The sequence below is a fragment of the Gambusia affinis genome, linkage group LG23 (genome assembly GCF_019740435.1).
Source record: "Gambusia affinis linkage group LG23, SWU_Gaff_1.0, whole genome shotgun sequence".
Taxonomy (NCBI): Eukaryota; Metazoa; Chordata; class Actinopteri; order Cyprinodontiformes; family Poeciliidae; genus Gambusia; species Gambusia affinis.
The window spans coordinates 9606348-9750526 of record NC_057890.1 but is presented as its reverse complement, the minus strand read 5'-3'; the positions used below and the strand labels follow the sequence as shown (position 1 = coordinate 9750526).

The window sequence follows — 144179 nt, the reverse complement described above, 5'->3', positions numbered from 1 at the left end:
TGATTTTGGATAGGGCTGCTCCATGACAAGAACAGGCTTTGTATGTGTGTCCATGTGGCGGTGAAATTTGTGGGTTGGCCTTTTCTTGGGATACAAACATTCCTTCAACAGACATAGCCATTATGCCCCAATTAGAGTGGGCACTGTCACAACAGTAGCTATCAGGGTAAACCTGGTTTCATTCTAAACCACTGAACAGTCGAAGGAAATATATAGCAATACACAGAAAATCCTCCTACGTAAAGGTTGTTTTTTTCCTGAAATCTTTCATCCAACACATATGCTGCACTATGTGACTTTGTCCTTCACCAACATGAATATCCATCAATCCAAACATCCATAACTACTCCTCTCCATTCAACATCTATCCACTCAAGAATCCACCCATCTATCTTCCACCTTATTAAGCATCCATCCATCTAAAAGGAAGTCTACCCATACGCTTCCAGCACCATTCATAATTCCTGCTAAGCCTTGTAAGGATAAGTAAAAGAGTTTTAATAAATTTGACTCCTATTGCAGCAACATGAACTCAGTACACACACAAAAAAAGTCAGATCTTTATTTTAGGTACATTTATTCAAGAGAGCAAAAGTCCCATATTAAGAAATAATCATTGTTAACCCTATGGATAAATGTAACTAATATTTTCTTGTCTTAAGTTGATAAGAGTGTGGCGAAACTCTTAAAAAAGTAAACCTATGTCACCTAAATCTATGTCATGAGCAAAAAAACCAAACAAACAAACAAACAAAAAACAAGAAAAGGAACAAGGACTAGGAAAAAGAAAGTTTTGTGGACGAGTAAAGATCCCAGGCGTTTGACTGCTAATTAGTTTGATTTGCCAGGCACGAGTTTAGCACTCTGGCTTCTTGTTTTAGCTATTATTATTTCCCATCTCGTGTTGGTGTCCACTCTCCGATTAGAGTTCTATCAGAGGAGAAAAAGAGCCAGTGAGAAGGCAGCCCAGGAGTAAACAAAAAATAAAATAAAAGTAGTTTTCTTTCTTCCATGGTGTAAAGGGGTTTTAGAAATCAGAGCAGCTTGAAATTAACTTTAACACAGAAGGAAAAAAAAAAAAAAAAGTGAGCTCACATGAAAGGGGTAAACAAAGTTTGCCAGCGGAGCCTCCAGAGGAGCAGAATGTTGCAGTGGAGTAATCATTGAGGGACTTTCCCAACAGATATTGCTCTAAAGTAAAGTGTGGCAGCAATAAATGTGAATAAATACATTTAAGAGGAGAAAGCAAAGCAGTGTAAGCTAAAAGTGCTATAATGGAATCCCTATAGCTTTCTAGCGATTTCACATATTTGCTTCAATCTGTTAATGGATTTAAGGGGGCTGGTTCAAATTCAGGCACCAAAATAAAAAGAAGGGAATTCGTCTTAGGGCAGTTTAGTGGGTGATCACAGGGCCAGCACAAAGATACAGAACAAAGACGAAAACATATCCAGGCACTCTTGAGTAAGAGGCATTTTAATTCACAAAAATGTCTAAACACTAAAGTCAAACTCAGGTTCATTTTAGTCCATATCAAAAATCCAAAGGGCTGGCTGTGCCAGAATGTATTGATAAAACCCATAAAACTGTTGAAATAAATGAATAAGTAGATGTTTGCTTCAGCATTCAGTAAGTGTTCCTCAAAATTACGTCAGAAAAACAAGCTTGGTTGTTGTTTATTTTTTTTTCTGTTGTTGATCTGACTCTTTATTTTCGTTATCCGCCGTGCCGCTGACAGAGAGCCTGATGGCGTGCACAGCCAATGGGCTCATAAAAAATTGGGTCGCAGACGGACGTCCAAGGGCAAGGACAGATTTTACAGAGACAAAATTTACAGCGAGGGGGCACTTAAATGTATTTTGTGAATGGAGGTGGAGTCAGAGGTAAATAATGCCATGTTAAAATGAAATCTGATTGCGGTTCTGAGACTCAACTTTGTGTTGAGAAGGTGTTAGGTGACTAATTTCTGTCGAAATTGTGACGTTTATTCCCATTCTGGTGACAAATGAATAGCAAGTGGGGTTTGACAAGAGGAAAGGAGGTTTTCTGCCATGTCCTTCAACTTTGTTTGATGATTTTGATATACTTGCTTCATGAATACAACATGTACATTGTGATCCAAAGTGTCATATATAAAAAAAACTTGTACTTTTGATGCAATTCCTTTGAGAAAAATGCAGATATTCAAAATTGTGATGAGGTTGTTAGCTGCTCTTTGGGATTAACTTGGTACTTTTTAGAAAATTAGATGTTACGTCTCTGTGTTCTTCCCTTGTGTGCATTCATTGACTCACTCTGTTGACATTTTATGGTAAAAATCCTTTTGATTTTTCGTGTGGATGTTCATCAGTTCCTGGGTTGCGATCCAGTTTTTCTTGCGTTTACTCTCTTTGGTTTCGAGTTATTTTTCTACAAATGTCAACAGAGGCCTGCCTTTTGGACAGTTTGCCTTAATTTAACCCTCCTTTCTGTTGAATAAAACATTTTTTGCAGACTTATTTGAATTTATGTTGGTTCTGGATTCTCTCCTTGTCAACTCTCAGGCTGTGTTGTCATAACAGTTGTCTACTTTCCATTGTCTACTTTCCATTTAGTCTTCAGTAAGTTGTGCACAATTGATTTCACTGCCTTTTAAAAAAACTGCCAACTGGAGTCGTGGATGATTTTACGAGAGAAAATCCAGAATTGACAACAACACTAGAATGTTTTTACAGTTTGACAACGTTCAATTGATTAGTGCCTCTGTGGCATTTTGGCAGATTTTATTTTTAGAAGTAAAAAGACTTTTGTATACATTCTTGCTGACTTTCAAATTTCCTTTCCTTTAGCAACCTACTTGCAAAACATAAAATAAAATGCTGGGTTAGCTTTCCTGCACAATAACACCGCACTAATATCAGCAGCGCTTTTAAATACAAGCCCATCTTTGCCAGTAAAGAAACTATTCGAGGTAGAATTCTGATGAGTCGGATAAAAAAATAAAAAATACGTGCTCCCGATCTCCCCAGCAATGATGAGAGGTTACAAAATCTGTAGAGGAAAGAACCTTGCTGGTAATGTACTGACATGAGGCGGTGCATTCAGGAAAGAGTTGCAAACGTTGCACATGTTTGCAGTGATCTGCAGGAGCAGGCGAGGGTTAAAAACAAACCTGGATGGAATACAAGTCAGGAAGAACGTCCCAAATTAGTGTTAGTTCTGTGTGTTTTTTAGCAGCGATCTAAAGGAGGCGATATTTTACATCCAGTATATAGATTGTAGTGTCTTCATTTATTACATATCCAGATTGGTTAGTGCCAGAGGCTGAAGCTTGTTGTCTAACAGGCAGGAATATCACACAGTTTTTGCCTTTAAAGCATGAAATTGGATCCCATCCCTAATTTTTCCTAACTGAAGAATGAAATTTATTATGGCGTTAGTGTAAACCCTATTCCATTATTGAAAAGATAAAGTTCTGGAAGGAAAAGAAATAACTTTTTGCAATTTCACAGATTTTTTCAACTTTGCCTGAATACAGAAATACAGGTATTGTTTAGCATTAAAATTCCTAATTGGGTGAATTATTACTAAATAATACATTTCAAATACATTTAATAACATCTTATTAGGCCTTTATTGAGCTGTGTGTGGATAAACCTCGAGTCAAAGTTAATTAAAAGACTAGTTGCAGCAGTCGGGATTAAAAAAATACAGATGAACAGCTCGACTCAGAAAATAAAAAGTAATGCTGAACACTGTAGAATGCCACATGTCATTTGAATGATCACAGCATCCGCAATTATAGAATAACAAGTTAATTGTAATGAGAATTGTAAATATTTTGTACAAGTTCAGACGTGTTGCAGGGATGGCAAATGCAACAAACACATTAGCTGCAAGCTAATATCACACGCTTGATTCTTTTTCTGAAATTCTCTTCAGCCTCGAAGCTTTCACAAAAACAATTAACTTATTTTTTTTTAACAAATGTCTTGTTGTTTTCATTGCTGCCCCTCATTCAACCTCCTCTTTACCAACAGCCTCATGGATGGATAGGAGGTGGGGGGCTCATCAGTCTCCACCTTATCTTTCCTCACCATCTGCAGTCGTATCACTCTGACCTGAATATCCGTCTTATTCTTTCTCCCTCCATCATAGAGTGTGTGTTTCCTCGTCTGCATGCGTATTGGATCTTGAGCCGCCCGGGGCACGTTTGATTTCCAGCGTCCAACGCGCCGCGGTTTCGCCTCCAGGCAGCACCTCTTCTCAAACCGTTGGCCACGGCCAGAGATCTCTTGCTCAGAAATATCTCTTTAGTCTCGAGTGGTGGAATTTTGGATTCGGAGGAGTCGCTTTCAGATCGCAGTTCGTTGGGGTTGATGGATTTGAAGACAACGTTTGACAGCTTCGCACTCCCTTTGAACTCCACATCAAAGGATGACAAAACAGGGGGCACCGCCTGGCGGTTTGCTCAGCTGAAACGAGCTGCAAACATCAAATGTGGTTTTTCAGTTTGCAGTAAATCCTGTTTACCCATTATACTAAAATGTAGCCCTATTTTCAATGGCCAAAGTGATTTTAAGAAGTAGTTTACTTACTTGGCACCAACTACACGTTTAACTAGCATGATGCCAAGCTGTCCTACTTATCAGCTGGTGCCTGGATTACTGGATCTTATGTCTTATGTTTTTAAATTTGCTGCATGTTTGTGATAAAAATCCTTTTGGATCTATTTTTAAAATGTCTGCCCAAATCCTGCGGGGTGAATTGGTAAGTGCCAGGGACATTACTTTTTTATTGGCATTCTCTAGCTGAACAGCAATATACTTTGAAAAGTCGAGCAGCATTGCAGTTTCTTTAGGCTTCGGGAAAACAATCGTTTGTTTTGGAACTTTAAGTGGAAAAGAAATTAACCGTAATAAATATGTAAGGTACTGAGACGGAGAGGTGGGAAGCAAATAAAACCACACATGTAGGCGGGTCATGTGATGTGACTGGATGTCAGATCATATAAATAACACTTTCCTGCTACAAGTAGCACTTAGAGTCTGGCAGACAAAAAAAGAAGGAATTTTACAGACTGTTGCTGGGTTGGTGTTGACGGCTGAGCTAATCTCTATCATCTTCCATTTCTCTTCATTGAGAAATGAACAAATTATTTCTATTTAACCAATAAAATGACTTGTTAACTGATAATCTGTGGTACTTTATCAACTAATCACATGGTAGTTAGCTTACACTGTGTTTTCCCAAATCTGGAATGACAATGGTGCACATTCCAAGTGAGCCTTTTTAGATTGCGTATAACTCTCAAGGTAATAAAGATAAAAAGTGACACATTCTTAAACATAATGGCTAAAATAAGAAGGCAGCTGGAGTTGAACATGTTTCTGTCAGCTAAGAGAAAATGTTTAATCCATCCCAGCTTTGCTGCTGATAAGCGTATACTTGATACACTCTTTTTTTTATACGTGTGTCTAAAAACCAATATTCCAAAGAACAGCCACGTAGATTTTGTATTTCGAAATCATGTCCTGAAAGGAAAACGACACGATGACTTTTATATTTTAAGATTCAATGCTAAAACAAGAGTCACGACTGAGCTGCCAGATCTGAAACCTGGTCATAACGGTTCGTATCGATCAGCCTGGATTTCTGTGTTTTGGGCCTGCAAGCCGAGCGCTCGCAGCCTCCTTTTCTGACTGATCTTGTGAAACTCAAAAGAGTCACGCCGTCTCGCAAAGCAGGGTTTTATCTGGAAGTCGAAGATCAATCCCTTGCAGGTGAGAAATGACTTAAAAGCATCTCCTGATGTTGTAACTCCAAGAGTTGGCTGGGGATTGAATCAGTCAGCTTGCAGAATGACATGAGCTGAAAAAGGCAGGGGGAAAACAAAAAAAGCCAACAGCCAGAGAAAACCATTATGTTATGTTCACTCCCAAGATTGTGACAGGGGAGAGTGTGAAAATGTGATGAGGAAAAGGGCTTCACTAATGTGGTACGGTATAACGAATCATGTTCCATATGTGAACAGACTCCATGCGTGACGAATGTTTTGCCGTTTGTTTTGTAGGCTCTTTTCCACACAAAACTAAACATTTATTTCCTCATTCTGCAAAATCTCCATGGGAAGACTGTTTTTACAAAAATGTTGGTAAAATCGGTCTTCCTGCTAATCATCTAGGAGACTTTATACTACCTTAGAGAAGACTCTGAATGGTTCAATAATTAGCTTTTTTTTGCAATAACAGTGTTATTTTATTGTGATAGGTGTATATGCAATATACTGTGCAGACCTACTTGTGGTACAGTATCATTTTAAACTGTGTATATATTAGAATAGAAGGTCTGGAATTGGTGTTATGCAAAGGTGGGTAGAGTGCCCAAAACTTTTACTCAAGTAAGAGTAGCACTACTTCAGGACCAAAATGACAATAATTCATACAATTAAAAAAAAAAAAAAAATCAGGCAATAAAAATTGGTTCCAAATCAACTTCTTTTAATATGAAACTTAGGAAATGTCAAAAAATAAAAAATAAAAAAAAAAGCAGGCTGCGGGTGTGTGACTTTCTCCGGTGAATTTTTGGTTAAAATTTGTCTGTTTTTCATTCAGTGGGCAAAGAATCCAGAATACTTTCTCAAGTAAGAGTAGCAATACTTCATAATAAAATTACTCAAGTAAAAGTAAAAAGTACAGCGTAAAAATACTCATAGCACTATTTGTTTTTCAGAAAAAGTTACTCAAGTGATTGTGAGTAGATTTAAACCTACTCACAACACTACACAACTCTAGTGTTATGCAATGTGATGACATCACAATCTCTTTTCTTTCTTTTGCTTTTTACAAATTTTACAATCACTTCAGAATTAAATTTCAACAATCTCTGGCTGCCCATAAACTGTCAGACAAAAAAACCCAATTTGAATTAGACAGAAAGTAGATCATGCTTCCAGTTTCAAGTGTCTAAGTGAAATCGCATCAATGCAGAAAACACAACTTAGTACAAGTTACAGTGAGGTCATTATTGCGACATTATTGCCGTATAAGTCAGTTGCTTCCTTTGTTGCTGTTGCTTATGGGTGGAATATTTTTATGCGCGAAAAAAGTTGTGGCTTTTGTATTCATGCAGTGGTGTAAAATAAAAAACAAGGCGATGCCGGGGAGTTTTGTTTTTGCCTGTACACCACGAAAATGAAACCCAACAGGATGGGGTTATAATAAATTTTCCAAAATGAGCTCTTCTTCATGAAAACTCGCCTTGTGGTCTTCAAATTACACCTCATTAGCTCCGTAAGTACTGCGAAAGCAGCTTTAAACGTTCGAAGTTGCATAAATGTAACCAATATTCTGCCCCATATAGTCTCTGCTGAGCACGGCAACTCGCAACAACATGCCACATCACATCTCACTTTGTTGATGACAAAGTCAAGCACTGGAATCAGTAAACCAAGCTGCAATGCTTGCAGTTGCATAGCCCGCAGCTATATCCATTTGTGTTTTGCTACAGCGCATACAATGGAGCTGAGGAGGAAGTAATTAGGAGGAAACGCTGTCTGCATGTTCGTAGCCCTCTTTCTTATTTTGTCTAGATGATCTGTGTGCGTGTGTGCACATCTGTCCCCAGGGATGGGGGCTGTATCTTTCTGGTGGGTAATTATGGGTAATGTAGGATGACAGAGGAGCAAGGATACATTAACAGAAAAGGAGTCACTACACTGACTTACAGCATCTTGTGAGCTAAATAGAAATACTGTCTCACTAAAGAAAGCATGTGCCCAGAAATGGACATACGCATCTATGTAAACACTCAGACAGCGATTGCCTGCTTCAGTGGTTTTAAATATCCAGATTCTAATTCAACTTATATGCTCGTGCAGATACTTGAATGCATGTTATTGGCTTTATACTGTTTTGGTCTCGTGAGTTTCCGTGCTTATAATTATTCATCATTTTAGTTTTGTTTTTTTTTTCTTTTGTTTTTTTGCAGCAAGGTGGGGATGAATGGGGGAGAAAATAAAAAAATAAATAAAATACGTTAAAAAAATCTGAAAATGCACCAAGTTCTGCACTGCAAAAGATTACATCTCCTTCAGTGACTGTGAGTTTATGTTGGCGTGGGGGGTTATTAGCAAGTATGCATTAAATTAAACAGCACAGCATGTGACTTTATCACAGTCCATTACTGCACGAGGAACACATGCAGACTATTTGGTCATGTGCTGGTGCATCACTGGTCTAAAATACCAGCGCTTCCTCAGAGTGGGGCTTGTGTGTTTTACCCAGGAATGTGGGGCAATTTAGCTTGATCCACTGCATTTATGCAACAGCAAAACAAACAGAGAGCAGCGTCAGGGAACGACGGGGGAAAATAAAGTTTCTTCACTCGACTCCAAAAAGATAATCATTGCTTTTTTTCCAACAAGGTAAGTGTAGCTACACTCCTAATAGGAGAAATCATGATTTTGCTAGTTCACCAGTGAAATGAGCGTGGTGTGAATGTCTTCATTTTGTGACATGAAACATAAGATTCAATTGGAAATTTCTTGATTATGACAAGATGTACAGCTGCAGCTCAGTTAAAACAGAATATCATCAAAAAATCAACTTGCAAAATGAAGCTCAGTAATTATGCAGACAGAGTGACATATTTTAAGCATTTGTCTGTTAATTGTGGTTATTAGTGTTTGCAACTAATAAACGCTGAAATTCAGTTTCTCTCAAAATTTGAATATCGCTCAAGATCTTCAAAAATATTTCTAAAACATGAATGTTTTATAATCATTTACACAATAATGTCAAAGACTGCCACTGAAGGGTAAGCTACAAGAGGTTATTGAAGTGAAAGTTGAGTGGAAGGATAACACGCGGTTAAAAAAAGAACAGAATTCATGCACTTCTTTTCTTGTTGAATTTGTTTCATTTTGACTCTCATCCAACATGTCAGGACTTTATCATGATTTTACTTTCATTTCCCAATTATGCCACTGATTTATCACCCGACGTTTTCATTGAAATACACTAAAACAAGTGATGTGAATAATTTTGCAATCACAAAGAGAAAACAATAATTCATTCCACTGTTAAATCACTGCTTTAAGTAGTCAGAAGCACTAAAAGAACCTAATGATATCATCTGTAGCTCTATAACGCTTTAAATTGCAGGAGGTAATGATAAGTAAATGAGAGCAATTTGAGTCGAATATAAAGAATATTAAACGGAGGCGGCGTTGCTTCTCGTACAGATATCATTTAGACTTCACAAGCATAAATCGGCACATCCGACAACCAGTTTCCTGTTTGATCCAAACGCATTAATATTAAATCAGCAAAGGAGGCGAGAGGATTCCCACGCCGAAACATATTTCGTCAAAATCCCACCATTATTTTCCTTTTCTTTTGATGAGCTAAAAACCCTGCTCTGAAAACGTGTAAATAAATCAACGCTCAAGGCTGAAACGCGTGTTCCAGAGGTTTTCGGATTTATACGAAGAAGGTGTTTGCGATGCCGTTTGAAGAGGGAGACAAACGGATGCGTTTCTCTGCATTCTCACTGGTTTTAAGCACTTTTCCAGGTCTCCCAGTGCCGTATAGGTAGCGTACAGCAGGGGGATTCTAATCCTGCCTCCATTCCGCCTCGCAGGTTAAGGACTCAGCAGGCGGCCTCACAGGGAGACACAGAGCTCCCCAGGCATAAATCACACTCCCACCATACTTTCCACCCTGCCTCTCTCTCTTCTTTATCTGGTTTTCTTCCCCAACAATCACTCTCTCTGCCTTCCTCTGTCTCCCCTTTCACCATTCTCATTTGCTCCTCTGGCTTTCGCATGTTTTCTTGTTTTCATCATTCCGCCGCAACTCCCTTTACAGCTTCTGTCTTTTTTTTTTTTTTTTTCCTGTAGGTTGTTTTTTTTCTTCCCTCTCCCTCTACTTTATTTCCACTTTCCCATGGCTCCGAATTTACATCCCGCGATCTTTTGTCTCAAACCGCAAGCTGACGACTAGCTGCTGGCTGAGTAACGGCTCGGGTGTTAAAAATTATATTCAGAGGATTATTCATTGTTAATAAGACTTTCAGGCAAAGAGTTCAAAGGGCGACAAAACGCAGGGAGCTGAAGAAAAGGGAATGAATAAATAAAGACTCGTTTTCAATCGCTGTACTTTATCATTGTTGCACACAATTGAGGATAAATGAGCACAAATTGGATGTTCTCTTTTTTTTACTTTCTCTGTTCATTTTCACACTGTGCAGATGGTGCAGAAGTTTTTCTTTCTGTTTTTTTTTTTTTTTTTTTTTTTTAATATGCTCATGTGGGACCTTAATTCCAGCCTCACCATCTAATTACTTAAATTGTGCTTACAGGTCTTACTGTAGTGTACAGTTTTCCTCCGAGAGCTTTGGCCTGTCCTCCTTCATGTCTGCTGCATTAGCAATAGAAATAAGCACATTAGGCAATTCTGGGCTCCATAATAAGTTCTGCACCGGAGGGATGTTTTTAAGAGAGAGAGAAAAAAATCTGGGCAGAAAGAAAAACAGCTTCTTCTCTCTCTCATTTTCTTTCTCTCTGTGTGTGTTGCCCCGTTTTCCTCTTCCTACTCTGCCGTCTTGTTCTTTTTCTCTCTTCTGTGATTGCTGTGTGATTTTACAATTATGAGTAGGCAGGACAATTTCATCTTACAGGAAACCGCTGCTCATTTATAACTTAATCAACAGGTCCAATTGCTCTGTGTTTTAAAAAAAGAAAAATGAAAAAAAGACGACGGCTAAAAACAATACTGTAGGAACTTTATAGCCAAGCTTTATTTTTACCTCAGGACTAAGCACAGGGATGTTAAATGCACGGATATTTTATGACGCTAATAGGGACCGGTGAGTCAGCAGAGTCCGTTTGGCTCATGATTTCTTACTACAATGTTGTGTCAGGCGTCACCAACATGGAAATCAAATAGGCTTCTTCACCGCACTAATTACATTAAGCAACGCAACTTTGCTAACTCACAGCAAACGATAATGATTCCGATCAATCATAGTTTGAAACGTAAACGCTTCATTTATTAGAGCCACATCCGACAGTGGGAAAACAGTTAGAAAAGCAAAAGTAATAATTCAGTGATTTGTTTTTTAATTAAGTTTGTGAAACAATAACTTTTCTGTTATTGTCGCAGGGAAAATGCCTAACAGTACGACAGCAACGGATGACTAAGCTGGTTTTTTTTGGCCCACCGGGGATTCAGTTTTGCTTAAAAAACCCAGATCTGACTGGATGTTGGAAAAGACTATTGTTGTGTTCAAGCTGAGCGAAAAGGAATTAGCCTATCACAGAAGCTATTGAAGCCTAAAGTAACGTCTCGAAGCAAAAATTTTTGCAGCAAAACATCCAAAACGCTAATGTCAGTGTCCACAGTCCTGAAGATTCCTGAAGAAATTTTTCTTTTTCAAAATTGTTCCATGAAACACTTGATAGCTAAATGGATATAGCAGCATTCTGAATCAAAATGGACAGAGAGGGATTTGAACCAGAACACCAACGGGTCAAACTGATCCTAACGATCAATAAAAGAAGCTAAATTAGAGTGTACAAAGAAGAAAATAAGTCCTGAGAAACTCAACAGAAAGACATGCATGGAATGCACTGAGTTATGATGATGAAGATCCAAACCACAAAAAACCTCTAATGACAGCCAAAGTCCAAAAACACACAGATTATGACAGAATAAAGGTTGGGGTAATGGTGAGAAGCCTTTTAACATCAAAACGTTGGGGCGAATCATTGAAGATATTCTATGGAAATACCTGTGGAAACATGTAATGAGTTGTTAAAAGATGGGTTTGATGTAATACTGATATTTTTTTTTTTTTTTATTAAGAAGTATTTAAATGATTTTTTCAAAATTAATGATAACTTTGCAAATAGGCCAGTCACAAAATCAAAGTTGTTCAAAGTTATTGCAATAAATGATAATATTGTTGTTTTAAACCATTTTCAAGTAATATAATGGTATGTATGTATGTGGTCATTTTTATGTATCTAGGAAAAATAAGATTAAAAAAATTTGTTTTTCTAAGAATAACCAGGCCAAGACAAAATAACATGGTAATGCCATAATAATGCAAGAACACATTCTCAGAGACCAACAAACTTTAAATTCTTACAGCATTCAACACTGAAACTGGAAGGCATTAAATTTTTTTTTCCTTTTAAATACACAAAACAACAGAAACAAGAAATAAAATTAATTATGACGTCTCTAAACAAAACTGTCCTTCAAAAATGGGCTAGTCGAGACCAACACTACTAGATCTCAACTAGTTAGTTTTGGTAGAGAGAATCTACCAAAAATACATCTTACAAATGGAAATTATTGATTTTGTTTTAATTTATCATGTGATTAATTGATTTAGTGCTAATTGTGACCGACTTATTGACAAGGATGTACTACCTCTGTCTTGTTTCCTATCAGTAACAAACTTCTCGATTAACTAGAAATCATCGTGAATATTTGATGGCCTATTTAAAATTTCACAGAAAATTGAAAGAATCTGCTCAGCTTTAACTGTATCCTTTTCCTCCTTAATGCTAAATAAAATATTTCCGATATTGATTGGAGTATATTAAACAGAGCTAAAAAAATCAAAACGTCCTACACAACCCTCATACAGGAAGAAAAGTAACCTGTGTCAAGCTTTTTTTTAACCATCGTTAGAGACATTTTGAAAGGAAATTTAGCAGCCGGGTTCAACAGGATACAGTCTTTGGCAGTGATGATAAACCACAGAGTTTGAAGACGCAAGCTGCAGCTGAAATATAGGACAAGGATGCAGTTTCACTAGTTTCTGAATGTGAGTTGAAAATGGGGGGAAAATAAATAAATAAATAAAAAGAATTTGGCGTTGGGTGAATAAAAAATTTCCCAGGGGTCTCTCTGCTTGGCGCTTTGCTGGAGGAAAGCCTGGAGCATCTTTTCAATATCATCCTGAGAGAGAGGAAGAGCATTCAGGAAGGGTTTAGACAAATTGTCACCCCCTTTTCCTCTGAGCCCTCGCTCATAAGATGGGCCTCATATGGGGGCCCCATCAGTGTCATGTGGTGTAGAGGCTGGGTCAATCAGCTGCGTGTGACCTGTGGAGGTAAATGCCAGCACCGGTTTAGCGGAATTAGGACTCCAGCCAGTGGGCACGGCTTCAGCAAACTGCACACACATTTCACTCTGGAAATAAACCTGATGGTAGTTATGTTTTCTTCAAATGGGAAAATATAAAATTATAGATTTTTTTAAGTGTTTTTGAACAAACATTTTAATAGACAAAGGTAACTTCAATAATAATAATAAAAAGTACTTAAGAAAAAAACCCTATTCAAACATTCAAAAATAAAAAATAATGGGGAAGTCATGCTGGTAATGTCACTATTGGTGGCAGCAAAACCCATAAAGCATTTATGTAGTGATGAATGTTTTACATCACTGTGGAGGAAGTTTGGCACGCTCTTCTTCCCAGATTTGTTTTAATTCAGCCCCAGAAATCCATGGATTTCTTTTAGCACAAATTGTCTATTTAAAGGGACAGTATTATGCAAAAAAAATAATTAAAAAAAATAAAAAAATCAACATTTTTGAGCTTTTTATCATGTTCTGATGTTATTCCCTCATCAATAACAGACCAGGAGTGTTGCTTTGATTCTTTGAGAAATGCTTGGATGTTTTTTAAGCTTCTTCCCAGAGCAACAGTTGCTTAAAGAGACAGAGGCCCACTTTTAATGAGTTGATTTGCAAAGTCAAATTTATTTATATATATTAGACACACACAGCATTTTTATAACAACTGAACTTAGTGTTGTTACTTGATTGTGCTTTAAAATGGCACTATGTGCCAGGAAGACCCATTAGACTGCACCTTTAATTATGTAATAGTCTGGATTTCTAACAAGCCACTCCAAATATTTAAATTGCTTTTGTTTCATTTCGCCATTTTGAGATTGTCAGCCAAATCTTCAAATAGAAAAGCATCACCTAACCATCACTATGTTTGACAAATGGTATGATGAAATGTTATACAATTCTAGAAAGTTCCACTTGTGTCTCATCAGTCCACAGAATTTTTTCCCCAGATGTCTTGATGATCGATATCATCATCAGATGGATCCATGTGGTCCGTTTGGTCAGCATCGTTTGTCTCCTTGAAAATCTTCTAAGGATGAGACTTTTGCCCAATTTCTTTCGTGAGAATTGAATCATTGAATTGTTCTTAGAAATCTTTGGCCAACTTCATGTTGTCAGTCAGTTTCCATTGACATATATTCTTGATTGTGACACTCTGCTCTAGTTAGGCCTTGAAATTGTTCTAAGCTTTCCAACAAATGGGGTTAATTACACTTGATTTACCAAAAAAAGCAAATGCATTTCCACGAGCCAATGACTGTGCTGGTTTGGTCTGTAATAAATTAATTACTTTATCGCCGCACAACGGATCCAATTTAGTTTATATGAAAATGAATCAATCTACTTCACTACAATAACATTTTGATCAAAAGGCAGTTACAACATAGTATTGAAAGTCCTTATTGGCATTTATTCTGACAAGCTGTTAAATCAGAGATAAATCAATGTTTTAATCAGATAAAACATTGACTGGTCACAAGTTCTTAACAAAATACCTCATTAGAAAAAAAAAAATATCAAAATTTCTAATTTGATGGTATTTTATCTACCAAAGGAAAACAAATAAGAATATTTGTGAAACAACTATAAATTATTTTATTTTTATATATGCTAAAATCTTCATTAAACGTTCTGAAAAACAAATGTATAACAGAATCCCTCAAAAAGTCGGAAAGGTATGTTATGCTTTTGCTGCTCCATAGAAAGTTAATATAAAACATAAAACACATTAAAAAAGAACTAAAGTATTAAGAAATAAAGAAAATATTGGAAGTGGCAGAGGACGACAGTTTTTCCCCCCCTCCCTGAATCATCTTGCTTAAATTAAAAATAGCGACCAGATGGCTTTGGCTCGAAGCTGGAGACCTGCTTTATCTAATCAGTGCCGAAAGTTGGATGCTGGGCCACTCCCCGTTGTGTGGTTAATTACACAATGATACAAAAGACTGAGACCTGCTGATGACATGGGCAGGAGAGGGAGGAGGCGGAAGATGAGGAGGAGTGAAGGGAGGCAGCAATAACGACGGCTGTAAAGCCATCAAAGCCCCAGTAAATGTTGACTGAGTGTCCTTGAGATCAGCAGTGGAAGAGAGGAGCGCGCCTCTTTATGTGTCCGTGGCAATCTGCGCGGGGCTCACGTGGGCGGACAGGGCTGTGTGTAGGACAACATATACGCCTGGGAGTTTATCTGCGATGGATGTGTGAGCGCTGTAGGTGTGAACATAATGTGCTCATCGTAAATTAGAGCATTGTAGCACCACAAGTGGCTAAAATATCAACATGTCCACCTTTATATTCAAACATTCTGGATGCAACTCAGATGTTGGCAGCTCAATTCCAGTTCTACATTCTACAGCAAAAATATTCACATCTCCTGGACTTTCTTTTGCATTTTTTCCTCATCACCGCCACAAACTTCAAAGTATTTCATTTGAGTTTTATGTGATAGTTTAATACCAAGTAGTGCCAAATTGTGAAATCAAAGTGCCAAAATATGGCACTTTGATTCTTATCTTCTTTGTATTACAGAAGATTTGAAAAGCGGGAGATGCATTAGTATTGAGCCCCTTTGTCTCGGATATCACGATGTAAAATTTTGTTTGGGGTGCGGCTCTGATTAGCAGTAGAGCAGATCCGCCATATATGAAGGCCTAGCTTGTCTGGATTTGATCAGCCACCCCAGCCAGTTTACTGCAACCTTTTCCTGTCTTTATTTGCCTTTTTCCATTAGCTACCAATGAATAAAGGTTGATACTGTTGCAATAATAAATAAATAAAAAAACTTACTTTATATCCAGGTTGCCTTTAATATAAAAAGCCTTGATAAACACGATACATTTGTAGCCATAAAAGCCAAGCTGCATATAACCTTTCACACACAATCCTTGTCATGCATTATGGCGGTGGTGACAGCATCATACTGTGGAGATGCTTTTATTCAACAGGCAGATGAATAACGTTCAAAATATGGCACTTTGATTCTTATCTTTTAAAAGGTTCTCATCACTTCCAATTCAGGAAGCAAATCCCCCATAGCATGATGCTGCCACCAAATGAGCAAAACGTTTTACATTTTTAGTTGTGCTTAAAAGTTCATTCAAATGGGTTTCTTTGTGTTAATCTATCACATAAATTCTTAGTAGGTGAAAATGTAAAGCTGAGAAGTTATTAAATGTTAAAAGAGAGTATGAACACTGTTAGCAAAGCATTGTAACTTGAGAGAAAAAGAAAAACTCTCCTTTTTCCCCACTTGTTCTACTCATTCATTCATTCCTCCAACACATTCAGCTACGAGTGCACATTAAAGGCCTCATTTAAAAGCTAATCTCACTGTAAACCATGCAAACAATGTAAATGAGGACTGCTTATACAGAAAACAAAGTTCAAACGAAAACAAATACTGAAAAGGAAGATAAAACAAAATTGACTTGCACTCCACAACATCGGGCCTGCGGGCTGTAAATACTTGTAACACCTAAGTAATCAGGCAGTCGGCACATGTGCCGGTGCAGATAAATAAGCAGGAGCGTTCTCCCCTCTCAGCTGATGGCCTCCTCATAAATGTCCTACGGCAGCCTGCAGGAGTACCTGCAGAGGGTCTGCAGACATAATGTGACAGGAACCTGCCACCATGTTTATCCCATAATCCGCCCTCCGAGGGCACGTCTGCCGAACACAGATTGCACGCAGCGTGTAATCTACAAGGGCATCGTCGCCAGCATAAGAGCGGGCACATATGCAGACACACCGAGGCGGCGCACGCACACACACGCACCCGATCAGAGGCGCTGGGTGGCCTTTGCTGACATATGACAACAATGAAACCCCTGTGTGTTCACTGGGGAGAAAGAATTTCATAGGTTTTTGGTTATGAGATATAAAATAAATAAAGAGAAGCAGCTGCCTCTAGGTACACAGGAAAGCTGACATTTACACACACACACACACACACACACACACACACATTTTAGGTGGCCTTCAGCAGCATCTGATAATTTCATTCAGGCAATCAATGCTCATCAGACCGCTCGCTGGGGGCATATTGTGGAGGTTCTTTGAAAACATGTGTTCCTGACAAGAAACACAGGCACACACACATGCATGCATACACACATCTCGCCTCAAAGAACAAGGATAATGAGGGATTATATGCCACTTCCTGTATACAAGAAAATTCTCAGCAGTCAGAGTCAGATATGGGGAGAGGAAGATGTCCAAGCGGGTTCATGGTGTTCCGATATAAGCAAAGTTTTCTTCCCCCCCGATTTTCAGCAGCTTGGGAATGACTCACTTAAAAATGCTTTGATGCCCTTTTAACTTTCACACATTTCGGCTTGTTTCAGTTTACAACCACAAATTTAGATGTATGTTTTGTCTTCCACCAAGAAGCAATACTGTGTTAAACCACCTTCAGCATCACTTTAGTATTGTCCCTGCTTGAAAATTTTCCTTGCAGCAAGGTGGGGAAAAAAATAGATATTGTCTGAATTAAACCCATTTAATCCGACGTGCGCTTCCGATATGCCATTCCAGATCTCTCCAGGTTCTCCAGATCGCACACTTGGTGGCAAAGTTTTATCCTCAAATAGTTTGTACTCCAGTTAGAGTCTTCATACACCCATGCAGGACACAAAAACATGATGATTAGTAAGTGTTCTTGCTCATTGGAGCATCTCTGTCCTCTTGTCTTGCAGCAACAGCACAAATAAGCTGAGCCTGAAAGAAAGTCCCTTTCCATCTTTCTTCATTTTCTTTTCTCTTGGCTTGGTTTCTTTTTCTTTCTCTCAGCCTTAAAAGCTCAGGCCCTTTTCCCTTAAAGCCCTCCTTTTCATGTCTGCGTATCCCCTCTCTTTCGTCTGTTTGGTTCTCCTCCTGCCTCATCGTCCTTTCTTCATCATCCCGTCTTGGTACATCAACTCTCTGCTGTATGACGCATGTTCCACTGGAGCAAAGTGTCTTTTTCTTTGTCTGCAAGCTTTCATCTTTGTCCTCACCTGCGGGCCCTCAGCGAGCCCACAATGGCTCAAACATTTATAGACCCTAGTGGCCCAAATTAAGCCAAATAGAGGATAGTGACAGAAACATGGGTGAGGAGTGGGGGAGCTTGTTCGTCTGCTGTTCATTAGGATTCTTCATTGGTTCGGAAAAAGTCACAGGCGTTTTCGCCGAGGGCTCTTTACCGAAAAGCCCTCTTCAGAACAACAGGTTTCCGTTTCATTCTGTGCTGGAAGTGGGCAGCAAAAACTATTATTGGCTGGCATTCCAAAAAGTCCAAGTTATATAACATAAGATGGGTTTTGAGTTCGTGTTTAGAGTAGTACTTCACGCAGACCAAAGGAAGACATTGAGCTGCGATAATAAACCTGAACAAACAAGTCCTCATTTCCGAATCAGCTTGTTAGGAAGACCTAAGACGCTTGTTTCGACATCTTCCTGTTAATTCTTAACCATCTTGGAGGAGGCAGGTGGAAGGTTGATATATTTCCAGAGTTCAATCAGTCAGGAAACAGCATAAGATAACAATTAATAGCTTGTTTTAATCTGCTAAGAGTTACGGGGAGGTGTTGACCCTACCCAGCATTCAACGGGTACATTTGAAAAGCCTTCAGTCTTTTAAAGTTGTACTGAAAGTCCAACAGAGACAAAAAATATGCCGTAAGAGCAATTTAGCAACATCTAAAACCCCAATACGCAGGGTTTTTGACTTTGGGAAAATGCTGGGGGTTGGAGGTCTTTATATGATACTCTAGTTTTCTCCCACATATTTATTTTAGGTAACTGAAGATCCCAATATTCCCCTAGGTGTGAGTGCATATGTCCTTTTCTGTCTACTCTGTTTCCCCATAGAAAATTGAAAGGCTTGTTGGACGGCTGAAATAGTCTTGCGCTGGTAAATCCTGCATATAATTTAATATTGCTGTCAAGGAGAGACATTCTCCTTCCAGGTTTTTCCTCTTTCTCCCTCAAGTCTTCAATATCGACATTCATTAGCATTAGTAGATCTGGAAGTCGAACTCATGTAAGCAAGAGGACCTAATGCTTGCTAGAAGAATGTTAACCAAAAGATAAGTTAGTGATTTTAATCATTTCTCAATGAATATGTTTTGTTGCAGTTCAAATGGTTCAATGTATAAAAATACATTAAAAAATATCAAATCAGGACTCTGAGTAATTTAAATGCAAAGCTTGAATAGCTTTAGTGTTCATTTCAATATGTTTACACTGCTTAAGCTGTTTTATGAAAAGTAAAAAACAAAACAAACACCAACAACTATATATATATATATATATATATATGCCAAAGTTTAGAAAGTAAAAAATGAGAAGAACCTTGTTGCACCGTAGTGTGGGAAGTTAGAGAAGAACCTTATCACACTTCCTTTTCTATTATTTGGTAGAGAATGTGGGCAAGCTGGCAGTAGCTCCCACTCAGGCTTATTTGCCTTTGTAGATTTTTTTTTCTTCCTTTCCTCCCTCCATCTCTCTTTTTTTCACCCCTCCCTAATGGAGCGCAGCAGTGTGCCACCTGCCAAAATGTGGCAGTGGAGAATATTTACAACACGTGTGCCAGTGTGCGTGTCTGTGTGTGTGTCAGAAGGTGTTTTTGGGCTTGTGTGAAAGCATTAGAAGAGCGCATGCGTGCATGTGTGTGTGAATGAGGGAGAACACATGAGGGACAATGTGGACCTTTACAACCTGTTATTTGCTGTAGTCAAAAAAAAAAAGAAGAAAGGAGCAATGAAGAGGTTGTGACATTTATGGCTGTTTGGCAAATGAAACCGTGAAAAACAAAGCAGGGTCCTGAATTGTGGGACCGCCCAAGTCTCAATTCTTTACAAATGCGTGTTTATGACTTAAGCGTGGCTGAATTGGATGGAATGATCAATTAAAAATCTTTAGTTGTTGATTTGCTGGTGCATAAAAACAACACAAGGACAACAATCGTGTGTGATCGATAAAAAAAAAAAAAGAAGAAAAAATAAGACATTTGCAGAGAAAAGCAGCAAAGCGCAGACATAACAGGAGATTTTGTTTGGAAGGGAAGAGCAACTCAAACCCTCAATATGCAGAAAAGCAAGAGCCTGCAAAACAAATCCCTTCAATTTGCCTCTTCATGCTGCTCTCATGGTCTGCCATTACGCAGAGTGTTTTCATGGCCATCACCTTTTATAAGCGACCCGCTTCCTGATGACCACTGCAGGCTGGATGGCCTCTTCACTGAAGGAGGGTAAATAGAGGTAGGAATCATTTTATTCATTTGCTCTCTCAATTTTATCAGCCGCTGAATATAGCTCTGCTGTCGGGACAGTTTGAACCATATTTTTAATGTCTGCGTTTAGACACGCATCAACAAAACGGCTGTTTTTCATTTGAAAATGATTCTTGACAGTGCGTCCAGCTACTGATGTTAATAATGTTTAGCTCTAAATTACTTTGGTAATTGTGACGTTCCCGCCACGCTGGTGGAGAAAACAAGAACACGTTGCTAAATTGAATTATCATGCGGTCCCTCATTTTACTTATTATCTCCTCACATCACTGCAGAAAGGGAGCAGCCTATTGAGTTGAACAAAATAAAAGTGACTTCTTTCACCACCGAGAGCTCTTTGAGTGTTGTCATATTCAAAGAGGGAAAATGATGCAGGCTCATTACTGCACACCTGGGACAGAGGAAATCTAAAAAACAGCTTCTCTGCGCATCTGTGTAACCATCGGTGTGTAAATTGTTCTTTGAAAGATGGGAAAAGAAGCGTATTGTGGGGTGTTACCACAATATGTCTTTATTTTTGCTTAATGCATTTTTATTAAAAAAGCTTTAATGAATTCAAACAGCCTGCAATGCACACATGATCTTCTAGTTACTTTGTAAAGTTCCAGAATACATTTTTATAACTTTTTGTAGGCTGCCTTATTAAAACAAACAAAAAATCATTTCTAAAGGGAATTATTTATTTTCACATTGTTTTAGCTTTCACTTCATGTAATAGTTTGCTGCATTTAAAGAGACAGGACTAACATTGTTTGGCTGGTGGGGATATTGTGTTCCTCCTGTGTTCACTGCAGTTAAATAGCATTACATTTTTGTTAGCGTTGTTATGAAACAAAAATGATTAAAACTTGGAAATTATAAACCTATATGATGAATCGATTACAAGGGAAATTGCTTCTCATATTTAAATTGTGCAATTATTTGAAAAGTTTGTGTGGAGACACTAATCATGCAAATTGTTATGGCGGAGGATCTTTGTCCTCTTCTTAGTGCTTAGGGGAGATTTTTGAAATAGAAGTATGGGTTAAATTTTAAAAAATATTGTCGTCGTCATGTACCTAAAATTGTTTATCGGTGAGTCTTTCAACAGGATTATGGTCCAAAACATATGGCTAAAATAACAGAAATGGCTTAGGACATAAATCAACACATTTTTTTTAGCGATTCCACTCACCAGATGCAAAATCTTTACAGAACCTTCAGGTTGAGAAATATCGTTTCATCTCATTTTACAGAGAGACAGATATCAGATTGGTCATTTTCTCTGGGCTTTATGATCAGATAGTGTTTGATAAGATTGTGACGAGCAGCAAAGATGGCGGTGAGTCCTTGAGGTGGCAAGGAATTTTGTAAAATGTCAGGGTTAAAGAAGAGCTGTTAAAACACTAAATAAATCATAAAAGATTCCTAAAAGACTTGAGAAGAAAATATTTCTAATCCAAGTTTGTCTTAAAGTTTCCATTCCACAGAATCTGGAAGTTGCTGAGCGGTCAGGGGAGTTGGACTTTTAAAAGGCAGCCTTCATCTCTGCCAAGCTAATTCTAGCACACACATCGTCATGCGCCGCCGCTCAGCTCAAATGACTTAGAAAGAAAGCAGGGAGCGGGAACATTAGAAGCAGTTGGATAGGCTGGTTGTATGAAAATATTAGAGTGATTTATGGTCCGTGTCGATAACCAGTTTCAGACAAACAGCGCTGTGTAAGCAAAGGCCCTCCTGGCATCTCTATTGACTATTCTGGTGACAGAAAAAGACTTTGTAATTTTTCATTTTCAAAGCAACAGGAGATGTATGCCTGTGTGACGTCAACAATAATTTCCGCTCTAAACTTTTGTTTCTTAATCTTTAACTAATTTGAACAGACTTCAAGAATTTGGGAACATTACCTCAGCATCTGTTTGGCTGGTGGGGATATTGCGTTCCTCCAGCGTCTCTGCAGATTTTAAATCCAAATTATTTTTACAGTCTTTGCTGAGTAATGAGGAAGAAAAAAAATGAGGAAAGAAAGTAGTAAAACTGGACATTTAGAGGGAAATTCAACATTTGATTTTGCTTTAATTAATTTAAGTGCAGGGATTATTTCAGTGATGAATAGAAAACAACAACAAAAAACTTTTATTGCTCATGAGAGGGGTTGTTTCTCTGAAGATTTTGATGAGGAATAAAATACCATCTGCAAGCAAAACTATTTTGCTGAGACGAACAGGAACAAAAAACAACTTTTGAACATATAGGTGCATTTAAATAAACCACAATATCATCAAAAATAAGATTTGCTCAATGGGTCATCTCAATAGATGAAATTTGAGCACTGCATAGAGTTATACAGACAGGGACAGGTTGTATTTCACTGTTAATTCTCATGATTATAGTTTATGATTTATAAAATCCCAAAATCCAATTTCTCTGAAAATTTTTTTATATCAGACCAACATAGACAAAAATAAAAGCCAAAAGATGGCCATTTTGAGTGGAAACGTTAAGTGGAAGGAAAAAGATGACGTACAAGCAACCAGGATTATCCTTAGCCAAAATACGATTATGAAGCAAAAGCAATTTGGGAGTTTCGTGGAGATTCAATCAATCAAGTATATTTGTATAGCACATTTCAGCAGTTAAAAGTGCTTTACATAATAAAAAAAAAAATGAAGTTGTAGAGAAAACACCATGCAGTCAACAACTGAACCAATGGTACATTTTGATGAGTGCCATCACCAAAATCACACACATCACATATGTTGGTCAATGTTTTGTCTATTATGCCCCTAAGCAGGTGGGGTTTTAGTCTTGATTTAAATTAACTCAGTGTTTCAGGTGATTTTCTGGAAGTTTGTTCCGGATTTGTGGTGAATATTAGCTGAACAGAAGACCCGAGTGGTCTGGAAGGTTGGTACAAAAATTGCAGATCTTTAATGTGTTGTGGTGCTAAGCCATTCAGTGATTTACAGTATTTTAAAATCTATTCTCTGAGCTACAGGGAGCCAGTGGAAGGACTTTAGAACTGGGCTGATGGGATTCACAGGAGGTTGACTGTAGCTGGAAACTGGGCTTCAAGAACCACCACTCACATGCCTACATGTGCCAGGAACGACTTGCTCTATAAAAATAACATTTCAAGATGGTATCCTAATTGTGTTGATTTGTGCTCAGAATTGAGGAATAGATCATCTATGAAGTATTGTCAAAAGGAAAATTGTCACAGACTTCCATGTTAGGATTAGGTTGAACTTAAAGAAATAGATCCTCCTGTAGTCTTCAAATAAGGGTACATTTAAAGCATGTCCTGAAACTTTGCCTCGTGTTTGTTCTGGTTCTACATGTTTCACTTTGTTTGATATTCAGTCTAGAAACAGAGTTTCCTCCTGGATTAGCATACAGTGATCTGATAGCTGCAAAGGTGAAACCTCAAGTTTAGTGCAGTGAATGTCTACGTTAAAAGACCAGGTTGTGTTTTCTGCATCGCCTCTGTGTGAGTGTGAATACAGCTTTTCAATTTAACGGGTGACATTCACTAAGCTACCAAAGCACCCTGCAGGCAGGTAGTCCATTCCCCACCTCCCCCCCAAAAAATAATGATTACTTTATTTGGGCCTACATTTTAAAGTGAACATTCAAAATGCAACTCAGTAACAGGCACATAGATCGAACAAGTACAGTGTGTGCACGGAGTTTAAACGAGGTAGGTGAGTTCGCCCGGATGCCTGAATAAAACATACCGTCACCGGCGGTGTTCTGATCCTTAGTGATAATACAAATTTTCAGAAAGTGCCAGCAGAAAATCTACCTAAAGGTTAAGGAGACTCTTATTGAGCTGCTTTGTTCTTCCTAGCTCATGACTCCACCTAGACTAAGATTTAACACCAAAGTGTATTAGGTTTGGGGTATAAATTTATGTCGCAGCGCAGAACAGTCAAACTTACAGAAAAAGTAAAACTAGTTAATGTAAAGTAGAGCTGCAACTATTGTCAGGAGCTTCCCTATTACCGTACTGAGGCAACAAAAGCAGGTTTTCGGTGCAAAACCATTAAATGGAGGAGAGTAGAATTAGTTTGTCAGGCAGGATGTTGTAGATAAAACGCCACCCTTAAATACGGTTTACTCTGCCTCGTTTCCTTCTGTGAATTACAAGATCCCTACTACTATTAACGGCGAACTGCCTCAGAACATCTTTGTTTTCTTACCTGGAGATAGAGAGAAATGTAACAGCTGCCATGAATTAGGTGGACTTGGATGAGGGGTTTACTCACCCCACAACACAATCTTACAACAAAGTAACAAAAGTAGACAGAGCTTACATGGGGTGTTATACGCCAACTTGTTTTATAAAACCTTGCTCATATAATGTTGTGAACAGTTTTAATAGTAAAAAATATGTGATAAAGAATTTAGTAGTAACATTTGTAAACGATGCAGCTCATAAATAGTATGTGTTGCCTTTAGTGTCAGGAGTGAAATATATTAGGGCAAAAACTGATTTTCTAATTGTTTTAGAATTTTTTGTATAGTAAGTACATTAAACTAAGACCCTTGTACTGTGTGAAAAACTGTATTTGTGTTCAGTCAAGATTGTTTTTCTGACTGAAACTGACTGAGTTGTTCAGCAACAAACAATTCATGTTGGTCTGAAATGAAACATAGAATGAATATCTGTAAACGTATGTAATTCCCGCTGTTAAGTAAGGTGGAGGTAATGCTGTGGGCCTGCTTCCTTCACTAAATTGTCCAATGGGAAAAATGAGATTGGTTTGGTTTGTGAAAGATTTTGTTGTTCATAGTTTCTTTCTCTACTGTTGGCGCCATCTTCTGTCTTTTCTAACATTCCAGAGGAAACTGTGCTAACCTTAAAGCTAGGCGGTGGTCTTGCCTGATCTTAAAGTGTAATAAAAAGCAGTAGAAAGAGAAATTACAGCGGATTCATCGTCCAGGCAAAAATTTACATCCATCTAATACAAAATGTATAAAAAAAAGCAATTAACTGTTTAAATAAAGCCCAACATTTAAAAAGTGACAGTCTGTGTGCATTTGCTGCAAAGATGCACCACCAAGACTCTCGTTCTACCATTTTTTACTACCTAAGAATGAATGATGGACTGATTGAAAGTTTGAATGTTGTATCTTGCATGTTTTGTTTTTTTTTAATAAAGAAAATTCACTTCACAATTAACAAGATGCTGCAATAATATATCAAAGGCACAAACACATAAAATCAAAGAGCCTTCACAAAAACATTGGCAATTACCTGCAAGTTCTTTTTCTATAAATTTCCTGAGTTGAATTCAACATGGGGTGATTAAATTTACACAAAGAGGTCCAGTTTCCCTGCTTCTGCCTGTTCATACTTTAAATCTGCCCTCTGCTGAACAAGACGACACGGTCCATGGAGCGCTTCACGTTTCACCTCGGGGGTAAAAGCCAGAGGCTGGTGAGCCACAGTCAACATCAGCTGAGCAGAAGGGGGGTGGATGGTTTTCCTTTGGACAGATTTCAGGTTGGTTTGAGCCCTCTGGCCCACCATTCCCCTCAGGCTGTTTTGGTAAGTTTCTTTTTTTTTTTTTTTTTTTTAAACCAGTTTGTTCGTTCTGCTTCTCTGCCATAACACCATGGTGCTTCACAGCTCAGTGAAGGGAAGTCACCAGCTAACAGCGATTCAGTAGTGGGTGTGATGTAGTCAGAACAGAGTGCCTTGAAGACCTGGAAAGTCTTTAGTTTGTGATAGTACTACAGCAGTCTTTATATATATTTTTTTTCTGTTGGGAATTTATTTGATAAACCGACACAAAGTGAAAAACAACTAAATACATAAAACGAACCGGTAACTCTTTACTTGACGGGTTGTGAATAAAATCAGTTATGTCATGTCATGAACATGAGTAAGTCTTCATAAATATTTATGACTGTTGTCTTAAAGTGTCATTCAGTAATTCATGTCACTTTTAATACAAAGTTGACATTATTCAAAATGATATATTAAACTTTAGCTTTAATAATGTAAAGCTACATAATTTTTAAAGTTTAATTAGTAATACTTTTATGACAAATTTATGTCAGATCATGATTTCTTGGTTAATGTCAAGTTGTCATAAGAAAGACGTTTTGAATAATGTCAATTCGTCAAATAGTGTTACCAAAGTACCATTTTCCTGTCAATTTTCTTAGTTCAAATCATGCAACTTCTTTAGGGGGCTGAACACAAATATACTCCAATTTTCGACATTATACAAAATATGTTAGTCTAAGTAAAAAATATGAAAAAGTTCAAGCAGTATGAATACTTTAGCAGGGTATGGTAGTTCCTTTTGTACATAGATACTTGAAGACGGCATCCTTTCACCTCAAGGACTGAAAGGCTTGGAGAGTGTATTCGGAGGTCATACTGTGAGTCCTTCGCCTTGTTTTGACACTTGCAGCAGCATTAAAGTCCATGACAATAAGTTACACATTACTTCAAAATGTCAAACTTTCTTACTTCGGATGGGATGTGTCACTACGGACTTGTGGAATCAGGTGTAATGCATTCGCTCGACAAATGTGTGCACAGGTGTACTAGCTGTAAAATTAACTTTTACCCATTTCATCTAGTGTAAATACACAACATATATTATATATTGTCCTCAACTCTGTGTTAGTATGGCAACATTCTGTAGCTCTCCTATCAGTATTTCTGTATTTTCTGAACCTCTCTCTGTAATTGTGCCTCTCCTGCAGCCCAGGATCAGTCTTGGAGAACGTGCCGTCGTAACACCAGTAAGTGAGAACAACTGTCATTCATCGTTCTCTATAGCCCTGAGCATATAGATAAAAAAAACAAAAAAACAAACAAAACCTGTTCATGCACACCCGCATGATTCCAGTGAAGACACCTACAAACACAATAGGACCTGCACCTACTCACCCTCGCTGGTCAAGAATAGAACCTCGGTGTTCCGAAGAGGCAGCGAGTTTAGAGGGAACATTACCAGCTCAGTCTCACTGCAAGGTCACTGCCTGCAAGCAGGAGCAATAACAGCTCTCCTTCTCCTAGCCCCATTTAACTGACTGATGCTTCTTGACATGGTGGAGCAATCCAGCCAGTTAGCCTCTGGGAGGCTTCAATTAGGACCAGAACTTAATGCAGCACAGGGCTTTGCAAAGCCCTGATATGAGGTTACAAGCAGACTCGGATCAATAAGGAGAACATGGTTAAAGGCAGCAGTGCCGAGCTGCTTTAATGCAGTGGCAGGAAAGTTTCTGTTCAAAGCAGATGCATATTTTAGTTACACTGAATAGTCTAATGGTTCTCCTCCGAATCAGGTTTAATCTCGCAAAGGTAATTAGACATTTCTCAGGAAAGCTACTGTTGCAGCATGTGTCAATCTTAAAAACAGGGCCTTGGAACTATCTTCCTACTAGAGCACTGTACAGCTTACCTAATGAGGTTTTAAATATTTTCCAGCTTCTGTCCTTATATGCAAAGGAGATGGGGTTTTCCTGTCACATTCTGCTACAATACAACCAAACCAAATGCACAGGTCTAGCGCTGTGCCATTTTTGTGTACATTTAGTGAAGAAGATGTTTTATCTGCTTCAGAGGTTTTTGTATAATTTCCTTCAGTGGTTTTTGGCGCAGCGCCACCACAGGTGAGGGGGTGGACAGGTTTAAGAAGGGTGTAGTTTGTTTACAGTTTGGTTTTGTGAAAGCAAACTACACCAACAGAAAATGTAACAAATGTTGCAATTCTAGTCCCAATTGGCTTTCTACTTTGTACTTTTCCATGAGTAATTCTATTGTATTGTGATTTTTCTTTATTAATCCAAGCAGGTTTTAAACCTCCTGAAGGAAACCACACTAGATTTTTCTAAAGGTGTCAGAACAAATGTGCACCGACTTATTCAGATTTTAATTTGTAAATCGTTAAAAAGAAACAAAAAAAAACAAAGAAAAACAACATGCATCTTTTTCCTTATCCCTTAAAACAGCAAAAAAAAAAAAAGCACATTTTGGTTTGTGGTTTTAGCCTGACTAAATATGACAAGACTAAAGTAAATAATTTTTAGGCAAGTTTTCAGACCCAGTCCTGCTCCTAGGATAGATTTACTAAAGACAAACATGAATGCATGCAGATTTTGCCCCAGTATGATAATGAAATCAAGGAGCAGGGCTTTGAGTGACGCAGTTGCTGCACTATTTCACAGCCCCACCGACATTCATTCTGCAGCAGAAGGCATGCGATACAGCCAAGGCTCCTACATAACTATTCCTGCCACCTTGCATCAGCCACATGTACCTGATTTATGGATAAGATACGTGCAGTAACACACTCCCTCAGGGACCGAGCCTCTTTGATATTGTCAGGGGCAATTAAACAGCCAGCTTTGGACTTTTGGAACTGGAGAATCATGAACTACAGATATGATTTTTTACGTTCATTCTTGGTAAAGCCAAATTGACGTAATTAAAAAAAAGTCCATCAGACTTTTTTTTTTCCTCGCAAGGAATCCAAGAATTGCACTTATTCCATACATCTGAATCAGTTTCACAGCTGAAATCTAATTCAAAATTCATGTCTATCTTAGTTCTCAACTACCTATTGCACATATTTACAAAAACTTGCTCTTTTTTTTCAGTTTCCATCAAAGCAGTGAGTGTGTATGCCTTTTGACAGTGCTGCGAGAAAAACAACGTTGAGTCAGGCAGACCTTGAGGTTGTGCTTTACATCACCCCTCCCCTACAGAGGGAGTGCATCATTGTCTGGACTGTAGCAGTCAGAAGTGACAACAGAGGGTGACACTGAAAGGTCTTGGAGTTCAGCAGCTTCTGTCAGAATGCCACACAGAGAGAGAAGAAAGGATTTGACTAAACAACAACCTTAAAACACAAAAGTTCTTTGAGAAACACACCAAGAGAAGCACATTCTCCTCCAACCTTATCCACTTTTTATAAAGAATTCCTCAATATCATTTCATCTAAAGTACGTGAAGAAAAGACTTGTATAAATGGAGGAATGAATGTGTTGATTAACATATTTCACTTTTATCACCTTTGACTTAAAAGGTTTACATACAAACTGTAAGCATTTTATTGAGTACCTGCAATCAGATCTTAAACATCAAGTTGAAGCTTTCTTAAGATTTAGCTGCTTAGGTAACAACAAGATTAAACGCAACCCATTTCCAAGTTCAGTCCAACTTTATCCATACAGAAGGTCGAATACATTTTCTAAGTACTTGAAGATTTTCATAGCTGTTTATCAATACCTTATCCACTTATACTCACAAACAGACAAAATGAGAATGACTTTTCAGTAAGACATTCCTTGGTTTGGAACTGAGTTTGTTCCCAACTTTCCTGATTTAGTGTCTCTTTCTTGTACCGAATGTGTTAATGTATGAATACTCTGGTTTTCTAATAAAGTTACATGTTACAGCTAATAAGATGTTCTAAATAGGAAATACTATATAGTCATGGTAAAGTTTTAAGGTTGATTGAGATGTTTGATTTTTTGCTAGGTTCACTAATTTAGTGTTGGTAGATCTTTTATGTCAGTTGTTAGTTCTGAAAGTCTTTTATTGAGAGATGCATCAAGTATAAGCAAAGAGTCAATGATATTTCCTGGCCAGTGTTTTTAAAGGTATGTCATTTTGTTATCAGTTTCGTCTTCGGTTTTGACATCAGGTTGCTTAGTTCCCAATTTGCTTCTGGATAACTGAGCAACCAGAGGCTTTTTAAATCTTATTCATTATTTACTGCAGAATTTTCAGGCAAACGTCTGAGTGAGCATGGTCACTTGGAAGAACACAAACCCACACATTAATGGTATCGCAATGCTTCACTGTTGGCGTGATACAGCACTTGGAAGCTAATTCTCCACAGTCCTGCAGAATGTCAGTCTGTCCTGGTGGTTTTTTCTTTGAGGGAAGTGGCTTTTTTATTTCTGAAAACTTGAACCTGCCTGGTGGCATTCCTGAACAAGCACTGCACCACTGGCAACTCAATCCCTCAGTTGGATCGTGTTTGGGATATGGCTTTGGCTTTTTCTGAACTGTCCTGGGCACCCTGAAAATGAAAGTTCTCCATTTGATGGTTTGATAAATAGTTACTTTGAGTGCAATCTTTAGCAGTAATATCCTTGGCTGTGAAGCCATTTTGATATGAAGTGGTAATGACAGCACATTTCCTTGGAGCTAGCCACAGCTGACAAAAGAAGAATGATTTCAACTACCATACTATTTTAGAGCAACCCTTCTGCTGTCCTAAATCAATTAGATTGACAAGATGATATCAGCTGCCCTGTCCTCCTTCATGCTAACAAGTCATTGTGTACATGGACTAACTGTATATGTGGTGTGTACGACCCACTGCTAATGTATAGTTAACCCTGGTAATGATACAGAATCCAGCAAGGAACAGGGTGTGAAATACTGGCTGTCAGAATTATTGGCACTGCAGGTAAAGCAAATTCCTAGAACAAATATCTTTCACTGCAATCTCACTGTGAAAAATTAGCTTTGAGTGTTTTATTAGGTGCCTCAACATTCTCCTCATCCTGCCTCGCTTGTCAGAATTTGCAGCTTTTTAAACGTTGCAATTATTGCTCTGACTGTAGATTTGGGAAAGGTTTAGGCATGTGGCATTTTTATGTGGTGTCTTGTTTTGTCTTTCTCACTTTGAAGGTAGGAGACTAAAAAAAACAAAACAAAACAAAAAACAAACAAGCCCCACTTCACATATTCATACAGAAAGGAAATGGGTAATTGTGGCTTGTGAACAAAACATTCCTCAACACCCTAATTAACTTTAGAAAAGTCAAATAGAAATGTCTCACTACTTCGGGCCACACTGCATTTTCTTAAATTTTTCAGAGTTGAGGCTAACTCTTGTAAGCAACGCAATTTGTTCAGTGACACCAGAAAGGAACCTAATTATTTTTTCACAGAACATTTTGAACTATAAAACTGATCAGACCACACATACTTCGATCTGAAATAAGAATAGCAAAGATTTTAAAGTAATTTTATCATGTTCATGACACTTGTATTAACTTTTGTTCATATAGTAGTAAAAATAATTAGCCTTTTTACTCACCAAGTAGTCAGAACAAGCTACATTTAGCTGTACAAATTGGATTAGCAATATAATCCAAACTGGGTTATTTTTAATCAAAAAAAGTTTTTAAGATATTACAGTCATTGTTTAATTAATATAAACTTTCACATTTGCATGTTTTGCAGAAATTCTATTCTTGTGTTGCTTTGCCAATACCTACTATGCACTCCCTGTGTACATGTGATCTTTTTTTAAACAGAGAAGTTGTAAGCGACAGTTCTCCAACCCGCATGCGCCTCACTCTCACATATAAACATGGAGCCCTTCTTTCTGCGAGTGTTGCAGCGCCACCGATTGGCCTGGCATACCTACAACAGCGTTTTCTGTGGTGCTGCATCCTGTTATGTGGACTTGCTTTTTTTTTTTTTTTATGACAGGACTTTGTACAACTTTCCAACTTCGCTGAACTCAAACAACAACTTGTTTTCAAGCAGATGTGGTTTAACAAAAGATTTATACAGAAAACATTACATTAGAAACCTATTCTCACAACCACATTTGATGGTGAGAAATTCCCTCCGAAGTTAAGTCTATTTGCACACACAATGAGGATGTAACATCTTATGACAGTAGGAGTCAGTAAGGTGTGAATTCATCAGGACTTCCGGCTGTTTGATTTGTGACTGAGGGGAGGAGAGGTTAAAGCAGAAGTGTCTCCCCCCATTATTCATGACTGAGCCCTCTCCTCTGTGTCTGACAGAGTGGTACCCAAACCTCCACCAGTCTGCTTTCGCGCAGTGGCATCAGTCCATACACATGAGCAACTCCCAAATCTTCCCTCAAGTCAAAATCTCAGCAGCCTCCTGACTCAATTGAACACACACATTGATATCACCTCATGTGAACACTGAAGATAAAGAAAGAAGGTTTACGTTTGGATGTCTGGCCAAGGGCTGCGGTCTTGGTGTGACGACGTTAATGCGAGGTACATTCCCTCTGGGAGTCAACGTTTTGTTTTTGCTCCTAATCTCTCTGTGCAGTCAGGATTGTTTGTCTTGGCCTTGTAGTCCTTTTCTGATTTGGTACACCGTCTTAGCTGACAAATGTAGAAAGAGGTTTACCCGTGAAAAATCTGGGAGTACAATCTGAGCTAAGCCCCATGAGGTAGAAGGGAATGAAAATACATTGTTTATCGGCAAAGATGACGTTGTGCAACGTTGTTGCTTTACAATAAGTGTTAAAATTAGTTCATGTTAAAAGCTACTGCGAGAAAAAATGTGGAAAGACTAGAAAACATTTTAGAATTTCTATTTTGGGCTTGTCATGCACTTAGATTTGTATAATTTGAGCTGTTTGTGTCGTGTTATAATATTTTGCTCAAATAGGAAGTTGTGTTCATTTTTGTGTAACAATGTGCCAGAGGAAGGGTTCAAGTGGCCAAGAACTTGACCAGAGTGGAACAGTGATGCTCCTATCAGATGTATCACTGCACACTGCTGGTCAGCTTGCAGAAAGACGGTCCCTACACTTTTATCCTTGAAAAATTGTGACCCTTTGGAAAATGGACGGTTTTCAGTCATGGTTTGAAAACAAAAGGAGTACCATCCACTCTAATGAGGTAACACAATTTTGAAGCTACAGTTATGAGCAACTGTTATCAGCTGGCTGCAGACAGTTTGCAGCTGCATGAATCTTTTAACGGTGGAATGGCAAAATGGGATAAATTTTATGCAAAGAGCAGTAAAAAAAGTTACAGCTACATTTTTGCAGGTTATTCAACACTTTTGCTGTATCTTTTTAACCAGTTAACTTTAGTTGTTTTAACTGGGAACTCTTGAATTTGCTGAGAGAAGATATTCTAATCACTTGATGTTCTGACTACATGTGAGTTTTGCCATTTCAAATGGAAATAATTGTGAGGGTGGCCTAACTTAATCATTTTCAGGTATTGGCTTTTATTAAAAATCTTTTAACTCTCATTCAATTTCAAAAGGCATTTTCTTTAGTGATGTTGATAACATACATTAATTGGATTTTTCAGTATTTTAAAAATGTTAAATTGTATTAAAACGTCCAAATATACTTAAAAACATGTTACATAGGGTGTTCAACTTTCTTAACATGATAAAAATGTATATAGGGAATCTATAATCAAAAATGTTGATAAGATTTTGATTGTGATCCATCTGCAAGTATAACTTAAGCAGCTCGATTACAATCAACAATATTTGACTCATTTCTTATCCTTGAGCAGAATCCTGTGACATATAGGTTAAAATTATTTCAAAAAACATGCAATCTATATATTTCTAAGCTTAGAAATAGCATGCTGACATACTAAATGGAACAGGAGATAAAGAGGCCTAAATCAACAAATGTTTTATAGACTTCTCAACATTTACCACCGTTCTGACTAAGACATGCAAAACACAATTGTCCAACTCAATGATTACATTCAAGTTTTGGTGTTGAAATAAAGTAATTACTATTGCTTTACAGAACAAATTTGAAAACTCAAGATGCATACAGTAAAACATGTAATTTCAAGGTACTTTACAAAAAGGGAAGCGTCTTAAAAGATATGAATGAATGAGAAAGTGTTCACGGACTAAGTTTTACCTGTTTGAAAAAAATCAGTGCAATGTTAAAATGTTTCATTTTATAAATTTGCTTTACAAGAAACAGCACCATTGTTATGGAAAGAGTTGGTTTATATTTGAATTGCCCTTAAACAGCTGTACCTTGAATCACAGACTGTTGTGTAGACCAGAAGGATGTCACTAATTGTTTTCTTTGTAGATTGCCAGATTTGACATGTGGGCACACATCGTAAATTGAAGATGAACGTCTAACTGTGCGAGGATAGCAGATGTTTCCAAAAATGACTGAGACTTTCTACAGCACATTGCCAACAGCCTGAGAGAAATGGGATAGCGTAAATGTTTCCACACCTTTTGTCTCAACACTGCATACCTAAGCAGACAACTTAGTGTTGAAAGTTTGAAGGTATGTCTTTTCATTAAGACACATTATGGAAAAGCAATGATTAATAATTTGCACCCACAAGCCCTGCAGTGCAAATTGGCAGAGCTGCAATTTTCCCGTCACAAAGGTGTTTAAGCAAAAACAGCGACAATTATATTACCTTTCTGAATCTGTCTGTGGTTTATAACTTTGGGGTACTTGTAAAATCCTTTGCTACAAGGCAGATCATGTGTTAAAGTGAGTGAGACAGAGTGCCTGGTTGAGTGTGAGAAAGGCTACAGGAGATAAAGAACATAAATGCACGGTTTTGGACCAAACTCTGGTTAATTTAAGATGATCAAGTTGGATAATTAATATTAAATGAAGCTGTCTCTGTCATGCATGTACGTCAAATTGTGTGTCTAACGCGTCACAGTTTTCCAAATGCCGGTAGTCGTGTGCTGTCAAATCAGTATCGGTCTAACTTAACCCATGCAGAAATAAAGAAACGGCCCCCCCATAGGAATCCCACGTCTTATGGTTATTAGGAAACTTGGAAGGGAAACACTCTCTAAATCTAGAGCAGATACGAGTCATAAATAACCAGTGGGTTAAAGCTACATCTTCTTTCAAAGGAAAGTGGAGACAGACAAAAAGCCAGAGTTGATTTGTGTGTTTAATATCAAGCACCCTATCAGGTGTGAGTCTTTTGGTTCCCAGACCTGCAGGGAAAATAAGTGAAAGATGGATACAGCCACCATGACTTGCTGACAATTTCCAGAAAACTGCCAGTGTTATGTAGAAGACTAAAGACTTTTAGCCCCCAGCTTCAGTTTCTATTGTGGTTGTAAATATTGTTTTTTCATATGAGAGTTATGACTTGCTGCCTTGGGCCTGACTCTGTAGGGGGGAGAATATGACATGACCACTTGAGGGCATAAAGACATCCGTCAGCTGCTCCCTGAATGACTTCTTTATTGCTTATTTAGATTCGACAATGTTGTCCGAAGTGTGTGTCATTACGTAAACTAAACACTCCTCCGCTCTGAGACTCCTGTATTGTATCTTTTAAGTTCTTGGTTCTTTTAAAGCAAATTGCCACAGGTTTGCAGTCTGTCTTTAAGTTCAAATATGCAATGATCCACTCATTCACTATCAACGCATGTGTTTGGGGGCTGCAGGTGCCCGTCTCCAGCAGGAATTGCCCAGAAGAGATTGGAGGAATCCTCTCTCGACCAATCACATGTACTCACTAATGCTAAAGGGGAATTTAAAGAGACCAGCTACACACCGGGCATTGTTTCATGCAACGTCTGGCATGAATTGGGCTTTGCATGAACGCATGTAAGATTTGGGATTCTGTATGATCCTGAATCACACAGGATTACAACTGCTGCAAGGGACAACGGGTTAACTCTAGGGCTGCAGCGATTCCTCAAATGATTCGAGTACCTCGATTATCAAAATTCCTGGAAGGAAATTTATCTGCCTCGAAGCTTCGTTAAATTATGTTTTATTATGTAGCGCACCGTGTTTTGGGCGGATCATTATTTGTGGGGGGCAGCGCTCTTACTTCCGACTACGAGTTGTGGTGAAGTGGTAGCAGCATGGTGTGGCATTGTGCGGCGTTTTGTCAGGGTTTGAGGGACAAATTAGGATTGCTGAATTTTGCGGTACGATGGTTGGACTACGACAGCTTTTGTGGAGTCGGAATCGCATTGTGACAGTTTTGGAGCGAACGGTAGGAATGGCGCCGAGAGAGAGAGAGAGATCCGATTCCTTGGATAATTGTAAAAATATTCTTGAGTACTCGATTACTAGAATATTCTAAAATATTCTTTTACAACAGCCCTGGTTGTTGTAAAAGAGGCTTACAAGTTGAAAAGTGGTCTGAAGTACTTTATACCATAGTTCTAGGATATTTGTAATCATTTACTTGGTAAGACTTAAACTGGAAATAATCTGGACTGTCCAGTATCTTCCTGTTCAGAGTAACATTGGAGTGTGAGACTAAATGCCAGAAAACAAGCCACTATGTAGCATGGCTGGACAGAACCAACCACACACATACACACACAATTTGAAGTCATAAACCACAGTTTATAGCTTCAACTGTTGTGGGAAACTGGAATACCTGGAGAAAAATCTCATATGAATAATAATCTTGCTTTGAGGCAAGCGAGCTAATAACCCGATCCACTAGTGAAAGTTTAAACAGATAACGAGAGAAGAAGAAAGGCACAGGTTGTTACTTTTTAATCAAGCAGTTTTCACAATATTCCAGATTGCTCGAAAACGCTTTTGTCCAAGTGGAGCAAACTGCTAATAAAAGGGGAAAATAAAATATTCAATACCAATCAAACTATAATTGTATTCTTGATTACTAAAGTTTCGTCTTTTGTCAGATGCTGATGATCTCTGAGAATTTGGACATTTTTTTCTTGAGACATAAAAACGATAAACATTATGGGAAAACAAACTGTACTTATATATTACAGATCAGGTGCTTTGTCCAGCAGCACGTCGGCATGTGATGGGAAGGAGCTAGCATTGTACCCGCAACCTTATAAATGAGATATTAAACTCGCGGCCACCTTTTTCAGCCAACACGTGATTATAAGCTCTGCAGGCAAGACATACTTAAAAGCTTGAGTGATAACGTCCAGACTTAACTTTTCAGAGGCTGAAATGTAAAGTAATCAAGTTTACTGTGGATTTGTAGAAGATATTTCTACAGTAGGCAGGACCACTGTATTGGATACCAAAAAAGGAGGGAAGAAAGCTGGACAATGGAGGATAGAGAATGAGTACAAGAAAATAAAAAGGGAGGACAAAAAAGGAAGGAAGCAATAGAAAGGGGAGAGGGAGGTGGACACAAGGAAAGAGGGAAGAACATAAGGAAGCAATCTAGCAAAGCTAGGAAAGAAAAAAATAAGGTCAGAAGGGACAAATAAAGAAAGAGAAGGAAAGAAAGGATGGGCAGGCAAGAAGCAAAGAAAGGAAATAGAACAGAACAGAATTAGGGAGGGAGGATACAAGTGAAAAAGGAGGAACAGAAGGAAAGGTGTAGGATACAGAAACTAAAGGAAGGACAAAATAATTAAATTAGGTAAGAAAGGAAGGAATGGGGGCAGGCACAAAGAAGGAAGGATGTTTCTTAAGACAACGGGACAGAAGTCTACAATTATAAACATTTTTTTTGTATTCTCAATACTTATCCAGACCTGAGAAGTATCGAAATCAAACTTTTCCAGACTGCGTAGGAAGTCTGTTGATCCGTGAAACGGGAGCAGCAGGAGGCTGGAAAACAACTTGTACAGCCAGCGTGATCAGGCTCAGGGCTGGCAGCACTTTATTACTTATCTAAGCAAATACATAATTGAGCAAGTCTTTTCAATCCACTGGTACCACAGACTGTACACTGAACACAGGAAAGTCAAATCAACTGAAACCTCCAAAACTGACAGAGAGCTGACTGATACTTTATTGGCAAGATTTGGGATACTAGGTCCTTCTAACGTTTACATGAACATTTATTGTCAGATCATAATTATTACACTAAATACTGGAAACAAAAACATTGCAGCTGGCTTCCCCAGGATTGTTTTTTTATTATTATTATTGAAAATAATAAGATCAAAAATCTCCTTTACTCTTAATTAGTTGGCGTTCCACTTGAGTCCACTTATGTAAAAACTGAGTGCTGCAGTTAGATCTGGTTTATTTTGATTTATTAAAACATAACCTGAAGGCTATGCAGCCAACTTGAATATTTATAAGTTGTTTATAGACCTAAGAAACCTATAGGAAAACTCAACACCATGACTTTTAATGTGAGAACTTTTTGGCCAAGTTTTAGACAACTAGCAGATTGCATTGATTAATGATCAGTTTTGGAGGGTAGTTCAAGTAAGAGTATGCGTAGAAGACAATGGTTTATCCAAACTGTACTTTACAAACATCTGAACGGAGGATTTTCTCCATTTTAAATGGTTGGAGAGTTGCAAAAGTAGAAACTTGTTCAGGCAGCCAGTTATGCTGGGACTTTCACTGGTTTTCAAACTGTTGGCGTTACTGATGGCTCTCTATAATGATAAATATAACACGATTTTGCAAGCATGAAGTGGTAAATCTCCTGTTAAAGTTTCTGGTAAAGTACAATCCAGTTGTAGTAAAGATATAGTAAAATAAAAACAAAGTGGTTCTTGAGATAAACTGTCAGCTAACAATGACATTAAAATTTAAGAAGCCTCTGTCCCCTTTCAATTGGGCTGCATGTGCTCCATAGAAAAGAGAAACAATGACATACTGAGAAAAATATGACTAACTAATCTATGATCGCTAATACTAACGTTAGCATCTGCTTCCTATAGACACAATTTTACTAAGTCCATTGCACTATTTGGCTGAAGTTAATAATCTGAAATCCCCACACTGGTTCAATCTTCAACGGGACAATCCTACATTGATTAGAAATTCTTGAAAACACAACCTGAGAATTCTGACATTTCCATATTTGTGACATCCCCAAAAATGAGCATTTAGTGCTTTATTGACAATACGTCCATCTTATAACTACAATTACGAAAAATGCTTTCTCTGTGACAGGTCCTGTATAGAAGAAAAGTTATACAAAAATCTGAAATTATATTCAATTCAATACTAAAGAGGCAGGCTCACAAATACACTTATAAAAAATGCCAATACTCCAGCTTTTTGTTTATGCATTAATCTTCAGTCAATGTAATAGATGAACTCTCACCGTGCCCAGACATTTATAGCTTTTGTGTTCATGTTAGCGATGGGATTTCACACCTTTGTTCGTCATACACAGAAACATCTACCCTCTATGTGCCGCCACGTAGATGCTATGTAGATGACACCGGGATAATATGAGATAAATTTTCCAGTTCTTCCGTAAAGCTACACTTATGTTAATCATCTAATGCGCAGCCGCCCGCAGTGTACAGTCTATTAACTCACCTGTATAAATACACCTGCAGCGCTCTTCCCGCCGATCACTCTGAACACCGGCCAATCAGGCAGCAGCTCCTGGAGGAGAAAGGCTGCCATACTCCAGGCATTGCACCAGTCATTTTAAGGATGTTTATCGGTCCCTGAAAAACGACAAAGACCCAGACATTGTCATCAATCAATAAAAACCTCCCAGACCAAACTTGAAAACTGGATGTTATGCTGCTAACACTTAGCTTTCATCAACAACTCATGTGGAAGCAACTCAAGTAATAACCCGGCCGGAACACGGTGTGCTAAATAATAAAATACAATTTAACGAAGCTTCGAGGCAGATAAATTTTCCTCGAGGAATTTTAATAATCAAGGTACTCAAATCACTCGAGGAATCGTTTCAGCCCTAGTCCTGTAAAAGAGTTTGTGATTAGTGAAAGGCTGACTTCCTTTGGAAAATCCCTCCAAAATGGAGGTTCTTAATTTTAACCCTAAAAAAGATTTCAAAACTCTTGCAGACCTACTGCCTCAAATCATGAGTTGGATCCATCAACATAACCCTAGTGAAGGTGAACTGCTGCAAATAGTACCGTATTTTCCGCACTATAAGGCGCAACGCATTATAAGGCGCATAGAATAGATGCTACAGTAGAGGCAGTTTCTCTGATTTTGCTTTTTATAGATTTATGTTCGAGTAAAATGAACATTGTTATTTTATTCTATGAATTACTGACAATATATCTCTGAAGCTCCAAAAAAGAATTGTGTTTATTTGCAGAAAATGAGAAATGATCAAAATCACAAAAGAGATGCAGTGCTTTCAGACCTCAAATAATGCCAAGAAAACAAGCTCATATTAATTTATAAATAATACTAATGTTTTAATTCAGGAAGAGTTCAAAAATCAATATTTGGTGGAATAACCAGGAGGTTTTCAATGGGGTTCAGTGCAGTGATCTCTAATTTTTTTCCAGAGCCCTATATAAAATCCCAGTCATACCAGTTTGAATATAGATCACCTGAACATCACAGAATTATGAACAGAAGGGCTTTAATTTCCACTGTGTTTTCTGCATCATTAACAGTGTCTTTGATTAATGGCTCACATCCTCCCAAAGCTCCACCTGTGAGATCCTCTCTGAAGATGATCACTCGTCTGGCTGCAGATGCCTCAAATGATGACGCAAACAAAAAAAAAACATAAGAAAGGGAGGTAAAGACACAGGGGCTTAATTGTCACTCGCACCTGTATTAAAGATACCAGTGGTAAACTTTGTGTAAATATTGTGACTTTCTAATCAGTAGTTTGGTGTGCTTGCTGAACAGGGACAAACAGTAGGCGTGGAGGAGCAGGGGGAGTGGCGGGAAGCCTTGCTTCAATTCTCCTGTTTTCTGCCGACCTCTTTGCATTTTGTAACCTACCCGTGTAATCCATCATGGAGACATTAATTATGTACTAAGCTCTTTGAGGACAAAGCCTCTAATGAAGGCCCTGTCAACATGGGCCTCTACGGAAAAACTGTACAGTCAGGAAAGTAGGAGGGATCCGAGTGCTGAACCCCCTACTTGGATCTCATCTTGGGGAGGAATCCTAAAACAAATCAGCGCTATTTTTCAGCACCTGCTTCATGATAATTATTTCCCCGTGCACACCTGGAAGTCCAAGCTAATAGGACACACACAGCCCACTGGGGGAAGCTAACTGAGCCACACTTCTATATTTAATTTAATGTCAAAGACAAGTGAAATTTTACATTTCTGTTTAACTGACTACTGTGTTCAAAGTGGATATTATGGTCTCAGCTTTTTATTAATCTCTATGAAATACAACACTCAGCATAACATTATGACTGGGACAATGAGCCTCATCCTGTTTCAGCCCAACTTCCCCTTGCAAAAATCAACATCCTGATATTCAGATGGACACAGATGAATCAAATCGTCAATTTCTGACAATAACATCAAACCCTGAAGGAAATCATTCTCATCTCCAAATTAGAGCTGTTTGATAGATTACAATGTAACACACAATATACCTCTAAGTCTGCATAGCCACAGTAACTATGAACTTCAAGCTGTGCTAACCACATTTAGCCGATCAGAAACTCAAAGATCCATTTTTGTTAAAACAATCAGTAAGCATTAACATGTCATGTTCATGCCAACACACTTTAGTGTAGAGGTCTTACACTTTTGTAAGTAAGTCATGTAAACTTGTAGAGTGGGGTCAGAGGTAGTTGAGGTAAATTGTCTCCAGAGGTCATAACCTTTCTGCAGAATCAATAGCTACTGACGTCTAAGCTTCTTGTGGGTTTCATATTAGGTCAATAATAGCACACAGAAAGCTTCATGAAATTGATTTTCACGGCTGAATAGCTACATCCAAAGCTCCTATTACCAATGCAGTGCAACATGTCAGAAGCAGCAGTGTAAAGCACCCCAACACTGGACTCTACAGCAGCAGACCTGTTTAAATAACTTTCTGGCAATCCAATGGACAACTGTAGGTTTGACAGTTGCCATTAGGAAGACACTTTTCTCAGTGGTTTGTGTCAAGTAGAAAGTTTGGTGCAGACACATTTTGGATTATTTCTAGCTCTTAACTTTGTGGGAAAGGTTTAGTACTTGGGTTAAGAGTGGAAAAGAGTGAAAACAACTAGCCATGATTTTCTGTAATCACTATGATTTAAAAAAAAAAAAAATCACATAAACAAATATTGTAAAGACTCTTCCGTGAAGACTTCCCGTCAATGCAACAATTACATATTCAACCATGTGGAATAACCAGGAGAGATCACTCAAAAAAAGCTGAAGCCTTTTCCTACAAAGATGACGGATTGTAGTTGAAATAAAGATCGTCTTAATCTCATTCACAGTCTTCAAAAACTATAGAAAATAATAATCTTTTATTATAGCTGAACATGGTGGTAGCACCTGCTTTAAATGATACATCAGCATCATAGAAAGCATCAAGTTCACATTGCTTTACTTCCACAAGCTCAAAAATCTTATGGATTGTGAAAAGGTCATATCACTGTTAATTCTCCAAAGCATGATCTTTTATTTACCTTTAACATGTAGAACAAATTGAGACTTGGGAGAGGAGGGGGACAAAAAAACGTCATCACTCTACTGTAAAGGTTAGTTGCATCTACTTTACTCAAAATAAATTGGAAAACATAAAAGCGATGAGTACTGTTGGTAGGCCATGCTGCAATGATTCCATTTGCAGCCATCTCCTGTGAAGTTGCTTGTATCTACAGCTCTCGTGGGATCCATAATAATGTGTCCCAGACAGACATGACAAGCGAGCCAGACACAGATCCTCCCTGCCAGCCAGCCAGACTGAGGACAGAAGTGTGTAGGCGGTGTGATCGATGAAAGACAGAGCCAGGACAGGGCGACAGGTCTGCTCTCTGCTTCAGCTGGACACAGCAGTGTCCTCAGCCCTCGCTGAGCTCTCACCATCAGAGACATGGACTGGATGGCTCAAGGTGTAAAATTGGAGCCAGAGCTGAGCCCGATCGGGCTTTTGTTTCATGGCTAATTACCGCCGAGTACCGGCACCCATCTCCTCCTCCACCTCGCACCCTCCCCCTTCTGCTCTCTATCTTTCCTCCATCACCCCACTGCACTGCTTTATCTCGCCGTTCGCTCCTCGAAAAGGTATTACTAATGACAGAAGAAGGTTACTCAATTTATCTTTTGCACACTCCATCCAAAGCTTGCTCTCCCTGTGTCCCTGCAGAGCTCATATTGCCAAAGGGAGAAAAGAGCAATAACTGGGGATTTGATCCTGACCTGACTTTCTGACTTTGGTTCAGGCTGCTAAAAATTTAATGAACAATAAAATATGAGAGATTTATTTTTGTTTTTGTGAAGCCACAACATTCAGCGATGTCATGTAAAAGCGTGCGGCTTTTTCATGACGTTTCATGTCCAACTCAACGTATCTGAAACGCAACAAACCATTTTTCTGCACAAAAATCTTATTTTTATGAAATGGTTGAAAAAAGTATGCCAACACTTGAAAATAACTTCACCCCCATGTTACTTTGATGGCATTTTAGTGATGGAGGACTTCATCTCTTGCCTGTCTGGTGTGTTCCTTGGTGTTCATAATGCTGTTTGTTCAGCTAAGTTCTTCACAACACTTCAAATACACAGAGACCAATTAGGTCTATACTTGTAGAGCATTTTATCAAGTCCAGAGGACCCCAAAGCAATTCACACTACATTCAGTCACACACACAAGGGCTACACGCACGCATTCACACATTGACAATGATAAGCTACATTTTAGCCACAGCTAAACAGGCGTGCCGACCACCGCCAGCAGGCAAGGACACAATGACAGAGACTAATTGGGAGGGGCTCAAACCAGCGACCCACATCAGTAATGCACTACTTTGAGTAGGCTGGTCACAAAAATCCTTATGAAATACATTGAACGATGTGGTCGTTATATGAAAAAATGGTGAGATAAAAAAAAAAAAAAAGCTCAGAATGTTGTGAGCATACTAACGTGCGAGAAAAAATTTCAAAACCTTAAAAAGTGCTTGAAAATAGTAAAGAATACTTGTGAAGAATAGCAGAGCTTGCGTGAGTTATCACTGCAACATTGCAGTTCATAAAATTCCAGAAAATTTGAAATATAAAGGCCAAAAACTGAAATTGCTGTATTTATAGACGCACAGTACATCATGCCTCTATACGAGATGCTCCAACATCCCATCTATATTTTATACAAATGTGGGTGGGAACGATTGAAAGGCTTTTGAGTGGGTCTACTGGAAGGCAAGCTATTATGTATTATGCGAGTCGAGAATGACCTTCAAGTCTTTAAAGCTGTTATCTCAAGATCATGGGTTAATTATATCATGATCTCCAGATAAAACTTGTTTTGTTCTGATAATGAATTCATTCAGGCTGTTATCTCAGGATACCAAAGGTCATATTCTCTTGAAAAAGAAAAAGAAAAAAATGATTTTGCAGTAGTGAGTCAACAAACGTTTCCTCCTCGTAATGATCAGACCAGCTGTAAATGGTATTTTCTCAACATCAAGTGGTTACAGCTGGAACAGCGACTTGAAGGCTTCACTTTTTAATAGGAGCATTCACTGATGTGCTGCACTGTACAATGCTGTTTCTCCTTTTCTTGCCAAACTTAAATGTTGCAGATCTGAAGAAACTAAGATTCTTGTGTTCATACTTTAGTTGTAGACTAGACATATGCTCACTACCACAAAGTTCATCTTTTGCCTCACCAGTTCATAGAATATTTCCTTAAATCCAATGAGATTAGGAAGATGTTTTCAGTGGGATGAGAGCTGGATCTTTGTGTTATTTTGGCTCAGCGTGGGTCTTCACCTTGCAGTCCATCAAAATAACTTTTCATTCTTAATCTTTTGAATCATGGACCATCTGAGTTGCTGGCAGATATTGGCAGCGAAGTGGGATTTGCATACAGTTTTGACTGCAGCCATGATCCTATGAGCCAAATTTATTTGAGTTCAATGTAATTAACATTCTTAAAAGAAAAAACAAACAGAGTGGGAGGACAAAAATAACAATGTAACCATCACAAAAGTATTAATGCTTCTGTTTAATTTTTGAGTGTTCAATCTTTTTGGGCAAGCTATTTAATAAAATAAAGATACAGCTTTATTTTATTAAATATAAATGAAATAAAGATACAGCTTTATTTTATTAAATAAAATAAAGATACAGCTTTATTTTATTAAATAAAATAACTTTTCATCTACACTTTTCCTCCATCTGAGTTGCTGGCAGATATGGCAGCGAAGTGGGATTTTGCATACAGTTTTGACTGCAGCCATGATCCTATGAGCCAAATTTATTTGAGTTCCCAGTAATTATTCTCAAAAGAAAAAACAAACAGAGTGGGAGGACAAAAAATAACAATGTAACCACACAAAAGTATTATTAAGGTTGTGACTCAGCTTGTGACTTCCAGATAAAAACCTTAAAATGAAATGTTCTTGACTTTGTTGTTAACCTTACAAATTTTATTATCTTAACTTGGTTTATTTTGGTATTACAGTCTAATCAAACAGCAATAAAAAGTACGGTCTTGGGTGAGACATGAAATCTAAACTTCTGGCTGAGGTACAACTCCTGCTCTACACCTAGCAGCATGAATAAAACTGAACTTTCTAAACTGTTAACAAGAAAACGAAAGAAAATATTTCTTTGGGCTTTAAAGCAAAGGATAAGTGGAAACTAATTATATTACATTTCCAAATTATTTAACACCTCATTAACCTCCTTTACTACTTTGATTTTAATACATGGTAGCTATGCTACTTCAACATAATTGTACAGCGGTTTTATCCTTTGATGTGTTTCATGCCTGGGTCAAACTGAACTAGGACGTAATTTGGTTCTCAACTTAGCAAAGTCTAACATCTACATCCCAAATACTATGGAATGGGTGAAAGAACATTGAGCAAAGCATCTTCTTTTTTGAGCTGTACCATTGAACATGTTGACCCTCCGTACAGACTACCCAATTGTACCAGAGATGTTTTATGTAAACCCACCATGTGTGTCCTTGGATATTCTACACGTTGTTGTACCAGTAGTGCTACAGGAAGAGCAAAAAAGGTCATTCAACATTCGACAACCCATCCCAGGATAAAAAAAACCCCCAAACATCCAAAGTGACACTATGAGCTGAGTAAATGTTTCTAGAACTTTGACACCAATTGCTGTATTTACCATTTATTTAGTAGTTATTCACTTAAAGGCATTTATTTTGCCTCCGGTTGGGTTAAAACAAATTAATATGCTTGTCAATGTGAATTTTCTGCGATTTTTACTTAACAAGAGATTCCTTTCAGTTTTGGATGGAATAAAACTTTTGGTTTGGCTAATGCCTCTCAGGCATAGTTTCAGTTCTAATGAAACCATGTTTTAAAATGGAGTGTTAAATCATTTCACTATTTACTAGGGGAGGCTAATAGAAGCTTGTATTGGTCAAAACCATTGATCACTTTCCTCCTGAAAGATCTCTTTTTTTTTTCTCTAGTCAGTATACTGCTGTGGTTTATTAAAAACCCATTTCTGCTGTAGCAAAACTTTATAAGGTATGGAAAGCTTTTATTCTTCTCTATATTGTTGCAGCTAAGCTAATCCTTTCTTTATGCTCATATTTCAAACAAGGACATAAGAGTGCTATCAATCTGTCACCAAGGCTGGTGCAATATACGCCAGTGAGGAAGGGATAGGAAGACATTCAGATAATGTTTCCTCCATAATAAAAAGGCATATCAGATTGCTGTCAGTCGGGAAAATTACAAAGTAAAGATCGTTAACAGAGAACAGTCTGACAGAAAAGGGGCCATAAAGAAGATAGGAAGAGCAAGGAGAAAGTGTCTGACACGTTTATGCTTAACAAATGAGTCACTGGACGCCCACAGCTGTTAACAACTAAATCCTGATTAAACAGTTATTAATCAGCCGAGGCCAAAGGAGTCATCCCGCCATTAATCAAGTTTTATCTACTCTCCATTTATACCAAAAATACATGCGGTGTATGAAAAGAGGAGACAAAAAGCTCCTTGAAGTTTAATTATGCCTTTAAATGAGACCAGCTTTTGATCTTTAGTTTTGCATTGTGAGAACTGTATAAACATGGCCGTACAATGGCATCAGGTAGGTCAGCCGAGCGAGATTAATGGGTTCACCTCCTCTGCTCTGTTGTCGTCATGCAGTCCATGATCCATCGTTTATCCAGCTTAGTGGCAGTTCTTACATAAATCGTTCTATGGGCGAAGACCCTTCTGTGCCCCGGCTTTTGTTTTCAGAAATTGAGCAAACTTTGATTTTAACATCCTATAATCTATATTCTAGTCCAGGTTTGACTCGTCTAAATATTGCGTATGTTATGCGTGACTCAAACTAAAGAGGTTCTGATGCCAAAGACCCCACATTAAATTTCTTGTTTGTGTTTCTTACAAATATCAGGGTCTCATAAGCCACCTCCGTTCTGTACCAACTTCACAAGAACTAAGATTCTTGCAAATTAGGTGCTACTTTAATAAGCCATATTTCACCCCTAGAATTGAGAACCAGCTCTAAGTAGCTCAATTCCTTGGAATTGTTCATAACGTTTCTGGCTGTCGGTCGCAATAACAGATGTATTTGTGTGATGATGTATCGTACACGACCTATACTTTAACCTGACACACAACAAAAAATGCAGAGTTGCCAAACCCTAACACTCCAAAAGGTGATTCCTACTTTCATTGACTAGTTATGCAAATGAAAGAAAATTTGTCCAAGAAGGCTAACGCTTTTTCAAAATTTTGCCTTCTTGAATGTACAGAATGTTGCTGAAGTCAGAGCCTCGTTTCCAATTGGACACCGCTGGACCAATTGCAAAGCAACATTGTTGCATGTTTATGTTCTCTGTGGTGACTCTCTCTCTGTCTCTGCACTGAGGACAGTCATTGTATTTAGACACACTTCCTGCTGACCTTCGCGGTACTCATCACATTTAGTTTTCCTCTGTTCCCTTTTAAAAGTGCAAACGGGCTGCACACTCCGTCTGTGGTGTGGGAGAAAGTCAATAAAAATACAGTGGATAGATTTATAGCAATAAGGCCTATCCAGCTGAGAGCATTTATTGAATTGTTTGGTAGTGGTGATGTCACCAAAGAAAATATTAAGTTTCTTTGTATAAATATTCAGTCCTTACTACGGTTTTGAATTTTGATCATGAAATCTGACTGTGCCGGTGGGAATCCAACCACTAAAAATTATTCCAATTAAAATAAACAAAATTAAATTAAAAGCAAAAGGTAAGGCTAAAAGTTCCTTAAGAGGTAGCATTTATTTTTTTGATTTCTATGGTACTTTGACATAATTGCAAGTCATAAATCTACGATCTGTTCACATATGCATAAAAACCCAAAGTGGTGCTTGACATTTGTGCATGCTCACCCCCTGTAGTTTGGAAGGAAATTGTGGACAAGAAAGGGAGTGCGAAATGAAATCTCGTGGTGGCTTGCTGGAAAGTAGAAAAAAAAAAAAAGTAAAGACTGAGTCAAGCTTCTAAAATGTGCAGAAAATTACAGGTTACAGAGTACGAACGTATGAAAGTGAAGGAGCATTTACTTTGAGGTCTTATTGATTAAGCTGAGATTGGGTAGGTTATTTTTTTATGAGCTGCTTGAGCTTTGTGGAACAATTTATTTTCCTGAAAATTGTCCATCCTGAAAAGAAATTAGAAGCTACCATATGCAAGAAGGTAAAATAGATTTCCCAGGGATAATTTATCCATCTTTCTATATATTTATTAAGGTTTAACTATATGGAGACATAGTAGTGTATGACTATAATTCAGGTTGATATCTTCACAAAAAAGAAAGTATATGCAGAATGGAATAAGTAGATTTATAGTAGGAACCAAAGGAAATTTTTTATTTAACTCTACAAAACTTTAGAACAGTAAAAAGTATTTTTACTTCCACTTTGCATGTTGTCTGTTTATTTTCCTCTTTCTTATAACATCCACATAAAAGAAATTGAAGTCTCTGAGTATAACATGGCAAAATGGGAAAAGGTTCACATTTACAAGGCCTTGTATTAACTGTGTCTGTGTTTCTGAAGAGTGTGTGGGAAGCAGGATGATTCTGGTGAAACAGACTCAACAGCTGGAAGTGGAAGTGGCAAAACAGCAGCAGCAACATCTGTCCTCTCTGCTGTGCCCCTGAGCGAGCAGAAGATTTGCAAACCCTCCACCACAAGTGTTCCTCTGATAAGCTCAACTTTGGAATGTCATTTCAGTGACAATTATGTGCATAATTGCTAATTGCTGCAATTATGTTTATGCACTAAAAGAAAGAAAAAAAACTGATTTATAGTCTTGAGATTTTTCCGGGAAGGAAGGAGTTGCCCACCAAGGTGAGGGAAATTAGAATGATTAGATACATGTAGTCATAGCTGTCACATAAAACACCACAACAGCATCAACACTATGTAAATAAGATTATAAGTGTCTGCTTCTTGCATGAAAGTGTGAAATTTAAGCGTGGGGAGAGTTGGTAAGCAGAAGGGGTTAAAAATGGACTTCAAATATAGCTGAAGTGTTTCTAGCATGCAAAGCAGACAAACCTGATAGTAAAAAAAAAAAGAAGTAAAGAGATTAATTCAACAATATGCAAAAACAGAAACCTGGAAAGAATTGAGACAATTGGTGTAATGACTTCTGTGCAGAAGCATTACCCTGCCACTAAAAACTAAAAAAAAACAATGGTGTGAGAGCAGAAAAAAAGCACAAGACAGAACTATGACCCTCTAATTAAAAGTAGCGCAACACAAACTGATCCTCACACTCCAACACACTGATGCACTCCATTAGTCATTGCTGTCAGAACATGAATATAAAAACCAGCAGGAGCAAAAATAACTGAGGAAAGCAACCATTCAGTATTTCTATCCTCTTTCATGCTCGCTCTCAATTTGCATAAATATGAAGAGTTTAAAATGCCAGGGTGAAAGAGAACTACCTGATGAGCTTATGTGGGTTAGCATCTTGTCAGCTAAATTGATTAACCTGTCAGCGAACATATGCCACCAGATGATATTGTGCATGGGAGATGAGCTGAATCTGGAAGTTAGCCGAACTCGTTCGGTTTATGGAAATATTTGGAAACTCTCTGCTCGGGAAAATAAAGAACAGAACCTGTTGCTGACATTACAGAACTTGCTCAAGGAAGAGATTCGAGCCTCTTAGGAAGATGTTGGGATTGTGACCCTTCTCAGAGACGGTTTCTGTTTGAAATTAGCACTAATACCAGGAGTATTAGTGCTAATAGTGAATACTATTCAGGTGTGGAGCAGCAGAGGCACATCTAAAAGTTGCAGGACAGTGGCCCTCCAGGACTGGAGTTTGACACCTGTGTTCTAGGTAGTTCCTGAAAGGTGGCTTAAGAGTTGTGTTATAGACCCCAGAGACATGATAGAAATGTGCTGTTAGAATCACAAGTATTCACAAATTTGGAGTTTGAGGCGTAATCATTCAGCCACAATGGTAAAACAATGCAAAAAGGAACATTAAACTATACTAGTTAGATTTATATTTTAATTACTAATGTGATGTTTGAAATCTTTACCTTTCTTAATTGAATTTTTATTGGTATGACAACAATCATCCGTTTTAGTAATTGCTGCCCAGTTTTAATTTGGTGATAAGCTCTGAGTTCAGAAGTGAAAGGAATGTCTTGTACTTCCTTCTTCGCTATATGTATTGCTTGTCATTTACTTACATGAATATTGCATGTATATTCGGATCAGTATTGTAGAATTCATAGTAAGGTATTGTGTACTGACTGGCTACATTGTTTTAACCATGATGTCATGGTTTTGTTTTTTTGTAACTTATGAATTACAACTTATAGCCCTCAAATATCATTACCCTCCAGGGTTTTTCCTACTTCTTGTGAAACTTGCTGACAGAAAATATTTTGACTCTACACATCTCCCAGTGGTTAAACCAAGCACAGTCCTGGTTTAAATTAAACATAACTATCAGGAGATGCTGACATAAATGAGAATATTTGTGTTTTGTTGAGGAATGAATCTTATTTTTAGGCATGAGTTTAGTTTTGTTGCTTGCTTTAAATATACTTCCATACATCAATGCTTTTAATGTAACATTTATTAATCATCTTTAAATGAATTAACTACCAAAATCTTGTATTTCATATTTTGTCCTTTACAGCTGCCGCTGAATTTTCTCAATTTAAAAGTATAAAGATTACTTTGATCAAGCATTCTTTATCATCATAAAAAACCACACTCTGGTTTTGAAGCAGCAAAGTCCCCCAAGATTAACTGGAACTTTAACCAAGTTCCTCAGAAATGCCAGCAGGAGCCTGGTCAACTTTTTGATGTGGATCACAGGGTCAAGGCAACAGTCAGCCTGCCGGCAAGTGGAGCTTCCACTGTGGAGTCGCAGTTTTTACAGCCCGACAGTACTGTGTTCACTGCCATGACAGATAGCTGTGCTACAGAGAGAATCAAATCGAACCTGTTGATATGGATGAAAGGTTGTACCTTCTGCAAGACTGAGTGTAACACACACACACAAAAAAAAATAGTTTCACACTGGAGCTCTCCAACCACCAACTATGCGCTCAGCATCAATGGGTTGATGTCTAAGATATTGTTGGACTGGGTAAACAACAAAGCTGTGAAGCCACAAAAAAAAAAAAAAAATCAAGAGCGAGTGTTTTATAGAGTCTGGACATCAAAGTCAGTGCATTGAAGGCTTCTGTGACAAAGTGAGAGAATGTAGTGTATGGATGTTGGTGGTGTGGGTGGGGGGTTAGCAACTACAAGCAAGACGCAGTGAGGGAAAAATGTGGCCAGACAAGCAGAGAAAAAGCGAAGAGAAGATGGCACACAAAGAAAGAACTGTTTTGCCTGGCTTCATGTCATCTGTTCGCCGCCCTGAGGAATGCCCGTTTCCTTTGATCTCATGAGGAAGATCACCTGGGAGAAGATAACTGCATAATAGAAATCAGCGGGACCCCTTGCTCTTGTGCAACCTCAACGCATCCTCCGCTTTCATCGGCCGAGAGCAAGAAGGAGGGCTGGAACGAAGAGGTGCAGGGGGTTGGGAAGTAAACAAAAAGCAAACTATGATTTATGAACACTTCTTTTGCTTTTCATCCATGCCCAGATCCCTGTTGGAGAAAACAATGCTGACTCCTTTGAAGGTCTGTACTTCTTTCCTTTTGCTCATCTCGCACACCAAACCACAGCGGGATAGCCCTTCTCCGTCTCTGCCTCATCCAGTCTCCCTCTTTTCTTTTTAGCCCTGGGATTCATTTGTGCTGACTTCTTAAAAGGCTTCCTGAGTGTCACTTGGACAGAGTGGATGGGTCTAATCACATTTAACAAAGTGAAGGCAGATCTGCACAGGCGTAAATGGATTGAATGCTTTTTGTCCCGCATTATTTAATCTTTCTAATAATGCCTCTCTGTCATTTTGTGCGCTTTCAACATTTTCTCCTATTTTGTCTAGTTTGGTACATGTTTCATTGACTGAAACTGTCACTACGGGTCCCACACACAAAGCTTGGCTCGTGCTGTGAGCATTTTAAAAACATAATAGGTGAGGAACAAAAGAAAATTAAAAACATGTCACATTATTTAACCTGTTGTGTTTTCTTGTTCCAATTTACATTTGAAATGTTCAGTTTGGTCAGAATTAAATACAATTATTGGTATGTTGATATGACAAGCTGATAAATATATCTCTGGAGAATCCCAAGATCTGACCTTTTGCAGACATTTCACACTCAGCCCCAATTCATGTGCAGAAGGTCTTCAACATGACAATTAGTTAAAATAATCATTTAGTCCACAGATTGTCAGAACTTGCATCATTTATGATCAGAAACTGTTTATCTTGACATTTTTTGAAAATATTTAAATAATGCCCTTTAGTATTCATCTTTTTCTGCTAGTTTAGAGCTATAAGCTTTTTAACGTGACCCATAACTGGTTCTTCATCAGAAACAAGTTTCAGAGTTTTTGAACCGAATGATAGTTTTTTTTGATTGAAGATCTTAATTTGGCTTCTGCTTTCAAGCAGAAAGATATTTCTATCAGGGGTGTGGGGACAGTTAATCTGAAATGTAATCAATAGGGTTTTAAATAAAGAAACTGATTTTTTTCTAACCGCTGTCAAACACTGAAGAGACCCTTATTATATTAAAAATGTATAAAGCATCTCAAATTATCTCTTAATTCTCTTCAACTTGTTAGATGAAAACAGATCATTTAAACAGATCAGATCATTTGGGGTTCAGATATGCAAGTTGTAAATCATCAATTTAAGATATTTGTTTACTCAATTAGGTCCATATATTATGTAGCAATATGCAGCATTGTCTGTGAAGGTCTTGTGATTTTTGGAACACATTGACTGCTAACAATGTAAGAAATAAATCAAAATGTAAGCAAGATTTGAGAAACTCCATTATTGAATAAATTAGACTTAGTAATTTAATCCCATTTCTTTGATTTGAGGGACCAGGGAAAGATATATCTAGATTTTTTTTTTTTTTTTTTTTAAACCAACTGGTGTTTTCATTTATCCTTTAACTTTACCCTTTGCACTCATGAGTTTCCACAACAGCTTAATATGTTCATTTGGCATTAGTTGGACTGACGACTCCTGTAGTCTGTGATCTCTCAGCAGACGCAGTTAAGAGTGTGATCCTTTCAGCCGTCAAACCAAAAATCTGCTGCAGCCAGTCTGCTAGTGTGTGAACTCCAAGTCTTTTCGAAAATCTGTGAAGATAATGAAAATTGTGCAGTGTTGTCCCAGCTTTAGACACCAAAAGCGACCTGAAAATTAAACCATTTGAAAATTTCAGTCTGGAAAAGTCTGGAATTGTAAAATGCAAAATATGTGAAACGTCTGATTATAAATAAAACATATATGAAGTTTATCTAGAGAATTGTGTGACAGCTGCACAGCTAATTATATGCTGAAACAGTGTTTTTACATTTTCATCTTAATGGTCTCAATTTAAACTTTAATAAGAAGGGGGAAAAAAAATCATTATATAAATGTTTTAACTTAATTTACTTTTTGCAGATCTGGAGATGCCCACACCAGATGTTTCTCTTTGGTGCGTGTCACAATGGAAATCAATGTGCTGGATGCCTATTAGCTATCTGTGAAGTTTGAATCATTTCATCTAATTCAACTCAACAATATCCATGCTAGATTAGTTAAAAGGTTTGCTAATAGCTTGCTCCAGTGGGCCAAATGAACAGTTTCTCTCATGTTTGCACAATAATAAAAGGCTGCTTAAATGGATCATTCTTTCTATAGCCATCTTTAAATCCTAAGATTAACTTCAATTTTTGGTTTAATGCTCTACTATCAATTTCACCCAACTGTGTTTCAGTCCGTACCCTTGAGGCTTGCAATAACTACAATCATATAATTTAAAAATAGAAATGTATTGTACCCCTAAGTTTAAAAAAAAGCTGCAAAAAGCACATGCTTTAAAAATGAAAATAATAAATAAATAAATAAATAAATAAATAATAAATTGGCATCTCTGCTTTGTTTCATTTTGCTCGGTGCCTGAAAAAATATTACTGTTAATATTAAATATTAAACTGTTGCTGCTTTGGAAATATTTACTTATTTTAAAAAGGGCAGGCAGGTGTTTTTGCATTTCAAACAGCAGTTGTTTGCTGTGGTAATTCTCAATTTACTCCTTGTTTCAGCTTGTGTGTCTAAACAGTAGCTGAATTTATTATAACACAAGTCCAAATATAAGGAGCTGGACAGCAAGATTTTGAAGGCAGATTTTATATTATTTTTTTAACGGAGCTGTCTTGTGCTATTATAATAAAAAAGAAGACTCAAGGGGTGTTTGCATTCTTGGCAAAAGGTCTAGCTTAATCCCAGGATGGATTGGAGCCCAACAGGTCTGCCCCCCCATTATCGACCTGGTTTTGAAGCAAGTAAGCTAGTAACTCTTGAACTTCAGATGTGACTAATAAAGACTTAATGTCAAGTTGGCAGAAGCAGCTTAAACCACTATTATATTGTTTATGTAGCATGATTTTGAGTACTGTACTGATGAAAGGCTCACATTAAAGATCTGAGGATATTGTGACTGAATGGCTGTTAACCACTAATGGAGTTACAGGTGGAATCCAGTTCATAAATCCCTGTTAGTGTAAAACGAAAGGGCTTTTCCACAGCTTGTTGTGGGTTTAGATTACATTTGAGTGACCAAAACTGAATGGAGATTTTGGTCAGAGAATCACACTTTGAGGTTTACAAAAGTCATTTTTTCCTCTACAGGTTTTCCTTTTTTCTGGAGTAGGACCAACTTATAATTTGACAAGAGGAAAAAAAAAAAAAAAGGCAACTTATCAAATACAGATCAAACCTGAACATATTTCTTCCAATTGCATGAATCCTGACTATCACCAAAATGGCTAATCTGGATCTAAGTTACAAAGGGAATGATTCCTTCCTGCAAAGTTCAACCATGAAGTGGTGTACAATTTTGGAAATGAACACTGCTTTACATTAATGAATCCACGGACTTCAACAATGAAACAGGAGGTTGGACAAAAAACTAACCACTAAGTAGTGATGCCTTATTTATTTTCAGAGTGGATTCATAAGATGGATGCAGCCATCTGGATTTGCTGTGGCTTTTTCCAAATTTCCAACAACCACACTCCTACATTATGACCTGAACAGTTTTTTCCCCCAACACCTGTGTTTCTTCTTGATTTGGCTTATGGGTTTCAGCTCAATGATCCAGAGCCCCGCTCCCTCATCCTACCTAAGCTCCCTTTAACTGCTCCTCCTGTGTGACCTTTCAGAAGTGTTCCTTGGCAGCCTCCATTATGTGCCTTGTGAAGGTGATAATGACTATCATCATGAGTGTGAGGAGGCAGAGGCAGATGGCAGGTATGTATTATAAAATAACGCAAAGAAGCAATGAGAGGAACAAGCATGGTGTAACGGCACAAAGTCAGGCAACGGCATGATTGCTGGTCAAATATAACATGTTGGGCTTTTAAAACTTTCCAGGGTTGGGTTGGGTTATGCCAGATATGAATTACATTTTCTAATTAGTGATGCACAACATAGCCAAATGACCATCAACATCAGGAGATTTTAGTGATTGTTTTTATTTTTCTTTACATAGTAATATTGTTCCTTTAGGTAAAACTAGGCTAATATCAATAGCTGAACTCTATTTCAGTATTGTTGCTGTTTGTGTATGTGTTTCAGTAGTACAGAAGGTTGGTCATCTGGTATTTATTTGGGCATGTAGATCAGAGAAGCTCTATTTCAGATCTAAATTTTAGTCATACATATTAGCTATTTTTGGGGAACAAATCCTACCTATACATGATTAAATGATCGTGTGCCATACCTAGAGCAGGACAGTAAGTCTGACATGTTTAAATGTAAAACTTGCTCAATAAAAGTCTGTAAAACAAACTTAAAGCAAGCTGTGTCTATTAGGATTTCTTAACACCGGTTGGTAAAAATGAGGGCAGGTGGTTAATTTGCTTCTCCACACTTTTTATATTGAGGTGTTTTTGTATCTGAGCATTGATCGCTTCCCATTGATCATATGCCAGATATTAACCACCTTGGGAAATGTTTGTGCTTACTTTGAAAAGTGAAGATGATAATGAAAGATAATGTTCTTGCCATTCAACCCGGGTAGTGGTCTGTCAGCGATAAAAAATGGTCAAACTGATATCTTTAAATCAGGTGTGTTAGGACTGATTATGAATACTAAATATGAACTAAAGCTACACATTTCTTCGGTGGAATTTTTAAAAAATACATTTATTATTCTTCTATGGACCAAAACAGACTAATTTTTTTTACTATCAATTAACTCAAAATGCAAAAATTAACAACATCATGTGTTTCCAACATTTAAGTCAAGATTGAATGATTAACTCAGTGAAAATGTATCACAGATCAACTAAATCTGTTTAGTAGATAAGAAAAAGGTCCTCTAACTCTTTCGTTTAATATCTCCAGAAATAAAATGGATGCAAATTATTAGTTTTCATCAGTGTGTTTTTTTCTTTATTCCACGGGAGCGGCCCTGCAAAGCTCCCATGACTGACAGTCTTCAGAGTAAAACACAGAATTACCTTTAGCTCAACCTCGAATCAATACCTGTCTCTGAAACACAATCTCCCCACAAAAGCAATTAAGCAGTGACAAATCAAAGAGTGTACATTCTGTGATCCACCTAGCCACTGAAGACCACAGCGAGGGGTCAAACACTCAACGGCATGAAAGATTAAATTTATCAATAATACATCCCGGCTGAATGATTCAGTGGGAGCACCTAAATGAGGCATCAGTGACTTGTCACATTGGGGAACAGGTGTGCTGCCATCCAGGCTCCTGTAGCTGCAGCATAAGGGGGTGGGATGGGATATTTGGCATGTCAGATGAACAGGTGTTGTGTATAATTCATCCTGCTTCCATATTTCATGTACAGGACCTGGCGATGGGGTTGAAATTCTGCTGGGAAGACTTTTTTTTCCTCCCCAACATCCTGCCTTTAGTGTGAACATATTCAGAAAGTGAGGCCAGATTTTCAGAAATATGGAATTTTTTTTAAGGGAATATTTTCATGAATAATGTTCAGTACATCATCAAGTTAGTTCACAGTTTATTAATTATCGGGATGGGTTATGCAGGGATTTGAATACACAAAACTAGAATTTGCTTTTAAAATAAAAAGATACTCTTCTTACTCAGCTCCTTCTCATCAGAAGTCCAAATGTAAAAAAAACCCCCAATAAAACTAAAGTAGAATACTCGATCACTTCTTCGAGATGAGCTAATACTTGTGCCTACTTTCCAATCCAGCGTTTGAACTTCCCCCTGATACTATTCCAAATGCAAAATGTGAAACTTTTACTGGCAACGACTATTGTACAATAAAACTGGAACTAAGAGAGACAAAAACCTTGTCATGTTTAAATTATTGTGGATACTATTACGAATTCAATTCAACAGCACCACTTGGGGGAATAAGTACAAAATTCTCCTTCATTCCACATAATGGCCGATGTCTCGTTAAACAGAAATAGTGACGCTCGTTGATCTGTCACTCATACGCCCAGGAGGAATTTGGCGCCATTATTGTTTCAACTCGGTCCGTAATTCGTGTGTCGAACAGCTCACATCGAGTCTTCTCCTTCCGTGAGTTGTCAGCAGGTTTTCAGCTGAGGTCTGGCTTTGCAGCAGACAGAATTCAGTAATGAAACCGCAGTCGCATGTATTTTTCATTGGGATGTCAGACGAAGCTTAAAGTGGGATTTTGAGTTTAAGTGAGGAGAGCTGGGATGGAACGGGACATCAGATAGGATAGAAATTGATAGAGTACAAGGAAGTAATTCAAATCTTAAAACTTTTCTAAACGAAGGGAACAATGGCACAGCATAACTCTGCAATTTGAAACACAGTGGTAAAGCCGGTTGTCTCTGATGATTTTATTTCATTTTATTCCTCAACGTTAGTGACAGAATGAAAGAGTTAGAAAAGAGAACACTGCAACATAAATCGGCAACATTCAAAAACATTTCTTCTGTAAAAAATTGTTCAAATAGACGATTTTTGTCCACAGCCAGATAACCAGCTTGATATCAGTACATCAGTCTAATTAATAAATAAGAAGAAGTCAATACTCAGAAATTTTCTTAGAGGTCTGATTACTGGAAAGCTCAGAAAATCAGAACATTACCTAGCAAGTCTCGCTACTTCAAAAACCATTACATAGTTGTACTTGTTATAAAACAGTCATATTTATCAAGAAAAAGTGAGTCAAACTGGTATTAAAGCAAAACATTTCAAATTATGTTTAAGAGTATACCTTAAAGATATCACATTTCATTAAAAATATTTAACCTAAAAAAATTAATTCATGTGTAATGAAATACAAAAATTGGTACAAATTGGTTTATAGTATGGGGTGGATGTATGTTAGAATGAAATAGCAGACATTCATTTTGCTCTAATTGGCAGAGCCATATGGCGATATTACTAGTGAGGAAAAAGCAAATTCCCAGCAAAGAACTGGCGCTAGTGTTGCATCAGCTTTTCAGTAGTGGATCCAGCACTTTCATTGGTTGAAATTGAAACATTTCCTAAATGACATCTGGCTTTCAGGTGCCACTTTAAATGGGTTTGATGGAAAACCACATGGGCGGAAACCAATTTACACATTTATTACAAAAAACCTCTGATGTTCATCCCGTAGGTGTAATTGGTTCCACTGGTCAACTCTGAGCTTTCAACCATTTCCATTAGTAGAACATTTTAATTTTCTCAAGAACAGATGAGAAGGAATCGCTTCATATTTTTCTGCCGACAATACTTTTGGTTTATCGAAATAAATCGGCTGCAACAGGGTGAGGTTGGGTATGGTGGCCAGCAACTGCTGACTGAAACATTTTAATTCCACATTTCAGAGAAATATATACATTACCCTATTTCAAGTAGATAATGGGGTACAGAGATATAAATTGATAATTCATTAAATCTTGACAAGGGTAACTAGGATATCAAGAAAATGGAATTGCTCTTGCTCAGATCCACTGACTTCCATCATTATTCACATTATTATATTAGAACCAACCACAAAAAGCTTCTTTTTTTTGTTTTAATTTAATGGTTACAATATGAAGCATCTGGTGAAGATAGTGACAAGAGCCCCTCAGCTTGCCGTTGATACGTGATTCAGCATATTTGTGTCTTTTTGTGCTTTCTTGTAGAAATCCTCACACTTACACACTCACTCACAATTTGCACAAGCCGATATAATACCACTCTCAGAGCACTTGTAGCAGAATTCCTTATTATTCCATTTATGTATCTTTATGTGGTAGAGATCCCACAGAGTGATTTAAATGGGATCAGACAGTTACACAAACAACAATTAAAAGCTTGGTTAAGTTTGTTCTTCCTGATTACCACTGAAGTTGCATCCTGCATACAAAGCAGCTCCGCCACAACAAATGTCTGTTGATGTGCATTTGTGATGATCAAGGGCTCATTCAAAATAAGAAAAAAAAAAAAATCGTCTCATTCCCTCCCACAACACAATAACACACTCGTCTAATGTCTTCATGAATAAATCCAGTCACTTTCCAAAGACAAATGATAAGAGGAGTCAGTCTCAAAGAGCCGTGCATTTTTTTTCTTGTTGTTGTTGTTTGTTGCTCAGCTCTTACAAGGCACAGTCAAATGAGGAGGAAAAAATCCACATCTAGCAAAAATAGAAAAACGTCATCTGTACGGGAAACTACTCCTCCACAAGTCACTGCTATCCTTCATGGTTCTGGGCACATTGGGGAAATGTGGTTGTCTTACAAGGTGGCTGTGATGAAGACAAATGGAAACCCACAAGACCAAAAGGTAGAAAAGTACAGCTGATGTAATAAGAGAAGTCACAAGTGGTTCATCCTCCCTGTTGAAATCTCTGGAAAAATATAAAATATCAAACCCCAAGTATTTTTTTAGCTTGACATATTTCTACTCGACTACATTCTGAATCAACATCAGTTTAAAATTACAAAGGAGTTTAAATTATCTGGGAATGGAACTCTACTCTGCTCCAACTCAAAGAAGATTTGTTTCACCCATTAATATATAGTGGTAAATATTTATTACAATATCTAATATCCTTAGAATGCTTTCAGCATTTGCTCTTTAGTCAGTCATTCACACAGGCAGATAGTATAAAATAGTTGCTAAACTTTTCAAACTAGCAGCAAAAGCTGTGCAGTTTTTACCAATGTTATTCAACTGTGTGTCAACATCAGCAATTATTCTTCTGCTGATTTGTCCTGGATCTCCAGCCCACTTGCTCATTATAAGCAAGAAAGGATAAAAATGTCAGCTTAATGTCCAAAATATGAATATGCTTTGGCAGGAAGATCCAGTGGTAATCTCATTGGGAAACAGAAGATTGGCAGCCATGCCACCCAACATGCTTCTATAAATCTGCAGAATTAAAAAAATAAATAAAATTAAATAAAAAATCTGCCTGTTTTTTTTTTTTTTTGAGTACATCATGTTGCCCACAAATCTGTTACAAAGAATTTTCTTTGGTTAATGCTGTTGACTGTCATGTGTGCACAACTCATGCATCTTAAGTCAAAACATAATGCTTAGGAGGCACATTACAAAAAAAAAAAGAAAGTTCAGAATTTCAATAAATACCTCATTTTTGCTTTGCAGTCTTTCACCATTATTGCCTCGAATGTGCATTGTTCTGCTGTTATGTGGAAATACTGCTGACATATCACTGGAAGGCTTGGACTACCATATTAAACAAACAATGCTATTCAATTTCTTGAAATGGCACAGTGATCACTTTGTGCGTGGTCAGAATTGAATTTTTCTGTAATACGATATTTGAACTGACTAAATCTCAGAGAAAGGAGAGCGGAGGGAAAGGGAATGCTCATAAATCATTCCTTGACATTGCTGCTTCATTACCCCAAACTCACTCTCTTGCAGCCTCTTTCTGTCTCTCATCAAAACTCCATAATCCCTGTCAAAGCTGTTTGGATTGTAGGTTAAAAGTTATTCACAAATAGGAAAAGAAAGAGAATGAGAGAGGATGGAGAGAAATATAATCTCCTATGCATGCAGCTCTGTTCCAAGAACTCTTATGATAATTACCTCTTGCTAGCTTTCTCTGGTACCGTACCTTTTTATAGGTGCTGGGAGGCTGAAAATGGAGCTACCATTGTGATTACAAAGCTCCAAGTGCACAGAATCATCCTCTGCTCAAAGCACAGGAGAGAAAGAGATAATCATTGGATTTTAGAGGCTGCCATCAGGCCCCCCTTTTACCAGAAATGTCGGCTTGATGGATTCAAGTCAAGGTCAAATTTGAAAGCACTGATTAAAAGCTGAGCGGTGCTACAGATCAAATGTTGGGGGAGCAAATGCAAACCAGAGTGTGGCAGGAGAAAGTGCAGTAGTGGTTCCATTGCTTTGCTGCAGCAGCCCAGTGCCATGCATGATTTTATTTGATGAGAAACATAAGATTTCGACCATGTTTAAAGATGACAGAAATCTGAGGTCTGGTAAAGCGGGCGGTAGTGTATAATTATTGAAAACACCACAGTGTTGCAAATACATTTCAGAGAGTGGCATCCATATTCAATGAGGGGCTTGACTGCCTGCCTGCCAAACTTACCCGCAGAAGTATGTTGAGTTTAACATATTGACTCACAGAATAGATTGAAAAACACAACTGGTCAATTGAACTTGTCGGATTTTCAGGAGATGAAGTAACACAACATATCTTGTCATGCGTGTTGGCAAATCTGAACATACTTTTCATATGGTTTAAAACATGAAGAAATCGAGCACTGTTTGTGAAACATCAAACCCCATCATGCCTGAAAAGTAGATTCCCATAATATTTCTGTGGAATGAAACTCCAAATTATTCATGGCAATTTTGCTTCTTTGGGAATGTTTTACTTGAAGTATTTGAAAAAAAAAATGCAACTTGTGAAACTGAATCACCCTGCCGCAAAGGTACTAGGCAACATTTTTGGCTTGAATTACAAAGCGGCCAATCCAGGAGCATCATTCACAGTTGATTCAGGAAGACTGAAACAACTTCAACATTTGTTTCTGTGGTAGGTATAGTTTGTGTTTGACCTATTAAAACAGGTTTTTATAGATCTCTCAAATACTTGCAAACTTTAGTTATTTAGGAAATTTGGTGGTCCTTACCACCTGCAAATACTGGGGGTCCCTTCTCCATTGTCAAGTCCCTCCTGCCAGTTAATAAATTCACCTAATAAATTTCTTCAGATGTATTAGATATAGGCTAGACAATTACCAAAACATACAAAATTCAGGCATTATCCTAAATATTTTAAAACAGCTCTGATATACCATGGTGGAATTTAGCATAGCTACAACAGAATTAAAAAATAATAGATAATGGTCAATCCTAAGACAAATTGTTCAGTTTAGTTTTATTGTTTATATAGCTCAAGAAATTAGTTAATAAACACTACAGCAGACAAGACAGACATAACTTGGATCATTGGCCACTTTGTCTATTTGGTAACTGAACAAAGTCATCATTGGAAGCTGAAGAATCTGCTCATTATTGGAGCTTTTATGTTCCATTTGTCATTGTTTAGACAGCAGTTCTTGATCTACTAAAATAAATGTATTCGACAGGGACTTTGTACATTAATAACATTGCTGCAAATCCTCCAGAGTTAGTAAGACGACCATTTTTCATCTGTAGTCCCTGGACAGGCAAAACAGCAAGAAAAAAGCAGAGTAGCTTCAAGCAATATAATCAGACACTGAATAATATAACATCAAGGTTGAAAATGCTAAAAGTACCAGCCTTTACTGAAAATATTGAACAATGACAAACAAAACAGTTATTACCAGCACATACAAAATCATTCAGTTATATCAATGCACTTATAAATTAAAATGTGAGTGAGGTCTTAGATGTGGAACAGTGCTCGGCAGCTTCAATAATTTCAGTATTCAGCACACACTGAGTCACAGTTTAACATTTAAAGCGCTGCCCCTAATTAGGTAATGTGCATTTCTTTCAAGTAGAACTTAGCCGTCTACTAATAACCTACGCTAAGAGCCGAGCTGCTGAGAGGGGATTTAACTTAAAGGAGGTCACTGCTGCTGTGGAAGAAGCGCAACACAAAGTGCCCCACATTACCAACCCCAGGGTTTTGTCAATAGTGATGAAACATCTCAGCACAACAGCGTGAGCTTTTCAGGTCACTGAAAAGTGGCGAGGTGGGAAAACAGTCACTGCCACCCATCCTGCTAACTCCCAGTCAGGTCTGTAAGTCTTCCCGTGCAGTGACAGGAAGAAAGCGGTGAGCGTCGCAGCTCGAGGTAAAAAGAGTCGGCATCAAACCCGATCGACCAAGCAGCGCGTAATTTGCACGTGTACGGTTTTAGGGCTCATTAACTTCAAATCTGATGAACAATTACCGCACGGAACGTAGGGAAAGAAACAAGCTCAGGCTCCGGTGGCATTTCAAATCAGTGTGCTTACCCAGCACTGCTGTAAGTGATTCATCTCCTGAGGATGAAAGCAAACAAATGCTGCCTGGAGAGATGTCTGATCATAGCCGTCCATGGAGTTGAATTTACCCTTGGCTGCTTCCCCCCCTTTCACCCTCCGTCTCGCTGTCAGTGTGTGTCCATCTGCCCAGCGTGTAAGCACACATTGCAAATGTCACTCATGACTGTCAAAGCAATGCCACAGCAATCACCTCCGCCATACCCAGACTACAACGTCTCAGACTGATGAAATACTAGCAGGTAGTATACTGTCAATGTGTCCGTTTTTTTTTTTTTTTACTGCTTCAATATATGTCCTGGCAGAAGACATACAACAACACGGCCATGACCCATTTAGATAGGTGTCAACTCCTTACGTACCAACACGAGGCCTTGGCAATCAAAGACGTACATAAAGCCTTCAGCTGTGTAGCAGCTGATTTGATGTGATACGTGGGAGGAAAGGTTTGTTGTTGTGCAATAGTTGGTAAATATTTACAAACTTGCCCAGACACATTATAGCTTTAATTAAATTTTTTTTTTAAATCTTTTTGAAAATGTAATTAATTTTGGGTTTATTTTAACCATTCCTCTTGAATGATTGTTGAGTAAGGTCTCGTCTCGTTTGTATTGCAACACGAGAGTTTGGCTAAAGAATGAAACCCAACATTATCATGTGAACATGTCCATTAAAATGTCTATTGTAACATGGTATAAACATGTTATTTTTATTATTTCATTTTTATTTTTCACAATTACTGACAACTAAAAACTGGAGGTTCCTGACTGAGTAGCGCTTAGCCTTCTACTGGTTCTAGGATTTATTTCCTACAAACCCACTGCTACATACAATATTTCTATTAGTAGAAGCAATTTTTTTACTGATATTAAACTCACAAACCTCACTTGAAACTATTTAAACCAAGAAGAAACCCCTTGCTCAAAAATCAATAGCTTCAAACTTGGCTGAAACTTCCAGCTGTGCACATAGACTGATCGTCTAATGACTCTTAAAGTACACTGATTTAATATTCCCCTTCCCAACGGTTTTTCACCTTCTCCAAATTCAATTTTATTCCATGTGTATGCACACATTCACAGCTCAGTGTATCCCAATTCACTACCCGCTCAAAGACTTTACTCTTCTATCCATGGGGTTATTAGAAAAAGAGGTCCTGTTTTTTTCTTTACCCTGGATATGAACCGTTTGTATTCATGGCATGGTTGAGCAATGCAAATTAATGAAGTACTTCCCACAAAAGGAAAGAGAAGGATGATTTTAATTTGGAAAGTGTCAACTGTTTTTGAGAAGCATATCAAAATCCTGTGGCGGGTTGAAAATTAAGAGAGCCATCGCCTCTCTTGGAAAGCTTAGGTCCCTTTTAGTCTAGAGGTAGCTGTCTCATTATTTCATAAGATCCGAGCTCTGGCGGATGTCAAACATGTCAATGAAAACACAATTCTCTCTGGTGATCCTTCAAATCTATTACCATTTCTATTAGCAATTCAATTTAATATTGCTCTAATAAGGATATTTTATACCCTTATATAATATTCATTCCACACATTTAGGAGAGGCCCAGGGCTCAAATCTGTTCTGTTGATTCTCAAAGTGGGCTTCACACTTCAGAATTTTAATTTGCATTTTCAGAGGACTGCTTTAATCCTAAAACGCCCCCATGGTATACTGGCATCAATTAAAATGACGTAAAGTTTCACACAGAAGGCTGTGCTCTCAGTGATGTGGCTTACGCCATTAAGCACATAATGTTTGAACTGATATAATGAGAGAAGGGTAGAATTGGACAAATTGGTTCTTCTTCAGAAGCAGAACCAAGGCTACTGATCCCATGAGATGTAAATATGACATGACAGAACCAGACTGCAAATTGGGAAAGACAAAAGAACATGCTATCCAACTCATGCAGACGTTTTGCTCCTATTAAGACACGGATTGATTTCAAGAAATATAGTCAGGGCAGTAAGTTAAACGTTAAAAACTACAAGAACTACAAATAGCCTCTGCATTGATCCACACTGATCTCTTAAATTCTCCAAAACATTGGGCTAAATCAATGGATAACCGGTTTAACAAACCTTAAATCTGGTGACATAAGTACTTCATAATTTGCACCCCACTGATGAAGTGCAATCAAATTTTAGAAATGTGCTGTCTAAATATTTCAGTGCAAGATTGATTTACCATTATTATTTCTTTTAAGCAACAAAAACTGGAAAAATCCCAAAGAAACTGAATAATTTGCTACTTCATGTGTCTTTCTAAAGTATGAAAATCAGGACAAACATTCATGACTTCTGTTATCGTCATCATTATGCAGAGGTGTCAAAAAGCCTTTTATCAAAAGACTGATTTTGTTCACACAAGCCAACTATTTGCTGCTTTATGAGAAGAACCAAACAGTAAATAAGACACCATCTACCTGGTGAGTAGGTAAAGATATTATTCAACAGTAAAAGTAGAAAACCTTTACAAATTTCAATAGCTGTAGAGGGAAGTATCAATGGGCCCTGCATTGCATTGTGTTCCACTCACAAGTCTTTACCCTCCTGTGTTTCAGATTTCAGATGACAGCGTTAATGCTGGACCGTCTTTTTTCCACTTTACTCCTTCTGGTGTAAATGTGGAACAAACAGCTTTGTTATGGTGAGTCAGAAGCATTTTATAAAAAGTTGGCTTTCAAGCTCCTGATGGGTTGAATTTAAACACAAAGCAAAGCAACATGGGATTTCCCACAAAAAGAAACCCGAATCTTTCAACACACACCATGTAGACAGTTTCAAGCTTCTCAAATTTCTCTATAATCACACATTTCTTAGGTATTTTAATAAGATTTTGTGTGATTGGAGAAGAAGGAAATGATTGGAGAAATTAATATATCTCTACCTTTCTTTATGCAGAAAATTTAGAATGTGATCCAGAAATTTGGCTAGGCCGAGACTCTACAACCAGTGGGACTGTAGAGGGAAGTAGTCCTTTGGACTTTCCTCACTGAACCAACTACCATATTTTCCACACCATAGGGCACACTGGATTTTAAGGTGCACTGTTAATGAGCTGTCTATTTTCAATCTGTTTTTATGTGTAAAGCACACCAGACTATAAGGCACATTAAGCTAAACAAAATAGTCAGATAAGTCAGTCAGTTAAAGCGCAATACTTATTACTCTGCTACGCTCCTGACTATGTTAACCGTAATGTAATGTAGCTAAAAAATGTTTTACCGAGTGCCGTGCACCACACAAAAATCACTTCCAGGTCAGCAAGCACAACCAGAATTAATCCATATTAATTCACTAGAGGTTGCTGTTTTACTCCAAAACATAAAAAAGGCACTCTGGATTATAAGGTGTACTGTTTATATTGGTAAAATTAAAGGCTTTTTAGTGCGCCTTATAGTTCGGAAAATAGGGTAACTTCTATACATAGATATAGTAACAAACGAGTAGCTCCCATTACACAGTTTACACAGTTGCTCCTACTACACATTCTTCTACCTGAGCCAGAAATCATATCAGCTCATCCAGAGTTAATGTGAATGAAGGTTCACCTTGCCTACTTACTTTTAGTGTTCAGGCCTGTTGTTAGCACCTTATCCTTTAGCATCTACCTGGGGCATTGTTCACCTGACTTTCAAATCAAGAGATATTCTGTTATTCTTTCTGGTGGAAACATGTTGCTACTTAACTCCAATATTGAATGCATCAGTAAATGTGCAGACCCAGAGATGAAGGAAGAGAAAAACAGATCAATAGAGGAAATTAGCACCTCATACGTGCAGATATGGATGAAGAGAATAGAGGTTGAAGTGGAGCAGATGACAGTGTATCATGTCGGATTCAGTTAGCCGCCAGTGCCCTGTTCCAGGGGAAAGCAATTTGCTTGTTTCCCTCATGGCTCCCGCTGCGATGGCAACGCCATCACCTCCTCTACGCTCAGAATAAAGAGGCCTCTGCTGGGGGGATATCACCTCTCAGTTTGGCCTGTCTACCCTCAGATCACTCATCTCCTGTGCCGTAACCTCTGAAAAGCCCATGCCGTGCTGCCATTACCGCAGCGCCAAGGCTTTAAGCAGGAAAGAGATGGATCTGGAACTTCTCTCCGGCCAAAGCTCCACATATCCCTCCTCTGTATTCAATGCCATTATTTACCTCGCTGCCTGCCCAGCCGTCCTGTCTCGTCTTTCTCCTTCACTGCCTCCCCACCTCTTTTGTTTTTGTTAGCCACTACAGTACCACGGCTGTAAGAAGATATAAATATCTCGAGGCGTGAGCCACATCCAATAAAGGAAACTGATGTGAAAGGCTGTGACAGGCGATCGCAGTGTTTGAGGAGTGTGAAGGCGATTTATTCGCTCAGTTAAGGTTGGTACTGCCTTAAAGCAGTCCACTGGACGGGGAAGACAAATGGAAATGGATTCTAGTGAGGCATTGCATTAGAGGCGAAGGTTCAATATTTGCTGTAAAATTAAACAGTTGTCCCTTGACCAGTCCTGTTTCACTGCCCGGCATGATCGATGACTAGCACTGCTCAGAATGAAACATTTTCGGGTTACATGCTGAATGACGGTCACTGGTAAATTAATTCAAAGCCATGTCTAAGTGGCTTGTGACACTCGCTCAAGCCAGCCGCCTGTTAATATCGTCGGATGGACCCCTCCCTCATGTGCCGCCCATAATTTCACAAAGCCCAAATGGGAAAAGCAGTCATGGCGTGCTTTTGATGGGGCTTTCACAGCAGGACCCAGCAGGTGGCTCGAAAGAAACCTGAGAGGGAGTCGTCACTCCTCCTTCATATCACACCTTCAAAACTGTCCCGCCATATCTCCGGGCCCCTCACAAAACAGCTGCTCGCTTTGCTTTCACGGTGTGGAACATCAAGGAACAGGTTTAAAGGCAGACCTCAGCGGCACTGTTTTCATGAATCTCTAAAAACACACTCGCATTATTCAGCGTTTCATGCCGGGTTTGTGCCTCTTTCGTGTTTGCGAGTCACCACAAAGTAGCTACTACAAGCTGGAGGATTCCGACACGTTCCCCTCCAAGGCCTGAAAGCACCTGCGGTCATACATTTGTTTGAGGGTGGACACTCGGGCTTGTGAATGAGTGCCTGGCATCAGTGTTTCAATTACACATATCTCAGCCTGTTTTGGCTTCTTTCCTTATCGCATGACAAGCGACGTCTTTCCCGCACACTCCTGGAATTTAAAATATGCAAAATTACACTGTTTGAGGGCATACATGCCAAAGTCCCTTAGCAACTCACATAGGGAGCGAATTAATAGAACCATAAGATAACATGTTAATGGAGGCCTTTGCCTCAATTAGGTACTATTTAATAATATGCTAATCTCTTCATTTGTCATGTTAGCCAGTGCTTGATTATGAGTCTTTTCTTAAGCATTTTCTCCAGACCCGTAGCTCAAATTTTTAGTCTTTGGTAGCAAACGGGATTCTCACCATACGCAACTGTTGCTCACATTACAAATTAGCTGACTCATCTATGAGAAAAGGCCACACAGGTGGCATTTACAATGCTTTGCTAAGGTATTAAGACCTCTAACTTTTTCACATTTAGCAATGTTACAATCACACTTTAGTTTATTTTGGGGGAATTTAACATGATACAGCTGTATGTGGCGTCTAGGTTGTCTGTAGCTTTGACCAAATGAATGTATAAGTAATGATTTTAAATAAAGGTTAACTTTCACACATTTGTATGTTTTATGCAGAATCTTAGAGGAATTAATGTGGTTTATTTTTTATTTTAATATATGGTAAATTTACCACCTAAAAACACATTTTTCATAAATAGAGAAATGATTCATTTGGCATCTTTCTTCTCATGAAAGAGATTATTTTCCACTCCATTAAAAGTTTATGTTTACCCTTGTACTAAAATATAAAACAGCTCACAAATTATGGTTCTTTAATTTCACAATAATCAAAAAAAATATGTCTAACATTCCTGAAGCCTGACAGGCTATTTTCAATTTTATTTTGTTGGAGTTCATTAGCACATGACTGTGAAGGCGTCTGGCAGGTTGGGGGGAAAGCCTTGGAAAAATTTAAAGCAAGGTTTGGGTATGAAACAATATCTCGAGCTTTAGACAGAGCACTATTCAATTCAGCATCTGAAAATGGAGGGAGTATGGAATAACTGCAGACCCGGCTGAGATGTTTCTCTGCATCAACAATAACCAGAGAAGCAGACAAGCAGCTTACAGGAGCTCCAGAAAAACTATCCATTTCTCAGATGAGAGAATATGTATTATTTATGCACCCAACACTTCTGTCATACATGGAACAGCGGCGAGGAGAAGGCAATTATGAAAAGAAAACTAAAGCTTCGAAATTAAAGTTTTGCCAAAATAAATTTAAGAGATTCTTAAAAACAGAAAGAAGAAGGTACAACAGACAGATAAAAATGTATAATTTCCATCTTCAAAAGAGATAGGCCAGTTGGTTACAGCTAGATGGAGAATATGGTTGAAGCTAAACACAACATAAAAAGGCTCTCCATTTTATATGGCAGAGATCAACTAGATTACTTAGCAATAACATTTATATATTGACTTTCTTACACAAATATGCAGAACTTTATTTTATTGGAAAACAAAAGAATATAACTTATTTGAAATTCATGATTATGATGGGATAAAATGTCAAACCTAAGAGCGAACTAAACTACTAAATCCTTCTGAAGTTGTGACCTCCTTCAAGTTTGAGAAAATTGCTTTAAATGAGACTCGAAATGCAGACGTGCTAAGCTGCCCGGAAGCTTCAGACAAAAACACTAATGAAGGAAGTCAGGAGGAAAATGTGAGCGCTGTAGTGTTAATTGACCTGACAGACGCCTTCAGTGTATCCCGCTGGAGAGGACTGGTGGCACAGCACTTTGATCAGACAAGGTGTTGTTTGTTATTTTAATGTCTGACAGTACACTTCTCCCTTCGCTCTGTCACATGCCCTCACATTCTCTAAATAATGCTGCTTTGTCTCTGTCCTTTCATCGCTCTACTCCCCCAATCCCAGTGGACCTGTCCCCAAAAAGCCTGCTTCATCAACTCGAGACGGATGATACGGGCAGAGGAGTGGACGCCAGTGGGCCGACTGTCCCTCTAAAGAGACGGGAAGCGGTTATTTTCTACACAGATTCCTATACACTTAAAAATGACAAAAGAGGGCTTATGCGTACGTTTCCCAGATCAGGCGGGCAACCTTGGAAACCAACATCTGTCCACTGCATCTTTCACAAGAACCGTGCACTTAACACAGCATCGCCGAAGACAAGACGCACTTCATCTCTTTGCATCTACGGCCTCTCGGGGCAGGGGGGCAATGAGCGAGTGGTAATTAGGCTTGATTTAATGCAGTAATGTATCCAACACAGCTGTTGTGTTAAACAAGCAAGAGCATACAAGTGCCATCTATTTTACCTCCAGTGAGAATATCTTATTTGCCATTTACTGGTTTATTAGCTGAAATCTCTGACCTGCTGCGTATTTTACTCTAATTGATTAGAATAGATTCATATGTGAAGTTGGAGCAACTATTACAGGTGCAGGAGAGCATGTGAAATGATTTTGTAGGTCAGCAAGAACGTGCATGGAAGTGGACTTCCCTGCAGACAAGTTTAAGAGCAGCTGATGTATCCAACGAGACACTAAAAGAGTCTGAACATCATCCAGACCACCAGGGAGGATAGAGTAAGTAAAACACTAGTCATATTTTATTTAATTTGCTGGAATGTGCTTTTATTGTCTAGTTTAAGTGTTCAGTTTAATAATAATACTAAAGAATACTCGTGTGGGAATTCCATAAACTATTCTTTTGTAAATGTCATTCTTACCTTGTTGGTTTAGGCACCAAGAAGATATTCAAAGTGATGTAAATGCACACTAGCATATAACTCCCCCCCCCACACACACACACAAAAAAAACATGAAACACGTTAACTAGAATCATATCTACGTACATCTCGAGCCATCAGGAAGTCAAAACTCATTTATGTCACTTTAATTTGAGCTGCCATGTTTCAGAATATATGCACCATGTCAAAGACGTTAGGAGCTACACAGATGCAAGCCACATTCAGTAAATACTACAGACTGCTAGAAAGTAAATGTAATTTTATATTTTTTTTTTAAACCCTCAAAGTCACAACGCTTGGTACTTCGCTCAACCTTGAAAATCAATTCATCAACAAAATTTAATTTTCATACGACTCCCTTCAGTCGGTCAGGTTCCCCTTAAAGCACAAACGGTAGCAGTCTCTCCAGCAAAGCAGGTGCATAAATCATGGCAGTGACCTTTCTGCACAGGAACAAGCAGGGGACATGCAGCAACTGTGCTTGTACCGAGCATATCTTTGTGTTTGTGCTAATGCATACTTTACAGGAGTTAACAAGACCCAAGGCTACAATTTAAGATAAGAAAAGTTGTGAGAACACATATGTGAACTTTTGAAAATAATTTACCATCTCAGACACACCCAAAGCCTAGCCAAAGCAAAAACGGAAAATTTTTGTAGCCAGATAAAATTAGAAATTTCACATCTTTGGTTGTAGCAGATGGCAGTTCTATTCTCTTCTATGTTTGATATGCAATAACATGTTCAAAGCAGATTAGCAGAAATTGTTTTTTATCTAAAACGTCTCTTAAAGCCTCTGTAAGTCTCGGCAGGAAGGCAAGTCGGTTGGCTCAGACACTATGGAAAAATAAGACAGCGCTGCAGCTGAACATTGTTGGCAAACATTGACAAATAACATTTGCAGGAAAATGGATTTGATTTAATTTACAACACGCATGGTGGGCGTCAGCAGAGATTTTGTAAAGACAGCACACACAAAGAAACCCTGATAAAACAGCGTTATAGTTTCTTACCTGAGAAACGTTATGGTCACTGTTTCCTTGAAGGGCGGGTCCATGAATCGCTCATCACCATGGCATCAGCAGTGTTGCGTCCCCAGGCTTTGATTATTTTTTTCCCTCTTCTTTCAGTTGTTTGATAATCCTAGGGCAAAAACAAATCCATTTGTTTTTGATGAATCAGGAATAACTTGCCCTAATAACTTTCCCAAATCTTTCACACTTTTCTTGGGCAGAACTTTTTTGGGGGACTGTAAGAGTACTCAATCACTTTCTGTGTTTGAAACAAGTGGTCACATATCGAGTCGATATCTCTATCTTAGAAAATGTGTAGACTAAAACTTCGTAAAATAATCTATTCTTTGTCACGCAGATATGACCAGATTCCAGATATTAAACATAATATAAACTGTTAAAGTTTTTTAAAGCAGAGATGAAGGCCAAATTGCATTTGGGTAATTATTTTTTTTAAACATTTACCATTAAAGCATGAATGGGACATTCCTTCTAGCCAACAATGCAAGTCCAGTTATTCAGGTTTGCTTTCAAACAGGAAAAAACTGGGTTTAATTTTAACACAACTATTGAGGCGCCAGCTAGGGTGTATATAAAGTCTTCGGACACACTTAATAAGGCCTGTGGAAAAGTGAAACCACTCTAACACTGCAGAAACTTTAAGAATTATTTGAGCCCAACCTAAAAAACAATGGCTCTTTCCTTCCTCTGTCTGCAATTCAGATGACAGCAGTTGAAACCCTTTAAAAATTGTTCTCGAGTTACTGGGCAGAAGTGAATAAGAATAAATCAAAGCTACTTGTTTCTTAGAGAAAGGCTTCACAGCTTGGCTCTGAACCAGTGACCTCCTTCTTGCGAGGCAAAAGTACTAACCACTACCCTACTTCAGTAGCCCTAAAAATCAGAGTAGGAATTGAATTTTTGATAAGCAGCACAGAATTCATGAGAACCCGACCAGATTGCTGGTCGTCTCTCTTGAGAGCACACTGTCACCTGCAGTGACAACACACACTCCGGCAGTCTGCCTTTCCATCCATCTTATTTTGGATGTTCTTATGTTCACTTGGAAGCGCTCATGGTGGCGTGTCCTTGGCACTAGACTTTCACTTTACACTTCGTATTACACAGTGTTACAGTGGCCGGCCTGCTTACCAAGTGCAAATAAGAATCCGGCGGGTATATGCTTTCCAAATTTAACTTTTTCATCCCCTTATGCAATTGCATAAGCACAAGTCTGAATAAAACAAAACCAGGATTTTGCCCTTAATCTTAATCAAATGCCGGATGCCATCCTGTCTGTAGAACCATTTTATTGAGTAAAAATATGAGGAAAAAAAACAGTCTTTTATTAAAGCCTGGTTCAAATTGAGTTGAACTTGAGTTGAAAGTTTACAACTCAAAACATGAAAGCTTAGCAAACTTTCATGTGCTAAAGTTTGTTTTTGTTAAATACAAAGTAGGTAAAGAGGAGGAGGGGGGTTGAATGTCTTTTTGGAATGTAACATTAAAAATGTGCACACTCATGTTGGGTAAAAACCAACACTCAATGGTTATTGCACTTTTTTATTATCACAGCTACTCCAAAAATAGAATTCCAGTTTATTTTGTAAAGTATATTTATGTTTTATGGTTACATCATAATTTGAATAAGTTAAATTCTAACTTACTGGATTAAAAAAAAAATATCACATGGGTAGACAATTAGTGAGGTTGGAGTCTCAAGGCAGGAGGTCGAGAGGAAAATCAAAAACTGGATCTATGGATGTGTTGAAAAGAGACAATGACAGATTTTGGACTATGTTTTGTGAACTACTAGTCTGATGTGTTGTACATGAGTGGAGCACCAAAGCTGGGTCTGGCCCAGGGGCCCAGATCCTCCTGAATATGACCCTGGATACAATGGTCATTAAAACCAGTACTGGTTATAGTGTCAGTGTTTTGTGTCACTTGGACTTGATAATTTCTCAGCAGACCAACACTAGCAGATGACATGGCTACTTAAATCACCACACCATGTGTAACTTTACACTGGACCCACAGCAGCTTGGTTTCTGCAAGTCTTCTTCTTCCTTAGTTTCCAAATGAAAACATGTCTTCCAACTGGAACGTTAAGTCAAATTTATTTGGATAGCACATTCAGCAACAGGTGCTTCAGATGACAGAAATAGAATGAAACAGTAAGAAAGAATACTTTATTGTGGCATAATAAAGAAAAGTACTGAAACGTTGTAATCCAATTCAGAATAAATTAGTATCCAGATGTTATTTATCAAAAGCAACAATAAACAAGTGGGTTTTTATCCTTAAAAAGGTCGGCGTTTGAGCGGTTGTGCAGTTTCCTGGAAGTTTGTTTCAGATTAGTGGAGTATAAAAACCAAATGCTACTTTTCCATGAGTAGTTCTGATTCTGGGGATGAAGAGTAGACTTATACCAGACGTTCCAAATGGTCTGCAAGTTTGATATGATGAAAACTGTATTTTGGTGCCTGGTCACTTCGTGATTTATAAACCAACGTAAGTATGTGACGTCCATTTTCTGGTCTTATGGATAAACTGTCTAGTGCTAAATCTGGGACTTAACTCAATATTATTTTCAAAAGGGAATTTCCACAAGTGACATAACTGGTCTATGTTTGTTACGACTGGCACAGATAAACAGCAAGGTTAGCTAATGTGGCTCGTATTTAGACTAGTGGCGGCGCCAGGGGGTACTTAGGGGGTACTATAGCTCCCCCTGGAAAAGTCATAGCACCCCCAGAAAATATTTGATTTTTTTTATTTTTTTTATCCGATTTAACATTACTTATATGTAGTTGTTGCAGCATTTTCATCAAAAGACAAAAAATAAAATTTAAAAAAACATCCCACAAGAGGATTTGAACTTTGTCAATGTGTATTATCACTTCCGAGAAACAATTGAAATGATGCCGGCTCCGCCCCCATGCAGACGTGGAGCAATCTTTCCCCAATCATTCCAGGGTATTTGTCAGCTGCTGACCAATTGGCAGTCACAATTTGTCAGAAAGCGTACATCCCTTATCTAGATGAACTGACTTCGATGATTTTGACAATGTTTATCATAGCACAAAGGTAACCGGTAGTAAGCATAACATTTTTTTAACATAATAACGATAGTCAAATCAAGCCCTGTAACGGTTAATTAGGCAATTAAATAAACACATGTTAATTTAAAAAATTAAGTGAAAAACAAATATGACAATATGACCCTTTGCACCTGACGTCACTGTCTCTACCACAATCTCTACCAATCCTATACTCTCCTGTATAAAGCCTGTCAAAATACGTACATGTGGTAGTCTAATATGGCTTTTATTTAGTTGATTTCGCAGTAAAAATGCTCACAAGATGCTGCACGGTCAGCTGCACAAACAGACAAGGGTCAAAGCAAGCTTGTCACTTTATTTTAATGAGGAAAGATGCGGCAATGGTAGCAGCAGTCAATCATAATGACTGGCAGCTCTTGGTGTAACCACAGATTTACAGCGAACACTTTATACAAGGTAAGATTAATGTTCATATACTTTATAAGTAAGTATGTTTAGAAAGATATCAAATATCGCATCATGGAGAAGGTAGCGTCTAACCATCAGTAACCATGGAAATAATGCCACGCCATAACGTAGTCTAGCATGTATAAAAAAAATGATAAGCATCTCGTCTTCTGTACATTTTTAAGGCTGCTCCAGTTTAAGGGGAGATGCTGTTTATGACATAGTGACATAAATCATGTGGTGTGAAGTCAGGCAAAGTCAATAATTTCAGCAACGCGTCAGGAGGGAGGAGGTAAGGGTCGGTTTCTAAGCTAGCTGTTTCAGGCTTCTGTAAATACCGCCGCCTATGAGCCCCAACCAGGTGTGCTACGTTCACAGTCAAATTAGCTTGACTCCAGCAAGTAGAAACCATGAATAAACTGACAAAGCAACTAGGAAAAACAACTTTAGCCCCTCAGTTCAAGACTTCCGATTCTCACTTCTGATGTACATCATGGCACTTCGAATGATTAAGTGTCGGAGTTGCAAAGGGTCAATACTTGTGTATCCCCTCTGTCATAAATGCTGTTTTAACCTAAATAATGTAATATTATCTGGTAGTAATCTGGCTAATGGCTCAAGGCTTCGTGCTGACGTCTAAGCGTCAAATAAACATAAATCAGTCTCAAAAAACCCCCAAAAACAATACTAATGCGTGTGGCTTGATAACTATAGGGAAAAAAAAGATCCGTCATAGCATCCTCAGTAAAAAGCTTTGCTCCCCTTTAGCACCTGCAGAAAAAAAAATTCTGGAGCCGCCATTGATTTAGACAACACAAGTGGCCCTCATAGAACTACAAAAAAAACTGTATTTTGACCCCGTTATTAGCTATCAGCAGCAGCTAGCAGCCCAAGGGAAGTCCAAATGGGGCCACATTCACATGTTGTTTGGGAAAAAAAATAGAACAGCTGTAAACCCATGTGCTGGATAACTCTCCCTGTGGTGAGTCAGGCCACAGTTAGCAAATAGTCAAATAGGCTCTGCACCACAACACTCAAGGCTGCAGTGATGTTTGTTGTTGGGCTTTTTGTTTTTATAAAACTTTTAACTTACTGTTGCTACACTTGGGTGCAGAATTCTTAACAGCCAACATGTTTGGAAATAATGTTTAGTAGTTTACTTTTTTGTAAACGGTCTCATTCACAGCAGTTTTAGTTCTGATTGCGTAGGCAACAAAATGGTTAGAACAATATTTATGGATCAATATTACCACTGGTTTTATGTGTTGGTCTAACTTCAAGAAGCTGAATTTTCAAGATTTCACTCTCCAAGAAATATATGACCTAGTTTGAAACAATTTTTTTTTTTCCATGCTTTCGGAGTAAGTTGTTATACAACCATTAATGGCTATGCCAAAACACAAAATGACAGTGAAATTTTTCAGCTAAGTATTTTATCAAATTCAATTATTCAAGAATTGCTCACGATGTGAGCAGTTAAATTGTGTGAAGTTTTGAGGACATATTGTTCACAGCACGAACTTCCTCGGTTTCCTCCGGGTGTACCGTCTATAGTCATGATTGCATAAAAACATGTCAATTAGGCTTAATCATAAAGCCGCTTCACCAGCCCTCAACTCTTTTTCACAGAGATGCAAATTCACTTCTCTTGTTATCATTTCCCCAATCCCTTCATTAAATCCTTTTGAGAAATCAAGGGCTGAAGACAATACAGTCCAATCAAAGTGACAGGTTGACGCAAGAGAGGAGCCACAGAGCAAGCACAGCCAGGCAGCACAATGATGGAAATAGCCAATTCTTGCCTGCTGATTATGTAAATACCACTAGATCAAATCCTAATACAACATTAATCATGTCCATATGGTTTGACGGTGTGTTATTTCAATTTCCTTGTGAGGGGCTCAGTTGAGGAGCAAAGCTAATCAATTGTGCCTCATTATCGTGCCACAGATCTATGTCGGTGACACTGTACGTTGGGCAAATATTGACTAAAGATTGGTGCTTTAACAATTAGGGGCTTGTGGAGCACATCAGCAGTCTGGAATACCACTGTGCTTATTGACTTCACGTGGAAAGGTTTCATTAAGCAAGAGCCAATTATGGATGGGACTGAGATTTGTTAGCTCACCAACATTATCAATGTGAAGCTTTGAGAAAACACACAATGAAACTGAGTATTTAAGGCCACAAGTTTGATAGATGAAGCCAAATGAAAATATGTGCATTAATATTGGACAAAACAGGACTTGTCAAAAAAACAGAAAAAAAGAAAAAGTGCTACTGGAGTTTCCACAGGATTAGAACAGGTATCTTCAAATCCAGGTATAGAGAGCCGGAGTCCTGGGAGAGCCATTAAAGTTATTAATTAAATGTACTATAATTTTCTTTCTCATCAAAACTAGTATTACTAGTTCACTGACGAGTTGTGAACATTTGTTGATTACCTTTTGGTACCCTCTAGCCAACTCTTTGTTTAGCTTAGTCTCTTCACTGCACAGTCATTTAAGGAGCTATTTCTGTGATTAACTATTTATTTCTTCTTTTTCTGTACCTTTAAGATGATTGGACTTTGTATACCTCACTCTGACTTTATGTTCGGATTATGCTGAAATAAACTGTATGTTTCCAAACTGATGTATGAAGAAATTGTGAAATGTGAATTAGACTCCTTTCTCTAAGAAAGTGCCATTGTGACTTGGTGCAACTTCAGTGAAAAGATGTCAAAATGTCTTTGGAACAATTTCAACTCTTTTTAATTGGATATTAATAATAGCTGTTCTCTATTCACATTATTGTATATATGCAGTATATATACAACAGCTATGATTAGGTCAGGGAACAACGTGTGGCACCAATATTAATGAAACTTTCAACCCTTGCTTTTGGTTGGTTTTAATTATAAATTGTTGTGCTGTGTGTTTTAATGACTCTGGTTTATTAAAAAGTGCAGATTAATTGTGTACATCAAAACAGCCATGCTGCGCTGAAATAATCCTGGGAATTCAAACAATGGAGAATCAATGAAGCAACATATGGGTTGTAGATCATCAATATTGTAACTTTGCTGCTTGTGCATTCATGCCACAGCAAAGGCCTGCATGTGTTCGTATTAAGTATGTGTTCACTCTATGAGAAGTATGCATGTGAGGCAAATTCATCACGTCTTTGATCAAATCGTACTTTCTCTGATGCATAAATGATACTCAGAACTTAGACTCTGTACAAATATGGTAGTATGGAAACAGCTTCAAAGAGAGCTCAGAGCATAGACGGTGACTGGGGGAGATGGAAATAAACATTTTCAGTATACTGTTTCAGCAGGAGACAGATGGGCTTGTTTCCAGACATGTCTACCCAGTTCCACCAGTCCTCTACCTTTTAGGAATAGACAGCAGTCCCATGTTTAAATTAGCAGGCAATCCACTTTGGCTTCTATGAAAATTACATGAGAAGCCAAGATGTGGAAATATATGGCAACCTGAGTTGACATTTAATCGGATAACCCACTCATCTAATTAGTGATGAAACTTGATAAAATTTATTTTAACAATTGAAGGGTCGGTAATAAATCAAAATTAATTGCATTTTAATCAAACTGCATACTGGCAAAATAAGTATTTTCAATTTAAACAGTTTTTGCTGCTAAACTATTGAATAAATTGACATATGTACTCAAAAATACTTGTGGTTCTTAATCAGTTTGCGTTATTTAACCATCAGATCGGTGCAAAGTGTTATTCACATTTAGTATTTCAGGAACACATTCATACAACTTATTTAGCAAAACACTACTTTAGAAATATGGACTTTGAAAACTGACATTATCACTGGGCATGTCTGTGCTTGCTGCAATATGCTTTGCATTCAAATGTTTCACTTGAATAGCTGTGGTGATAGTCCAACTCCTTTTGGCTCACAATCTTCAAATACATTTGTTTAAGCAAAAATTAACCGTATGCGGTCAAGAAAAGTAGCTTTGACATCCATTACTGTTTGCAGATGTTGCTCAGATTTACTGCTATTTTTCCATGTATGTTGCAGCTAGCTATTAGACTTTACAAAAAAAAAAATGATTTCAGATCATTCCTGGCATTATGTGGACATGGATGTCCATGACCAGTTTTAGTAGTATTTTTGACCAGGAGAAATGGTTTTATTGATATTCATAATGTAGATATGGTTGTCAAATAAAGTCACTTTTTCGTCAAATTCCAAAATATATTTCAGCTGTCTTTACAACAAAAAAAAAATGTTCCCAGTCAGCAATTTACTGAAATCTAACTGTCAAAATTGCCAAATAACAGTTGATACAACCAAGTGAAAAATTTCCCTTCATTTTTTGGGGAAAAAAATTATGTCACAGATATACGAAACGTCTTTGGTACTATGACGTATTGACCGTTGGGAGATTTGCTTTAAAAATCATCTCCAGACATTAAATCTTAAAAAGACTTGCCATAAACAAGCTCATCTAAAAACAGGCTTGGAAAAAAGAAAAACGTGAATAGAGACACCGACAGAGGAAAAAAAAAAAGAAAAAGAGTTGGAGTGGAGCACACTGAGGAGACGAAAGGAGATGGGGTCCTTTGAAAAAGATGTGGGCGGTGGGAGGAGATACATCTTTGTAGTGTGTGTTCATCTTTAAAATCGTGTATAAACAGCGAAGGCTCTTGTGTTTATCAAGGTGAGCTCCCTCTATACTCCCCCACTCTGTTTCTCCCCTCCAACAGACTGTGACAGATCATATTAGAGGGTGTCTGCTGCCTTTCATTTCACACTACAAACTGTGCGCCGATTGGATTTTGTGCAATTTACAGACAGGAAGTGGTCAGATGGTGAGGCGGTGGGGAAGTCTGTACACAGCACAGTTGGTACTGTATGGTTATGTGATCTGACAAGCGTAAAAAAAGAAGAAACGCACTCGCGCGTCTACGTGCAAGACGACGCGTGTGCTCTTAACTCGTAGGCATATCGCCTTGCTCCTGCTGGTGACAAGGTGTTTGTTGCCCAAAGCTGCAGCTGCGAGAAGTATGTGGCATGATGGGAGCTGGATGACAAAAACGGCGGGTAACGAAGCATCAGAGGAGAAAATACAGCAGCCAGTTATATTGCCGTGCAGGAGAGGAGCCGAGGTCCAATCGTATTCCGTTTAGAGGGGGGGAACATTTACTTTCACAGCACCGCTGCTCCCCCGCTGCAACCTGTCTGCAGAGGTCTCGCTCATGCGTCGATATAAATGGTTGAGCTGCGGGCAGGAAAGCTGTCAGTTATGGTTAAGAACCACTTTAACACATGTGACAAGCTCCATTTGAGCTGCTTTGGACTCTGTTGTGTATTGATAAGATGGTATGTGACACTCTTATGATGAAGTGATCGGTTTTATTGGTGTCACCTGAAATAAGCAGCATCAGCTCAAATTTTATACAGTAAAACAGGTATAGAGGTAGAAAGTTCACTGACATCTCTGTTTATATTGGTCCTATTTACCAAATATGTTTTGTCCCCCCTTACATTATTTCCACAATACTGGGACTTTCATAAAATGCTGGAAGAATACTTCCCCCAACTGACCCTGACTAGTGAAAATAAACTCAGTTTTTCAAGCAAATTTAATTTACTTAATGATTAGGATAGGCAATAACTCTTTCACATATTTAACAGCATTTTGCCATAATAATATTTAAAAATTGCTTTTTGCATTGCGTTTTGTGCAAGAAGCAATATCTCTACACAAATGGCAATTTGATATACATTTTCATGCATATCAATATGGATAAGAATATCCCAGAAACTGATCACAAATGCTCGTCAGATCCCACACTGTTCTCTTATTCTAATGTTGTTCTGGCAGCGAAGCACATTGGAAGAGGGGGGAAGAGAGTCTTATTTGTCAAAGTAAGCAAGCTTCATCAAACCCAATAAATTCTACAAAAAGATAAACGCCAGGAAGCATATAATTTTGACAAGCAGCTGCCCGGCATACTGTAAAAGGTTGCGGTCTGCATGCTTGCTGATGTGCTTGTAATCCCATTTCATGCTCTCCTGGAAAGGAGTCGCACCATCATCCCGAGGCATGACAATCCCACCTACAGGAGCGTATCAGCAACCCCCACAGCACCAGTATGACTGATGTGTTTATGCATTCTCTTATCATATTTACCCTTCTGTATCCTCAGTGCAGAATGCTCTACATTTACAGGGAGTGATTCAGAAGCCATCAAGAACAGCGGGGCATTATTTGAAGTTTGGATTAAGCCGCGCCACTGCTGCAACATTTTTCTTCATATAACAGGGTAAGGGCAATGAACCTCCATCCGGGACGTGAGAAAGCAATATCCTAGTTAGAGAAGTGTTTGGCGCGTCTTTGGATAGAGGACTAAGTTTCTCCCCCGCTGTGGGCTTAAATACAAAAAAAAAGAAAAAAAAAAAGAGAGAGAGAGAGTAGGAGAAGAATTCAATCACACCTACAAACTCCAATTGGGGCAGAATCAGGAAATGGATGGGAATTCTGGTTGCCTTTCCCATTCCCTCGTGATAAGTGTCACTTTCGGCAGCACTTGATAGCTCCAAAATATACAGCGAAGAGGTCAGCCTTCAGAAAGAGACAGTGACTGAGGAGATATCAATGCCGGTTCAGGTGACGTCCCTTTTTCTCTTCATGTTTAATGCTGTTACTCTGATGGAGAGGGAGATAGAAAGAGGATGAGATGGATGTTGGGTGAGATAAAGAAGAGGAGGAAGAAAAAAAAAAAAGGCTGTCCACTGATACTGCTGCAAATTTTCCTCTGGCCAGCTTTGACAAAAATAGATGATCTTTATTAACAGCCTTGGCTTTGTACCTTCCATCTCATATATCTCTCCTAACAGAGGAAGGCCATCTTTGTACGGGTTGCACTACTCTTACTTTGAGCGCTGGAGAAGAGTGGAGAGGTGGTGGGGAAATTTAAGACTGAATTATTACCCAGTACCTAGAAAAAATTCCTATTCCATTGGTGTTTACCATAACAAGGTAGTGCATAATTATGAAGTGAAAAGGAAATGATTTTCACACAAATAGAAACTATAAAAGTGGAGCGTGCATTTGAATTCAGACCCCTTTACTTTTACACTCCCCCCACCCGCCACTCCCCCCCCCAAAAAAGTCCAGAGAAATTACTTTTAGAAGTCACCTAATTAGTAAATGGTGTGGAATTTAAACTGGATATAAATCCAGCTGTTCTGTAAAGGCCTCAGAGGTTTATTAGAGAACATAAATGAACAAAGAAAAAATTGGCCAGTGCATTTGCTTGCCACCTCAATGCTCCTTCTAGTCAAACAATCTTAAATGAATTTTTTAATCACTGCTGTACAGCAATAATATGCAAGGGTCAGTTTAATAAGATGCACACATTTTTAATTTATTTCTGAATAAGTGGTTTTGTCCCCTTCTTTGTATGCCACTTAAATATCTGTATTTTCCCATGACATCCCCTGAATATATGATAATATTCCTGAAATTCTTCAATGGCCCTTCATCTTGGAACCCCTTAGAAAACTTTATGGAGGTGCCACTAAGAGGTGGCTGCATCATGCTTATCTTCTACTCCAATCTTCCTATCATTTCACATGGCTAAACCAGAATTCATTAAAAACCTTTCAGTAAGGCATCACTGTATTGGATGACTCAGCGGGTGGAAGCTATTGCCCCAGTCTTCACGTATATTCATACTTCACATGCATTCATGAATGACGGCGACATGAACACAAACAAAAAGTCAGTAGGTGAACATTTATGGTGCATCTCTTCTCATGTAAAACTAATTTTCTTGGACATGGTAACGCTCGATCATACTTACGCTTTGAGCTTCGCACACTTAATATTGAATTTTTCCACAGACATACAACAGCCAGTGGTCTAGTATCAGCTAAGATGTTTAAAGGCAGAAGAGCATAAAGTACCAAATAAATCCAAGGTTTGCACAGTTGGGATGTTCACTGGCCGAAAAAAAGAACAACCTATTATATTTAGATATGAAATGCCTTTTTGACTTAGACTTAGCAGGTGACTTTGCCTAATACTCGAGGGTAAAGTGCAGATTGTGCCCCCTTGTGAGGTTTGGTAGCATGACTTGTATTGCTTTTAATGTATAATATTTGATGAAATATTGCTAGCTAAACCTCTGATCTTGTAAGCCAAACTTATAATATTTTTGTTACATAATTAAAAACCAGTCTCCTTGGAGACAGTGAAAGCACAAGTCGTCTATCAAGGTATGGTCTGGCTCCTGGTATTAAGAAATATAAAGATCTTAAAAAGTTAGTAATAATCCAGTATTGCCCCTCCCCCACACATTGCTAAACGATGTTGGCCAGTTAGATGAAAAATGGCTGTTGGACTTTTTCCTCATCAACAAGAAAGACAAAACTGGCAGTTTAGAATAAGCAGTGATAAAGACTGTCATTTAGTGTCAGGATTTGTGACACTAAATGACACAATTTAGTGTCATTTAGTGTCACAAATGCAAACAGGAGGCAGAAAAATGTATATAAAATGGATGCCATGTAAAGCAAAAGCAAACAAAAGTTGTAGATATTACTTTGGTGAATAACCAGTCTGAAAGAAACAGCTCAAGGACTGTTACAGAAAACAAGGAGGATTAAAGTCAGACTCTGACTAAGGATGCGCAACAGCTTTGTAAGGCTGAAAAACTGGGGGCATGCTAATAATTGATAATATTCTCCAACTAGTAATTATTACCAAAAGGTAGTTTTTCTATCACCTCTCATTCACCACTGAGAGGATTAAAAGAAATAGCACACCTGCGCTCTCACCTTAGCCGACAGATGGCCCTCAGAGAGGTTGGCGCTTTCTTTATTCCATTGAATCTTAGTCCTAGATAACTGTAATCACACCCCATGATCTTTGACCTTCACCTGTTGCCATCTCCTTACTCCCTGAAGAGTGAATTGGCTCTCCTTTCCTTAGTGCTGCATGCTCTTTTAAGTCTTACTGAGAGTTTCCATGAGCCACAATAGCACCACTGCTGTGCACCATGGAAGCACTCTGGGATTGCCATCAGAGAACGAATAAGGAGACAGGCTTGGGCTTGTGTTGATCAATAACTACTCCCTTCCACCTACACTGTCAGTCACCTTCGTCTCTCAGAAAACAACACGAACAGATAGCAGTGGCTGGATTTTGTTGCTTCCACTGATGGATAATGGGTGATAACGTCGCCTTGGAAACTGTTCTGCGGTGTATACATGCCATAAAGGGTCTCCAGTATGAGCTATTCTTACTGTAAGCCTGGATGTGTTCTCTTTTATTGGCAGAAAGTCACTGTAAACACTCTCCTATTGCTCAAACTGGCAGCAGGGTAAATAAAGTGCATAAAATAGCAATGAACAGTGTATTCTTCAACAAAAGAGCTCATCTGCCAGCAGAAAATACTAAATTAATGAGATTTCTATTGGAGGAATATGAGCCACATAAATCAGCCTGTCCTTCTGTCCACCCTCTGCCAAACCAGCAAGAAACCTTGTGTGTCCTGCAGCTCTGCCTTTATAGTGCTTTGAAAAAGGCTTCGCATCTCTTGAACCCCATCACATTTTGTCACTTTACAACCACAGACTTCAGTAAAAAAAAATTGGGGGAGGGAATTTGAGTGCCAAATTTTAAAGTGGAAAGGAACTTTAAAATTTCATCACTAAGGGAAAGAAGCTGATTTGATGGGCAGATTGACGAAGCTAAATATAAGATGATCCTGGAAAAGTAACCCACTAACAGCTGCAAAATAATTGAGACCGGGTCAAACATAAAAATTATAACGCACTAAAAATTTAACAAAGATGTCTAAATATTTAAGCAAATAAAATATTCTGATGCACGTTTGCATACTCAACATGAATCATTTCTGGTTTCCTTATTTTGCAATATAAAGCATAACATATTGTAGAGAAAAACATCAATAATCAGCATATTGCTGTTATTATCCAGTAAGTGCAACCTGGTCTTTCCCAGCTTATTTACATCTGCATATCTCTTTTTATTTTATTGTGGCTATGTTATCCTAGTGTCTAAATAGAGATCCATTTTATGATGTTTGGGAAAGCACTGCTTATTCCATGTTTATCATTTAAAACATTAAATCCAAATTCTCCAATAGGTAAATGTCCCTTGTGAACACTTTCACGCATAACAGAGGATGATTAAAGTCAAAGTATATTTTGCGTGTTACAATGACCCTCCACAAAGTCAAAACCTGAATTCAAATTAGAATCTCACATTGTACATCCAATTTGACAAACTGAGCTGTCTTTGCAAATAGGAATTGGATAAAATTTTATTGCATAGATATGACTCAGGATACTGATCCATTTGTAAAGTGAATGAAGATTCACTTTACAAACTTCTATTACAACAGAAAAATATATTTCTACCCCACTAATGTTTCTGTCCAATGTATGTGGACAGAAAGCACAGTAAGTACTTTACAGGTCAAAAGCCAGATAAAAAAGGACATATTAATATTAACCCCTCTATAGGTTCCTCTGGCTCTCTCTGTTCCTCACAGTGCCTAACCGTGTGAATACAACAACACTGCCATTTGAAAGACAAAAAGATGTCAAAGCACCGTACTTGCAGAGCAAATCAAAACGGGCGAGCCAAAACCGAACACTTAGCCTCCCATGGCTCAGCCTGCCTTTAGAGAAATCAGTCACGACCAACTACGGTAAGGCTTGGGGGACTGCCTGCTGTCAGTCCATGATGAGCACTCAGAGTTCTGACTGCAGGTTCTGTGTGTTCTGGCTTGCTGTAAGCAAAGAGAGCTTTTAGCTGCCAGCCTGTCGGCTAGATAAGTGAAGATCAGGGCACCCCGGTTCGAGTTGACAACATAATAGGCCCTTTGAGCAAATGAGCAGAGCTCTAGAAAGAAAGGCCCCTGATATCAAAGAGGTCCTAAAACAGGTGAATTTCTCTGGATGCAACAAGGGGATGCTTAAAATTTAGCCAATAAAAATTTCTGTTCGACACCATCAAAGGCTTAACTTGAACTAATGGCAAATTTCATGTTTTCACCCTTATATTGTGTTAAGTAGAAAACAGCTTCACATATTGGACGGCTTGTATCATGAGCCATTTTCAATCATATTAAAACTATATATCTATGTAGTATTAATAATAATAATAACTTACTTAGTGTTTGGATGATTCATCAGTAAGACCAAGAGCAAGCTCCAAACAACATGACTTTATGAAAGTTTAAACGTTTCCCAAAGCAAAGCCTGTTTGGAGAAAAAAGGGATCTAAAAAAACATTTAAAAAATTCATTATAAACTTTTTTTTTCTTCCAAAGTTTAATAAGCAGTTGTGATAAATATCAACTCGAGACCCATATCCAATACCTTTCCACAGTGTTAAATATTGCTCTGTAAACATAGCTTTGATTTCTACTTCATTTAGATCTTGGGATTCAGTTGGCAATAGGCAATAGTTGGTTTCTTGCAAACCATTTCTTTTAGACCATTATCCTGCTTAAATACCCAATGATTCCCCTTTTCCTATTGTAGACCGAATGCTCCACATTTATCAGTAGATTCCACCAACATTTAATTTAAAATGTACTGGTATTTTATGGTGTCATTTACTCTATCAAGGTTTCTAAAGCCTTTTGAGGAGGTACTTTGCCACAATCATCATTTGTCTCTAAAAGAGCATTCAAAGTCTCACCAGTCGGAACCACATTGTTCTAGAAGTCATAGCAGCAATTGGGAAACTTCAGACATTTACAATTGGTATGAAATAAATTTTTTATTTCAAAAAATATGTCCGACAAACAACCGGTTAGTGTGTGGATGACATGTCATTGTTGCTATGGAGACCTTAAAATGTTGCAGTTTGTTATAGTAGGCTAACAGTAAGATCAGAATTTTTCCTTCACCATCCTTCTGGATGTGAGTGGTGGTAAGATAAACTTGTTGAATGGGTTCTTGTCCAACCTCATTTGTCACAGTTCCCCTGTTTTTGTATATTTTAAATATTGTTCCAACTGTCGATATGGCAGACATGGAAATTTCTCTTTTCATTTGGTGACTTATGACAATCTCTACACTCCAATGACAGTTTTCTTACTTGAATGGCGTGCCCTTGCCTTTCAGTTTTCAGAGTGACTATGACAAATCAACTTGCTGTAGACGCCACTGATGACTCAATCTTTTTCTTCTATCAGGGTCTACTGGGTTTTTAGTTAGAAATTTCTTGTATTTTCAAATGTTTAAGATTTCATAAACTGAATCAAGTTTTCTGGGAGAAAACCGTCTAAAGCATCACAAAATTAGTACTTCTAGTACTAATTTAGTACTATTAGTACTACACCTCATTAGTACTTTGCATTATATCAATGTCATATCAATGTCTGATACAGTTCAACCTGAAATGTTGCAGCAAATCTCAGTCTTGGTATTATTTGTACAAAGCACATGGAGCTCAAGAAAAATGTGTAATCTCCATTATTAAAATACATACTAAATACTCAAATTCTTTCATTACATTTATTTTACATTGTTAGTGGTAGCAGTAAGATCTGGCGGTGGTGATTAAACTAAAAATGAACAAGTCACAGGATTTTATTACCACTGAATTAACATCTTGAATTTTTCTAAAACTGTCCGGGTGAGATTATGCTGCTGTAATAAAAGATTAATTCATTTAATGAGTTTTACACAGTGTTGTCAAGGTGCCAAAATGTGGAAAAAGAGTTTCCAAGGTTCCCCAGGGGATCCCCAAAATGACTGTTAACAAGAATATATTGAACAGGTCAGAGACTGCAACATTACACTTTAAGACTGTATTGTTAAACAGCAGCAAATGGGTTCCTATCAGATTTCACGTGACAGTACTGTGAGATTATTCTTCAAATGGTTTATTCTCAAACAAACCTCTGAAACCTGCATTTAATTATCCTTTAAAAAGCAATTATATGTTACGTAAGCTACATGGACTAATGACAAATAGAGGAAGGCATTTTTTTTTAAATTTGGTTTTCAAAGAACAGTGCAACTATAAAAATTTGGAGGCTTGTATTACTCAAAAAGACATCTGCTTTGAAGTCTTTGTTGTTAATTTTTCCAAGAACATCTGGCTTGTCACCATTCGCACAGTGCGATTTTATCATAGAGAAGACAAGTTACTGTGTCGCTGTCAGCATCGGTGTAGCACAAATTTGACGGAGAACATCCTGCTTAGCGGAAAGTTAAGTTTTAATTAACTTTCACTCTCCCCATCACTTTTTTAGGAACTGTCCAGGGACATATTCTGAGCTTACCCTATATCTGTGGCTCACTGGAAACTTGAATAGTCTCCAGACAGATGCTTCATTAAGCAGGCAAGGTCGGGCAGATCATTCTTTGGCAATCATGTGCGGGATATAATGTCAGTCAACCTGAAACAGTCATTTTCACAGCTGAGTTACACAGTCGGTAGTGGATTTTAAAAATGTCCATTCATCTACAACGCCTTCTGAAGAGTTTAAGTAGTATGAATGACTCGCATTTTCAGATGTTACAATCCAACAACTGTATCGTGTATGGGTTTTATATGACGAACAGAAAGCAGTAGATAACCTAACAGGAAGGGAAAGGATGTGCGTTTATTTTTTTTACTTTTCAAAAATTATAGACTGAAAAGTGTGGCAAGCTGGAACTGCACATAAGCCTGAACAAACGGTTTCCAAATATGGTGTTGGCAGAATTATGTGTATTAGCAGGGATATGAAAACTATCAAAGCCTGCTTAAGACTTGGAAATGGAACAAAAGTTCACCTTTTACCAGAGTAATGAGCCATAACAGCTGGAGTTCAAAAGTTCATGTCTTAGAGTGACCTAGTCAAATTCTAGGCCTAAATCCAATTGTTCAATACTGAGCTTGAGCTGCTGCGCTAAATAGACTGGGGGGAAAAAAAAAACCTCATGAAAAGGTTCAGAGGCTACAAATAATGTTCCAAAGAATAAAAGTACAGCTTTGAAGTTATGAAGAATTTAGTGACATAACTCAACATAATGACGATCCACATGATTGAACACAAGACCCTTTCATAGTGACCTAAAAGTATTCAATGACTAAATATTTCTTGTACATACCGTTCCTAATAGCCGTGTTGAATATGCATAAGCTAAAAGACAAAGTCTTCCCTGACAATTCTATTACTTTAATCAGGACCTTTTAAATTAATTAGCACAGATTAAAAACACAGACGTCAGAAGCACAGAGCGGAACCCCTGTTGTTTTTAATAAGAGCCAAGTTGTACAGAAGTCATCCATAATGAAGGCAAAAGGAACGAGCATTTGCTCCCTTTGTGATGTGCATGAAAATAGATTGCGTACTTCTAACAAAAGAATGACTTATAATTAATGACAAAAAAGGCACACCTTTTATTCTTCTCTACCTCTTTACAGCAGTTGGAACATTTACTAGACATACTAGTAATGAGGTTTATTAAATAGCCAATCACGACGCAAAGGCAGGGGGTGGGGGGAGGAGCCAGAAGTCATAAAATGTCAGTGACATGGCAAGTCAATGGTGCCAGTTAAAAGCCTCAAGGACCAATTACTGAGCCAGTTCACGCGCGCGCACACACACACACACACACACACGCGCACACGCACACACACACACACACACAAATATATAAATATGAAGGCAGATACATCCCCTACTGGCTCAGGGGGTCTTCGGGTTTATTTGTGCTGCTGTGTGACCAAACTGCCAGCAGCAGAGTTTGTCCCTGCATTGGTGCTGTGCTCAGATCTGGTTTGAACATTCCCTTACTGAGCCAAATGGCCACCAAAATATCTTCAAACCACCTACCAACACTCAGCTGCCTGATAAGGGTTTCACTGCTGAGAGAATATTTATGCTCTCTAATTTGGCTGAATTCACATTGTGTGGACACCATGCAATTTCCCTTCTGCTTTACAGTTTCCATTATTGGATTCTTTCTGAGGCTTATGTGACCCAGTCTTCTCTTTTCACTCAAGGAAAGGAGAGAATAACAAAGAGCGGCACAACAAAGGACACAAACGAAGATGGCTCAAAGACTAAAGGCTGGGACGGGGGGCTGAGAAGGAGGAATGAAAAATACAAAGTAAAGCAAGATTTTAGGAAAGGAGGAATTAGGAAAGAACAGAGGAGAACAAATGGATTCCTCACTGTCCATTACACCAGCTGTGATGTGCTGTTGTGCCACAAGCCAAGTGCCCTATTTATTCCAGGCATAATTACATGGCAGTGGAAACCTGCTGATGCCCAGCACGAGGTTAAATCGACAGCCGACACTGATTTAAAGGAGCAACATTAGTTCAAGGGATGAAGTTTTAGAGCTTTATTTGGATTTCCAACAATTTGTCAAATCAAAAGCTCAGCTAGCCCCTCGTCCTTTACCTGCACCGCTGCTGTTCTCTACCAGCTAACGGATTAAACTTGTCCAAATCGTTGTTGACCCAGAGGTACATTATGTCACTTGGTCCCTATTAATTCAAAACAGCACCCATTGCTTCAGCTTTGCAAAATCCCCAGAATTTCTAAAGTTTACAACTTTTAATGTGAACTTACACAGAGCACAGAGGAGAAAAAAATATCCCTGCTGCTTACAGCAGGGATATTTTTTTTTATCTCTTTGTTTTATCTCTTTGTTTGAGTAAGCGGACTACATAAATGTAAGTAAGTTTAAAGTACACTTGGTAAATGCATGATGTTGATGTTTATATTGCAAATGTCACTGGTTTGTTTTCTGCATACAAGAAAAAAAAATCTAGTTGCTTGGTTTTAATAGTGTTTGATAAATTACCCCCAGCTTGTAGTTTCCATAATTTCTATCACCTCATTTCCAATTCTGAAATTTCAGAAATATGGAGAGTGTCCAGAATTTTATTTTGCACACTAAATACATAAAAACAAAAAGCACAAAGTAACTATTGTGCTGAAAGCAAGATAAACATTTAAGATTTCAGATATCTGGCAAAACAGTCTTGTTAAGCATTTAGTGCTTCTGAAAAAAGGCCACAGGCTGCGGTCCCCAAATGCAATACTCCATAAAAATAAAATTTAAAAAAAAGAATACAAATTTTTCTCAAAAATCTGTGGACAAATTCAAACTAGTTTAAGATCTGTGCTGTGCCAGCAGCAGGTGATAATGATGAAATTAGCTGCATTCAATTTTAGAACATCCAGTCATGCTTTGCCTTGAGATTGTTCCAAAACATTTGTCGACAGTTCGCGTTTACATCTTAGTTATTAACTTCATTAACTTCACCTGAAGTTTGATATTAGTGGATTCACAAAAAAGCAAGGCAGATGCAGGAAGAAAACATTAAAACAACTCCCCTGTTGTGATTTTTAGCTCCGGGTGTGATTGGAAATGCGCAGAGAGACACTGTGTGGGTTCATTTCCACAGCAGGAACATCTTACAGGCATCATGGTAGTTTAGTTTTCTGTGGTAACCCCCTCTTAGGGCGTTTTAACACCTGAGAGACTTTGCTCGATTGGGGGCCCAAAACTGAAACATTTGCTACATCTTCAGCTACTGAAGTTCGTTTTCGTCCGGCTCTGTATCAAACAAAACAAACTCATCGAAGAAAACCAAAACCTCTGAAGAGGATCCTGAGTTCCTTCTTCAAGAAATGTAAGAAAAAATGTACTGGCTTCGGATTTTAACGGTTGGAGGACCTCTTGCTTATGGCAAAACACCCCAAGTCATTTCTCCTGCTTATGCAAGACTTGTGCCTTTGATGAGGTTGTATTTACCCAGAATGTCCTGTACTATAGTCCACTTCCTGTTTTTGGAGTGGTCTCTGGTCCGCTTGGAGTTCACATACACATTCAGGGCAGTTACAAATGTATGTTTTGACCTTTTCACTGTCATTTGTAAGTTTTCATCGTTTGGTTGGTTGTAAAGCGAACATTCCTCGAGTTACATCTAGATTCTGTTTTATTTTATGTCAGGTCACATCCTATTTAATCCCTTCTTGATCTCGAGCTACATAGGTGGATCAAAAAAAAGAAGACATTTTTAGGTCAGACGTAGGGCCCTCAGAACAGCTGGGGGCAATTATGCAAGAAAAAGCAAACAAAAGTCTGAATGAATTTCCTCGTATTAAAGTCAAAGATGAGACGTCTAAAGAAATATTTGAAAAATGTTTCGAACAGTGTCTGAATACCAATAGACGGGACATACCAGTCTCTCTCTTCAAGTTTTTTGATTATGAATTCACCCCCAAGGTGACGACTGAGCAATCTGTCAGCATGTTTCAGAAGAAAGACATTTGTGCTGGTGACATTCATTTTGTTGTAATAAGATGACCCTTCTCTTTTCATTTGAATACTACATGATGGGTTTCTTCACGGTTTGAGCGAGAGAGAAATTTTTTTAAAACTTGTTTGACATTAATTTGAATGATTAATACATCTTACTGTCAGTATGCACAAGCAGGGTATCTTATGTGATTACATCAAAAGTAAAGGGAAACATGGGTTATCAAGTTATTCATCAAAATTTGAGTGTTGGGTGCATTTGATTCCACTTAAGTTAAATCCAGGGCAGCCAATTAGATTCTGAAGTCAAGCAATTGTTAAAAAAATTCTCCACCTTTGTGTAATTTAATCTCATGTATCCAGCTATTCTGGGAAGGTAGCAGAGTTTTTGTCTTTTCTAATGCTTTGCACAAAGAACACATCAGATGGGGCTGGGGCAGTTGTGAAGAAGTTTAAAGCAGGTTTGGGTTTTTTAAAAAATGTACCCCGAGCATTAACCAGAGAAGCAGCCAAGAAGCCAAGGGGAGGAGGTGCAGAAATCCACCGCTCATCAGGGAGAACTTTTCCAAAGGAATACGTTTGACCATCCAGTACACAAATCTGACATTTCTGGATGATTGGTTAAGAACAAAAGAATTTTTGAAAGAAACCAAGAATGCAGGAGATGTGTCAAATAAGTAGAACAAAGTGGTCTGGAGACCAAAACAGAACTTTGGTCTAAATTACTTAATCGCCTCACAGTAACACCTGGAGGTGGAGGCGTCCACTGCAGCACACCCACTTCTTTTTCCTGATGCAGTAAGTTCCAAATCAGAACTGAATGTCATCGTTTTGTTCGAGCAGAGTATGCACTGGCCTTAAATTATAGTCACTAGACACTGTATGGGGAACAAGTACTTTACAGTGTGGCTGTTTTGGCTGCAGTGGTCTGGAATAAAGCCATAGATTTGCAACATCTAAATAAAAATCAATGAATGCATTTTTTCCCCCCAACAAATAATTAATAGATTTATTTTTGCCAAAGCCCCACCTGACTTATCAAATATAAACCCGTCAACCCTTGAAGCAACTCGTTTATTTTTACTGGTCAATAGTAGTTATTAGGGTAAGTGGTGCCATCATAGTACAGATGTAACAGCTTGTCCCTGCTGTTCTCCCGAGACTTTCAGAAGGACATCAGTTAATGGACATTTAATTCTCCTTTTAAGCTATCCTCTAACAGGAATATTATTTTTCTTTAAATGAACAGTACCTGGCAGGGGAAGCTGCTCTGGGGCACTTTGTGTATGCCATAGAGACTGCTGATTGTTGATGTTCTGTCCTGGTCAGGAGCACTTAGCTAAGGTTGCTCATTATTTGTCGTGACATCTGACGCCTTTGTTCATCTCTGTCGGGCTAAGATGCAAAGTCATCGCAAGCTAATGGTGCAAATGCTGCAATAGTACGAAAGCTTATTATGGTGAAAAATGTGGGTAGGAAATCTGTGCAGAGTTAGCTAAGCTGCATTTAAGCTCCTTACATAAACCAGAACCTGGCACAAATGTGGCTTCTGTGTTGCCGTCACAACACAATGGGCTTATGCACAGTAATACTTAACCTGTGTAAGGACAAGTTGAGGTGGAAACTGAAGTAGTAACCCCAAAGTGGATAATTCTCCTCAACGGCCTCGAGAGCGCCACATTTTTCAAGGATGCATACTACAAAGTGTCTCAAGTGTTAAGAGTAATCTTAATGAAAACTTGAAAGAGTTAGCTTTGCTACTACCTATCTGTGTCATGCAAGTCACATTTTAACATAAATTCACTCCAAAACTGAATTATATAGAAAATATATATATATATAAATATATTTATATGTACCATTCAAGGGAGCGTAAGATGCTTCACAGAGAGAACTAGATTGAAAACAAACACAGACAACATCGAGGTCAGAGAGTGGTGAGGAGGAAAATCTTGTTACGCTGCATGCTTTGGTGAATAAACAATGTTTTTTGGTGTTGCAGCTGTTTGCCTCACTTTAGATAGATATGCTGACATATGTTACAGTGCTTTTGCAGATGTATACTCTTTGAACTTTCATGTTTTCTTTCATGCTACAACTCAAAATTCAATCATCCATCAAGACTTTACAGGAGATGAACAGAAGGTGGGACACAATTGTGAAGTGGAAGAGATAGAAAGCATGTTTTTCAATTTCAATTTGTACAACCTAAAATTGGAAAGTTACACCATGCATTTATATGTGGTTCTAAGTCAATAATTAGTAGGGACCAAATTTGCTGAAGTTACAGCGATGTGTCTTTTGGGAGTATACCTGCACCAGCTTTTTAGAGCTGTAGAATTGGAAGTTTTTTTCAAATTCTACTGTACAAAAACATCTTAAACTCAATTAGATCAGATAAAAAGCCATGCTCTCCAATCTTACTATGGATTCTGTCTTTGATTTAGATGCGGACCTTCACCGGGCCCTACTAAGTCATTCCCTGGCAGTACATTAAGGGTCAATATTTTATGGGAAAGTGATGTAGGTTGCTATATTACTTTCCCGATGCAGCAAGAAACTTAACATCCAGTTGCACTGAAATGAAAGAATGTTCCAGATGTGGTATTAAGAAAAAAAGAAAAGAGCCTCAAATCTCAAGCACTTTTTTAGATACTTTTCGGGACAAAAATCTATCCTCTGACATGGAGGACAGATGTCAGAGTCTGTAAATCTATCCTCTGTGATTTTGTTGTGAAAAACACAACACAATCAGCAGATCTGTATTAATAGAGTTGGTTAAAAGAGCAGGGATGGGATGGTTGTATATGGAACACAGTAAAATTGTGCTCTTAATTCTTAATGCACATGCGGTTATAGGTTTAAGTGAGTTTCATGCACATTATGAGTCAATATCACTAGCATATATAAGTATTAGTACCTCACCATTTTTAGAGGGAGCTTAGCACCACAGCAGTAATACATGGTTCCATGAGGTGAGGAAGAGGCTGTTTGTGCACATTATAAAAAGTTCAGGCCCTCACTGTAAGAGTCAGGAAAACATGGCTCCTCCAGCTTGACAGCAAATCTTTACTAAACGCATGTGGCAGGAATCCTTTTGTCCCTGCACAAACGCCAACAATATGCCGCGTACATGAGTAATGGATGCAGGGATGTGGGGCTCATGCCACTCTGTGCCTCGGCAGGCATTTTTAATATTTATTTCATCAAAGCAACAGAACACTTAATTGCGGCACACTGAATGTTAAATAGGGCAGTGTACTCTCTAAAAAGCGCAGGTTAATTGGGCTGCCAGGCTCCAGCGTTGACTTTGATCCAACAGGAAAAGTTCTGCTGACTAATGCCAACATAAATACTTCAGGAAACATTTCATTTACTTCCAATTACCGAAATAATTTATAAACTGAGCTTGCATCACGCAATGAGTCCTCTTTCATGAAAGTTAAAACAAAAAACACTAGCAGTCAGAGGCCCCTGACTAAGTAAGATGTTTCACCCTACTCATCTCTCTCCATCTATTCACCAACAGAGGAGGGGGTACGACAATAAATCAAATTCTTCTTCCCTGCTGTAGTGCTCCGCAGGTCCAGGAGGACAGTGTCCACTTCCTTATACATTAATCTTTTAATGGACTCTCTTTGGCAGCACCACTTTCCTCGACAGGTCAGCAACGATTGCTAAGGTCGTTAGTCCTCCGATAGCTGAAAGATACGATCAGCAACAATGGGAACAAGGTGTGGGAGCAGCAGAGCTGAGCAAGCTTTAGCACTCCAGGTTAAAGAGGGGAGTCAACTTAGAAAGGATTTTTTTTTTTACCAGGAGAGAGGGAGGGGAAACTGGAGTCAATTAGGCATCCAGGAGCAGTTCCTGTATATCATTTTGCAAATGTGTCATCCTTTCAATTAAATTGTTCTGGTATACACAAACTTCCTTGTTATTTTAGACAATATATATAAAAAAAAGTGTGGAGTATATTTGCATTTCACTTGCCATCTTGACAAACCAGTCATATTTTGATTTGCCCTTTTTGAGTAAGCAGCTGGAGAGAATGAACTTAGCTCACATACTTAAGTACAGTTTGGATCAGAAGGTTCTGGCATTGGGAAAAACTTGTGAAATTAAGGATCCCTGGGCTACAACAAAAGTACACTAAAGACAAGAAGAACACTAAAACATGAGTTTTCCAAAAGCTAATTATTGCAATGACCTTATGGATAGATTAACAGATTTGTCCAAAAGTCCAACAGTTTCAGGACACCAGTTTTGTTGGGTAAAAATGATTATTTTGGGTATTTTTGCTTGTTTCAAATGGTTTTTGACAACTTGCTCTACAGTGTTAACTTGTAACGTGCTGGTGTAACATTTGTTCAAAATTAAAATAGTTTAGGTAGTCTTCCTGGCATAACTGTATAGTGAGGTATAGAAACTTCAGACTGGCTATAAGGTTCTATTGTCGGTTTACTGCAGATCTGCTACTAACAAGGTTAACAACACAATGTGAATGATGTTTCAGTTGGAACTACAAAAAGAATAACATCCCATGGTATACCACTACACAAAACTGTCAAGATGGCGTTACTCGGAAACTTTGTGTTTTTGAGAGGTGGTAGTAAAGAACCTGATCTAATATCTAAAGTGTGCATGATAGTGGGTCTTTCGAAGGTTGGTGCTTGACATGACTAGTGCTGTTTTATTGCTTTTATTCAACAATTGTTTCCTTCCTGCCACTCTTCCTCTGTAGCAGTACTGCATCATCTACAAGTACTCTTAAAGTTTGAATCCTCTTAGTGCCGACATTGCTGTTGGTAAAAAATGTTTAAGTTTAAAGTGATGGCCTGCACTTGGCGTTGGCAGACTACTTGAAATTTGGAGAAACTGCTTTGGTTTTATGTCAGTGCTGGAATGCAGATCATGGCTGACTTTGAATAGTCTGACAAAGATCTCTAGTTTAGACTGGAGAGCTGAAGGCTGGAGAGAACTGGATTTTGCTTGTAATGAGCTCCAAGGAGGGCATTTCATTACACACACACACACACACACACACACACACAATAAGACTAGAGCATCTCATCTTAAATAGATCTCAGTCCAACTTGTGATGCTCATGCAAGTTAAAACTGCCTCCAGATGAAATGATACAATGCTATTGTCAAAAAGGACCAGATGGGCTGATGGGGTGAGACTGGGTAAATGTATTTCTTGGTCTACCCTTGGGTTTAAGGGTAACTGGGTAAATGTGGCGCGCCACTTACATCAAGTCCGACGAGAGATTATCCCAATTGCCATTTTCGGAAATTAATTCAGTGACCCAGAGTAATGCGAAATTCATTTGCACACCACTGACTGTCGGGTAGTTGTGTGCAAGCAAGCAAGTAGGCACGTCTCATCCCTACAAAAGCAGACTGAATGAATAAAAAGGTGTGACAAAGGAACACATGACAGCCAAAGAGAATGTCAGCTCGATATTTGGCTTTGCAGTTATGCAGTGGCTCCAAACTGCAAACCCAATAGCCAAGAAATCAACTGTGGTCTTTTGTTCCCGCCTGTAACTCATCAATTTTACTTTAAGTTAATCAGCAAGTACAGAAATAATGTCAATTTAAAGTAAAGGTCTAAATGATATTTGGCTCTCAAGTCATGGACTGAAAACCTGCATATCAAACGGCCAAGAAACCATCAGAGTTCCTGTTTTCACCAACCTATTATTTTTCCAAGAACTGGTTCTCTTTAACATCCTTGAATCACATGTTAGCATAAAACAGGGTTAGGTTTACTATAGGCTTATGCTCCTTAACTAGAGTAACTTTGAATAACTTCGACTCTGTGGTGGCATTATACATCTTCTATGCTATTCCATCACATTTTAGACTAAATACAGGAAGAAAAAGTGACTTATTCTGTCCATGTTACTTGAAAAAAATAAATAAATAAATAAATTTTGGAAATTTTGTGGTTCCAATTCCCTTCCAAGCCACTAATAGCCAAAATGAGCAGGCAATGTTGCTAGGGAAAGGGATGTCTGAGTGCTTATTATGGAGCTGCTAGCTTAGTGACCCAATTTCAGGACTAAACAATTGATGAAGAACTTGGGTTCCTTTGCCCTGCCCTCTATATTTAATATCAGCTTATTGCCAAACTTAATAACCACATTTTTATAAGAAATAAAAACGTGGTTTTGAATTCAAATTCAAATTATATGAAGCAATCATTAAGTCAATGAAGGCATATTTGTCCCTAGACACATCTCTCTATCAAGAACAAGCATTAGTGGTATTGTTCAGGTTATCTTAACCTCCATGTTCCAAATATTATTTTTCAGCTTATCTTTTTTTAAAAGAAATAATTGCCTTGGCCTTCAGTTTAATAAAGTTATTACAGAAATCAAACATTCGCATCAAACATTCATATTCAGGATTATGAATTGCTAACCGATTTTCTATGGGTTAATGTGGCTCTGATTAAAAAAACCTTTAAATCCATCTTATGGGTTTTAAATGTTCCCAGCACCTAATCAGGACTGGGGAACTTAAGTCAGTTCGTGCTTTCAAATCAGGAGCAAGGCAATTTTTACTCTAAACCAGCAACATCTTTTTCGACAAGATAACATTTATGAAGATAGATCAGAGAAAGCAAAAGATGTGCCCTCTTTTGCTGAGTAATTATATTCAAGTTACTAATCAAATTAGGCTGCGGTTTGCATAGCAGTCATCCAACAAAGACGTGTGTGCATACACAAAATAAAACACGGAAGTCAAATTAAGTAAGCAGCGTGGGCTGTTGAACCCTCACTTAGCGCAACAGCATTTCCTCTTATTATATTTTAGAGACAAAAACACTTGGACTGATTGGTTCAGGAATAAATGATCTCTAATTAGTCTAAGTGCTTCAGAGGGAATATTTTAAGGAGAAGGCCTGAATAGCTAGGTTTTATGTTAACATAAAAAGAGCAAAGAAGTAGAAACATTTTTCTTCCCCCCGCCCTCTCAAATAGTAAGCTGTGGAGACATTCGGACAAAGATGGAAGGTGGGTTAGTGGTGTTGTTTGTGTGAGATCCATGACTGACTCCTCTTGTAGTTAAATCAATAAACCATGAAGCATGAACACTTAAAAAGGAAAAGTCTGGGATCAGACAGTTTGAAAATGTGAAGATCAGATATTGTATAATTCTGTATTTGTTATTCAAGTCACACGTACCAGGAATCAAAGCGATAAAAAGGGAACGGTATCATGGTAGCCAGCCCAGCTCTCTCTTTCTTTCTCTCTCTCTCAGCAGAACAATTACTTTCTAGAACAATTACATCCGATATGAGCATAGAAATCAGTCAGGTGAATAATACAGCACAAGACAGATTTAACACGTACAATCCTTTACAAGTTCAACTGAATAGATGAGATGAGAGACACTACAGAAATATCTTCACTTCTCTTTGTTTGTTGATTGTAGCGTTATAACACACACAATCTGATCAGTTTGATCCATTTCACACTGTTCTATTCTTTATGATATAAAATTTATCCTTGACAATTTTGTATGTGTTCTATGTGATATTTAAATGTCTCTCAAAAGAAATATACATTTCTCCAGTGACAAAAACTAAGACTTAACTCTGAGTCAATAGCAATATGCCCATTCTTTTTTGCAAAACTGTTCCAATCCATTCAGATTGGATGGAAGTACCAGTGAGCACTGATTTTTAGATTGTCATTTAGTTTTAGGTTTGCATTTTTGGCTGGGCTATTCCAACATCGATGTGCAGCTACTTAAGGGCCCGAATGCAGATGCTTGCCATGGATTTTCGTTTGGAAAAATGGTGAAAATACACCATTTTTATTTTACAATTACTTCACAAGCGCTTTGTGCTATCCTGCAACATAATATCACAGTAAACTAGAAAATGTCTGAAGTGCGAAGACTAGGTTCCTAGCAGTTGGTTGGAACCCAACATTCTGATGCTAAAAAGCAGCAACAATGCTACAACAAACATTTTACTTTAAACAATGTACTCAATAGCATGTAGAGAGTCACAGACATAAAAAAAAATAAAAATCATATCTTTACTTCGTGGCACTTTGTTACCGAAAACAAGCTCATCTCTTAGCAACAGATTAACAACCAATATTGTTATTGTTCAAAAAACATAAGATTTCTTCTGCTCTTTTGAAATAATGCTCATCTTACACTACATACCACTTAACAAGAATTGTGCAGTTGGTGAATTTTGCAGAAAAGTGAAAATGTTTTGGTTTTCTTTATGTCATTGGTGATATTCAACACAAACGTAAAAATCCGTTTTATACTTCGTGGCAGTTCATTACCAGAAGAAAACACTCATCCTTTAACACCAAATTAATAACAATACCTGCCAAAGCGCTCGTCAGTTGGACCCAAGTCAACGGTTCTGATGCTAAATATTAGCAACAATGCTAAGCTTAGCTAAGGTGTACTCAATACAACGTGGAGAATTACAACCATGTTGACTAACATGGACTCATTACATTCAGTATGCTAAAATTAGTGTTTAAGCAAAAATTTGCCAAAATGCTGTCAGTGGCATGTGGGGTATCACTAGCATGTTTTCTTACTTTGACTTGCTCCATTCAGTAAACTAAAGATAGATAATCAATAAAAATTTGCTAAAATGGTTATTACAGGCAAAAGGCTGATGTAGTGTGGGGAGCAGTGAAATGCTAATTTTTTTATGGTAATGTTAATGCACTGCCTTGCTGTCCTATGCATTGCTATACTGAATTCAAAGTTTGCAGCCAAAAGCATCCCAGGTCCTCCACCTTACTACACAAAGTGTTTTACTCAATATTTTTGCTTTGTTTTACCCTTCTGAGTTTTTTTTTTCTACTACTGGATCCAAGTCTACACTTCACCTAGAAGAACTTTTCTGCAACATTAATGCAATGACCAATTATCAATGTTCATTTTATGGGAAACTCTCAGTTTTAAGACAACTGCCTTCTCTGAAGAAAAAAAACCCCTGTAAGACCGCTTCTTGTGTAAACCTTTCTTCCCCAGATCAGAATCTGAAAATAATTTACATGCCGTTTCCACTAGCATGTGTGCAATTCATATTCAATCAACCACTTAATTTTTTTTCTGAAAGTTGCAGCAAGAAAAATAAAAAAAAAAAGTCTTTCAAGGCCGCTTTTATTTTATATTTAATGATTTTTCTGAGTCAAAGCTAATAGAAAAGAATACACTGAAGTACAAGTGAGTTAAAGTAAATCATTTGGGCATATACAATAGTTAATTAACTAAATGAGGCCCTGATGAATAGGACATAATGATTTTATTCAAGACTGACCGTGATATGAAGTGTCATGCTTGGCTATAGAACAAAGACTTGTACGTTGACGGAATGTAGTTTCTAGTTCAGTGATGAAGAAACGTGCTTGCCTTGCTTTCCTGTCACAATCTTTACACACAGCCCCATGTAAGAAAGAAAACGGTTCCCCTAGTTACAGCCACAGCACACTTTATTAAAGTGTCATACTTCAAAAAACTTGGCTCTAACGGTTCAAAAGACATTAAATGGTCTCCAGTGTTTCCGTTCTTATGAAAAACCTGCAATTTTGAGTACTGTTGAACTGCACGATGGATCACAAGGCTATTTGTGATCACAGGTTGTGTACAGAGAAATACAGCGCCATGCAGAAGTGCTTGAAAAGTATTTGCACAACTATTTTCTACCTTAGAAATAGCTTTTTGAAACTATGATTTCATTTATGAAAGAAAAGATCAACTGGATCCTACAAAGAAATGTAATTGCCTGATTTGTTAAATCATGAAATGATTAAATTTCAGGGTCAGTTTTGTTAATCACAAGCCTAATAAAAGTCCGAAGAATCTCTTAAATGTAAAATGTTGACAACATGAAGTAGGCTTCATGTTGACAACAGGAAAACAAAGTGGCTCTTGTGGAAAGCAGAGTGGGACAAAATTCATCTAAATTGATGTGAACGACACATTGGCAGTACTCGCAAATGCGTACTTTTTCCACATGGGTCCTAGTTGATTTGGGTAACAATCTTCCCCTAATAAATGCAACAATTTACATGCTGCATTTTGTAGTTACAGTAGTTATTTTTGTCAATAACATGTATAGGTAAAATACAAAAAGAAACCTGCAACGGGGAGCAAATATGTTTCCACATCACCCCAGGCATTTCTGACATCGGAGAATTCTACACAGGAAGCTGTTCCTGCTAGAGCCCTCAAGGACAAGGTAGAAATAGCCATCTCAGCAAGCCTCGTCTTTCCCTGTCTGAATTTTAGAGGATGGTTCCATTACACATCAAAGCAAGAGTGCTTTTTTTAAATCTTGTAAACACATGCATATTGCTAATTACACAGCATATCACCTTAAAAGACTTCCACCTCCATCAAAGTCACGACTGTTGAGAGACAACCATTTCTGTTCTCCTTTTCTTCACTTCTCTCGCCAAGACGGGATTAAAAGCTGGTTATCGTTCAATTCCCTTAATGTCGCCTCTCTGCTGCCTGTCATTTTGTGCTAATTAAATTTCTTCCAGGGCATTGCTGTATTGGCTGTCTGACAGGTAACATTATAAAGCGTGACCTCCATTGCATTATTATCCTTCCAACAGCTCAGAAATTTCTGCCAGTGGGGGAAGTGTGGGACGAAGGCAAGACAGTTCCCCAACTTGCGTCAAGTTGATGCACTTGTCAGGTTGTGTCAAATCAAATGTTATCAAGCAAATTCACATCTACTCATTGTGCTAGCAAGAACACTGAGGGAAAAAAAGCAAGTCAACTACTATTTTTATGCATTCTTCTTGCGTAGATTTGAAAAATATGAAGATCAAGTATAAAATCCCATCAGCCGTGAGAGATTTCCAAGCTTCCTCCCAGTGACGGAAATTTGAGGTTGACTCCTTTCTGAGTAGGGGGCAAGAGCTGGGGCTCTTGGGAGCTTCTGCCAGCAATCAGGTATGTTTTTGGTGTAAGATTCCTGCTTCAGGTTGACTCCGCAATGAAATATGCATGACTATGACGGTAGTTGAATAAAATGTTTATGTAAGAATGGGAAAATGCTCATTAAGGACATCGACGCCACAGACTTCGGGTTCACCCAGCATCCTTCTTTTTTCCTGTCTTCTCAGAGGCTGCTTTTTCCGTCACACTCGCCTCTGTGTGTGTATTTGTGTGTGAAAGCAACAATGTGTTAGAACAAACAAGTGCTATGTTCAATTGTCCATTCACTAAGCTCAGCAGGGTGTGAGGGCTCCTCTGGGCAGCAGGTCCAACACACTGACTGGCTGTCGGAATTCTTTTCAGGGCTTGAAATGTTTCTGTGCAGCGGTGGTAAAAGTGCTCAATTTCTTTTCTTTTCTTTTTTTTTTTTTTAATCTCAAACTGCTAATTTGTACACGTTTATTCTCTTTGCACAAAAGTAATCTGTTGCTGAACACTTCTGGGTAACTGTTTGACTACCAAGGCATATTTCCAAAAACCAAAGACATTTGAAGTGTTTTTTTTTTTTTTTAAAGAAATTAGCTCACTAAAGTAACCCCGTTTACCTTAGTAGGATGGTGTGTGTCTTCTAGTTTAAACAGAGGTAGTTTTCAGGAGAAATTTTCATTTGATTTTGAACGACATTTGTAGGAGGAGGAATATTGTTGCTTTTCTGGTAAAGCCAAATGCGCGTCATGTTAGGCCAACATATGTTTATGGTTTTATTTAAAGACCATGATATAGTCCTTTACAGAAGTATATGGATGCATATCCTTTTGTAGAGATGGAGCTGTGTAGGTTTGTCCCACATACCCATTCCTAGTTACCTGCAAGATAATGGGCTTTTACTTTTCATACAAGAACAAATAGTCAGAAACTGCCAGAAATTTAGCCCTGCTGCACATTTAAACCCTTATATAATTTAAAAAAAATACTAACTCAACGAGAAGTCATACCGTAGAAAGAATGGGCTAATCATAAAAAATGAAAATTATCGAGCTTTAATTGATCTTCATTGCATTGTGAGGAAAGACCTTTTGGCAGCGCTCAGGTAGTGCCCTCAGATGAATCTCCTGTCCTGTTAATGAGGGTATTCATGCTGCGACAGCTGTGCAAAGAGCAAACACAATTATGCATCACCCAGAGGATGATCCAAGTAGGCAAAAACACAAGTAGGCATAATTCATTGATGCTGACCTTTTGGTTACCTCTTACTTTGACTGACTGGAACAAAGAAAAATAGCTTTAAATCAGTTCCAAATGATATTTGATGTGCTGTTCAACGTGCTTTCAAACAACATTGTAATGGTGGATGGATCTGCATTGCCAGCTGCTATATCACAACGTAGCTAATCCTTTTTATTTGAATCTTTTCATAAACTTTGTTGTCATAGGTTCCAAGACATTTTGTAGTACATCTGTATATTTGCTTTTTGTTTAGATCTTTTCACTATATTAAGACGGATCACAGAGAATTTATGGAATAAAGAAGGGCTGCAGTCCAGCAACTTTTAGATGTGCTTCTGCTGCACCACACCTGAATAGAATAATTAAGGTTCTGGAGAACTGATCTACACCAGGTGGAGGTCATTAAGCCATTTCATTCCAGTGTTTTGTACCTGTGGCACATCTAAAAACTGCAGGACTGCGGCCCTCGAGGACTGGAGTTTGACACCCCTGGTGTAGATGTTCCTTACTCAAACAAGGAAGACGCTTAAACCAAATTCCTTACACCTTATGACTGAGATGAAACAATGGGGTTAGTTCTGATCCCGAGTTGCTCAAGCTCCGAAACAAATACTATTTGGTTACATAAGAGGTTGAACTGGGATAGTCTCTTTCTTTCACAAAAACAACATATGGAAACAAAGCTATGTGCATTTCTGGTATCTAGGATAGTTTGCCATTTATATTTGTATAAATAGTGGACAATTTTCCACAACATGTAACAATCAAATGCTGATGTTGGCATAATAAAGAGTAATCAATATACAAAATTTTTAGCTTAACAAGAGATAATAGTCACAACAAAATATATACACATTTACCATTAAAAGGAAAAAAACATGAACACATTTTAGGTAAAGTATTTTAATTTAGAGTTATTTATTTTGTTTATGTTGCAATAGCCTATGTTCTCTTATTTAGAAATGTTCCTAAATCCATCAGTAATTTCCACTCCAGAATTTTTAATTTTTTTTAAATGCAGTGATGCCTGATGGGAAGAGTATCACAGCATTTCATTTAGAGTTGCCTTGTTCCCTAGCTCTGCCTTCTATAAATCTTTTAAAGAGGTTGCATTTCCCAAAATTCATTGCACCATTTACTCATGCACTATTTACCAAGTCAGTAAACCTTTTCAGGTATTAGTGACCTTATGTCAAACATCGTTTTTAGTTGAGATTTTTTTTGTAGCACTACATAGTTATGTGTCCCAAAGCCTCAATGTCCAAACTACATCAACTAACACAAAAGGTAAAGCAAAACTCAGAGTACTGTATGGAATGATTCAGTGGAAAATATCCAGACTGGCCATTCCAAAACCAGCAGATACTTTGAGTCGAAGCTATTTATGTTTAGCACTGGCTGTATGATCAGGGTCGTAGTCTTTTGAATGTCAACCTTTGCCTTAGTCTCAAGCATTTAACAACCCCAGCAACTTTTCTTCTTCGATTCATCAACTTTTCCATCACTGTTAAAAATAGATGCATCCCTACAGCTGTACTGCCACCATGCTTCAAAGTGGGGATAGTGCGTTGTAATAACAGTGGTAGTCAAGAGTAATCTAATTTAAAGGGACATATGCAGGCCAGAGGTGGTTATTTAAGTTACTTGATATGTAAGGAGTGGACAAGTCTAAAATGTTCTGAGAACATAACGTTATAGGCAGTTGTCGGATCGTCCAGTTGGATAGCGAGTAAACTATCACCAGGTGAATCAGACACTGAAGAATCAGGAAAGATGGAGAATTTTCAAATCTCAAAGTGATGGATTCATCTTCTGGCTGGTTTCTGTCAGATTAAATTACACAACTCAAACATGGTTTTATTAATTTACATGGCACAGCTCTGATAATTTTGCATCACTAGGAGGGGAGAATATGGCATTCTGGCAGCAAGGCAACAACAGTTGTCACTGTTGCCGTGCAACAAGAAGATCATGGGTTTAAGTATTTGGTTTTGGCCTTTCAGCATGCAATTCACATTTTCTATTTCTGTATGCCTGGGTTCTTTACGGCAGAAAAATGCATTCAAATTAGCTGGAAAGTCTGTATTGAACAAAAGTATGGGAGTGAGTAGGCATAGTTATCTGTCTTGTAGATCTATGTGTTTCACTGAAAGGAACTAAGAGTAGAAAAAATGCTCACAGGCAGTTCAAGCAAGTCAGTCAAAACAATGTACAGACGTCGCCAGACTCTGACAATGCCTCTTGGATACATTTGACTGTATTGCTGTATTGCCAGCTCAAACAGCACTTAACTAAGTTTGACAACAAAAGTGTACACATTTCTTACCATTTCTAAACTTGGACTGCAAGTATGGCATTACTTCCTTCTAGAAACTAAGCTTTTTTTTTGTTTGTTTTTTGGTCATTTAGTAGCTACAATGGGAAAATAAATTAAATCAAAAATAAAAAGGAGCCTAGGAGGCAAGCCAGAAATACCCAACAAAGCCAATTACCCATCTGCAACATCTGCTGTGACTCAGTATTCAATTTACCTAACAAACATCCAATACAGTGCAGCATTTAAGGTTTATTTACTCAATTGCCCTACTTGAAAATAGGCCATAAAACTATTTATCACATTCCCTCTAATAAAAATCTAATGATGTTTATTTTGATACAGATCTTGTGCCCACAAGACAGACAATTTAGAATTTAATCGGTTCATAGCTGGGTCACTTATTGCTCAGTAAACAATTATTTTTGATGCAAAGGCAATGTTAAGTAAGTAAGTAAACTTTATTATCCCCAAGGGGCAATCTGTTGTACAGATAATAGTTAAAAAAATAAAAATAAAATAAAAATCACAAGAAATTAATAGACATCAATCAAAATCACTCAATCACACACACACTATTGCTATGTGTTGTCAATTTAATTGAAACTGTGCTATTTTATTAATAGCATAGCTTAGTTTCAATGATGGACTTTTTTTGTTTATAAAAATATTTGGGGCAGCAGGGTTCATACTTGGACATTCATTAAACATGAAAGGAACAAGCGAGAAAAACTACAGGGTCTATCGCAGTAGATAACTTACTGTCATCATTTTCATGAAAATGAAAAAAATAATGGATCAAAAGATCTTGTGCATGTTATAAGTGACAGTTGAGGAGCTCATATCGCGTAGAGGACATTAAAGCCCTCAATCCGTTAGCAGAAATTTTTAGAGACATTTATGGGAAGATATAACATAAATCCAATCTTCAAAGTATGTTTTAACTTTAATATGCTGTGTTTTGAGTTTTGACTGCTGCCAAAGTAGCACATCACTGCATCACTAATCTGGCCAAGATTAAATCTGTCTTGTGACAAACCTAAAAAGGTACTTTGCTCTTATTTTTCTTCAAGCTGCTGAAATTGCCCTTAACTTGCTACAAATCATCAAGAAGCAAGGAAATAAAAAGTGGCCATTGATGCAAAAACTGAGAATGAATGACAGACTAGGGATTTATCTGCATGATAACTGTTACATTTGCCCATGAGTTCTGAAGTGATTGTGGTTGCATCTAATAAATCTAAAAATACAACTTGGTGATAAGTGTATAACTGATAATTCTAACATACCATCATTTTTTTTTATTAACTTTGATTTACAAGCAGGGTTGGAAATTAGCAGCCACCACTGGCCAAAGCCAGGTACATTTGAGAAACCCCCACGCTTTTCAGGAGAACAGTATTCAACATCTATCACTGACCTGTTAGGTGCAGCAATTTGTGCGGACTGCCGTCAGAATGCTGCCAATGCCATCATCTGAAAAAGAGGAAAGGAACAGAAATGTTGATATTTTCCTGGTATAAAATGGCTGGCAGAAACCACCAAACTTTCTCCAGAGAAAACAAGCGATGAACAGAGAGCAAAATGGCAAATGTAAACAGCGAGAGTGAGTTTTGTGACTGGCTAGTAACTATGGCTAACATAACTATGTCTAAAAACACTTTGTTAAAGCTCAGTTTATGACAGTGTGTTTGTTATAGGGTAATTCACAACATTGTTGACGCTGTTAGTCATAAAAAAATCTCAATACATCAGTACAAAATAGTAGATATCAGGGAAAGAATTGTGGACCTTCTAATGTTTGGGTCACCTATGTACACGATTTCTAGACACCTGCTTGTGCCAAAATGATCTGTTTACACAGATCTACATCATGATAAAGGTAGAAGACATGTTGCAATGCAAAACATCTGCATCAACCACAAAACAAAAAGAGAAGACCTCTTGGAGATGCTGTCGAAAGCAAATACTAAGGAAATGTGTGCAAACGTCTGCATCAGAAAAAAGAAAAATATTCCCCTCTTACAATTTTAACAAAAATTAAAAGTAATTCTGATAATCTAACTGAAAGGAATGATTTAAAGTGATTTAATGTCAGACCAGACGTCAGTATATTAAATATAAATTTGTTGCTTTATATACTCCATGGAAAAATGAAAAATTAATCAATATGCTTTGATTGGGTCCGAGATTGTAAATAAGAAGCAAAAAGGGACAAAAAAAAACATGTGGGTATAAAATGGAGATATGGAATTGTGCAGTTGGCATCTAGCATTAGTGTGCATGTGTGCAAACATAAATACGATAGTGTCATTTTTTTAATAGTGAAATTCTAGGAAATTAAAAATACATATTTTCTCATTTTTACTCAAGAGTTCCTACAGTGTATGAAAATGTTTTGAGTTGTTTGTACAAACTTAGCAAAGAGCCCCTTTGAATAAAATCACAGATGCTTCAGTTGCATGCTATAATAAGGAATGTGTCTTTAAAAATATATAAGAGGGTCAGCGGTTTCCCCTACTCCTTGGAGCTCTGACCATTACTGCTCGCTCCTGTACAATCCGATTATTTAAAACAGTATCTCGATTGATTTTGTGCTTCCGGCATTCTTCCGTTTGCATTAAGCATGTTCGCAACCGAGATAACTGTCTGAAGAGGAGCCGTACTTGGCTTCAAATTGAAGGTGTGAAGTCTTGCGTTAACATTTCACCCAGCTTAATTTGTTGACTCAAAAACTGTGGTTACAGCTTGAAGAGTTCACACAGAAAACCGCAGTTTCTTTTGTGACTGCCTAATCTGGACTGAGAAATGAGATTTGCATCATGTCCTTTGAAACCTACTGAGTGCCAATCACGATGCATCCACATCCTTTGAAGACATGAGCATCAAAAGAATTTCAAAATGCTAGACCGTTACCATTTTCTAGCAATGGCTGTCAGTAATGGTACGATGGTAAACAAGGCATTGCCATGTTGAGACGTTCAGAGTTTATGCACGAGAATTTAATTCACAATTCACTTAAAAGAAAACCATAACTTTCTAGGGCAACAAAAACAGAATGGGTGGAATAAAAATATTGTAAGTCATTACGAGTGCAGCTCACCCACTCCGGAGAATTGCACATTAAAAGGAGAAGCAAGTCTAGACTTTGTTTTTGTTGTCGCTTTTGATCTTGCCCAATAGAGACGCCTTGGACTCCCCAACAGACTTGATAATCCTTTGTACACCTCCTCTCAAAACTTCACAACTTGGCATTATATTTGCTAATTAAACTGATACGATACAAGAGCTTTAAAGCTAATGATGGAAAAGTAGGAATTTTCTAAAGGCCCCCAGATTCTCCCTGTTTTCTGAGAACCATAATGGTTCAGCAAAAAACATATTGTGAAAAATGGGGAGATCAGCAGGGGGAATAAACAGTAATGGAGTTGTTAGCACTGTTGCAAGTAACAGGTACAGGATAAAAATTAGGGGGCCCTGTGCATGTCCACGTTTTCTCAGGGAACCCCGGCTTGATCCTATTCTTCATGTTCTCTTCAAAGTTACCTGTGAGGAATCAAAGCTTTTAATCAGGCCATATTGTTGTAAAGCATGACTACTTTCACATTATCGTAAATGTAATGTCCTTTAAAATTAAAGGATGAAATTGTATTCTCTCAGTGCTATCAACTTTGAGAATAAAATATTTATTTGCCAAAAGAAAATATACAATCCGACAGGTGCCACGATGAAGAGGTTAGTGTATGTTTGCCACTTCTTTTCATTTCCATTCAGTGCTAGTTCACAGCGTGGTAAACACCACTGAATGGCTCACTGTAATTAGCGGTAAATAGATCAAAAATGGCCTTTTAACTGATCATCATGTAGCCCAATATTTCGTTTGACATCCTGAAAATACTTACGAACTTACAACCCACAATATGGCACGGTAAAACCCATGGAAAATATTGGTATTAAAGGTGTATCTATTTATAGCTGACTCCCAAACCCCTCAATAACCCTCCCTGCCATTCTTGTTCTTCAAAGATCTATTTTTTTTTTAACTGCCCTCCCTTTTTCTCCCAGTATCTGTGAGAGTCTGGCACTGAGCTCCCGAAATACAATTCCTCCCCTGTCAGTACCCCACCGCCTCCCTCTCACCTCCATCCATCTGTCTCTATCTCTCTCTGCCTGCATCTTGTCCCCAACCCCCCTACCCTTGGTTGCCTCTTGTGTCCTGCTGACTGACTATTCTGCAGCCAAAGTATTGTGCAAAATGCTGCTTTCTTTTCCCCTAAAGCAACAGTCATTGCTTGACCCTTCTGGTCTGTCTTCATTCTGGGCAATTTCCTTCACTCTCTGCTGGGAGTGTCACAAACGCTGTTTGTAGTGTGAATTGTTCTCACCCGTCACTGCTTCCCACCTGTCCTGGTTATATGCGTCTCCCAGCACATTCCCTCCCGTGCAACTCTTTTCTCCATTTGTCACACTCATCTTTGTCTGCCACTGCTGGACTGGAGCCTTCAAATATTTTACAATGACATTGCTTCATTAGGTGTTAGCTTAAACATCTAAAACACACTTCAAAACGCACGATGCATGTGTATATGGGTGACACCACACAACATGCACCCAAAAGCAACCAATGACAATGGCAATAATCACCTACACTAATCCATTTAGAGCCTTTGTCACTGGTGCTAGCACAAAAAGGGGATTGAGTGGGATTTCTCTGGCTCTTCTGAATGAGCTAAATTCTTTGCAGAGCTGGCAAGATGTGTCAAAGTCAGCCTGGAAAACCTTGTTAAACAAAACTAATCTGACTTGAGAGTTTTCCGCCACAAGGGAACGCAAACCAGGAAGTAAACATAAACACTATAAAGTGACATGCTATGACTATAAGTTTGACCTTCAGAGGAAGCAAAAGATGAAGAGAAAATACAACTCATGTTCCCCTAATTCTCTGGTCTGTAATATCAAGATATACACATTAAACTCAGATACTTTCCGTCACACAGAAGACCAGACAGTATGAAATTCTTACTATAAGATGACGTTGAGTAAAGCAGTTTTTTCAGTATCCTGCCTCTCATATCTTGGTAACTGTAATGTAACAACAGCTTTGGTGCACTACATAAAACAAAGAATGGGAGGTTCTGAATTAGGAACAGACTCAACCTACACTAGATTTTGATTTCATTATACAAACACCAGCCTGCTCTACCATTAATAGAATCAGTCATTTGGACGAGGTCAGAATATTATTTATTGGAACAAAATTAGGCATGAAAAGTAATTTTAATCTGTCTTGTTAGTTGTTAAAAACAAATCAATACTGGCCAGTCAAAGAATTACCTTTGTAAACCAAAGAGTTTTTAACAATCTGTTATTTGTAACTTTTTGAGTCAATAAACATCCTTTCACTTTCACATATTCTCAAAAAATCCACTTCTCAGCCCTTCGAAAATCAAAAGTTGATTTTCAACTCTAGCAGTGAAGTCAAGTAAACAAACAGAAGTCACTGTGTCTAAGCAACACCTGTTCCTGCAAGGAAGCTTTTCTAAAATGACTCGCATCAACAGTCTTCAACATTCTTTGTTTAAACAAACAAAGCTCAAAACTACAAGTAATCACACTATATTAGGCTTTGGACAGAACCAAGCCAATCATTTATTTGTGTTTCCAGGCTTAAAGTATGTGCAAATGCATATAAAATGTGCTTAGACTGTAACACCAGACAAATACTTGTAATTAACTTGCCAGCAAAGCATGGATAAAAGTCAGGCTCTATTTCATTTCATCTTGCCTTCTGTTGGGTAAATTGTTTAATTAATTTTGTCTTCAATAGGTGTTTGAACCTGACACCTTCCATACAAATATTCATATACAATGGGCAAAAAACTTCGTAATGAAATTAATAGATGCTAGCATTGAAAATGCAAAACCAAGGTAGCAAAATACAGTAAATCTTTGCAATTTAGTAATAATTATATCCTTTCACAAGCTTTTAATATTCACTCTATTATCCAAATGGATTATTTTTCTTGAAACAAATTCAGATCGTCAACAGTTTGATGTTAAAGGAGCAGTGCAGTATTTTTAATTGAGGATTTGTCAAAATCCTTAATTCAAAAATCCGTACAAGATAAATGCAAGTCAGTTGGTCTCCAACTGAGACAATATAAGAGAAGCTAATGCTGCATGTTTTTTGGTAGTGACTATTTACTGGAGGCAATTCATCACTAATGATTTTCCTGTGTGAAGCATGTGCCAAGATAGAAAACACACCTTTAATTTTTTTTATTATTATTATTATTTATCAGAGTGTCACTGATAAATACATAGACACTGAAAAAGAAAAAATCCAGAACGCTTTCACTTAAATTTATTTATAATCATCCCAATACGTTTATTCAACCACCCTCCGGTTTACAGATTTTTAAAAAACTGACCAACATCGATGTTATGTTTAAATAGCAAAGAAAAAGATGCAAATTTTTCAAATCACAATCACCCATTAATGACCAATATTATTATTTTCTATCTGTATAATTGATCTTCAATATGCGAGTATGTTAGAATGCTTAACCTAGATAATATTATGAGTGAGCAACATAACCCCAAGCTTTAGACAGCTCCCTTAATGTTCCTCTGCTGTTTTTAAGTTCAAAGATTAATCATCCCCTCTCCACTTTGCCCGTCTTATTTCAGTGCTCTTCTTTGTAAGCTCGATCAATAGACTGCTGCTGGCTGTAAACACATCAACAAATAACTATGCAAATAAAAATCAATGGTTCTACAACAGAAAATCACTGGCTCACCAATTAAAGCCTACCATGACCCACGGGTACGCTGAAAAATGTCCCATTGACTGCAATATGGAAGGTGACAGGTCCTGCTGTTTTGGGAAATACAAGGTGCATAATAGAATAGCATGTTTAGAGAAGCCAAAGGCAAAAACCTGAATTGTCCTCTACGTGTAAGCTTAGGACAGACAGGCTATCCTTCACTGGTTTTAGGAAGCACTTATCCATCAGTGTGATCATTATCTACATAATCCAAACACACACAGTCATCGACCTTCTCATTCAGATGGCACATTGTTTGCACAAATTATCCTACTTGTACCCTTTAGAAAGGATTTTGTCAGTGGGAAGTCCTCAAATAATCATGTTGTTACAGTTTTGCGTGCACACACACACAAATACGTATAACCACCTTCTGGATTTCACCCGTTACCCTAGCAACAATATAGAAAGTGGTCAAGAGTGGCTGATATGTTTTCAGCCCTGCAAAAATGATTGATGATTGAAAGGCTATGATGACAAAGGGATACATAGATCTACAGAGCAATGTCTTAAATATAAATGATAGTCATCGTATAATACCATTTGATCTCTTTTACTCTCCCTTAACAATAAATATTGTTCAACCATTTATGAGATTATTCAGCATTTTCCTAATCTGGTTTTAATTCAAGTTATAAGCAATCAAGCTGGCCGATAAAGAAGGAAACAGACACTGAGGAAGAAGACTTCCATGGTTTCAGTGCATAGGAGGAAGAGGATGAGGCTCTCCAACTTTTAACCGTATGTTATTTAAACCAGCCCTGTTAGTGTTGTTTTGCTATATTGCTGCTGTTCAGAAAGAAAAGCTACGGCATATTATTAAAACTTTAAAAACACCTTCGGTGTACCGTCTTTCTATGTAAATATCTCATGTTTCAATGTAGGCACATGCGGCTTATACACCGGTGCGGCTTATGTATGTACAAAATGTGTTTCCTTTAAAAATGTAGAGGGGTGCGGCTTATAATCAGGTGCGCTCTATAGTCCGGAAATTACGGTAATATAGGACCCTAAGCATACATCCAGAACTACAACGTAATAATTTAGATCCAAGCGTATTTATGTGCATCGATCAGAATAAGTCCAGAACTGAATCCGCTTGAGAACATGATGCAGTCTGACTGAGCACGAGTCATTTCTAAGAATGCACATAAATTTACCGAGAAGTGTAAACCTTGTAGAGACATATCCCAAAAGCACATGCAGCTCTAAATTAAGCAAAATTAAATTACACTTCCCTGATTAAGCAAATCCTGCAAACAACTATAAAAAAAACCTTTTTTTATAACATTAGAAATAAAGTAGTGAAAGCCTTCATATCAAATTCGAATGTAACCCCAAGGGCAGAAAAACATTGCCCTTGCCAGTATTTATTTTTACGTTACCCAGTGCTGCTTTCGTCAGAGCTAAAATTACACTGAATAAAAGTTTGCAAACTAGTGTCCCATATGTCACCAAATGCCTATGAGCGCAAAGTGACAAGCTGCAGATTTCAGCGATTGGGATGCAAAAGTAGTGATAAAAGGGGACAGGAATAGTAGCGTTTTCTGTCAAGTTGACTCCAACAGCTGGCTGGGGAGCAACAGTGGGTCAAGCAGCAGGGTCTCCATATCTCTCTAACATTAATCACTGCTAAAATAATCTCGGTTAGTACTGCAGGCTGTGGATTGGGACTGGCGACACATTAGGTGAGGCGGGAAGAGCAGGTTGGAGAGAAAGGAGGGCTTTTCTCCCAGAGTACCTGGATACTTGACAAGTAATAAGACGTGAGGGTAGCAGAGTTTAAAGCGTTGGGGGGCTTTGGTGCTTGCAGCTTGGTCAGCAGTGGAGCCATTTGCTTGGAAATGAATTTCAGCTTTTAACAATTTTTCACACTTATTGAGCAAAAAGATTTAAGAAAATCTAATTTTGAATCATTTGTGCGTGTAATGAGCAATTAGCAATTGAGTATTGTCTGGTCACAAACAAAAAATAAAGTCTAATTAATCTTACGGAGAAAAAGAAATCAAAGAAGTAGCCACAAATACTCGTTAAGAAAAGAAATTGTCAGTTTGGGAATATTTATCAAGTGAGAAGTTGCTGTACTGCAGTCATTATCTTATATTAAACACATGACCAGCTTGTGACACCCTGTGTGAACCAGAGAGAAAGTCAGCATCAAAATTATCGTATTTCTACTCACTTTCTAACACAGTGGTCCGTTATATTACCAGTTACTGAAAAAGTGGTCCGGTCCGTACCAATGTTACAAATTAACAAGTTACTGACATCACTGGTCTGGAGGAGCTTTTATTTTGAAAATCCTAAACCGGATGCTGTCGGTTACGTGTTGCGCGCCAACATGCAGCAGAATGAGTAAGAAACAACGGCGGCGGTCTCGATCCTCACAACCCACCCGTTTACAAAGGGTTTTTTTTTTTTTACATTGGCCCAGTTCTATCAAAATTATTCTGATATGTTAAAACTTGACATACAAGTTGTGTTGAGCCTCTTAGACTTTTCCAGTTTGGCTCATTATGGCAGAGTACAATGAGAGAGGTAATGGGAATAACGGTTGGTCTGCAGCATTAATTTCTACTTCAAGTGTAAACACATTTGTAATATAACTTGATTCTTATGTGGAAAAACATAACATCTAATTATACATTGTTTAAAAAAAAAAAAAAAACTTGTCAGAGGCAAGTTTAGACTACTTCATAGAAGACAGATCAACCTCAACAACAAACCAGTTTGCTTTTGACTGAATCTGGACAAAACCATCTAAATATCAATACATATTTCTGGCCTAAATATGGTCAAATAGTTTATGTTTTCCAAACGTATAATATTTAGGACTGAAAGCATTCGGCTGCTTGTGGGTAAACAACACACACACAAAATTGGTCGGGTAATATTTCATAACGTTAATGAATAGCTGCTGCTGGTGCACTGACAATCCCCCCTAGTGCAGGGGGAGAATAATAAGCTCTGCATAATAACTGTCCCTCATCAGCGCTCACTCACAACACTGTATACTACTTCTCATCCCATTCACACTTATGCCTTCTCTGTTATTTAGCAGAGACCGAGAAAGGCGAGTGCAACAAGGCTCCCTCGGGAGTTTGTATCGTAGTGGAGCCATTATGGGAAAACAGACTTGTGCATTTCAGGGGCCAAGAGGGGGCATGCTTAGGTAAAGAATCATCTCTATTTATTCTTTGAGTGCAACACTGTCTGAAGCAAGGTGTCACAGAAATATGGAAAAAATGTTTCACCGTCAACTTGATGCCTACAACTGCATGAACAAGAAGGCTGACTTTAACCAACTGTAGGTGTGTCTGTAGCTGATGGACTTTATTTTATTTTATTCAGTTTGATAAGTTATTCACAAAATTTGACTTGAGTTTTAAAAAAAAGGTACAGTGTAGTAAAAAAAAAATCCAAAAACTTCAGGAAAATGTAACAGAGTAAATGTAACAAGTTACTACTTATCTCTGCATTCGGATCAGTTCCCTCGGTAAATCCAGACCTTTTTTGATCTTTTTAGGGATTAGCATCTACAGCACAATGTTTTGACCCTGGGTGCTTTCGCAAACAAATCTGGCTTTTTATTCTGCTTGTAGCACACTATTATATCTGACGATTTAGAAAACAGAACACATTTTGGAAATCTTTGACCTACAGCAGGAAAAGGTTTAGCCTGATTTAATGACACACAGCGAGACAAAAAGAGTGCAGTTTTATACAAAATGTGATAAGATCTGGTTTTAACTGTAAGTAATACAGGTTTTACATTCTTTGCCTTTAACTTCCAAACCGGTGCACTGCTGTTTGTTTACCTGCCATTTATAGATTGAACGACTTGTTCCACAAAGTCATTTTCATCCTTCAAGGCTGTAGCAGGTTCTGAAACTGCTCCCGCAAGAATATTATAATAGATTAACTGCCCCATTCCTGAACACAGCTGCATGACTCAAGACCTTTTTAACAAGGTTTGTTGTATTTCAAAATGACGATTAAGACTGAATAATTTATGCAGCGCTTCAGCACTCTATTAATGCTGCAAAAACGCAACTCTGGTCCAGATGATCATCGTCATGTTGGTGCGGACAGATCATGGACGTTAGGTTGACTGGAAATGAATACAATTAATGATGTTTTACATATTGCCATGTTATATTGGAACCACATAAATCGCATATTTACTCTAATGAGATATGTAATCAGATGTCATGATTCGCTCAAACTAATGAAGCGCTGTGAGGGAGTTGTGGTTTGTTGCTTTACAGCATGATGATATGCAGACTTTATTCTGGCTGATGATGGTCCATTTAGTTGCTGCAATAGATTGGCAATAGATATGAATATTTCATAGACTCCTTCGAATCATATCCATACCAATCAAGACCTTAAATAATTTATTTCCTTCAATTATTCTTTATTTGATCCATCCTTGCTTGTCATAATATTGGAGAGTAAGGTGCCTTACAAAATAACTTGTATTGAAGTTTCTCCTCATGCAACACCCACAAACCTTAGTATAGGTTTTTAGATAGAGTACAGAACACCACTCAACATGACATCATTGTCTACCTAAGCTGGCAAGACGAGCATTAATCAGAAGCATAACTACGGGTTATTTCAGATGGGGATAATCTCTAGACAGAAAAACAATCTGTTATGTATTGTACAAATCTGTCAATTATGGAAGGTTTCCATTCCAGTACAATAATGGCTATACAGCCAGACCTACAATGGATTGGTTTAAATCAAAGCATATTCATCAGTTCAATTTGGTGGATGTTCAAACTAAATTGAGGATCCACGGGTCATGCCCTTAATCCAATTTGTCTGTGCTTAAGCTAATTTTCAAAGCATGATGGTCAAATGTTTTGCTCTGTAGATGCCCAAACTCAGAAGTAAGATTTGCAAGGTTGAATACAAACATTACTACACTTTCAAAATTTCTATTTGTGAAAAATTAAAATGTTTAAGCAGAGTAAAAATAGATTGGTGGTTGTAATTAGGCAAACATTTGCACAAAGACAAGAGTTTTTGTTTCTGTCAGATCTCTTGTTGCATCAAGCTGTAAAACATGTTTGTGTGGGTTTCTTTCCCATATGAGTTGGGGAGGTAAAGAATAAGAGGAGGAGGTGTAACAAACTCAAGGACAATTCTAGCCTCAATGTTCTTCCACTATATTTCCAGCAACAGAGCCTGAAGCGAGGACTTTCAAGCGAAGGTACAGCTGAAACCTGGGCATTCTTTCCTGTCATAGGAAAGTGGGGGCTATTTTTATCTTTCTCCTTCGTACTCAATAAACCGACAGGGATTCGGGCAGTTCTTCCTTGATCCAGGCAGGATGGCGAGCTTAAGGAGGGATTCCTGGCCCACTCCACAGCAATCTCAATGCCAGTGTTGGGAGTAATGTTGCCTCGACGGTCCATCTGCTCTCTAAATCTTGGCGTCCTAATCGTAAAAGCTCGCCTTTCCATACCGCAACTGCCCAGATTCTATGATTTCCAAATTTGCAAAACAAACGTGCGACTTAGTCTGCTTTCACGCAATATCAGACTTTGATAACTTCAAATCCCCAAGCAGTTTAATACAGTTTGGTAAAGAACACTGCCTCCAGATATGCGACAAGGAATTACTGTTCGTTTTGATGAGTAGAATTTAAGAGAAAGACTTTTGTTTTCTAGAGGAGCAAAATACTTCTGATGCGAGAAGCCTATTCACTGAGCTTTAATATTCCATTTCTACCACTGTACTCCGCAATCACAAAGGATTCACTTTCTTATTTCGCTCTGTAGTTTTCCATTTTCACCCTTCCCACAATCTTTCTGCAACTCTCTCAGCTTCTTCTTGGGCTCTTGAGTATAGCGCTCTCAGAGAGTGGAATCATCATACTGGAGATTTAAAACTCAGTGGAGTAAAGCAGGCGGTGAAGTCCCTGGTGGCTCCTTCTCTTTGTAGAGCAGACCCAAAAATAAAGGGTTCAAAACCAGCCGGGGATAAAGGAAACAATCCATCATGCGGGTTGAAAAACCTCCACTTGTGGTCAGTTATGATAATAGCGTATTTTTCTCTGTGTGTGGATGTCCAGAATGCAAACAAGCAACTGCAGTTTTCACAGAGCAGTTAGATTTAAAATATGTCTCTATATTAAGAAGTGCCTAAAAAGTTTTGATGTGACCACAAACAGTTTTCACACTTTTATTCCTGTTAAAAGCTACAAAATAGTTGACCAGGTTGGAAGTTCAGCTTCCATTATGACAACAACCCTCAACATACAGCCAGAGCTACAATTAAATGATTCTGAACAAAGTATATTCTCATGTCGTAATCACCCAGTCAAAGTCCAAACCTAAATCCAAATGACAATCTCTGACAAAACATGAGAATTTATGTTTGCAGATGTTATCCATCCAATCTGACTGAGCTTGAGCTGATGGCTTTTGAAAATAATTTGTAATAAATAAATAACTAAATAAAATACATGTGTAAAGAAACTAAAGATTTGTAGCTGTGCAAGTATAGCAGAAGGTGTTTCTATAAAGTGTTGATGTAGAAGGCCCAGCACTGCTTTGTGATTATCACATAAAAACCCCAATTTAAATGTTTGGCTTGTATAAGAAACTCTGAAAAAAAATGTTAGAAACATTGTGGGACCCATAAAATGTCTTTCCAATTACTAACGCCTTTGGTAACAGTTTTTACCATCAAAGCAAGCATCTAAAGCACAAATGCCTCTGTATTTTTCACAAATACGATTTTTCTTCTTGGAACAGTCCCAGGCCCAAAATGTTAAATCTGATTATATCGTGGGTTTTGATTCTGGGTATTTGCTAAACACCCAAGCTCCTTACTAAACTGCACTCTGCAGCACATATTTAAACGGCAACACATATCACACCTACAGGCTGCTTAGAGAAAGTCATCTCCTGTCTCCTGCAACTAAGCAGCTTTTCTATAGCAGTCAGGGGATTAAGCGGCATGCTTAAGGCCATTTCGACATATGATTTCTTTGGTTATTACTCAGTGAGCGGAGAGAGCATTAGTCATTTACTTTACTGACTGGTTTGAGAATTTGAACTGGCAGGCCTCCAGGATCCTGCTAATTTTTCCAGGCTGCAGTTGGCATTCAGCAGCACACACATTTGACAAAGCTCTGGGATAGGGTTGGAAGACTTAACCATAGCGATCTCGGCAGCATTGCCTTTCAGTTGGTGATGTTTTGAAGGCTACAGATTTTGATGAGATTAGTTATCTTGAGAAACAGCTGTTTTCATAATGGAATCTCTTTTTGCCCATCTTCAGGCAATGTCTCTGTGGGGATTGTTTCTTTTAACAGACTGTTGTCTCTTAGCAAACTTCTTTAAAAAAATGTAATGTCTGAAATAGAGTGGTTACTCCCATTGAAGAACATGATGCTTTTCTAAACCGAGTTTGACAAGATTTAATCACAATAAGTTTACCTCTGCTCAATATTGTGCATAAACACACTGAGAAATAAAGTTTACTGTGTTTAATTTTTATCCAGTTGTGTTTATAATATAGCGGTCTTCATCTTTGAATATTTTGGTGCTGCATAAGTCTTATTAAAGATACAAATTTACACAAATGTGATAGTTGAAAAAACTGCCAATTCTCCAGCAAATAGCCACAATAAACTTATGTGCAATTTGGATGTGTGTGCTCCCAGTTGCAGGTCCTACCTTCAAGAATCCAGTTCATACATATTCTTGTAAGTATAAGCCTTATGATTACAGGAAAACACATCGTTACTGCTACTAACATTTTGTTGTAATTAAAGCAGCAGTTGTATGCAACATACAGTCGTTCTGGGCTTGAGGTTAAGGCTTTGCCATGAACCAGTGTGGCCAATCCAACCCCAATTATGATTACTAAATGACATTAGTGGCAGGCTATGCTTAACAGCTAAGCTACTACTACCAGACACCACACTATGAAAGTCTATATTCAACTGCAAGCTGCAACTGTCCAAGATTATAACTTCACCTATTTGGGGAGCTAACAAGGAGACAGCTAGTTTCAACCACTTCTGCTTAAGACATCACACATACTTTTAACACCTGAACAGAATTCTGACTGTCAAATAATCAATTTGGGTTTTTTTAATCTTAGATGCACACACCAGACCTTAATACGCAAAGATATTCAATTTAAAAGCACTAAACGTTTGTCAGCAAAGAAAAATTTTACAGTCTATGCTTTCATTTATATCCCATCTCCTTTACACGGGAGGAAATCCTTCTATGGCACAAAACTTAAAAAAAAAACAACAACCTACACACAGACCATTTCAGACATCACCACACACCGAGAGGCCCACACAAATAGGCAAACAAACTTGCAGTGGCACATACTGCACCATGGGAAATGCAAGCATTGCACAGAAGGGACAGTGTCATAAAAAAAGGCAAGAGTAGAAGAAAGAACTTGAGCAGATGCATCTCTGAATAGACACACAGACGTCGTCCTACTGTCGCTTCCCGCTGGTTTACTCCCACGGCCAACAAGAACAACGGAAATAAAGGAAAGGAGCAGAAAATTTGGTTTGAAGTAGCTCAGGGAAACGTTAAGCATGCTGAAGTCTGTCTTCAGATGCCCTCGGCAGGATGGGTGTGTGGCAGCTTGAGGCTCAGCGATCCATTGTTTGCTGCCAAGGCTTATAAAAATAATAATAATAATAATAATAAAAAAACGCAGACCTGACAGACAGGCTGGCTCCTTTTCAAAGAATATGCTCACATATGACAAAATACACATGCAAACAACAACAACAGAATGCTTGTTCTCACTCATGCAAAAAAGGGGGAAAAAAACCTGATATACTTAACATGCAAAAAACACCTGCACAGAAAGCACAGCTGAAGCTCTGTTCAGAGACTGTTTTTCCTTTTAAGACCACATGCCTCGAGACAGTTATTCAGCAGAGATGAGTTTCAGTCATTGCAAACTGATTAATCTTAACCACATTTAGTGGGAAAACATCTGCTGTTCCCCTCATCTCCATAGGGCAGCTTTTAAAATACCCTTGTTTACTCCCCAACAGCTGCACTCAAGAATCAACTCTTTTGTTTCTCCAAAATACATTGTTAGGTAAAACAATCTTTTCTAGCCAGCAGCTATTTCTAAAGATTTTTTTTTTTAAAACCCAGTGCAGCGCTTATTTTTAAACTAAAAAAAAATAAAACTAGACAGAAGCAAAAATGCAGATCTATGTTTTTGCTCTCATGTGTTCAAGCATTAACCCAGGTGTCTGAATATTTTCACTGCCTGCATCACTAACAGTTTTCCAAGGAAAGATTTCAGGTAATATAAAATGGAGTTTGCATTTAGTATCTTCATAAAGATATGTGGACTGACTTTTCTTTTTTTTTTAAGTTGCTAGGGAATAAATTTTTTATCCAAGTGTTCAGACCAAACATACAATGACTTAAGACCTTGCTCAGTGACTTAATAATGACTCCTCACACCCCCTCCATTTCTAGTATTAAAATCTAATCAAAAACTTTTTTTTCCATTCTCCACTAGATTAAAATATTTTTTTTCTGTGTTGTAAATCCAACAATATTGGGAACTTTCAAGCTCAGCTACCATGCCACCAATCTACACAATCCCAAAGGGTTGTGCTACGACCAAAGTTTTTGGACATTAATATGATGGGACACATTCTACTGTTCATTTTCTGTTGTCAAAGGAAGATCAAAATCATATTTGAAGCTCATCATCAAACACATACTTGAAAGAAATTGTGTTAAGCCGCAGTCTGGTCTTCAGTCACACCTGCTTAATGTGGTCCTTTGGGAAGAATACCATACCACCCCTTAGCCAAGACGAAGCCATCTTTAGATTTCACATGTTGAGGATTGTTTTGTGGATTCTCAAAGCAAGGCAAAAGATAAACATGGCTTCCCCTGTTATTAAAAAAAAAAAAAAATCTGTACTGTCTTATTTTATATTGTAAATGTGCTTTGTCTACAACAAACTTGCTTGAGGTCTGCATTTTATCACAAACATACACCAGCTTTCAAGATGTGGATGTGAGTGGACAGTCTGTGTGTCAGAGGGTCTTTGTGTGTATAGGTAAAGAGTGTGTGAAGGTTGGTGGGGTGCCATCAGGGCCGCTTACTGAGCTGTGAAGTGAGCTGATGGCCAGGGGGGCCTGGGTGTCACATCTGTTTAAAAACGGTTTGGCTTGTTTACCACATCGTCTCCACCATTCTGCTACCATGCTTAAAGCCAAGAGATCTTTCTCAATATCACTTCCTTGTCTTTAATTTTTCCACCTCATAGGAAAAACTTGGCCAGCGACTTTGCACAAAGGAGTGTACGTAGAGTACATATTATAGAACAACAACAGGGATCAAACAAAGTTCAACAACCTTTTTTAACCCCATGAGATAGACCTGGATAAAAACGGTACCTACGGAAGCAAATGTTTAATGTCAAGATTTTAAGCAAAGTGATCAAGAGGACCAAATTAATTAGTGGTTTGATATTTTGTTTACTCTCCACCTAATTAGAGAAAATTCAGGCTAACTCCCAACTCTCGCTATGACAAAAGAATAAACACTAGCCGAACAAACTCAAGGCTGTTCATATGCAAACCAGCCGCCAGCTTGATACGCACTCCCATCTGCCAACAACAACTGTGTTAAATGGACTGTTGCTATGGTGAGTTATAGTAATGCATATTTAAAGTTGTTATGTACAAGGGAATAAGACTAAACACCCATATTTTGAATATTCTTAACTCCAGTTATAATCTCATCATCTCTTCTCTTGCATGGAATCTGTGTGCACAAACACACATAGTGAATCCATTCTCCACCTTTACTTTGAAATGCATTACACGAGTCCAAGGCATCTGCAAAAGATCTTTGATTAAATTAAGTCACCAGTATCCTTACCACCACCACCCCCTCGCCGTGTGCTCATGTTGCCACTTGAACACACTCCAAAGCTTAATGTGAGGCTTTGATTCGTTCCAAAGTACCAAATGTTCTCATTTCAAACAAAACTGAGCACAAATGTTTTCACATTTTTGTCACATTAGATCCAGAAAACTTTCTGAGAGGAAAATGCATACGATTGCAACATAAAAAGAATAATAAAAATGAAAATTGGCATGCTTTTATGTTTAAAAGTGTGCCCATTGTTCATACTTTGTCAAATCAAACTTTGATGCAGTTACATCTGTGAGCAGTGTGCTTCTCTGCACATCAATGCGAAAACACAATCCTCAGTGAAATATGGTGTTGCCGCTATGCATTTCTCCAATAGGGAAACTGGTCAGCTGAACATGATACATGGTTTTAACATGCATTTCTTTACATAAAATGAAATAAATAGCTAATTTTACTGGGATTACATTGTGTTGGTCTAGCACATAAAATACCCAAAAGATGCATAGACTCTATCAGTACATGGAGTTAACCGGTCCATTGCAGGGACCTTAATGTTCTGGGCAACAATACTTGGAGGGATCTACAACTGTAGGTTTAAGTTTAATCCCAACATAAAATATTCATTGTACAAATTACACATTTATTTGCTGGTGAGTTTTGAGCAGCTTAAGAGCCATCTTATGACTGACTTTGGCACACTAAGAATTTGTGGCAACTCCAGAGTATAAATCTCCTAAATCCTTTTAAGCTTGTAGTGAAAGGTTCGCTACTGTTAAATTTGGAAACTGAACGTGATATGATTGACAGGTTTGTGGCATTTTAGAAATCAGGAAAGTCTCGGTATTTGCACAAAGTGTAGATACTCCTGTCAGCAACAACCTGTCAGCACCTGAAGGTATGTCAACAGCTGCATTAAATCAGATGAACCTTGAGATGCACACGGCTAATATACAAGCCCGGCCATGGATGGGGCATGCAAACCTATCGAGAATCGTTGTGTCAAGGTCCTGAATCTAAATCAACACAGGCGCACTTTCCCACACATTGTTTCACGGTGGGATGAAACCTGCAAGCTGTGCACACAGGTTCCCCTCTCACACTAAATATTTCATTGACAATAAACATTGAAGGGATTGATAGGTGGCTGAGCTAGTTGAGAGAGAAAAGGAGCAAAAAAAGGGAAGAGTACTGCCCAATCGTGAAGTGAGCACCCTCTTTTTCTTTTTTTAAATTTTACACATTGCTGACTGGCCTTGTGTGTAATGAGACTTGGTGCTTGTTGTACTAAAAAGGGGGCGGACATTACTGAGCTGAAAGTGAGGACGGAGCTCTTACCCCTCCACTGGCCCATTTAATTACTGCAATCAGATCAGAAATTACTGAAAACAACTTCAGTTACTACAAAGTCCCTTTTCATATATTAGGAAACACTGTGGCGCCCTTCTGGTCAGGTGTTTGCATATGAAGAGGAAGCAGGTTGTTAAAGCCCCTCTGAGGCCAAAGTTTCTTCTTCATCAGTCTATATAAGGAGTCAAATACGGAGTGGACCTATACAATATATTGAATGTGTGGAATACTACAATCCCAAAACACTGCTTGGATGCAATATTTGGTAACATACAAGATTTCACAGAAAAACAACCTAGGTTATCATTACTGAAATTCTCCTTGCAATTTTCAACAGTAGTATTGCAGCTAACTTTTTACTGCAAAATACTGGGAAAATAAATTATTTTCAATATTTGTCTTTGTCTCTAAGGTTGCCTCAAAACTTAGAAAGCGAATGATTGCTTTCTGCATTAAGTTTTAACAGGATATAAATTATTAAAGTGTCAAAACTAGAAACGTTTTGTCACAAAGAATAAATCTCTCTTGTTTTAGGCAGTTAAGGTAATCAAAATGATTGTTATAAACTGAATGCCAAAATAGATTTGCTCTTTACTTCCTGTAAAAGTCTTAAGTTTAGATTTATCAATATCACTGATTGATTTAAACAATTTGGGAAGCCCACGGCCATGGCTTTAACAGATTCTAAGTTAAAGCAGAGCAGTTGAGTTAACTGGAGACAGCTGTTCTGCACAAAATATAAGCTATTTAATGCCAAATTATGTGACTTGCATATTTAAACAGCCAAAAACCCTGAACCAAAGACCTTTGGCTTATTCAATTCAGTAAAGGGTTTGATTAAAGGGTAAAAGATAGTGTGCCATACTTTTGTTTTCACTAACCCTTCTAAAACGCACAGTTTCTTAGAGTGACATCATGGAAAAATTTAAATAAACTAAAATATCAAAAACATGTTTGTGAACCTTCACAAGTCTAGTAAATTGTTGGGTATTATTTCCAGATGCCTGAAAGTGCCACATTCATCTTTTCAAATAATTTTCTACTCAAGTATAAATAACACGGAAATATCCTGTCATCACACTGTTCAGGAAGAAATGATGCGATCCAGAGATGAAGTTTGGGTGTAAAATGTGACCATCAGTCTCTGGGGTTGGCTGAAACTGGTCTACAAACTGTTAGTAGTTAGTCTAATAATATCTACAATATTTGACCCTATTTAACCAGTCTAAAATTCCAAGTAAATATTTCTTTTAATACAGTGCATGTAAATATCTGGTTTAGTCTCACAGAGTTTTAGCGTCCTTACATTGAAATATGCAGTTTTCCTCAGTAGCTTTTTGTATAACAATAAAAAAAAAAATAATAGCATGACAAGATTCTTTTTGTTGTGTTAATGAAAATAACTGTTTTTTTTCTGGTGGGTTTGATAATTAGACTCCTTACAGCTAGTTAACAGCAAGAGACAAAACCACTGTCAGACTATAATAGTATTTTTTCGATTTATTTTTAAACTGTACTAAAACTTTGTTACACTGAAAGCAATGTTCATCACATTGGACACATGAAACATCATCCCTATAGCTGTTTGTATGCACATTTACTTTAAATTTATGTGCCTTTCTGCAGGATTTGAAAAAAAGACACCAGTCATTGCTGGCAAAAAAAAAAAGGATTTTTTTAAAAAGAGGAAAAATGAGCGTTTTTCTAAACAGCGTCTCATCTTTTTCCAACTGCAGCAATCAGTCACCATACATGCAGTGCCATCTGGGACTACCTACCATCCTGCCTTGATGGATTGCAGAGGTGTTCATACTGGAGACACTCACCCACATTTTTACAGTTCCTCCTGCTTGTTCAGCAGGAACAAATACTTATTTATTTGCAAGATCGATGTCACTTAAGCGCAGTACAACTACAATTAAGGTTAATCCTGCCCCTCACCCCCCCCAAAATAGGTAGTTTTTCTTGGTGGATAAATTCAGTCTTACAGTGGAGAGTTTTAGAAGGGGCAGGGATATGTTAAAACTCACATTTGTAAAATTGTAATCAAATGGGCCTATAAAGTATAAAAATTGCTTAGTTATGGGACTTAAATAAAATGAATAGTTATTGCAAAGTTTATAATTAATCACATTTTAATCACATATCAACAAAATTGGCAACATTGCAATTCAGAAACCTTTTTAGCTGCTACATTTGTGAATAAATACATGAATGACATCAACAAGATATTTAATCAAGATGTTTTAATCTGTTGTTTAGGTTAATCACCATCAGATTGGTGCAAAGGGCTATTTTACCTATGCAGCTTTCACGCGTTTCAGGAACCCTGCACTCATAACTTCTTAAAAAAAAGAAAAAGAAGAAATAATCTTTTTAGAAATGTGGACTGTGCTTGCTGCCAATTAGATGGTATTTTAGGTTTGAATAACTTTTGTAATGGACCAACTCCTTCTAGCACATAATTGTCTCTTCCAGCAAGTCCACCAGATTGTTTATTGAAGCAAAAGTGCAACCTTTTGCTTCAGGGTTTAACCAAGCAAAAGGTTAAACCAAGAGAATTTGATTGTTATTTGCGGATGTCACTTGTGCGCAAGACTTGTGGGCGTAACAAACGACAATACAAAATGTTCTGGATCAAGCTTTTAGTATGTTAAAAATATATGTATATTAAAAATGCAATTAATGGGCGTGCTGTGGTGGCGTAGGGGATCGAACGACCCATGTTTGGAGGTCTTGAGTCCCAGACGCGGCTGTCGCAGGTTCGACTCCCGGACCCGCCGATGTTTGCCACATGTTTTCCCCCTTTCCTGTCAGCCTACTTTCATATAAGGGACACTAGAGCCCACAAAAGACCATCATCTTTTCCGAACACAAATCATAAGCTATATAATGCCAAATTACGTGACTTGCACATATGAACAGCCGAAAACCCTGAACCAAAAGCCTTTGGCTTATTCAAAATATTTTTTAAAACACTGCAGTAAAAGTTCTGATTAAAGGGGAAAAGATAGTGTGCCACACTTTTGTATTCATTAACCCCTTTGACTCAAGCACAGCTAAATAAAATCCAGTGCAACTAGCTGCCCTCAGGAGGTCACCTTATCTCTAGAGTGCAGTTATGTTCAATCTAAGTCACAATAGAAATTCAGCTATTCTTTAAAGGCCTTGGAGGTCTGTCAGATATTAGTAAAAAACAAAACTACTTTGTAGAGTTCACACTGGACAAGTCAGGGTTAGGGCTGATAAGCATTTCGAAGGAGGATTGGGTTCTGAAACAAAATCCCAAGTGTTGAACATCTCACAAATTTCTCAGACTAGATTTAGTATGGCACAACTGTAAATCTACCAAGCCACGGTCATCCACCTAAGCAGACAGTCGGGGAAAGGAGAACATTAATCAGAGAGGCAGCCAAGGAACTGCAAAGATCCACAGCGCAGGTGGGAGAATCTGTCAACACGGTGACTATTAGTTGTGCTCGCCACCAATTTGGCCTTTAAGGAACAGATGCAAGAAGAAAGACATTCTTGAAAGAAGGCAAGAAGAAATCATGTTAGTGCTCCATCTCAAGCCATGTAAAGAACTGAGCAAACATGGAAGGTGTGATTTGGTCAGATGAGACCAAGTTTAAATGTTTTAGGTTTACAAAGTGGGGTGAAAAATTTCAAAATATGAAACATGATACAGTGGGGATGTTGCTTTTTTAAGTGGGGATAACAAAGCCTTTCATATTTTATAGGAATATGCATAAAGTGTGACTCAGAAAGAAAACCCTATAAAAACAATTAAAGATTTGACACTAGAAAATACATTTTAAAAAACGAGTTAATGTTTTAGGATTCTGCCCATCGTATCTGACTACGATTGATCTATTTCCTAAGGAAAAATGGGCAGTAATTTCACTTTCTATATCCACAAAACTGTGAGCGACATACCCCGAAGACTTGCAGCTGTAATTGCAACAAAACACGTGGGAGTGGGAGGATAAGAATTTTAAAATGTGCTTTTCCAGCAACATCCACTCAAAACTGGGTTTCAAAAATGTTTACATGTTAATCTTAAACCTTTTAACCTGTAAAAATGTCTTCTATCAACAAATACTATTCATCATTCAATGTCTTCTATCATGTTAAATGTTAGCTAGCTGTGACAGCAAATCAAATATGCACTTAAATTTTTATTGAACCACTGGAATGTAGACATACCTACACTTATACTCAGTGCATTTGCTATTCACTGCTCCCTAATGGCACACTGTGCGGACTGTACAGCTCTTAAAAGAGTGGGACTCTTTAAGCTTGAACTTGGTAAAAGCAAACACATTAAGTGAATAAATTTAATACTGCATGATATATTGAGGAGCAACGATGCCATTAATATTTTATTTATCGCTGCAGCACAAATAAACACATATAACCAAGGGAAATGTAACATTACTTTAGTTATTCATAACCTCAAACTGAAAAAGGGAATCAAAAGGCTCTTAATAAAAAGCTATAGCTCATTTTCATCAGATTAACTACACAGACATGTTTTGAAATAAGGGAAGGTGAAGGTAGATGTTTCATAGTTCGATGTGTACACAACATGTGCACCATCTATCTTCATCAACAGAACTAATACAAGGTTAGGTTTGAATGGATATCACAGAGTATACAAACAATATCTCTGTGCTTTTCAACCGTTTGTGTTTGGGTGTGCGTCAGTACACTTGGACAGTTTTGACAAATGTGTGTCCGCTGGTGTGTGTGTTTGTGTGTGCCTAGTGAGAAGGCGTGTGTATGTGTGTGGCAAACACACCTGACGGATGAAAAAGGCCCAGGGCCCTCTGGGGACCAATTTCCCCAGTCTGTTCCGAAGGCCTGTTCATTACAACGAACAGGAGGAAACAATACTCCACAGCTCGCCAACTTCATTTGCTGCCATTTTCTCTCATTTTGCCTTTCACTCGCTCTCCCTCGACACTGCCCCGAAGACCCGGCGCACCGCAGCGATTTCCCCACAGTGTACCTCAACTTGCGCCTGTGAAGCTGAGATTGGTTGCACCAGGTCCGTCTGGGTTTTGGAGCCATTGCCCTCTGCCTAGAATGTTTTCTGATTCCCTCACTTTTTCATCTGTCATCTTTCTGAGAGGGAGAATACACCAAACATTGTGGTATTAGCTTTCATTTGTTGGTGTTGCACACAAGCATTTGTGTTGACATTGTGGAGGAGGTACAAGAAGAATATTTATGAGATGTTGGAATGACAATATTCATTGCCAACCACCAGTATTTTCCTTACCAAAGTCTTATTTCTATGGTTCAAGAAATTATGAGATTTAGCCTCATATCAAGAGTTCCAGGTTTTTAGAGCATCCTTTTTCTGTGTAATGTGTTTGATTACACATACTGACGTTACACATTTATTGAATGTGTGTTATAGGAATATACATATCTAGTTTTTCTGATCTGTCGTGAAAAAAACAGAAAAAAATGCACTAGTAAGTACAATGCTGCACAGATATGGATGGTACTGAGCCACGTAGGGACAATAGGCAACAGTAGCTTGTCTTCTACTCATTGAAAAGAATGAAAACAAAGCACAAAAGTACAATAAATATAGTTGGGACAGAACTATTCCAGGACGAACTTCCTCATTGCCAATCTCCTTCAATGAAGCAGCCAGATAATTAAAAATCAAAACAAAGAATACATTTTACAGAGCGACAGAGAGGGACAGACCCATGGACTTGGCTACACTGAGATTTTTCACTATTTTCAATTTTAATAAAAATAAAATGCATGAGATCAGTCATAAAACAATATTTAATTTATTTTAACTTCACTTCAAAAATCCCCTTATGTATCTTGCACTAATACTGTTGAACAGTATGGATTTGACAGAAGGACAATTTAAAGTTTTGAAAACAATTAAAGTCAAAACTAAAATCAGTTTTGGGCTTTATGTATAGCCATAAACCTCACTGAATGTCACTATTTTTCTAAGCTTTTTCCTTTTTATTTTAGTCAGGGCTATCAGAATAAATAGGCCAGAACAAAAAACGCATGCCACACAATACACTTTTTTTTTATTTTATATTTATCATTCAAAAAATCATTATTTTAATTTGATTATTATAAACTACTTTGTTTATCAGATGATGTAATTCAAACGTAATAAAATTGTAGTTATCACATTTAAATGTGAAAACCTTGCTTTATTTAACAAACATTCCTACTAGAACATGTGTCCTTGTTCATGCATTTTTCAACCTTAGAAATTATGCCTAATAAATCTTGAAACTACATTTTTTGCTAAAAATTAGATCCTTTGCAGGAAGATGGATAGAGAGGTTTATTTCCAAAAAGAAACTATGCCTAAATTAGACAGCTGATCTACACCAAGAGAAGCAGATCATGCCCAAGGTAGGCAGGACTTCATGGATCGATACAGAAATTCAACCTCCCTCCAACAAATGTTTTGCAGTGTGAAACTGCAGAAATTCAAACAAAACATAACCATCAGAAGGGAACTGTTCATTTGAATTTATCAGTTTTACAAGCAGCCCAAAGATAAATGTGCTCATTGCAGAATAGTGAATAAATCAGCTCTGTAATGTTCCTGCAGCAGGAAAGACAAAAATTTCTAAGAAGTATTGAATTCCACACGGACTTGGAGTGACACGGTTTGTTGTTTGTTTTTTTTTAGGAGTCAGATGCTGCCTCTTGAAATGAAGAACGTTCACAACAAAGTGAGGCATTTCTCTATGGAGGGAAACATTTCCTTGAACTATTTGCTTTCAAGGGTGAATATGAATGATGTTTGGGAATTATATACGGCACTAGAAACAAACATGTTTGAAATTGAAATGCTGAATAAGGAACCAACCACCCTCCCCTAGCACCAGGAAGCTAAATTTCTAGTTTTTCAAAAGTTAAAACTGCAAGAGTTGTCTTTACTGGTCACAGCAATAATCCAAATAAAAAAATAATGATTTCTCGTAGCTGTTGCTCTAAATCGACAACAAGATGGCATTTAAATGCAATTACGGAAAAAGAGAAGCATTTACTGAACAGAAAGATTATCTATAAACTTAGTGGATTGGACTGATTATGAAATGCAGCAGCCAGACGGTGAAAGTTGAATACACTTGATTAACTGATGATCAGCAAGTGTGCCCATCTGTATAAAAGGAATTTGTCATGCATATGTTAAACATCATGTCAAAGTAGAAAAAAATCTGCAATGATGTTAGAGAAGCAATTCTTACAGGTTAGAATGTCCTTTTCAAACCATTTGGCATCTGAATTAATTCCATGTCGCAAAGTATCAAGAAGCACAACAACATTGTTATAAAACTGAAAACGATGACGCAAAAGTTTCACTATCACTCTAAGCCATCACAAGTTGCGAATATAAAGGTCAGTGTGTATGTATGAGGAAACATAACGTGTAGTGAGAAAGTATTTTCCCTCTTGAGCAGTTCTTTAGTTTTTGTCATTTATCACACATCTAATTTTAAACAATCATCATCAAACAACGGTAACCTCAAGTAATTTATTTTATTAAAAGGAAAAAAAGTTAGCAAATTCAACCTGAGCCTCTTTTAATACCCGGTTGTGCCCACTAGCCGCCATCAAGCATTTCTAGTAACTGTTCTCTAATGAAACTTTTGTCTCCAAATAAAACAAAATTAATCAACACAGTCAGTCAAATTCTACAGGCCTCAATTAGCATATTCAATGTTGAAATATATGAATGAGAATTAGAAAAGTAGAAAGATTAAACAAATATTGCTATTTGGATTATTTCCAAAAGAAAAGCTCACCTCTGTAATAAGAATATGGCAGCAAACATCTGAAATAATGTCGTTTGGACAGATAAGACCAACGTAAAGGTGTTTGTCTTATTGCACAATTCTATAATAGTTAAACTTAAACCAAAAACAGCACAACACGTCATGCCAATTGTCAAGCATGGGTGTGATTTGGGATTATTTTGGAACTGCAGGACCTGAATATCTTGCAGTCTTTGACTCAACAGGGAACCTTTCTATGTCCTATTCTACTCTAAAGAAAAATGGAAAGTTATCTGTCCAAAAGCGAAAGTTTGGTCAAAACTTGGTCAACAACAAGACACTGAACACAAAGCAGCCGCAAATCTCAAGCAAAGTGGCTGAAAAGGGACTATATTATCAATGTGGTGGAATGGCCCAGTCAAATTTTATTCCTCAACCCAACTGAACCCCTGTGGTGGAAACTTGAGAGTGCAGTGAATCGATAAATATCTGGAAACTTCCATGAAATGAGCCGAAATTCCTCCAGAATGGTTTAACAAACTATAGAATTATGGGGTGTACTTAGATCTTGCAATGACTATAATCCAGTGTATATCTGCTGCTATAGTATTAACAGCAGTTAAGGCAGTCATTTATGATGACAGTTGGACGTTTATGTTTTTGTCGGTTATGGTTAAATCTCTGCTACCTTGTGCTGGTTCTAATACTCCACAAGATCTTCCCAGCTTCTGAGTGGAAACAGAACAGAGATGAAACTTATTCCCACCATCCTGCCAAATTATTGTCATGGTGTTGAATGGCAGGCACGGGGAGCTAATACACATCGGGCGAATTAGTATGCCCCTGAAGCACTCGGTGCACTTTGTCAGGAGAAGATGTAAGGAGGGATAAGTATTGCAGTTTCCCACCTGACCTGCAGGATCAGCTTTTCCCTGCACAGCAACACAGTGCCCCCTCTGGGTCGGTAATGGAGCATTTTTCAAGGTGATTTATCTGGATTGTAATGATCTGGGAGCATCAAAGCATCTTGGTTCTTTAATGAAAAGCACATTTTATAGCAAGGTGGGTGTCTCTACTTATTCTGTATGCACAATGTCTACCAAGGCTACAGTGAGAGAAAAATGGAAAAATTACTAGTAATAAAGTCAGTTAGGTAATTAAGAACATTGCGTATCTTAACTTTACCCTTGGATTTTTGGCTTTCATTTACGGTATTAAGTTCTACACCACCTGTCTGTTGGCTCTGGAACTCTAGAAGAACTAATAATTCTTGATCCTCACCTGAAGCAAATAAATCATACTTATGTGTTGTACTCCTACAAGCATTCCTGCAACCTCTCTAGCAAATAATGCATGTATAGAAGCAAAAACCAAACAGATATTGAAGTTGTAGACATGTGTGTTTTAAGTGGTATTGAATGCATTCATAAAGAGCAGAGCACTTCAAACATTTTTCGTCTTTGCTAACAAGCATAGCATGCAAATCAAAGGTCATGAATATTATAAATGTAAGCAAGAAATAAAAGAGTTGTACATATTCTCTGGCCTTGCAAATGTGTGTATACATTCCTCAACACAACTTGTTGCAACTATGAAATCTGTATTGAAATTTTATGACTGAAGGTTATTGCTTAGTTACAAGTGAAAAAAAATTTTTTTTGTTGCTTTCTTACATAAATGCAGCAAGGTTTTGTGCTATCAAGACAATTTTAGGTAGAATGGCTTTGAAAAAGCATCATTAATCTTTCAATTTTTAGTGCAGGAGGGTCCAAAATCAGTCTTTACAGGCTGGTGTCCAGTATGTTTTAGTTATCTTCCTGGTTCAACACACCTGAATCAAATGATGATTAGCAAGCCTCTACAGAACAGTGATGTACTGCAGTAACTACCATCAGGGAGAGAACTAAAACATGTAGAATAGCAACCCCTGAGGACTGACTGTTTTAGTGCGTCTGGTATGTTAAAAAAAATAAATTGGTACATTGTCACCTTTTATACTCTTAAAAGTGCAAAGAGTGAGCAAAATTAAAAGTGGGACTTATTGTAAAGACCTGAATATTCATTACTTTTCTACTGCTATGCAAAGATCATTATTAATAAGCCCAGTTAATGTGTGCTAAAGAGCAGACGATAACTAAATATCATTTTCATTTTATTATTTTGGATGAGAAGGTTAAAAAACTTTAGTTCTTTCTCATTCGTTACAAAAAGGAAACAATTATGATTAAGATTAAAAGGTACATTCCCTTTTCAACAACCGTAACGCGCACACGCGCAAACAAACACAGAGCTGCGCTTGAGGGTAATTTTTTGTCTTTGATAAAGTTTATACTGAACAACCAATTTGACAGATTCTAAAGCATTTCTGTTTCGGTAGATGAAGGCAGTTAGACGGGGAACTTGCAAATTCAAGGATCTCAATTTTATATTTGTATGATTGAGCCAGAAAATGAGTCGGATGAGCCATGATTAATAAAAACAAGACTGAAACAAGTAGTGATGAAGGTAATATAGTTTTCAGAACAGTTAGAAATATATTTATATACTTGTTTAAATGCTGAATATCATGCATGCTAGCTGCTTGTAAATACGGCTGTTATCTGAATTATATTACATTCCAGTAGAGAAATGATATAAATCCACTGTACCGCGCAATAATCACAGAGCAGCAGACTTAATTTCCTGTCTTGTGTAAAACTGAATCAGGTGCAACAACTGAATGTTCATACAATTTAGTCGCTGCAGTGCTCTTTATGTTGGAATTAACATTGTACCTTGGATTATGCTCCATGTGCAGCCATGGTTGAGCTTCCTTATTCTTCACCGTCACGGTGGATACAGTGGCAGTTTTGTAGGTCCCAGCAGGATATGAAGGTGGCTCTTGAAAATCAGATTTGGTTCGATCCTCTTCATGAACAGCTCCCGTGCTGAATTATCTAGTGGGTTTCAACATATAGTGAAGAATTTATTTTTCCTGTAACCATGCAGAGTACAAGTCCACTCAAAGAACAAATGTGAATAAAAATGAAGAACAACGCAATGTTTTACTACTTTGGCTGCAGAAGATAAATTCAACCATACTATGTTCTCTAACCTACTGTGATGTCCACAAGTCCATTAGCAAATTGATGGAAAGTGTGGTAGATTGATTTGGCAGCACATATAGTAATTTAGTATATTAGTGCAATGTGAGCTTTAAGCCCAATATTTTAACAAGGGAAAAAACAAACACGAAGCAGAAGTTAGGAGCACCACTATTCAAGTTCTTGTACAGGTTGAGACTGCAACTAATAGTGTAAAGTTATACTCAAAGAAACAAAAGTATTACAAGGAAAATATTTTTTTAATTGCACTTTATAATGTTCCACAATCATTAAGGGACTTTTCAAAAATGTATTCACTTAATGTCAATTCTAATTTGTTCTTTCAGTTTCTACTGAACCAGAGTCTTGGAAAATGAGATTTCTAATTTGAATTTACATTGTTATAAGGAAAATATCTTGATATTTCTGTTCCATATGTCCCAGGTCTATTTTGTCTAAGTTTAGAGAGAGAGAGCCAAGTAATCCTTCAGCAATTGGAAAGTTGCAAGTTCAATTTCAGCTTCTCTCATCAACATGTTGATGTGCCCTTAAGCAAAGTACCTATTCTGCTAACTGGGTGGAAAAATCTCATTATTACTACAATAGTGCTGATTTACCATTTACCATTTAATAACCTACTAAAGGCCTGTACACAGCTTAAACCACAATTCTCTTGTCAGGGAGGAACTCCCAACTCTTCTACATCATGTACCTTGTTTGTCCTGACCTTGCCCTTCAAATTGAGACACATTGTTCTTTTAAGGTTATGGAATAAGAAGTGTTCCTCAGATATACATATATAAAACATTGGAATTCCTTTCATGAGGCACATTGTCCCTGGTTAAAATAACAACCCACATTTCTGCATTAAAAAGGTTTTGTATTCCCCCCTTGCATTTCAAAAAAGATAACTACCATCTTAAGTTGCTATGGGTCTAGTTTTGGTATTTAAAAAATAATAAAAAAAAAAAAACACTATAATTGCTAATAGAGCAATTTAATATTTTCAGTCTAGCTGCATAAAATGTGTTCTGAAATTTTAATTTCACGCTTTTTAAAACGGTAATACAGCATAAAATGAACCATTAGTGGTAACCATGTTTTTGTTCCAATGTTTCCTAAAAACTAGGTTCAGCTTGTTTTTTTCCTGTATTGTGTCTGACATCTGTCTGTTTCACGATTTCTTGGCTCATCTCACTCATTCATTCCCAGCTGAAGCAGTCCAAGTTCTACATATGTATGCCAGCCCAAGGCCCCTGTTTGTGATGTGCGCTGTAGAATGTGTGCGTCATTTGTAGATCTGTCCTACCTGGCATAGTGCATACCGTCCCTTAGGACACCCTCGTGTGTGTGCGCGTGTGTGTTTGAATCCTTCCAGCTGTCTCCTCTGATCTATTCGTTCTGATGACTGAACATCGGCGATTCCCACTGGGCTGCTACCTTTAGGCAGCCACCCAAACAAAGATGCACATTTCAAACAACAATGTTTAGGACTGAAGCCAAATCAGACTGTTAGAAGTGGGAGCCAGCTTATTTGATGCAGAGCAAGACTGCTTACGTATGTGAAATCAATTCAATTCCAAGACATTGATAGAGATAGGAGAAAAATCAGCAGATATTAGAGTTTGCTTCTAAATAGTTTTAGGTGGTATTATAAGCATTTTTTGCAGCTTAGTGCTATATACACATACATTTTTTGGGATAGGGAATTTAAAATGTAAAACAAAATTAAGTTATATCCTAGCATTTAACCAATGGCATTAGATTATATTGTCAAATACTTGTTTTAATCTATAGGTTGGTCTCAATAATTTGGAAAATTCCTTACGATGAGGCTAGTTAGCAACATTAATTATAACCTTTTGATAATCTTTAAAGATGAAACAAACTTTAATGTAATATAATCTTAAATGTCATGTACTTATTAGTTGAAAGCAGAAAATCATAACAAAATGACCTAAAACTTTCAGTCTATGTGCAATTAATCTATAATATGTTTCACTAAGTGAACTGAAAATAATGCTGAAAAGTTAATGCATTAGTCATTTATTAAGATCTCTTTCATCACTGTGGAGGAATTTTGGGACACTCTGAGCAGAATTGTTTTAAATTAGCCACTTTGGAAGATTTTTGAGCAGCAATGGACCAGTTTAGGTCATACCACAACACCTCAGTCCAATTTCAGTCTGGACTTTTAATAGGCCACTCCAAAACCTTTCAGAGGTACAGTTGTTGGTACGCTTCTAATCATTGTCCCACCACTTAAACCAAGTGTGCCTGACTGCAAGATTATACATATATATTTCATCAATTATGGCAAGTTGTTCAGGTCCTGATGTAGCAGCACTACATTACAATGTGAAAAGTCTCTATACTGATATTGGCAATTTATAAATGCATGACAGTTGACTTACATGGCAAGCGATTTGGCCCGTTTCTGCTTGTATTGGCCTCCAGTGCTTCTGTTTGTAATTAAATGTTCATCTGATACCTCTGGGGCAATCATGCACTTAATGACCATTCAACCTAGTGCTGCTCTGCTTAGCAAGACGACACATGCAAGATGCACTTTTATTATCTGAAAGGAAGCAAATCTATGAAATAAAATGTAATTTATGAGGAAATAATCCCTTTACACATGAGAAAAGCCTAATTTCATTAGGACGAATTCTTTACACTTTTAAGCAGAATAAAGTTTATACTGTAGGAAACATGTGACTTGTTTCTCTTAAGGAAGTCAACTTCTCTATTCCATCCCAATGCCTTTTCCTACAGCTGTGCAGGTGCGAGGGCGACAAGATGCCATTTTGGCTTCAGTCACACGCAGACACCCGCACCCTGGCACATACACAGATGTGAGAACTCGCAGCTTCCCCGACCATTTAGATTCCTCTTGTAAAGGAAGTGTTGACAGAGAGCTACAAGTGTGGAATTGGCAGCGAGTTAATTAACGGCAACGTTTTCAGCTCCCCGAAGGAAAACAACACCTGTAGGGGAGGGGAAGGGTGTGTGTGAAATCGACCTAACAAGTACAAAACGGGAGAAATCTCACCCATATTGAATATGCATTGGAGTACCACGCGGTGCAAATAACACAGAGTGTGAGCTAATTCTCACTATGCATGACTTCCTGCTTAAAAAAAAAGGCACATCATTTTTAAACCCATTTACACTTCCTGAAGTTGATTCTAATGAATTGGAACCAGAAACCCTTTGAATCAAATATATATATATATATATATAGTATTTAATTCTTTGAAATACCACAAATTTGTTTATTCTAGACCTCAATGAAAAAAGTGTCAGAGGTTAGGGTCAAATTTTGACCAACTTTGAGTATTGATCAGCCAAAAACATCCTAGTAATAAATATCACTTTCCAGACTTTGTGATATTTCCTTATGTAATGACATAAGAAAATGTAATGACATTTCCTTAAGTCATTGCATAAGGAAATGTAATGACAACTACATTTCCTTATAATGTACACTGAGAACAATGTAGACAATAAGTTGAAATAATAAATTTTTAAAGCTTCGAGAAGCCTAATGTGCAGCGGTACGGTTGTTGCAAAACATAAAAAGGCATTAGTGAGAAATGTTGAACGGGAAAAATTCCTGGCATTTAAAACAGTAACAAAAGGAGGTTGTAGTATGAATACCTGGAGCTGCTTTACTGAAAGCCTTTCTGAAAATAATAGAATGAGGAAATGTCATAAGGGGAAAAAAAAATCTGGAAGGAGAATATTTTACCTTCACTTTGTTTCCTTAAACTTCTGAATAAAACTCAATAGCAAGTGAAAGTTTTCGAAAGGCTATGTTGGAGTCTATTGGTTGAAATGATCTGGCATGATTGTTCCTGCTTGCAAGTTGTCAAGGATGGTCAAATTGCTAGAGATCTGTAAAGAATTTCTCCAGTTACATTAGAGACTAATTTAGATGCTTGATAGCGGTTGTCTCCGCCTGGGGTGATGCAACTAGTTCTCAGATTTTCAGAGGCAGACACTTTTTCCACATTGGATCATGATAAATGAAATGATTTTAAAAATTAGCTTTTTTCTATTTATTCAGGTCAGCCTCGTATTATATTAAAATTTGATGAGCTGAACCATTTAAGTGTGACAAAAACAACTGAAGAGATCTGTAAGGAAGCCAATCTGTTTTTACAGCACAGTGAATAAACGGCTTGCTACTGATTACATTAAAATTAATGACACATTCAGGGAATACTCCTCAAAATCCTCCACTGATAATTCAGCAATTAATATTTTCTAAAGTTGAATTACCAAGAACTCTCTGAAACTCAGAAAGTTGCTTAATATACCAATTTAGAAAAAAAAAAAAGAGAGAGAGATTACAAATGAATGAGTTTTATACAGTCAAAGGGGTAACTTGAAAACTTAGTCGTGGTACTGGTCTATTAACTGCACATAATTCATTCAGGTTGGATATTTTTATCTTTTTAAACTGTAGTCTGATTTGACTTTCAATTGAAGTGATCCAAAATATAAGTTTTCAATCCTGATCTTTAGGGCCTACTTTCACTGCCATATGTTTGAAAATTGTCTTTGCTCGCAGCACGCCACATCCAAATGATTGCATTAATCCCCCAGAATACCATCAGGTTCTTCAAAAGCCTTTAATCACCCATTCAGTTTTGTGGCAGCAGGGAAGCACTTGAACATGTGTGACAGTGGATTTTAAGGGCCAGAACTTAACATTAAACAGTTTACTTTTGGTCTTGCTTAGAACACTATGTCAACACTGTAAGATTTACTTTTAGGGAGTAGCAGATTGCAGCCAAAATAAATTATTTTAGTTTCTATTCTATTCAAAAATTAGTTTGGAACTAGTAAAAACATCTAGAACGTTTTTTCAAATATATGGAAATGACAATATTTCAACAACAAAAAAATAAATCAATTGAGAATCTTGGATAGTTTCTTGTGAACTCAAAAATAATGTTTTCTAGGTATAAAATGAGCAGCCAAATGGTACAATGTTAGTTTAAAACAGTAGTCTCAATCTGCAGTCTTCAAGAACCAGTGTCCTCCTCCCTTTTAGATGTGTCCCTCGTCCTACACAGTTGAATTAAAGGCAAAACTACCTCAATAGCCTGCCGTCAAGGTCTACGGAGGTACGCTAATTAGCTCATATTGGAGTCAGGTGTGCAAAAGCAGAGACACCTAAAAATTGCAGGACACTGGTCCTTGGGGACTCGAGTTTGAAACCACTGGTTTAGTAGGTTTCAAAAAGTGCTTTTTTTCTTTAGCTTAACTCAGACAAGAACCCACATATAAGCTAAATAATAGATTACTGTTGCAAAAACATTGCAAAAACTCTGCAACATCAATGCAAGTCACTACCAAATAAGCTATCTCTTCCACGCGCATGCATATAGAGGTGAAAAATTTGTGTTAAAAACGTACCTTGACATATTTAGCCACGAAAACCGTGCCGAATCATTGTTTGTTCACTTCTCAGTCCACGGAGTTCTCAGTTTACTTGCCTTTGGTCCAAGTTCACCGCATCTTCCCTCTCTCTCTGTCATCTGAGGGCTTCTTCTCTTGGGGTTTATTGGCAGTTGGCAAAAAAAAAAAAAACACACCTTTGGGTGCGCGTTACCGCCACCAACTGGAATGGAGTGTGAACTGAAAAAAACTCCCATCCTTCCAAATTATCAAGCCGATCTGAGATAATTTATTAAAGCTTAAGAATGAGAACAAGCAGCTATTAGACGTCTCTGTAATATATCAGAGGAATTCAGTCTTATTTTAATTTTAGAAAGACTATTAATCTGCTCAACTCTTTCATTTCCATTTTTCTGACAGCATAGCAAAATATGTTCTATGCAGTTTCATCTTCTCCACAATCTTATTAACCTCTATTATGTTCTCTACAGTGAATAAAGTGCTATTTAATTCAAAAAACATGACTACCTCTTACCTTCAACTCCTTTCAGCACTCATCTCTCTTTTTCTAAGTCCTACCAACCTTTTTTTATTCTTCCCTTTGTTTT

The 144179-nt window shown here is 37.8% G+C and overlaps 1 long non-coding RNA gene across 1 annotated transcript; it reads right to left on the bottom strand.

The window, feature by feature from the left end:
* Positions 1-72928: 72928 nt before the first annotated feature.
* On the bottom strand, positions 72929-143698 carry LOC122826345. Its single transcript, XR_006369769.1, has 4 exons — positions 143590-143698; positions 137854-138015; positions 109629-109684; positions 72929-73050 (listed from the first exon to the last, which is right to left on the bottom strand). It is a non-coding gene; the product is annotated as an uncharacterized LOC122826345 (long non-coding RNA).
* Between the last annotated feature and the right edge of the window lie 481 nt (positions 143699-144179).